The 144,179-nt window shown below is 36.9% G+C and overlaps 4 protein-coding genes across 10 annotated transcripts in view; 1 reads left to right on the forward strand and 3 right to left on the reverse strand.

Annotated features, from left to right (window-relative positions):
* Nucleotides 1-11,253: 11,253 nt before the first annotated feature.
* On the reverse strand, nt 11,254-60,615 carry LOC119790830 (amyloid-beta A4 precursor protein-binding family B member 2). 4 transcript variants are annotated; one of them, XM_038296542.1, is made up of 14 exons: nt 59,326-60,615; nt 58,500-58,705; nt 56,233-56,361; nt 55,940-56,025; nt 55,329-55,389; nt 52,918-53,064; nt 51,259-51,386; nt 24,939-24,944; nt 21,646-21,760; nt 17,067-17,142; nt 15,155-15,235; nt 14,963-15,078; nt 14,665-14,847; nt 11,254-13,297 (listed from the first exon to the last, which is right to left on the reverse strand). In XM_038296542.1, the coding sequence occupies exons 1-14, from the start codon at nt 60,587-60,589 to the stop codon at nt 13,124-13,126; spliced, it is 2,772 nt and encodes a 923-aa protein (XP_038152470.1). In that variant the 5' UTR covers nt 60,590-60,615; the 3' UTR covers nt 11,254-13,123. The 4 variants fall into 4 exon arrangements, with proteins under 4 accessions (XP_038152470.1, XP_038152469.1, XP_038152468.1 ...); XM_038296541.1 differs by having other exon boundaries at nt 58,500-58,708; XM_038296540.1 differs by lacking the exons at nt 51,259-51,386; nt 52,918-53,064; nt 55,329-55,389; ... (2 more) ...; nt 58,500-58,705; nt 59,326-60,615 and adding an exon at nt 44,256-44,742.
* A 3,771-nt stretch (nt 60,616-64,386) lies between these two features.
* dele1 (DAP3 binding cell death enhancer 1) lies at nt 64,387-72,574 on the reverse strand. The gene is made up of 12 exons (XM_038296552.1): nt 72,350-72,574; nt 68,733-68,850; nt 68,322-68,421; nt 67,938-68,082; nt 67,584-67,754; nt 67,430-67,488; nt 67,238-67,328; nt 66,965-67,107; nt 66,317-66,475; nt 65,604-65,696; nt 65,187-65,343; nt 64,387-65,089 (listed from the first exon to the last, which is right to left on the reverse strand). Exons 1-12 carry the CDS (start codon nt 72,378-72,380, stop codon nt 64,854-64,856), a joined length of 1,503 nt encoding a protein of 500 aa, XP_038152480.1. The 5' UTR covers nt 72,381-72,574; the 3' UTR covers nt 64,387-64,853.
* Nucleotides 72,575-79,929: 7,355 nt separating this feature from the next.
* bicc2 (bicaudal C homolog 2) lies at nt 79,930-99,377 on the forward strand. The gene is made up of 19 exons (XM_038296553.1): nt 79,930-80,231; nt 81,788-81,831; nt 82,111-82,180; nt 82,305-82,384; nt 83,910-84,071; nt 84,388-84,441; nt 84,603-84,818; nt 84,918-85,169; nt 85,298-85,429; nt 85,738-85,927; nt 86,725-86,858; nt 86,936-87,141; nt 88,940-89,039; nt 89,502-89,541; nt 93,418-93,581; nt 97,316-97,505; nt 97,602-97,750; nt 97,923-98,022; nt 98,102-99,377. Exons 1-19 carry the CDS (start codon nt 79,994-79,996, stop codon nt 98,230-98,232), a joined length of 2,652 nt encoding a protein of 883 aa, XP_038152481.1. The 5' UTR covers nt 79,930-79,993; the 3' UTR covers nt 98,233-99,377.
* Nucleotides 99,378-103,138: 3,761 nt separating this feature from the next.
* spock1 (SPARC (osteonectin), cwcv and kazal like domains proteoglycan 1) overlaps nt 103,139-144,179 on the reverse strand; it is a 197,459-nt gene continuing 156,418 nt past the window's right edge. For all 4 annotated transcript variants that reach the window (XM_038296537.1, XM_038296535.1, XM_038296536.1 and 1 more), the window contains 7 exons: nt 140,185-140,317; nt 133,369-133,489; nt 110,817-110,936; nt 110,373-110,594; nt 109,225-109,287; nt 108,510-108,647; nt 103,139-104,558 (listed from right to left, as the gene is read on the reverse strand). In XM_038296537.1, the coding sequence (XP_038152465.1) occupies nt 104,362-104,558; nt 108,510-108,647; nt 109,225-109,287; nt 110,373-110,594; nt 110,817-110,936; nt 133,369-133,489; nt 140,185-140,317 (994 nt within the window). In that variant the 3' untranslated portion in view covers nt 103,139-104,361. The remainder of the gene's footprint in view (nt 104,559-108,509; nt 108,648-109,224; nt 109,288-110,372; nt 110,595-110,816; nt 110,937-133,368; nt 133,490-140,184; nt 140,318-144,179) is intronic.

Raw genomic sequence — 144,179 nt, forward strand, 5'->3', positions numbered from 1 at the left:
AGATGGAGTCTCTCAGTTGGTGAAAATGTAAACCAACTCCTCTAATTACACAGCTATTGATTAGCCCTTGTCTATCTGTGTGCCAGCACAGATCATTTGTAAATAATGAAAAGTCCATATTGAGTGCCATGCCTCAGTGAAGTCATGCGTCTCATTTCAGTGTCTTTATGTAGGGACAAGCATTGACAAATGTTTAAATGGGACACATTGCCACTTACAGAGCTTTAATTGTCTGTTCTAGAGTAATGCACCCATCTCAGGGTATCCGAGTGTGGGCCTCATGCTGAAGACATTTACATTGTTTTTTCTGTCCAGCCAAATACTCTACTACTACTACTACAACTATTATCAGTTGAATTATGATTTTTTTTTTTTTTTTTGTCAGGACAACATTAATTAAAAATGGAAAAATCCACCTCCAAATGATGGAGGTCTAACTGCCAATGAAATGAGGAAATCATTAAACAACTGGTCTGTTTCAGTTCATGGGGAGAGCAACTTGTCGCAGTTATAAATGAAGGTGAGGAAAACATTTTTCACTTAAATGTTTTGATCGTTCCAATGGTGTAGTCCACTTGCTTGTCGTACACAGTGGAGAATGGAGATGAGGAACAAAGCCAAGCAGAATGCCAAAGCCTATTTGAACCAGGAGGATGGATCAATTCCAGCTGACTTTAGGTAAGCCTCATTGTCCTGGGCTTTCTGCTTCCTACTCAGCCTTTTTGTTTGCCAGGTTTTCTGTGTGTAGGCTTTTCAAGTTGTGCTTCGGTTGTACAGTGAAAGTTACCTGAGACCTAAGCTGTGGAAGATTCATAAAAACTTTCAACCAGAAGGTAAAACAAGAAAGAGAAATGATTTCTATGAATTTCTAATTTCCTATATTTTTATTTTTGTGCATTTTCGACATAATGTCCTGAGGTATCAGTTTGCTTTTACAATTTCTGTGGACTGAGCAGCTATATGGCATCCTCTCTGCAGCAAGCCTACCTGATCTGCTGGCAACGCTGCAGGCTAGTATAAATAAAATAAGAGTGGTATTATTGATATTGATCAAACTGTCTTCACATAGAAAGCTGATGCCTGACTGTACTTTAGAGCTAAAATGATGGATTGCTTAAAAAAAAGAAAATATTATAAGTAGACAACTTTGTGTTGTATTTGACTTTTTTCTGTAAGATGTTTATTTGGTATTAAGATGAATCCCAAGGGGCATTTCATAAAACTGTCCTAGTTTGTAAGTCAGGCTCAGTCGGCCAAGTCTGGCTTATTTTGTTTTTATTTGAGTTTCTTAAAGCTGCCTCACTCTGAGTCTAACTCGGTTACCATGGCAATCGACCGCAATGGCGTAAAGACACAATAGGCCTGTAAGCCCCAGTATCTGGGTGGACCCATATGAAGAACAACAAGAGGAATTTTTCACACCATTACATCTGCAAAGAGACCTCCTAGACCACAATTGTGTAGGGGGCCTACCAGGTGTCAGTGACAGGACCCCTAAGAGGTCGGGGGAAATCTGAGCAACTGCAGTCTCTGCTTACCAATAGTTACGCCATTGATCGACCCAATAAACTTAACCTGGGGTCTGTTACATGAAGCAGGTGTGACAAATTCAGATTCAAATCCGCAACTCTAAATTGATCTAGCCAAAAGTCGCGAACACTGAGTGTTTGATTTCACAACGGCTGCTATCAATTAATTCAATCAATTTCAACTAGGTCCACTCAAGTTAAGCGCGTGTGTGACAAGTATGAAAAGCCTTTATCAGTGGAGCAATGATTGATTTTAATGCAGAAATGAAAAAAAAAGGAGAATGTGTATTAAAAGACAGAAACAGCTCTACAGCTACAAAGGAGAGGAAGGTCGAGAAGGAGAAAATTGTTGCTTTAGTTAATGCGTAAGTTTATATGCAGTGGTCTATGGCTACCGTTTTTACATTTATTATTAGCACTTGTCTCTGTTGTTCCACTCTTCTCTGTTGATTCTTTCCTAATCAAAATCACACTCCTAGACCTAACTGTAATAATATATTTTCTAAATTATATTTTTGTAGCAGAAACTGAATTTTACAAAGAAAAAAAACATTAATATTAGGAACATATAGATCTGAAATTAATTTATAGAGATCCAAAATGTTAATTCTAGATGTGGAGAATTTCATTTTGTTTAAGATGGTCATTTAGCCAAAGAAAAAAAATGTTTTTTTCAGATGTCAGGAATAAATATTCAGTAAAACTAGTACATATCAAAAAGGCTTGCCATAACTGTTGTTACCGTGAAATTATTATGGGATTATTTCTTGAATGATAATAGATCACTATTTATTTGAAATAATCTGGCAGCAGGTGAAGATGAAGAATAAAAACATTCTATTATATAGAACCTGTGGTTGATCCCATGTGTCCCTCCTTATGTTGATTCAGTCTTCTTTTACACAATGTAGTGGATGTTTGCAGACAAAATCACTGACAGCTTGCACTGACATTGTATGTGAGTTTTCGCATTAAAAAAATCAAACACTGAAAAACTAAACACTGGAAATTCAATTATTAGGAAATTGAAAATTCAAAACGTCCTCAATAGAGTTCAATTATTATTATTATTATTATTATATAAAAGAATAAAAGTGAAAAGTTAATGATTTTTAGCTGCAGTATTTTCTTTTTTAATGAGACATGATTCCCTTCAGCTATGATGTCACTACAAGCTGGAGCTGTTTTTGCGTCGGGGGCGGAGCTAAGCTAAAGACTTCTGGGGTGTTCCTTTCTTGATCCATTCAGGAAAGATTATTATAGATTTTTTTTTATGATATCATGGTTGGTATAGATGGCCGTGCAGTTACATAGGATCCTGTCATTGTAATTAGTTTCAAAAAGAATATATTTATAAATAAACAATATTTAAAATAAAGAATGTGTTTTGAAACAAAACAACATCATAAAAATATATATTAAAATTATAACTACAACAAAACAATTAAAAACATCCATCCTTATTCCTGCTCATTCCTTCAGCAGTGGGGCTGGTGCCTATATCAATAGATGAAAGTGGGAGTACGCCCTGGAAAGGTCACCAGTCCATCACAGTCCAACAGAGACACACAAAAACGTACAACGATGCACACACACACCTCACACCTAAGGACATTTAGAAGAAGCCAATTAACCTAACAGTCATGTTTTCAGACTGTGGGTGGAAGCAGGAGTACCTCAAGAAAACCCACGCATGCATGGGGAGAACATGCAGACTCCATGCAGAAGGCCCCGGGCTTTCACCCCAAGAATACTTTTCTTCTGAAGAAGTTTTGTGAATCTTTTATACAGGATCAGGTCCATGCATCTATACCACAGGAGTTTGGTGCCAGGTGTTCACGGATACAAACTAAAACTAAATAATAAGCTGCACCTGTGGATATATACCACCCTGCATAATATTGTGTAATCAACATAAGCTTTGACTCCGACACACATGGATATCTAAAGGATACCTGCTGCTCTTGAAGCTTTAATGTTTACTTTGGTTGTCTGTTTTCTTCTTTTTGTTGTTATGCTCTCTGTATTGCGTTTCTCTCATCTCATATGGCACACTTCTAGGAGTTACTGTATATATTCTATGTTGTCTATTTTTGCATGTTTTGTTTTATTTTCTCACATTTCATGTGCTCTTTCCTGTCTCTCTCACTCTTTCTCTCTCATTAATTTTTATCCTCTCTTTCTCACCTTCCTTGCCATCTCCGTTGAATACAATTCACAAAAAGAGCTAAAACAATATATTTTGTGTGTGCTATTCATGGATACATTTGATTTATTTGATAGAATAAATAGTTAATATTTTTCTTAGGGTAATAATTGATCTTAAAGTATCTATTTATTTATTTAATTTGAATGAAATTGCTCTCCATACAAAGCAGCTCATACTTTATACAGAGTTTCACCAGCTTAGTTGATGGGTTTTACGTGCTGAATTATTTTGCTTATAAATTCTTATATTTTGAATAGATGTGAGTTTATTTCACATGGGTGCAGAGTTTGCTGTTTGACAGTAATCAAGCTGAATGAACTGTCATTGTTTTGTCCTAAACACAGAGCTATATTTAGGCATCTGTTCACAGGGGAAAATGTAACAGATTGCAGTTTTTTCTTCTTCAAATATTAAATAACATAAATACAATGAAATGCAAAGTAGTGAACTTTATTATTTGGAGACATAAGAGGATTTTATAAAATTTATTCTCAAGTGTTTTTAGTCTTAGTAACTATCATCAAAGCTGGGGCATTAAAAAGGACATCTTGAAGTATATAGATAAATAGCATTCTAACTTTGAAGCAAAGAGGGGGAAACATCAAGAAGTAGATATTTTTGCTGTAGAAGGAACTGTTGCACATCACAATATAAATCACATCATACCAAAAGAACATTATGGAGAAATATTGAAGCTCAAGTTATTCATTAATGCTCTGGCACAAATGGACAATACAGCGTTGCTTATGGATAATAAAGTCAAAGCTTTGAAAAGGCTCTTTAAATAAAAATCAATAGCTGCAATTTCTTTTTTCTTTACATGCCCTTACATTTGCCTGATGTTTAAAACTTGTTTCCTGCAGTTGCCTCTGCATTTCATAAGAAAGTGATTCGTATCAGATTCTCTGGGCGTGTGTTTGGGTGTGACACGGTGCATGATCCCTTTCTCCTTGAATTTACACATGTAGGAAGAGAACATGGATACATTTTTTGAAGATGGATCACCAAACCCCTATCAAACACTCCACACAATTATAAGATCATAAAACCTTTGTATAGTTTGAGGAATATGGACAAATTGGAGCCTGATCAACAAGGAATAAGACGAGAGCTCACATCTATCCTGGCAATGAAAATGGACCCAAAGTTTGCCCTCCATTTCTTAAAAAGGTAAGGTGCTTTATGTAAAATAACTTCAATATGTATAGCCTTCTTACCTCAGATGACATCACATCTCAGACCAAAAACCTGTGCAGCCTGCCGCTGTGACTGTACAGGTCTTGTTTGGTCTCCAACACTGATATACTAGCTAGCTTCCTTCTTTGTGTTACTTTTTCACAAATTAATCTTCAGAATACGATATTGTATAAATGTCTTTGAAGTGATAATAATTTATAGTGTTAATTTCCAGTTTTTTATGATAATGGGAAGATTGGATTTATTCTAGATTTGCTGCATTTTTTTATTCATAAGGTTTCATCTTTTATGAAGTCTCCTTTGTTTTTCTCACACAAACAGATCTTTATCAAATCCTCTTTCATTCTATTGTCTTTGCCTTCTATGTTTATGTCCTCAACCTGAGAGATTCAGTTAGGCTACCCATAACTTGCTAAAGGCAACATGGGCTTTCAGCAGATCTGCAAAGCTGGTTAAAGTGTAAAAATGTCAAATTATTCTCATTAAGTCTTTGTGACTGATTTTTCTTCATAAGTTATGATGTTACTGTCTCACATTATGAAGTCTGCACTTATGCCTTTGCTGCGAGATATTAGGCCATCTTACACCCAGAGGAGGTGGCAAAGCTCACTCTAACTGTTGTGTCTGGTTCTCTTTATCCATCCATCATGTTTTTATACCTCCACAGATAGGAATGAAAAGATAATCAGTCTGCTGTGTATCTCAAACTGGGTTTCTTTTACCCTACCCTCTCCCCCAATAAACTCAGCTTAACAGAAGTTATTATGGTACTCTGAAAAGCACAATAAAAATAGTAATTAGGGAAGTGTTTGAATCCTGTGTTGCTTATATCAGCTGCCATAGCTGTGAACAGTAAAGATCCCTATTAGCCTTCACTATAGTAACAGCTGGAGGCAATGAAGGCTTTTGAAATTATTCATCTCTGACACCATTTTCAAGAAAGCCATGGAGCCACAGTAGGATTCACTTGCAGAAATATTTAAGTATTTTCTGCTTCTTCTGTCACTTATTCTGTCACTTACAAAACCCCAAACTTAAGTGTATTTAGGTAATATTTGTTGCTTTTAACCAACACAAAGTGTAACAGTTTTGAGTCAGGAAGTGGAAGCAAACTGCTACACTTGTTTCAAAATGTGTTAGACATAAAAATCTGAAAAGTATGACATTTATTTAGTTTAAACCTTCTTTACTGTGATGCTGCTACACCGACTCTATCCATGTATTATCTATGCCCTCCTCACAGGCAAGGTTACACACAGCACAGGTCGGCAGTCAATCACAGGGTAAAATAGAGACCAGAGGGTAGTAACTAGTTACAGGTAATCAGTTACATTTACTTGACTAACTTAAAAACAAAAAAAACCTTTAGGAGTAGTTTTACAAAATATTAAATTAGTAGTTATGGTCATGGGTAGTAAGTACATCACTTACTAAATGCTTCAGTAGCCTTTTAATTAAATACTTTTTCACTCTTACTTGAGTCATTTCTTTAAAGGCAACTTTTCTACTCTTACTTGAGTCATTTCTTTAAAGGCTACTTTTTTTTACTTTTACTAGAGTAAAAATATGATGAAGCAATGCTACTCTTAGTTACGTACAATTTTAGGGTACTCTACCCACCTCGGCCCTGACAGAGAAACACAATCCACAACCACTCACAAACACAAAATAAGGGAGCATGAACTCCACAGACTAGGATCTCCTTGTTGTGAAACACTGTAGCTCTAAAAATTCTGTAGCTAATTCCTTTATGAAGTCAGCTCATAGGGTAATAATGTGAACTGAAAATAAACAGTTTAAAAATCATGATTAAACAGCATCACAAATATCAGAATCTGGCCAGACAGGACAAAGGTTGGGTTCTGCAGGAGTTAACAGCAGTAGCCTATGTAGCTATAAAACCAAATTCCAACTTCTTCTCAACATTTAATAAAGCATTGTTTAATCCAGTGTCTGAAAAGGAAAAGGCAACTTGACAGAGCAGAAGCAGCCATGGTAACTCTGAATGAGCTGCAGAGATCCATGGTTCATGTGGGAGAATCTGTTGGCTGTTTAACTATTTGTATTGCTTCAGAAAAACTGGAAGAGTGGCAAGAACAAAGCCATTGATTGAATTGATCAATACAATCTTCTATTTGCATCTTGCATGTAATTGTGTAGAGGGGTGCAGCAAACACATCGAATGTTTACTGTAAAAAATTAAAACCAAAGTAAAATTTTTTTTTAGATAAGTGCATTTTTTGATTGAGCAGATAATTGAGACAATTTGCCAATAGAATAAGACAATTTACACTTTGAATAATAATAAAAACAACAACTGCTTTCTCACATCAAGTGCATAATATCTAATAATTTTATTTTAAGGGCGAAAATATTTTTTCCATTGCCAGATAATTTTATTTACCTACTCAAATTAAGGATAATTATTTTAAAAACATTTCCACGATGTTTAGATCAGTTTCGCATTTTTCTGATCAGCTGGTACAAAAATTAAACTTTTCGCTAAAGTGTTAGTGGAAATTTAACATGTTGTAAAATGAGCCTTTAACAATGACTATATCGGGTTTAAAGCACTACAATATAAAAATTCTGTAATTTTCCTTTTATTTATGGAAATTTTGATCAATTTAAATGTTCTTTCCAAAATTTCTTGAACTTAACAATCGTTGACATAGAGTGTAGGCTTTAGCAGGAGAAAATAGCGTAGAAGCCAAGTTTAGCGGACTTTGGACATAAATAGGAAATTTGAGTGGAATGGTGCAATTAGTTTGTGGAGATGGAGTGGAAGTGAGATCTACTGGGGCAATGGGGATGGACGAGAGGCAAAGCTGAGTGAGTGTTGAATAATTCAGCGCCCCCTGTCTGTACAAGTTAGCATCAACAAAGCTCAGGTCCTCTCTACTGATGACTGCATAAAAGAGGTTCCTCTAAAAACGTCTAACTCTATAAACAGCATCATATCTGTGAGAACATGTACATGGATGTACCTCATGCAGTTAACCACATACCTGTGTAAATGACCACCTATATATAGAAAAACTTTAGCCGTCGGAAGTTCAAACCAGAATGCAAAATGCATAGAAAACTCACGCAGGCTTCATGTCCCCAAAGTGTTCACTGCGCTCCTGAATAATTCAGGCAATAAAGAGAGCAGTGGCTTGCAGTGTAAGCTGCTGCTGCTGAGACAGCAGGTGACCCTGCATCCAACAACAAGGACATAGTGGCCGTCTCCTCTATAAACAGTCAATGCCTTAGCATAACCAATGATTATATAATGTCTAATGCAATATTATTTAAGCTGAGTTACATCCCTTTCTGCCCCATGTCCAACAGGTCTGAAGGGAAAGATCTCATTTTCTTTACCTTAAATGATTAGTTACACTTCCTCTGGGCATCCTTTGGTTCACAAGGAAGTTATGACATCTTTGTTTTAGACACATACTGGAATTGCTCACAAATAAGGCTGTTATTGTATAGTATGTATGTATGTATGGTCTGTTATTCATAGATGTATACATACATATATATGGTATGTTAGTTAAGACTCTAGGCTCTGCTGCCCAGTTTTTAATGTCTGTTTTACATTTTTAAATTTATGGAAAGTGGAAAGAAATTTAATTTCCTTTTTCTTTGTCAATGAGAGAATCATTCTATCTCTATTATCCCACTCTGCGGAATCTGTTAGTTCAATCTCTAACGTTATGCTCTCTCTGCTTTTTGTCATAGTAGCTTGGCCTCGTCTGTTCCTGTTTGGCCTGTGACTCCATCCTGGAGAGAAATATCAGCTGTGCTGCTACCATCAACACCTTCGTTTATAGATGTTGGAAATCGGTCTGTTTTTTAGTGTAGTCCTGTTTCTCTGACTGTGACTGGCTGGATGTGCTCTCTTCATCCTCTGACATGGGAGCTGGCTCTGAGTTCGTCTGTGTGTTTGCTGGACGGGGTCATCTTTTACAGTTGCCTTTTGTTTCTCTGCCTCCTTGAGCCCCATTTGGCCTGGGCAGATGGCTGCTCAAACTGAGCCTGGTTCTGCTGGAGGTTTCTTCCTGTTAAAAGGGAGTTTTTCCCTCTCTACTGTCACTACAATCATTGTTATTGTGAGGGATTGTTTTCGAGTCAATAAGTCGATGCAACTGGTTTTCCTTATTTAGAAAAGTTTGAATCAATTTGGTTGTATGATCTGGTGAACTGTAAAGTGACTTGAGATTACATGTGTTGTGAATTGGCGCAATATAAATAAAGTGAATTGAATTTTCAATTCCAGGCTCTCATAAGCTGTACCCTGATTTAAAATAGGACATCAACACAGATTTTATATTTGGTTTGGGTTAAATGTATAATCGGGAACTGAATTTGATACTACTGAATACCTGTTCACAGCAAAGCACTGAACAGAAAAGAATGTGATGATTTTAAAAGCCGCCGGTGCAGTGAACAAAGCATGCATGGCTAAAAGTAAGCAGTCCAGAGTATAGGTCCACGAAATTTGATGCTTATTAAGCTCACTGCAATATTTGTGACCTGGGGTGCGAAGCCAGTTGCAGGAAACACTTCTTATCTCAGGAAGTATTTTCTGTTAAGTGCAAGATTTTTCACAAAGCAGAAAAGTGCACAAAATGATTGCATTCAATTTAAGCAGCATTAGCAAACCTTATTCTGTTAGCAACTCATAGCCTGCAGCTAACAACATGGGTGAGGCAGCTGCATTTTCTTCTTTGTCTGTTCCAGGTAAAAATAAGCATACTCTTTAAAATGTAGTAAAGGTTCTGACATGATTCCCGTACTGTATCAGTTTAAAAGTAAAAGGTACCCATCCCTTGTTAAATAGTAAACCATCTCTCTGGAACCTCTTGCATCCATAGGCTGATAAAAACTGTAAAAATGTACTGCCACAATTCAGACCAGAATGTCTCAATTCAGACCAGAATGTTTTCACAACATTTTTCAATATTTAAATTCAAGATAACATCTGCTGTATCAGCACTTCTAATATCAACTAATCCCTTTTAATTTTATTTTTGTCTTTTGGGATTTTCTTTTAAATCCTTGTTTTATCGTTTACTGATCCATTTTCTCTTTTTTTCTCCTAACCTCATACCCATCTGATTTATTCTCAATCGTTTTAACAGTGCTAAAATTGCTTTTGCTGTATATATTATTTTCCCAACTTTCGTTCTTCTGTCTTAGTTGATTTTAGTTATGTTTGTGCAGCAATAGATAACACCTACCAATGGTCATGACTGCTTTGGCAGCCCTCTAACTACTCTGTATGTCTAGTCTTCTTTTGTGCAGTAATGTTTGTAAAAGTAAGAAATGCAATAATAAATAAACATACTTACATGACCCAAAGCTCATGACCATAGATGAGGGTAGGAACGTAGATCGATCGGTAAATCGAGTTTTTAAACAGGGCGTTCAGAGCTGGTAAATGTATGAAATTAATAACTGGGGATGTCTAATTCTGAAATCCTGTGTGTTTGGGTTGTTATAGATACTGCAACATCCATCTATCCATATTTTTCCCTTTCTCCATATAGGCTAACATTTGATCGTTCATAATCTCCATAGTTCCCCTGTGGCGCAAGCACTGGGTGGCTGTTTTGCGCCTTTAGCGAGCATGCGCGTTTCCTGTCACGTGCGCTGTGAATTGTGCCGCCTGCGCTGTCTTAAGTCTTAATCTTTTTTTAATCTTTCTTCTTTTGCGATGCCTTTTTGATCTTATAAGCGCATTTTACTTTTCCTTCCCCAGCTAACCTTTTCTACCGAAAATCTACTGTACTGTAGGGGGTGGAGTCGGTGACTGGGAGTACAGTTAGTTTCTTTTTTTTTTGCTGGGATTTTAATTTCTACTCACATTTACTATAAAAACAAAATCTTTTTACATATATTCTATGTGATGTATTTCCAGCTCATGAAAAACTAATAACCTTTAGAAAAGAAAGGCTTGTGTAGTTATACTCTCACCGAGGGATTTTGTTCCTGGATGTGACAGCTGCACAGACCAGGTTACAATCTAGTCTCTCTCCTCAATAAAGCAACACATTTTATGGTACAATTTTATTCTGTCTACCATCATGTATTGAAGTAATTAGCTGTTGTGTGTCTTAAATCTTATCTTTGAATAATTCAGTAGGAGACTCTAAACAGTTCTTAGAAATCTCAACTCTTCTGTTCAAATGTTGATCTTACTGTGAAGCACTTTGGCCAACTTGCTCTTTCTGAATGTGCAACTTAAATAACTTTAGCTTTGAAATAATATGCATATTAATAGTTACTATATGTATTGAATGAATGGATATAAACAAATGCACATGCAGGTTAGTTAATATTATGGGTGATATTTGTTTATAGCAACTTTTACAAGAAGAGGACCAAATTTTGCAGCAAATGTTACAATGAAATGATCCTTTTTGAAGATATTTAAAACAATGACATTGCAATCATTTCCACCATCATAATATCTACCATGATCACAATGCATTTGTTTTACAGTTAGAATATGGTCTTACTGCATACAGCAATTTAATATAGCGGGCTTCACTGGATCACAATGAAGAGCAACTAGGGACTCCACCAGCCAGTCAAGAGGCTGCTTACTTTTTTCATTTTGTTAATGCATTTATTGTCACAACAGATTACATTTACACTGTGTAGAGGTGGCTGACAAACAGAAATGAAATGGGTCACATCTCTATTGTTTGTTTTGTGAGGTTTTTACTTAAAATAGACTCCATTCACAGAGCTCACACTGAGTGCAGGTGATGGTCCCAAGCTAAAGTAGCTTTGTAAAAATATTTTTTTTTCTTTACTGTTTATATTTTGTGAGTTTGTGGATTTGCTTGTGTATCGTCATGTGAATATGCACTGGCTATAATTTTTCATTTTAAAATAAAAATACAGGTAATTTCTCCGATAGTTATGCTGCTTGTGCATATTTCTTTTTTTCTGGGCCATAGGAAGAATGAGAAACACTTTTGGCCACAGAATCTTCACATTTACCAAAAAAAAAAAAAAAAAAGCCTGGATCTGGAATTTCTGGCCTCTGTTGCAATCCTCATACAATTTCCTGAGCATTTTGTCAAGTTTAAACAGAATCAATTCAACATTCTTGAGATATTAAAATCATTTATCTATAATATAACAAAAATTACAATCTTAAGCCTCTAAATGCACTAAAAACTACTTTGTTTTCTTAAGCTATTCGTTCAAGTAGCTAAAGAAAAGAAATACAATCCTTAGCATTTATTTTTTACACACGGGGCAGTAGGCTCTTCAGTTAGGGGTGGGATGCTCTTGTGCCAGTGTTAATCTATGGACAAGTGAAGATAAATTATGCAGAAAGCATTTCTATTTTCTCTTTTTTTCTGTTTATGTGTTCACAAGTATTCTCATCAATATGCATATCTTTCCAAAACTCATTTTTATAATTCCCCTTTAACAAAACATGCAAAATCAAACTAATCCTCCCATCTATCCTTACCATTCTCTCAGCTTTACCGTTAATATTTATCTACAAATTTTTGTGCTCGATTTCCTTTCTTTCTAAATAAAGTCATTTACGTACACAGCATTAATACAATCACTTCATTCTACATGAAATGGTCCTATTATTCTCTCTGCTGGACAAGTTTTATAACATTTGTTGGGCATGTGAGCTGATGAGGTTTTTTGTCTGTTCGATCTTGGATGATTTTGTCATCCATATTTAAATCTTTTTGCAGCAACAGCAAGTCAACGTCTGTTTATTTATTTATTTTTTTCTTGAAGGCTACTGCTGCTCATCCAAGTCCACAAGCTCAGAACTGGAGGGGGGAAAAAAGAATAATACCAATGAGTTGCTTCATAAGCAGTCTGAGAATAAAAATTAGATTTTTTTTCTGCCTGGGTTGACCTCTCTGTCCAGCGAAAGTTCAAGTAATCCATCAAGTGAAGATATCCACAAAATTGAGATGTTTTCTCCTGGGCAAAGATCGAAGCTCTTAGATTAATGTGAGCTTCCATTCATTCACACATCGACAGGGTTAGTTTTCTTTTCAAAGGTGGTCAGGCTGTTTCCTTCATCCGCTGTTATAGTTGGTATAATGTCTGTACATCATTTAATACAATGTCTGGCACGGATTAAGTGTTTTGGTGGTGACTGTGAGAGTGGTATCCAGGCTGGGGTGGGGTGCAATACACTTGGCGATGGTCATTGGGGAAGCTCCGACGGCTGTTTCTTGGGTTTCAGAGTGTCTATGAGCGACTGGACACTGCGTTTAACACTGGTGGTCACTCGGCGTGTTACTGAGTCTGAGGAGGGAGATGAGGAAGAGCCAGCTCGCTGAGAAGGCGGCCTTGCCACCAGACACTTCTGGTACCGAAGCTGAGGAAGAAGAGAAGAGAGGGTGTGTATGTATTTGAGCTTTTAAATTAGAATTCAACCAAGGATCTTGTGTATTTTCTCCTCTGTTTCTCATAATTACACGTGATCAGTCAAGGGAAAAGAAAAACCTACTCCATCCAAAAAAATCCAATTTGTTTAGGGAAATGGCTCAGCATGACTTTACAGACTAAACTGTCTATAAATAAGCTTGAAAAATTTGAGTTGTTTCTAAACTGAGGAAACATAGCTCAGTCTTTTAGTAAATCAAACCTGTTCTTTTAAAAGATGGATCATTTTTAAGAATCTGTTCTGGCTTATTAAAAAAAGAAAATGTTTCCCACCAGTTTGGGCACAAATAAAATGAGCTTAAGCCTTTCTTATAATCAGATAATTGGATAATGAAGCTGCTGTCAGCAGGGAAACTGTTATCACAAAAAACAAGCGTAGTATGTGATCTCAGTACTTTGAAATAATTAAAAGCAAACATGACAAATTTAGGTCAAGGCTCAATATAGTAAAACTGTGACCATGAGAAAAACGACCTGAAGTCTTATCATCTTAATTTAAGTAGGTAGAAATCCCCTTTAATAATATGAAAGCAAAGTCATTTTTTTTTCTCTTTTTCTGATGTATAAAGATAGAGGTTTAGTCTGCATCATGTAAATAATAATTGAACTTTACTGATCTCACATTGGAAAAATGTACCTCTGCGTTTAACCCATCCCCTTGCGGAGCAGTGGGCTGCTATTGTGCAGCACCCAGGAAGCAGTGTGGGTTTAAGGGTCTTGCTCTATAACCTTCTCAGAGCACAAGTGCACTGCACTAACTACTAGGCCAACACTTCCCTTGAATACATGCTGGATTTATTATATCAATATGACATCAAATTTTTATCATTACAGGAAGACAGGAAAGGCACTGATATCTAAATATAATTAAACAAAAACATGAAAATATCTTGATTTTAACTATTTCTGTTAATCTTAATAAAGGGAGAAAACAAAACTGTAATCAAGATAAAAGAAGCTTGATGTCTCATACATAGAACAAAACTTAAACTGTTTTCAAGATGAAATGAGCTCAAAATCCTATTGCAAAAAATTTTGCATTAGATTTAGCTTTAGTATAATTGACTCCTCGGGCTTTGACATTGACTATGCATGCTCATGCCATTATGTTTCTACTGTGGTTTTTGCCACAACATGCATGCATGTTGTGGCAAACAATTGGATACTAAACCCAAACATTGAGAAAATGCATTAAAGAATTCACACTAAAACCTGTATTTTTTACACAATAAAAAAAAGGTATTGTATGCTCTGGGTCTGAAAAGTTCAGGTATTTGGAGTTTTATTTTCAGTACTTACTACACAAGCTGCCTGCACTGCCTCAGAGACGCTGCCTGCATTTGGGTCACACCAGAAGACATGACATTGGAAGTGCTGATTCCCAGTGTCCATGATGAAGGCAAACGTGTGCACATCCCGTCCCACGCCCATGAAGGACAAAAAACGCACGCGGCACTCCACCAGCACCTCCTCTTCTTCTTCCTATGCAGCCACCAAAGAGAAAAGTCAAAGCCCCAATCTGCCTCTCTTTTCAACTGATAAGCATATTCTCATCTCTTATTTATTTCAAATCCCTGGGAAGTCATAAATCCCCTGCCTTCTCTTTAATGACAGCGACCGTGGTGTCAGCGATACTCAGTATAACAGGGGTCCATTCTTCTTTTCCTGTGGATGACAGGAGGTTTTCTATGGCCCCGTTTATAATGTCCATACCTGAGGAAAAATAAATAGGGATTATTAAAATTAAGAAATTAATAGGGAAGGGATTTGGGCATGATTTAAGGTTTACCTATTGGGCGAGAGACGTATGTCACACCCAGATAGAACACATGGAACTTCTGCACCAGTTCAGTCTTTGGCATGGGGAACTCTACAGAGAGAAAATACACACTCAGAATATTTTATCCAGAGGATAGGATCAGATTTTTTTTTTAAATATAAGCAAAATGTAAGCATTCAAATATTCTGTGGAATATTTGAATGCTTATACTTTAAGCACTATTTTGTTCTGCTGTTAACATGATTAGAGCATGAACAACAGAGAGAAGCATGCTGTATTTTGAAGGGCTGAATGTGGGGAAACCCTGCTGGTAGCTGTCTATACATTTGGCCTGTGGTGCAGAGATGACTGCATAACAAAATAAGTGATGAAAGCAACCATTTACAGTTCAATCAGCACAGATGGCAAAATGTTGGGCCCTCAGAAAGCACCTGTATTAACCAGAAAGTATTTCTGACATTACAAAATAAAACATTATATAGTGAAACACTATATATTCCATTTAATCAAAAGGATACAAATAAAAACATTTAGAAAAAGAGCAGTTGTTCTTAGAACAGAGTTGATTGAAATTGTTAGATCTGAGAATTATATGAAAATAAACAAGAAGGAATTTTGCTTGGGTCATAAATGGCATAACTTATTGCCGTCATTGTAGCACCAGCATAGGCCAACATCTAGAACCATTGTTTTTAAACTCTGGCAGAAATTTTCAAAGCAACTGTGTTGTGATGCTAAAAGCTTCAAGTTGAAAAAGTTCAATAACTGGGTACAGCATTTAATTCTGACTTTAAAACTTGGGTTTGGGAAGGACACTAGAGACCAGTGGGATTTGCTTACTGATACATAGACTTAGGACTGGCCAGAACACACTGCTTCCATCTGATTCTACAAGCTGTGATGTGGTTTTCTTTTCTTTAACATACTGGCTGTGTACAAACTCTCTCTACAGACCAACGGCCACACAAGACCGGAGGTTCAACGGAGAATTTGTGACATTCAACCCCCCAGAATAAGCAAGTGTGGTAGTGAACGTTAAACGGTTGTTGCTGCTCTAGCAAACTCAAAAACATGGCTGTTTCATTCTCTCTGGTTTCTGTACTCCTGTCCATGCTTGCTATAGCCACTGTGTGCTTCCAAAGGAGCCTGTGTGGGAATTAATCTGGCTAGCCTGGCCAGTCAGACTGATTTAAATGGCCGTAAGTCAGTCTGGTAATGTTCAGACACTCCAGTGTAAAACGTACCAGACTAATCACAGTGCAGAAGGTTGTGACTCATCTGAATGCAATCCTGACCATTTAACAGCCGCAACAGAGCCTGTTTTCATTGTTTTCAGATATCTTTTGATTTTGTTAAATGTATTGGGTATCATTCATTATACAAGGGTATCTCAACCTTTTGCTGAATTTTCTTTCAGTTGTGATTAACATTTTTAATGATTACTTAAAGCATTGAATCTATTATCATTCTGAGAATCTGTAACCACATTAAAGGTAAACTAACAGCTCTAGTCTATTTTGAAGACTCCTTTGTGATGCTGAGGACGGGTTCTACTGGACTTTTATTAGGGCTAAGACATATAAGCAGTCAAAATAAGGGAAAAATTGTTTACAGTGCATCTTAATTTCCCTTTTGGATCAATAAAGTATCTTTTAATTTGAATTGAATTTAAAGAACTCACCCTCTAGAATACTGTATTTTCTTTTTTTTTTTACTGGAATTATCTTTTTATAAAGGAAACCGAACCCAATATTATTGTTCTTTCTGTACATAGGGGTTCTTGGCAGCATATTTTTTTTATTTAAAAAGCATAAAGGCTTGACATGAAGGGAACTTTGAATGCTAAATATTCTATGGCTGCTAATTTTTCCCCCCCAAAATTCATTGTAGTATCATCTGATATGATGAAAATGTGTTTTACCCTGTAAGGGCACATCAGAGCCATTCTGGGAGGAGCTGCAGGCTGCAGCCTTTGCATTTTTTCTTTCAGCCATTATCTGAAAAGAAAAAAAGATATATAAAAAAGATATGAAGTGAACAACTAAGTGTAATATGTATTGACAAAAAAATCAGATGAAGATAATGACCAGAATTAAAGTTCAGAATAACAATAACAGGAAGCAACCTTCAGAAAATATGACTGCAACACAGTGAGCAAGAGCAACACTTTCAGTAGATAACATGAAGACATAATGGGAGCAAATCTGCTTTGCTTTAGTCAACAAAAAAAATTGAAAATGACGAGCGCCAAAAAATGAAATCTCCTTTATCACACCATGTAGATGCAGGAAAAACAGCAGAAAAGAACAAAGCAGAACTTTCCTACAAAGATCAAAGGTGTTGCTTAAAGTGTGCTTACAAGGCTTCACCTCATTCACATCCCTCTTCACGCCCACATTCAACCAAAAATAGTTCATGCAGCGCACAGCAGGAACGTCATTGTTTATTCAAATGAGCCAGTTGATCAATGTTATTTATTGGTTACCAGTGGCAACAGCAGGGAAGAGAGCAAAAATATGCAGTTTAACCAGGGCAGAAAAGTTGGTGAGCGAAGAGTCTGATAAATATGTTTGATTGCAGATGATTAAACAAAGTATTATGAATAGCAACACTTTTAAAATATGATATATGGACAGATTATATCAATATAGTCCCCCAAGCCCGGGGCAGTATTGTGCTAGCTGTGTTATCTCAGCTTAATTATTAAATTAATTTAATAATGTTTCACACCTTTAGGGGGAAATGTGCTTATAGGAGTGAAGAACTCAAGAGCGTTTGCACTAATAATGAATTAATACATTAAAAAATACACCCATATAATATTCAATGTCCTTGCATACTACAGATCATTACACACAGGTGGATGTCTCACACCTTTCTACATTTACCTGTTGCTCTGTAACAGGCATCCCCAACCTCTGACCTCAAGGCCCTCTGAGATTTGAATGCAGGGATGTCAACAACCTAAGAGACCAAGCTTATTTACAACTTTAAGATGTTGAGGATACGTTCAAATCCTCTCGATTGGTAGAGCAGGACACATTGCAATCCATTATATTGCATTTCAACTGGGATAGATTATATTTGTTGGTTCACCTCAATGGCATTTCAAAGTCCTCTGTTTTCAGGATCATGCACAAACTTTGCAGGGCCTTTATAAAGGTCTTCCAATCTCGATGTCTAACATTTCACTGTAGCTCCAGGGAGCAGTGCTGACAGAGCAGCTGTCCATCCTGCTAACTGCCACCACTTTAGCAACTGTTGCCGCAAACTTGTGACAAATGTCTTTGGAAAGTGATGACAAAGTTATTAAATCTGCTCTGGTTGTTCCTAGTGTAGGCACATTCAAAAATGGTAGATACGACTCAGATTCAAGGGCACATACGTGAAAAGGCCTGATTTGATTTATACACTTTCAAGGGTTTTAAAACTGTTTTGTTGATTTTGGTGTGACCAGTTAACAAAACAAAAGTCTTTTTTTGGGTCATAAGTACCTGCAGTGGGCCTTAGATGCCTGGAAATGTGGGTGTGTGCATGCATGGTTGCCCTGTGATGGACAGGGCATTTTACAAAAGACTGCTGGAGAAAGGCAGCAGTATAGAAGATGGATGGATGGATGGATGGATGGATGGATGGATGGATGGATGGATGGATGGATGGATGGATGGATGGATGGTTTAGAATCTTCACCAAATGGGATTCACAAAAAAAAAAAGAAAAGGAATTTAGATGATGGAGGTATAAAATGCCACAAAATCTCTTCATTCAGAATTTTGTTCTTTAAGCTTTTTTTTTTTAGTTTTATATATCATGACTGGTTAATAACAAAGAAAAAGGTTTGTTAAAAGTGTGACTACAGTACTTTGGAGCTTGATAGGAACACATGGTTTGGGGAAATGTAATATATTCTACTTGATAAAAAAATAAATATCAACATATTCCTGAGTTTGTTTGTTTTAAAAAAAAAATAGTTCATGGCCTTTTCTGATTTTGAGGCCACAGCTTTCATTTTTGGAGATGTGCACTATTTAAAGAGAGATGAATATTCTGCATGGCCTCTGCACTGAGCCAATGCGCTCTCTACAGACATTTGATAAACTGCAGGCGTCGTTAATCAAAGTCGCTGGTCTGTCAACTCTGCTAACAGCCAAGCAAAAAAGAAACTCATGGGCTCAAACACACACACTCTAGGGCACAAAACAGAGCTCAATTCAAAGTGCTGCTCAGCTGTGAGACTCGGGTCACCAAGTTTGTCCCCTGCAGTGATGAAAAAAACTGTAGTGTGTTTAAAATAAGCAGTTTGAGGGTGTTAATTATACTGTGTAACATACGGTGATACAGATTCTCTCTTTAGTTTGGGGTGACAAATTTAAAACCATGTTAAAAAAAACACCTTTTTTTTCTCTAAATGGGTCATTATTTCTCGTTCCAATAATTTGTCATTTACAAGGGCACTGTTGGCCAAAGGATGGGCTACTTTTTACAAGTTTTCACATGAGGTCGCACACTTACCCATATGAGCAACAAAGGAAGATAGGACCAATTATAGACCTTGAACAGGCTGTTTTCACACAGAATATTTGCATGTAAGTCTTAAAAAATCTCATTTAGGAGTTCGCTCATGTAAAAAGGATCATCATTGCTTCATAGACTGAAGCATTGACTCGTCAATGATTTTAATAAGAGTTATTTGGATTAAGGAAGGAGAAAGTGGCCTCCCTTCATTCGGCATATTCCATCCTAACAGATAGTTTTCAAATGGTTGCACATACATGTAGATATCATATAGCAGCTTTGATTTGATTGCATATTTCAAAGGTTTTTATTTATTTTATAATATTGTCTTATTCTTCTATGCAGTCCTACTTATTAACATGCACATCATTCACAAAGTTTTAGGTAAATAAACTAAGCTGCACAGGGTTATTACAAAGTATAGAAGCCCTCCGAATTAGATACAAACCTTGACCACCAAATGAATATTTAGAGTAAATAAACAAAGGAAGTAAATAGACAAGAGTCATTTTCATGACCTAGAGAATTATGAATAGGATGGAAAAATTTACAGAACTCAATCCATTCAATTTCTCCAAAAAATATCGATATTTGTTTTTCTTTTTAAGTTGACAGAGAAAAGCTAAGTACCCCTATATTGACTTAATATAACCTTAAGATGGAAATGAGTGGCCACATGCTGTTAATCACATTTATTTTATTAACTGATCATAAACAACTCTGACCTCTAAAAGGGTTTAAGCAGTTTGCTGGTCTACAGTAGACAGGTCTATGTTAGACAAATTATCAGTGAAAAGACTTTGGGAATTATATTAGTTAAGCATTTTGGAAGGGTTACTGGGCCTTATAAAGCAATCTTAAGTCTGTAATTTATTGTAATAAAAGGATTAATAAATTGTATAACACTAAAGACAGTTGCAAGTGATTTAATACAAGGACATCTGAGCAAATAAGACCTCTAAAGTTCTCAGAGAATTTGCATAATTCCCAGAAGGCCTCAGAAAGCAAATGAGAAAAGTTTGTGGCTGAACAACTGGAAAAAAGAGTGACAAGTATGGCTTTATTTTGGCTTGGCTTTGCTTTGGAGCAGCTGAGCACAAAGAGATGTTTAAGCATATCACCACAAATATCACAACATTTTTAACGCATGGTAATGGTTGATAGATGATTTGGGCTTGTTTTGTACCCACAGAAGCTAAGCACATTCCATTTATAGACCATTACGTACTTTTTAGGACGTCAAATTGAACGCCATCAGTCCAAGAGCTAAGGTTCACAAATAAGTATTTTTTATGTAACAGGAAAAAGATGAATTAATTCATTAATTAATAAATGAACGAATGAATAAATTAATGACTTTATTTCAGACAATCTTGTAAAATTCTAAATCTTACACATGCAAATATAATGTTTGATAATGATATATATATATATATATATATATATATATATATATATATATATATATATATATATATATATATATATATATATATATATATATATATATATATATATATATATTTTAGGTAATAATTAGTTTCAAAAGGGATAAAGGGATGTGGGATTTCAAGCACAAGCTCACATTCATGACAGACTACTTAATAAAATTTCAGTGTTCAGTTTGGTGTTCATGGGGTAGATCTAATTTAAGAACGCTGTGTAGAAACTAATCTGCAAACCTCAATCAAGTGAAACGGGGTCTTAAAGCATAAAACAAATTTCCTCCATGATGTGAAAGACTCAATGATTAAAAGGCTGCAAAGTGGCTTAATCTTCTACAGTAAAAATACCTATAGTTTCACAATTGGTGAGTTCAGATTACAGCCCTACTAGTATGTAAATATCTATGGTACGCTATTTATTAAAGCAGCCAGAACAAGTAATTTCCTCTGTCAATTAAAGCTGCACAGATTTAGAACTGCTCTCTCTCTTCATTTTATAAGGCAGACTTATGCGAAGGTGGAAACAAAAATGATCCTCACCTTGGAGCAGATTTCGTGGAGACTTGTGGCGATGGCGGCTGCAGGAGTATCACATCGAAACACGTGGCACTTCAGCACCCGTGTGTTTTTGTCTCTGGCCACATAGGCGAAATCCCTAAAGCATGATTTGAAGATAGAAGAAAGATCACAGGTGAATTTTTAATGCAGACATGACACAAAATCAATAGCGAAATCAATGTTCCCCATGCACCTCCACAGTGGGTCGACGAAACACATTTCTTCAATAAAAGGCCAAGAAGAAAAATCTGTGTTCAATAAGAGCTGTTTACTGATCAATATCAATAAGCTGGTTGTTTTGCACATTTTGCTTTCAATTTAATCAAACATCTACACAATATTTTTTTTCTTTACATTTTCTAACCCTCAATTACCTTTTTATGTTATGGTTTAGCACAATAACTATGTGAAACTTATCTTGTAATAGCATTAATAAAAAAAAAAAAATGGCTGATTTCACCAAACCATATGAGTTTCCAAAATTCAAATAAAATGCAACATTAATTTTTGTAAATAAATACAGGAAATATTGTTGCCTTTTTTTTAAAAAAAAAAAAAGGGGAGAGTTTTATGAAAATATCTCACAAACTACGTTTTAATCAAAACAACAGTCTTTTTTTTCTTGTTAAACATACTCAGAGAAAAGAAAATCAAGACAAATTGTGTTTCATTAACTATTTCTTTGTTTCAAGGCTGCTTCCTGACAATAAATATTTTTATTTACCGTTGAATTGTGAAATTTTTGATGAAAATGCACTGGAGCAGCGGAGCAGCAGGACGACAAGCAGCCCATTTCATTTTCCACTACCAAATTCTGGAGTATATCTCTGATAAATGCTGTTCTATAGGGACAAGCATTGACAACATGGAGGACAGAGATCGGTCCCTATGAGTAGAGATATCCAATTGCCGCTTCCTATCTCATTTCAGTATCTTTCTGACTCAGATTGCCTCCGGTGATGGTAAGCTTTTCTTTGCCAGGGAATGAGTGCATCACATCTTCACACTGCTCACACTAATTTCTTTCTTTCTTTTTGGATTTGGTTGCTTTTTAAGAGCACAAACAACTATGTAACTTAACCAACAAACATTTATCAGCATTTAAGACACAACCTTTTCAACATTATCAGACTTATTGCCAGGAAGGACAGTTCAAACAACAAAAACAGTTTGACACTAACATCGTTATTTTTTCTGCTATGTTAATTTACTGTTTATAAGTGCAAAATACTAGCCTGACGTAGTCCGACTCAAACCTTGTGGGAGGAACTAAGTTCGGACTGGCACCCAGGCTAGCAAAATACAGCCTAGCAAAGTGCTTTTAGTCAGTGTTATGCTGGAGTCCAAATAGACAGTGGAGAATATTGGCATCTAAAAATCAGAAACTGGAAGGCTATCACCTAAGAGATTATGCCACTGAAAATAAACGCAGCATAATTTTGCTCTTTTGCTCACATCTCTATGAGGGGCGAAAAAACTTTGGAGTGGCATTAAATATTTTTCTCCATGTACCGTTTGAGGAAATACATATTTTTTGTAACTTTAAAAAATAAACTAAAACCTAGTTCCAACTCAGAAAAATATATTCTTTTATTTAAAGGTATAGTGGAGGATTTTCGCGGATTTTGGAAAAGACTTTCATTCCCACTTTGCAAAAGAAAAAATTTACATGCACAACCCTGTACCGGCTCCTGAGAGGAAAAACGCCTATTAAAGGCGTGCAAGAGCATGCACAAGCCCAATTCTCCTCGTGCACTCTCTGTTTAAAAGTTGCTGTTTGCATCGTTCATACAAGCTTATTTTCCAAAAGAAGATTTGTATTTCAAAACCTGTTTGGATTACAGACCTGTTTGCTCTAATTATTCTTACATAGATGTTTCTGTAAACTCATACACCCAATTACATGTGTATTGTTTACATATAAAGCTTCCATAACATTTCCTTTTGCTCATCTCGCTATGCCATCACCTTCAGTTTGGCATTCAAAGTAGGTGCCTTATTTGCAGTCATCAAGAGTTTATCCTTGGATCTGTCTTGTGTTTAAATAAACAGAGTTTTCCAATTATTCTTCTTGCTCTTGTTTGATTTGTGAAGTCTTTAACAATTGTCTCGCCCACAGCCCCAAAAAATAAATAAATAACACAACAAAGAGCAAAAATGCTGCTGCATTTTGCATCATGGTGAGTTTACATCTCTTCCAGATATTTCTTGGTTTAGGCGTCTTTGTTTAGGGAAATTATTATTTTTTACGTTTCATTAAGGTTTTTGAAGAATTCAAGCCGGTTTGATGTAAGAGACAGATGCTTTTTTTTAAATCAGCTTTTTGTATGTATGTTCATGCTAAATATCACCTTTTCCTCCTTTACTGACAATACAAGCAGAAGTGAACAAAGGCAGCAGTGTATGCATGAGCCAAAGGAGACTGCATGCCAGCAGCATCACAGCAGTGACACATGGCTTTAAAAAAAAAGGTGATGAGACTTAAGGGAAGAAACTCCGGTGACAAAGAAAGTTTTTGCACAGAGTGGGTGGCAGATGAAACACAGAAAGAAGATGAAAGATGCAGACATATCTCTCTCATTAACAGGTGAGACAAGCCGAACATCCACCCATAAAAAAAACACAAGTAGGTGGATGAGCTCACAGCTGTGGACGGAGATGACAATGGGTAATCAGGCAGGAGGGTGTGGTAACATGATAGGAAGCCAACTGGATGGCAGAGTCTCCGGATGCACACAAACATCCCCTCATACATGCCAAAGAAGCTATGGACACAAACAGAATTATGGCAACTACAGCTGGCATTTATCACAGCGGGCTCTTTGTGTTTATGAGTCCATTATCGGGCCTTTCTCCGCTGCTTAATTGTGTGCTCACACAATTTGGATCGATAATGTTCTCCGCCTGTGGCCTGGGAAGGAAAATGATAGGATGTGTCCCTCCTTCAGGGACATTTCAGGGGTGCGTTGTCGAAAGCAGCATGAGTGGCCTTGCCTCTCTTGCCACAAATGATTATTTTATGACTCCAGTACCCTCTCTAAGGAATCACAAAGCAACAGAACAGCATGCAGCTCCCTTTGGGAAACAGCCAGTGTGACTTGGTTGGTGATTTACCACCTACAGTAGCTGCTGTACTTTCAATAACTTGGGGCAAAAGTAAAGGCCCCGATTTAACTCCTAAAGTGAGAAACGTGATTCCACAGAATAGGTTGAAGTCCTTATATAATGAGTAATGATGCAGATTACACTTAGAGCAAATGAAATAAGGCAGTTACCTTTCTCTGTGTCCCAGAAGGCAGGTGGGGCAAAAGCAGAAGGTAAAGGGTTAGAGGGAAACAGAATCCAGAATCCTGAGTCAGAGCAGATCATCCTATGACATTTGCAAAAAAGCTGTATCCACTTTTTATTTCAGCAGATTAACATTCAAGTGAGATTATTGAACACCTTTCCTGTTTAATCTGCCTCCATGTAGCCACCTACATGCAGACGGACGGCTTGCTTCAGCAGATGCTTTCAACTCAGCTTCATCTCTTTTATCCAACCCTCTGCTTTCTCTTTCTAATCCTCACTTTGCTTTCATCAGCCCTCTCCATAACCATCTTTTATTTCTTTTCAGAGCAGAAGAACCCTGAGACAGAAAGATGATTCATATCGGTGTTATAACACACCACCATGGGGCATGCCTTCCAGTCTATTGTATAGGACTATTACACAAAACGTGTATTTCCGTGGCATGAACCTTTTGCAGGATTTACAGTAGTTTTCTGGGGCTTTATTTTTTCACGAAACAGCACAGTGTAGGAAGAAGCCTGATATAGGCCTACCACTGGAGTTTTGAGGTTGAGATGTTCCTAACATCTTGAATTATTAGAGTTTTCCCTGGCATCAAAATCATTCCCTTCACCGTCCAAATTTTCTGTAAATCCCAAATAATAAAACGCATTTTATTATTTTATTTTCTTTGCATCCGTAGCATGTTAAGCAGATTTGTGTTTATTAAAAACATTTCAAAGTGTTAACACTTAAATAATTGATGTCATCTAAGGTAAAATAACCTTTCTGGAAAAAAATCTAAGCTGTTTTTAGGGAATTTAATTGTGAAATTGAATAACAGAATATTCCAGTATTATCACAATGTTCTATTGCCTTTAGGATTAGGGAAACAAATAAAACGAGCAGAAAAAAAAAGTCTGTAGATTCTTTTAAACCTGAGAGATAAAATGGAATTTCATTCAGTATCAGATTATTACTGCTGCTCGTTTATTAAATAATTGTGGCTGTTGAACAGCAGACTGTAGTCCTGATTGGAGCTTTTTCTACATCTGTAAACACAGATGTTTGTGTGGGTAAGTATCAGTTATGGTTACAGTGTTTCATATGCGTTTTTTAGCTAATTGATATATTATAAAGTGTAACTAATGTTACATTAAGGCTTATACTTTGTGCTGAAAATCATTGAATTCATTTTGTGACTAGAATTAATATTCTTCTCACTCGTAGAAATTTTGTCAGCATTTGAACAATAGGTAGAAATACTGTTATAATCTGATTTCCATTGTTTCGTTGACATTTGTTACTTTATTCACATATAGAAATATTCATTACAGGATAAGTGAAACTACAGCAGCAACTTACCTGCAGGAGGAGTATTAACCTACCATCAGCAGATACTAGTTAAAAAAACAGCATAGTGGAAACTGGCTTTGGTAAAATCAAATTTTCTAACAATCTTTGAGAGTCAGTTGTCAAAAAAAGGGAAGCAAAAGTCAATGTGGTATAGAGAAAGCAGGGGTAGCTCAGATGCATTCCTGCCTTTGATGGTCCACTTAATAGAGCTAATCTCTGGGTGTATTAACAGCCATGTTCTTTCAAAAAAGAAAACATCCTTTTGGTTTTAAATGCATGTACACACAACAACATGCACACACAGCTAGAAGAATATGGGCACTATATCAACATTTATAGCTCATAAAAGTCCATATAGGCTTCTCTCTGTGATTTAACTTCAAATCAAGAATATGCCACGTTGTTTAGTTTTGAATGTCAACTCCATGTTTCATTCAGTGGCGGGATTTTGGTTAAGCTGAATAAAACTCATCATTCCTTAAATCTTACTTTGCATTTTCTTTGCTAGATCAACATTTCTTCCTCTCCGATATATTTGAATGAGGGAAATTGTTTGAAATTCCTTGTTGCTTAAATTGAAGCACATCAAAACCAGAGCAGCTCAAATAACCTGCAGCGTAACCTTATTTGACTTTGGCAGCGAGGCTGAGGCAACCGTTAAACACATCTCAACATAAATCTTTTTGTGCCCGATTTTGCCAACACTCAGCAATTCACTTAAGTCCTGGTCAGGCTTATTTTTTCGTCCAAGCTACTAAGCCATCATCTTGTGTCCTCAGGCCTGTGATCACTCATTGAAAATGGCACTACAGCCAACCATAAGTAATCCAACACAGGGAGGAGATGATGAAAAGCAGCAGCGGGGAACAGCACTGACATTTAGGGGGTTACTGGGTGGAAATTCAAGGCAAGAAAGTTAAAATTTAATACAATGTCAAGAGTAACTGTAAAAGGTGCCTATGTTTGGGGTAAAAAAAGGATTATGATATTTTCTTTATTTAACTCATGTTAGAGTTTTCTTTTTGACATGTCTCTCACTGGATAAGAGTATTACATCATATCTCTTACCCGCTCTCTGCAGAGCTTCGCTTAAAGTTTTATAATAGTTCAACTATTTTAACAATATGATGAAAATGTTACTGGTTTTTTTAAGCATAACATTCTAATATCATGCAATAGCTGAAGTCTGTGACAGAGCAATGCCTCCTGCATGTCAAAAAGTTTTTTTTTTGCACAGATTCATTAGGAACTCTGTCGTAAGATAGAAACAGTAAAGTAGAGAAAGAAAATAGGACATATAATGTAAAACTAATTGTTTAGAGACTTGTGATTTGTTACTTTAAAGGGGGGGTTGGCATTAGGAAGGCTGGTTGCCCCCTGACATTGTGGAGGATGTGAATTATATGGAAAAAAATTCTTCTAATGCTTTTATTATATATATATATATATATATATATATTTTTTTTTTTTTTTTATTGTTTGATTGACCTTGCCCCCTCCATAAATTTGAGCTCCAGGTCTGCTGAACAGCAGCTCCTGCAGGTACCGAGATCTGGATGGATGCTCAGAGGGGCCAGGGCTGCCTCTATTTTTGGCTCCCAGTGATGAAATAAACATTTGAAAAATGGGTAAAGTACCTCACTGCCTAATTTAAAAGCTAAGAAAAAAAACCTGTTTCATTTCTGGCTTTTAACACTATTTGGTATTAACTGGTGTAACTATTCTTTTTAATTGTTCCTTTGCTGTATCCATACATTATTTCCCCTAATGTATGTTTTATAGTTTTCCGTTTAGGTTTAGCATTAGTTTTAGCCATTTTAAAGCACTTTATAAATAAAATATTTATTGTACAACACAATGTAAAATTAGCAATACTCTTGAAGACTTAAAGGTATAGTGGAGGATTTTTGTGAATTTTTGAAAAGACACGCCCTCTCCACTTTTAAGAAACATGCACATACACAACCCTGTACATGCTCCCGAGAGAAAACGCCTATTAAACGTGTGTGAGAGCATGCACAAAAACATTTATCCTTCACACTCTGTTTAAAAGTTGTTGTTTGCATCGCTCAAACAACCTTACGTTCCAAAAGAAGATTTGCAATTGTTTGATGACCCACCTGGAAAAAGAACATCCTCCACTATACATTTATTTAATCACAATTTGCTAATCACAATTTACTTTTTTTGCCAGAATAAAGGGTATTGTTCAGCTTCTTTTAAAGAAATTAACATTAATGTATCTACAAGCGATCCATATGCTGTAGCTATATCCAAAAATAGGAGAACATTCATTGGTTTACTTTGATATTGTGTGGGTTTTAGAAATGCGGTTCAACCACACTTCAGACTGTGAATGAATGACACAAAACATCAGAGATGTCAAAGGAGATTAAGTGTAGTGATGTTAGGGGAGATGATACATCCAATCTAGAGACAGGAAAGCGATAGAGGCAGGAAGCCAGAAAACTAAAATGATAAGAAGTGGAGGAGAGAGAAATGGGAAGGAGATGGGAGACCCTCTGAGGCCTGGATGGTGTAGAGGAAGGTGGAGGGAGAAAAACACGAGGCAGGAGATGAAAGCTATGAAGGCAGCATAGCAGAGGGATGAGTTAAAGCAAAACTCTCTGCACTCATGTGTCTTTTTCTCTCTCTCTCTCTCTCTCTCTCTCTCTCTCTCTCTCTCTCTCTCTCTCTCTCTCTCTCTCTCTGTGCTCCACATATTTTCAGAACTCAATAAAGGTTGACTTGACTCACTACTACCAATCTCTCTTTGATCCTGACGGCTGTGGGGCAGGCTCGCCCAGAGAGGTTGTGCACAACTCGATGATTAAATGAGGTCACGGCTGCAGAAACGTGGGTTGAACTGGGTTCGTGAAAGTCGCACAGGGCTGTCAGCGTTTGCAGCTCTGACATCAGTCACCCACCACCAAAGCACTGACAGCACCATGTGTAGTAAAACTGTACAACTAAAGGAGAAGCTCACCACTGCAGACTGAGACATTGTTCACCTATTGCTCCAGTTATTTCATGTGCTTTAGTTTCAATAATCAAAAATTACACTTGGGTTGGTAGGAAGATGGTACAAAAAATAATAATACAGCTTTAAAATTGAACAGTATTTGTAGAAAAAAATCTCAGATTAAAAATGTACTACAACAAAAAGGTATATCTGTCCTCTATCTTGTAGAAAGGCAAAAAAACTCAGAAAATTTGTAATTTTCTCTGACATCTCATCTAAATGACTTTTAAATCGTAGCAATGGAAGGAAAACTTAAATATTTGTTTAAGATGCACTGAAGTTTAAAAAATAAATAAATTTAGACAAGACTTAGGCTAGCTTTATACTAAAAACTCAAGAAGGCTTTAATTCTGTTAATGAACGATATTTAATTTTATACACTCAGGGGTTTAAACTAAACTGGTAAGTGGGAAAAAAATTATTTAAATGATAAGTATGATCATTTCTAATTGACTGTATTATAGCACAGGTTCAGGCTGTCAAGGTATTGGTACACTCAGCATGTAGTGCTATGTTATGATTGTTGACAGTGTGTAAAAGGAGTTAGGATAAGCTTCTGTGAGTGGCTACACAGACAACATCTCTAACAGAAAGATAAATAACATCAGTTCAATCTATATTTAAATTATTATGTGGGACATTTTATATTATGGGCTATAAATGGTTCATAAAAACTTGTTAATGTTTGTTGCAGCTTCATAAAAAAGATCACGCTTCTCAAACTGAACGTTTTGCTAACTTTTCTCTGAAAAAAATACATTTTTTTTAAATAAGTTATAGTACCTATAAGTTCCTAAACTAAGAACACTTTCTTTGTGATTATGTTTCACTTATTCTAATTTTGCTTAATTGTCCCCAAGTGTTTGTTCTCTGTATGCAACACATCCCCTTAGGGAGCATTTGGCTGCATACACTGAGTGGCACCTGGGGAGCAATCTGTGGTTTAGACTTGCTCAGGGACCCAAAGCGATGGACTGATGTTGAACCAGCAGACTGTTGTCTAAGTATATTCACACCTCCTCATAATACAGACAATTGATTGGAGCTAACCAACTACTAACTATTTTTCTTGAACATAGATTAATTTCCATAGTAGGTAGATTTATATTTTTTCTTATTAGCATTCAGTATACTTTACTGCAATTACTAACAGTTTTCCTGTTTGACCTTTTAAATGTAGTGTTATTAAAAATAAGATATTAGGCATGCTTATATTAAAATAGGTTTAATGATATGATTTGTAATCATAATCTGCTCTGGTTTACCTAGGAAAGGGGGGGTCATACACCAAAGCATCAAGTGAGAATGTTTATTTCAGTCAATACAGATTTGACTTTGGAAAATAAACAACTTGTAAACACCTCTGCTTCATAGAACTTGTCTGAACCAGCTTATTAATTATATACATTGTTGGCTCCTTTATACTAATGAAAAAAATTGCTATATAATATTGATAAACTACTTTTACATGCAAAATAAAATAATATAACAATTTGTAAAATAGTTTGAAAAGGTGTAGTTTCAAATATCTGGTGCTGAATAAGTGTTGTAAAAACCAAAGCATCCCAGCGCTGCTTCACTGACAACAACAAATGTAACTATTCCCCACCTGCTCACACATCTTCCGTCTGCTCTGCAACTTCCAGAATCACTCAGAAGAGACTGATGTCTCCTCCGAACCATCTGTCACTCCCCCCCCCACACACATCTACACATACAGAGGGATGTGGTATCACACAGACTTCAATTATCAAGCTGCTTATCAGATTGTCTGGGTGGCTTTGGTTACCATGCTAATGCATGTACATATGCTAACTGTGTCTGCAAATGCTGACGTGAGACGTCTGAGAGGAAGCTCTGTGGTTCTGCAGTCAGCAAAAAGTAGACATAAAAACAAAAATGGCCAGGCTGACTGCACTGTGTGTCCAGGTGTATGATGTTGATAGGAAAATAGCTGGTTTTATGAGGAGTTTTGATACTTTTTGGGGCTCAGCGTGATTTACACTGGACATGGATCTGATCCAGATCCAGTACTGACAAGTGAAGGACTTGCTTTCTGGGAAAAAAAATGGTGATTTCCTTATAGTAAAGATAGTTCCTCTCATTAAACGATTCATTCATGATTCTATACTGTTTTAACCAATATTTCCAGGTTGCCAAGCAGTTTTAATCACATTCTAGGTAAAATATTTACAAAAATGTGGTTCAAATGTCTCCATATGCAACAAATGATGAAATAATTGATGATCCTGAGACTGGAGAATCAAGTCTGGCAATGCAAATATTGTATAATATTTGATCTACTTTATCTTAAAGTTAAGCCGATTTGGATAGAAATGTGTGTATATATATATATATATACACATTATATATATATATATAAAACCACAATTCATATTTTAAAGACTGCATAAAGCCCTCACTTTTATTACAATAAAATAAATCATTGACATAATTTTTTTTTGTATTAAGCCACACTGACAGTCATGAATAAATTCTTGCCATTTTGGTGCTGTATTCTGGTACTGCATTGTGTATTTGGTGGAGGTCCAAATATTGCAACTTAAAAATAAACAAGCCTGAAAAAGCAGATAAAAATGAATTCCCTTGAGTGCACTCACTTGTTTGTGCAGAAAAAAGCAAGCTCTACATAGTGAAGTTAAGTGCATTTTATTGTAAAGAAATGCAGAATATGGTGATAAAACGGGTCTAAAAGTCAATTACAAAACAGACTCAATCACTTATCAGATCCATTACCATCCATTTAGGTCACTGCAGTTTTTAAAATAGTGAACCTCCTGGTATCTTTAACATAAAGTTCACATATAGTTCATGAGTTTCTCACTGCTGGGCTTCTGGGAAAAAGATTGAAACAAACATATTGTGGCTAAACAAATGAAACAAGAAAACACACTTAAGAAATCAAGGTGAGGAATGTCTTAAATCTTTTATCTATACTCTGGTCTGTGTGTTCAGTATTTGTTGGACAGTAAAGCCAAAGCTCATTGCAATGTTTGGTTAAAATAATTTTATTTTGGGGTTTCCACAAGTAAGTGCAATAAAACACTTTATTTAAAAGTATGAATATGTTGATCTGTTCAGTTAGCGCCCCTTCCTTCTGAAGTTAAGAACTCTTTTTCCAAATGGTCCAATTGTTTACTTTTTTAATGATAATTATAAAAATCTAAATGCCATACATGGCTTTGTAATTCGTGGTTTAAAGCTGAAATGATGACTTGGCATCCAAATATCGTCATTACTTTGAATCTACAAAGACAAGTAAAGGAAGTAGACCAATTTTTATAGCATAAACAAATACATCCATTGAGTTACTTTTTTGTTTTTGTTCTGTAACACAGATATCTGCTGCTTTTAGGAATTGCTCAATATAAGCTAACAGGGATTTAAATGTATAATGAAGATTTATTAACACATGGCAGCTTTTTGCTGATACGTATTCTGAAAAACTGGTTTTTGTTTTGCTTAATCAAAGCTAGAGATCAGACCACAGCAATAGGCAGATGTAAAGCAAATGTGAAATCAACTTTTAGTTTGGCTACATTATAATTATAAATACCTGACTTGATTTTGGTTTAACTAAAGAGTATATGTCTTTGGAAGTCCTGCTTGATTTGAACTGAAGAGTACATTTTAAATATAGTATTATCAGCCCTTTTCACTCTCTATTCAATCCTAATTGCCCTCAGGAAACACCTAACTGGAGAACAACATAGCCATGTGTAATTTAATCTCAAAATATAGTTGTTCTGCTCGAACACCAGTATACACCCATTATAAATATCAATAGCAACTGAATATTGACTAAAACATGGCCATCCACCCAAACTTAACCCTTTCCCTTAATGCAAGAGGCAAAGAACAGCAGAGAACTAAGACTTTACATCACCCTAAAAAAACAAAACATTCACACAGTGAAACAAGGTTTTCTCTACAATGAAAGCTTGAAAGGGCAATCATATGAAAAAACATTTAAGGCTTAGAAAGAAAAAATCTGAAATTTTAGATCAGCCACCTCAAATCCCAGCCTTTTTGGGTTGGTGCCCTGAAACCTTCAGATGTTTATCTGCTTAAGCAAACCTTAAACAAACAAACATGTCATTAGCTAGAGTGTGTAGCTTGATGTTTTGCTGATAAGGTAATTGAGCTATTTAATTTAGGTGCAAAGAGCCAGGGATGCATGTAAAAGTTCCAGGACAATCCTCCTTGATGGATGTAGCGTTAAACCCTTGACTTAGTTCCAAGGCTCTGTACCAAAATGAAATTGAGAAATTCTGCCTTTACTTAGAAATGTGACTGAATTTGAGGGACTTCTCTAAAAAAATTATTAAAGTCTTAAGTAACAAACCTGTTAACAAACCCAAAACACTTAAAACTGCAATTGCAGCGCTAAAGTATTTTAAATTGTTTTAAAATCCCAATAAATTACAATGGAAGTAACATAAACAAATGCAAACAAGTTGAGATACTTGTGCTTTTACAAACTAAGCAAAATTAAATAAAGTCATATCTATTTTCATGTCTACAAAACCGTACTGCTGATCTAACGTCATATGTCATAGAGAAAGTGGTTAAAGCTCAATTTTAGTGCTGATTAGGAGCTAAACAAAAGCTGCACCAGTCAAATGTCTATAATGTGTCTGCTGAGATAGGGAAACCCTCTGTGACCTGCTGAATTAGTCACAGCCCACAACCATTAGCTCTAATGTATATTGTCTGTGCGTAATTACCTCTCAACATTGTAAACAAGTTTACAGCAGTAAGATGAGCAGCAAATTGAGCATCTGGGGGCCAGAGGAGACCCTCGCTGGCATCCTGTGACACACATTCCCTTTCTCTCTGTTCTCACTTGGAGGCGGAGGGACAGATACAACAACACAATATCGGATATCGCCAGGAGCGGAGAAGAAAGAGGATAAAAATGGAGTGGAGTTTTAAGTAAAATGGCTGTTTACGGCATATTAAATGGCACACTGCTCTGGCTGTCTGATCAGAGCAAATAGCTGATGCTGTTTACAACAGCAGCTGGTGTGACTCTGATAGATCTTCTGTAACTCGGGGTCGTTTGATTTACAAAGCAGATGGTTAAAAAAAAAAACAGCAGTCAAAAGTGGGAAAAAAAACACACACAGTTCGTATTGATGCAGCTTTGTGACCCAATTCCAGGGATTCGATGTGGCAGCGAGGCAACCACGACAAGGAGGGGCAGCATGCAGAAGAAGCAGCCGTGTGTCAACAATCCTCGCGTTTTATTACATATTTAATAGCAGAAATGGTCGGCGAGAAAGCTGAAATGACAGAAGAGTTTTAAAGTGAGAGATATCGGTGTGGGGGGTGGGGTAGAATGGTAGGTGGCGGGGGAGAGAGAGATGATGTCCTGCAGTTCTCCTTGTTTTTGATCATTTATACATCACGCCACTCTGGAATATTCGATTTATCTCGTTCAGAAGCTCAAATATTCTCTACTCACACAAAAGCTTCAGTGACATGTCATTTCAGATTGACGCGCCGTTCATCCTTCTTACTGATGTGTGTGAGAGAGGGAGAGAGAAGTGTGGAAGAATGCAAAATCCTCAAGTCAAGAGTTTTCAAGTTAAGCTCACAAAGATTGGCTCATATGTTATCTAATTGGCTGCATATGCCCTAAATCATGTTCCTTGCATATGTCATTTGCAGAAATGTTCTATCCCCTATGGTCCCCAGGTATGCTGCATCCCCTCTGGTTTTTTTGTTCACACACAGAAAACCTAGAAAACATCAGCATGCTATCTTATAGAGGTATAAAGAAAGATAGCAGCTTCATGAGTAGGCATGCAGTGACCTTATAGCAGACTTTGGAGAGCGATTTAGGATATAATTCTAAATGTAAATCTAAGAATCAAAGCTGAATTAATTCCACTTGGCTACCTTCTCCATGGGTAGAAATCTCTCTGAATGTACTAAGCTAAGTACTCATATTACACATACGTAGCCGGTGACAAGGTGGGCAAAATGACCAGATTTTTTTTAGATAAAATTCATAACATAACTATTATTTTCTAGTTGATATGTGCTGAACATCTAAAAAATGTTTTATATCAAATACAAATGTCTGAGCATTCAGAGCATTCTGGGATTTTATGTAAAAGACCAGCACAGAGAAGAGTACAATCGTAAAGCAGGAGGAAATATAACAAATTTTTCTTGGTTTTCTACAAAAATACAACTACAGTACAACATAATTAATATTCACTCCCTTTACTCTGATAGTACTAAAAGCATTATGCCTTATGGAATCACCTAATCTCTCAGCAAATCACAGAAGAAGGAGCCTAAAAAGGTTCATCCTTACACTGATGGTGGTGAAATCATGCTACACTGATTTTTTTTTTTTCACAGGTACAGGAGCAGAGAAGATAAAGAGATTGGCAAGACTAAATAAGGGCAATTCTGGAACAAATTCTTTTGGCAAGATCTAAACTGAAAGCACCAGATGACTTACTGAATGTAAATAGCGAGAAACATAGTTAAACAAAAATATTACTAAGGCCCTGTGCACAACAATAATCCATTGTGAATGTTTTTTTTTCCTTGACATATTTTAATTACAATCTTTGTAGATTGTATAGCCAAAGCATGAAAATCAATGGAGGTTTTTCGTGCATTAGTTTGTGATATGTTAACTTCCTGCTTAGAAAATAAGGCAGAAAATTAGGACTTTATTGGAAAACCACAATTTTTTCAATAGTCAGCAGCATAACAAAATAGCCAACTCAGCATTCCGCCATTGTTATTATTAATATCATGGTCTTTAGTGGGTTTTTTAAACTAGTCGACATCCATTATGATTTGGATGTGCCCTTTCATTTCTATTGATTTTTTTTTCTATTGACTGAACACAAATGTACAAAACACATTTCAGAAATTTGCATTTGAAAAAAAAAAGCACAATGTGTGTCAATTTTCCTTCAGTTCAAATCAGTGACTTTAAATAAGATTTTTAATATGGAACTCCAGGTGTATAGAGAGGTTTTGCTTGGTAAATTATCAATTAAAAAATACAGGGGTTATCCTTATTTGGGCAAAGTAAAAAGGCTGTAAAATTATATTTTCTTAACAGTTGTTTAAGATTGATCTAAAGGATTGCACCAAAAATGTAAATAATTCCTCAAGTTCAATATCATTAAAATAGTGTATCATAGAAGAACTTCAAATTCCCCTTTAATATTAATCAAAAGTAGTTTCAGAAAAAGTTTGCTGGTTTAATTTGAGTAATTAAAAAGCCTACTGAATTCCGGTGGAGCTCCATTTAAAAATAAATCAGAAGCCTGAATGGATGCAAACGCATACATACAGCAGATGCTAAATTTGACAGCACGAACTAGGTCAAGTTGTTTGAATTCAGTATTGCTACTTAAGAGGGAAAAACAAGGAAACACTAGTGTGAACCACCACCCTCCATTCTCCTACAGAAATCACCATGTGCATCAACATATTAGAAACATGTCTAGAAGCGTAACACTACTTTTCCACTGTCAAGGCAGTGAAGTATTTTGTATGTTCGGGGCAGATCCGGTTAACAGCAGTCAGAAATCAGGGCAGTTTCTCGGACAAGGTTAATTGATCCTCAGGGTGACGTTCAGCTGTGCAATAGAAGAACCGACTTTACATGCTTTTGTGTTTGAGATGCATGTGGGCTAAAACTCAAAAGATGCCACCGTGAGCAGCTGCCCAGGTCACAGACCGATTAAACGCAAAAAGAAAAGCTTTCAAGACTTAAGTTATTCAGGTGATAAAATATTCATTGACAGAGAGTTCTGCATAATCTTAATTTTAAACAGAAGTTATAAAAAAAAGCAGCATTTTTTTCATTGATGGTGATATATTTTCTGTTTTATGTTGATGGAAAGCAAACTTTTACATAATGTGTTAAAATCAAATTTATTAAAGAAAGATATTAGATCCACATAAATATACTGACATTTGGGTAAATGTTTAGAATTACATCAGAAAATCCTCCTTTGACCTGAATAAATCATTTTGCTATTGAAATATACAGTTTAACCTTTAACCTTATCAGTGAATGCACCTAAATATTAAGAGGTTTTATTAACATCAAGTCTTTCCATAGGTCGTATGGAGCAATAAGGAAGCTTGAACAATGTTTATATCAGAAATCTGTTAAATCAAAACCAACTTTAAAACAGGGAATAAAATCTTAGAATATATAGAAAATCTATTTTTTGGAAAAACTTTGTGTTACAACAATTCAATTCAGTTCAGTTCAGTTTATTTATATAGTGCCAATTCATAGCATGTGTCATCTCAAGGCACTTTACAGAGAAAATTCAACCAGATCATTGAGTGAGATTTATCTCAAATTGATTCAAAGTTTTCTATCTAAGCAAAACCAGTTTATTGCATCGACTCGTTGACTCAAAATCAATTCCTCATGCCAACGATGCTTGTTGCGACAGTGGAGAGGAAAAACTCCCTTTTAACAGGAAGAAACCTACAGCAAAAGTGGCCACACAAATGTGGACCTTAAAAGTGTATAAAAGTAACAGAATAAGTGGCACAGATAAAAATAAAAAAATAAATAAAACACTGTACTGTACAATGTTTTTACAAATATAAAAACTGTACAGTCACCTGAAGAATAAATAATCAATATACAGTTGCAGACATTTTTACAGTAGGGGATATGAGAAAATAGCAGCAAAACCAGAGATGACAGCAGCATGTTATTTACATGACTAAGACAGAAACTGTGCAAAAATCAGCATAAATGTAACAACCTATTGAGGTTGTTGGGAACAGTGGTACTTATATAGTCTAACAGCTGCTGGGGGGGATCTGTGATAACGCTCCCTGGTGCATTTAGGGTGCAGCAGTCTGCCACTGAAAGAAATCTCCAGTTCAGCAACAGCTTCATGCATGGGGTGTGAGACATTGTCTAACAGGCAGTGTTGGGAAAGTTCTCTTTCTACGTGAACTAGTTCAAAGTTCAGTTCACACATTTTAAAATGAACTAGTTCAGTTCATAGTTCATAATTCCAAAAAACGAACTAGTTCATAGTTCTTTTTTTTTTTTTTTCATATATTGCTCAATTACACCATAGCCTACTGTAGAACCACAGACAGCAATTATTTTATCAGTTGTAACTCTGAAACTGTGCGTCAGATTTCATCTTCATATCCAGTTTTGAATCCTTATCCAACCAGGGTTTACATTAGCATTGAGGGGACAGCATTTCCCCATTGTTGCTTTAACGCTTTGTTGCTGTCCATTCACTTCACACTAGTAGCAGCTGCAGCTTTCACCCCTACAGTATATTCTCAAAAACATCAGGAAAAATGTGCTGCTTGAATGGTCTTTTTTATGAGTAATTATTAAAAGAAAAATAGGAAAGTAGTCTTTAAGGTGCAAATGTTTTTTTTTTATTTTAATAATTTTTCCCATTTGAAATTCCATTTCAATACATACTAAAAAGGAATACTGGAATCCTGGAAAATTATACCAGGCAGGTTTAACAAACAAGTTACATGGATAGTAAAACCCTCAAGACCAGGGGTCTTCTATGTTTTCCAGACCAAGGACCCCCAAACTGATGGCGAGATGGAGCGGGGACCCCCTATTTATATATATTGTATGAAATTGTGTCCTATAGTCACTCTATTACAGATGGAGTAATGTAAAGAAATAAATTTCTCCCTGGGATTATTAAAGTTTTTCTGATTCTGATTCCTGGTTGTTGTGAAGGAAACGGTGCCCAGCTTGAAAGAGCTCCTGTGTGTCGCTGAATGTGAGCATTGATGACTGAAAGACATCTTCTGCCTCCATTTATCTGTTTACTACAGTGTGTTGATTTCATGTTAATGAGTATTTAAAGACATTTCAATTAGTGGGGGAAAAAATTGCAGGGGGGGGATATAAAAATATCAACTAACCATGCAGACCCTCATGCAGTACCTCCGTAGACCCCCTAGGGGTCGCGGATCCCCTGTTGAAGACCTCCGCTCAAGAAGATTTTACTAACACAAACTGAGGGACCAGGCTGAGGTAGGAATTTAAGGTTACTGAAGTGCGGATTTTTTTTACTGAAAGCCGGCGGGCAAACTTGTTGCCATCATCCTCACCGACCACCTGGTCATAAAACTGTTTTAAGTGATCATACTGCTGCTTTGTCGCCTCCACGGTAGCCTACATGCTGCTGTAGCTTCCACGCTGCATTTGTTTTGATGACGCACGCGGCTGTAGGCTACGACGCTGGTAGCTGGTGTTGCCAGATTGGGTGTTTTTCCCGCTACATATTAAGGCCTGTTTACGGTGTGATTAAGCCGGGGTTTCTCCTGGAGGGCTTTATAGAAATCTAGCAACCTATTGAATGGAGCTGAACTGAGAGAGCGTGCCGTTCACAGACACCAGAATGAACGAGTTCACAAAAACGTTCATCAGGCAATAATGCAGTACGTTCAGTTCACGTTCGCCCAAAATATGAACGAGTTCATGAACTTTCTTTCAATGAACGCGTTCAGGCACAACACTGCTAACAGGGTGTTATTTTAGTTAGGGTCCTCTTGTTTCCCACCTCCTGCACTGAGTCCAGGTGGAATCTTAGTAACAAACTGAAAGATGAACATATGGTGGTAAGGTTTCTGTTTCTTCATGTTGAAGAATTGGATCAAGGCTCATAACAGAAGACTATAATTAAAAGTCCAAAAGGTAAGCCACACTGTCAAAGACCAGCTTGCTACTGTGGAGCTACAGGTGGCAAACTGTGATCTCAATTTAGCTAAAGCTCAGCCGTAACTTTAGAATCATTATTAAAGTAAAATCCAACAGAGACCAATGCTGTGTGGTTTCCATGCCATGGCAAATCATGATGAATTACTGTATTGTTATGTCGTCACTACAGGGGCCAGTTCTACATGGGCACTGGCCTCTGTTGGCCCCTGTCTAGAACCGCCCATGCACAGTGCTAATCACGTATACTGCTAAATGCTAATGTAGGACGCTAAAGGCTGTTAATTTAGGGTCTCTTTTGACATCAGTAATATAACAGCAGAGATATTTAGTGCTTACCGCAGAGAAAAAGTCTTTTTAGAGCCTATCCATCGTCACAAAAAAAAAATAGAATTATAGATTATTTTTCCCCCTTTTGAATTAAGTTGGTTATTTTAAACAGACTGTGATACATCCGAATAATGCAAATCCAATTTTTCCTGCATGTTTTAAGATGCGTCTCTGCTCCAGCACACCTGCATTAAATGATTTCCTCCTTCCTCAGCAGCCACCATGGGCTGCAGGGGCCTGCTAATCACCCGTTTATTTAAATCAGGTGTGTGGAGGCAGGGAAACATGCAGGGCAGTGGGTCCTGAGGAATGAGTTAAAAGAAAAAAACACTGATCCAGATAAATGAGCGAAGAAGATAAGCTGTAATTCTTTTAGATGGATTTTTGTTCAGATGATTCTCTTTAATAACGCAGAGAATTTGACTATTTTAGAGGATTTCCCCTGATACAAAGAGAAATGATGTAATCTTGTAACGCTTTTGAGAAAGTTTTTATATTATTCCACTGTATAAATATGTTGTTTAAGAATGTCTGCAATCATTTCATCTCTCATTTTATTTAATTCATAGAAGGGATTCAATCATTTTGGCTGCAGAATCACACTGTTTTTCTATTACTACAAAAAAGGGGATCATGATGCATCTTAAATACAAACTGTTAGGTAAATCACAGAGACAAAGAAGTTGAGATATGTAACATAACATAAGATTGAAATTACCATCTAATAAAGATTATTTCTACACATAAGTCAGTAGCTGTGATTAGAAATAGTCCTGCGCCTTTCAGTTGCAAAATAGAAATTCATTCATCTTAAATAGTGATTATCAGGGATGCTAAAGGGACACAGTGATGGCTGCCTTGTCCAGCTGCATTCAGACCCTAATGATCAACAAACATCATTGTCACTTTAAATTTCTCTCTGCCACAACCTGGGCCAGAGAGGATTTTATCGGGAAGAGATTTATTGGCGGGCGGGACTAGGAATAGAATCTATAGGGAGAAAAGGAGGGAGTAATCTTTCAGGAAGACAACTATTACAGCAGGTGTGCCCCTAACAATGCTAATGTAAACCAGACAGAAAAAAAGGCTGCAGAAAAAGCTATGGGAAGATGACTGTTTGAAATATGTTAAACTGACAACAGAGGTGGTGACATCTGCCACTAAATGAGGAAGAAGGGGGGGTTCAGGGACAGAACCTCTACCATCATGGTGACCATCGACAAACATTTTAGACCTCAGTAAGAGAAACTAAGAAGATGGACTGATGGGTCATGGGTAAAGGAAAGAACTGAAGAGAAGGAGCAGCTCAGATCGAAGCAGAAGCAGGGAGCAATGGCCATCAATCACTCTGACATCTATCAAATAGGTCTAGGTGTTGAGGCTCTGTCCCAGGGGACAATCAGGGGAGCATGTTGCATGTTAATTAGGGTGAAAAGGGCCTTGATATCAGCACATAAAAGCTCAAAAAGCTCACCAGAAGCCAACCCCCTTTGCAAAAACTCACTTCATCGACATAAATGTGAGGAGATCGGGAGAATGTGTTGAGCTCTTAAAAATTTATAATACTGGAGGCGAGCTCCTCCTCTCCTCTCTTCTTTTCTCCTCTATATGCCACAGCTGTCCATGGAAGGTCAGCAGCTGGGGGGAATAGGGGAGAGCTGAAGGGAATAGCCCAGAGTCCCACTGCTTCCCAGTAATGAATATGAATGAAACGTACAAACAATGTGTATTTGTAGAAGTGTGGTAGTGTGTTTGCTCACATGATGCATCAGAGGGCAACAGAGGTGCTTCAGAAGCAAGAAAGAAAAACATCTAGTCAATGCTAACAAGGAATAAATAGATTTTTAACATCGTTATAAGTTTAAAATGCCAAGGATACAAAGGAAGGCAGGTTCTGGGTTTAAAAATTAAGTTTAGTAAGCTTTTAGTTTTTGTCAGCATTTTTTTGTCTCCATAAAAGGAGGTTCTCTTAAGTAGTTAATTTATTAGATGTATTACATACTGTAAGTCTCCCAGCAAGGTATTTGCTGAGCGGTCATTATACTGGTATGATAACCTTGATTGAAAATTCTATTTTTTTCCTATATAGACACATTTATGATTTAATTAGGCAAGGCTCCTTTAGTTACCACACCATCTTACTCCTTTCTTTAAATATTTCACAACAAAAACAATTGTAAAAGTTTTCTTGTATCTCGCTGGTCAGTGGAGGAGGGGTGTGTTGTGTTCTCCCAGCCTAGTTATTAAACAGCCAAATAAATCTCTGCTACCTCAGATACTCCCTATAGCATCTCAGTTAAAGCCCTTTGAACAACAATAACACTAATATAATATATTATTATAATGCATTGGTATTTATTTTAACAAAGGCAAATTATTTTTTTAATTGATAATATTTCTCTTCACTTCTAATCACTTGATTGGAAGTAAGAGGTGTTGCACCACCAATAATCTTCCTGACTGAAACACCTGCCCAACCAAAAATGGGACGTGTAAAGTGTTTAAAGTGATAGTACAGGTGGCAAAAGTAAAGCAGTATTAAAGCAAAAACATGATCGTTCAAGTGACTATTGTTTAAGTTATTTTTTACTGCCTTACAGTTGCTTCATTAGATAAATGGAACTGTCATTCAGCATAAATCCATATTAGTTTGTGTTAGGGCTTTGTGAACAACTCCAATCTAAAAGATAGCATGCATATTTCATGAATTTTAGTGATGTTTGCATTACGGCAGTGACTGCAAAGAAATTGTGCAGGAAAAGTCAAATCTAAAGCATCCATTGTTTGAGTCACTGTCTGATATAAAAGCATAGCAGTGCTGCTGGTAAAGATTCTCAGTCATCTAAATCATAGTCATTCCAAAAATAGTAAAAAAACAACAACAACCCACTTGACCTTGTTTTCCAAGTTTGAAGACGTTTCTCTTCCCATTAAGAAAGCTTTCTCAATTCAAAATGTCTTGAGTAGAGTTTGACTTCCAAGTTTATAGGGCGGCCCAAACAAAAGCCTTGTTTTCTAAGCAGTGGATAAGCAAATAAATACATCTTATGAAGGTTTATGCGGTTTTCTATCTATTTCTACACTTTATTTTTCTGTTAGGTAGATGATTTCAGTAGAAATGCTACACATGTGCACCTCATCCTACATCAATTTCCTGTGTCAGTAACCATTAGCCTTTTTGCAAATAAACATAGAAATGTAATGACAAACAACTGTTCATTAAAAGGCATTCCAATTACCTCCCATTATCTCCCATTTTTAAGGTAGGTGTTGATTAAAACACATTTTTTCTTACAAAAATACACCTATAAAAGTGCTTTAGATTTTAAAAAAGGAGAAAAGGGGAACGCCACACATGCAGGAGGATGCATAATTTCACACCAATCTTCACATATCCTCACTAAAACTCAGGCGGCAAAATGAGATGCAAATGCCAAAAATAGTAGCACTCTCCAACACCCTAAAAAATAAGCCAAGTCTAATATCAAACAGCTCCAAAGAGCCATGACAAACACTTTGAAAAGCCCCCGCAGCACATCCAGCCTATTTAATCTTGTCTTTCTCAATCCTACCCCTGCTTACTTGGTCTCTTTCCATATATCTGACTCCCTTAGAATCTTGGTTTTGCCTGAACAGCTGTAAACCTGCAGCTGAGAGCCAGCATCACTGTACAAGGTGGCTAAACAGAGTAAGAGAAATAGTGGGAGAGGGCAGACAAAGCAGGAACATCAACAGAGTAAATGAGTAAAAGAAACATAAAACACCTCTTAAAATCAGCACATTTACAAGAAAGAACAGTTCAAAAGAGAGAAAAGAGAGATGGATAAGGAGACTAAAAGGGTGAATGAACTACAAAACTACAGTACTCACATAGGCGGACATCCTCGCCCAGATAGTGACAACTACTTCCCTGTCCTCCTCGGCTCCACCAGCATTCAGCCCCTTTGCCGTAGATCCCCGTGGGTAAATCTCTTCCTTATGCTTCTTCCTTTTTTCTTTCCCCTTTTCCCTCCCTCTTTTGGTCCTCTGGGGATCCTCTCCTCCGCTCTCTTCCCCTCCCCCTGCAACTTCTCCTCCTCTTCCCTCAGATACACCTTTCCTCCCACTATTCCTAAACCTCAGCGGAAGGAGTCGCACCTAAAGTCCTGATGTGTCCAGGTCAGTGTAAGCAGGGAAAAAAATCGCTCTCTCTTTCTCTCTCTCTCTGCAATGCACACTTTCTGTTCTGTTTGTCTTGAGTATCTGTTCTTCTTCTGTCCTCCCTCTCCTGCCTTACTGAAACTGAGAGAAAAAAAAAACTGAGAATGCGGCTCCCTTACCAAAGTGCAACAGCGGGAGAAACAAAGAGAGGCAGATAGAAGAAGAGGCAGTGCTTTACAGCCAATGGCAAAAGAGGGGAGGCTGACAAGAGCTGGAGACAAAGAGTGGAAATAGCACAGGAGCATTACAGACAGAATGATGGGATTGTGGAGTGGGGTAAAACACACACATCCAAAACACACACATACACTGAGTGCTCCAGTTATAGACCCCATAGTGACTTCATCAATTCAAACTCATATGCAGATACACACACACATACATGTTTATGTGCAGCCATGTTCCAAATGAAACCAGGCGTGCACCAGTGAGACTTGCTGAGTGCTACAGATATAGCTTCATGACTTCATCGAGGTGCAAACCCATCCCTCCACCCCCCAGCGTCGCCCCGCCCTGCTCTAGAGGCAGGGGGACTCATTCATATTGAATTGAGCTGCAAGGGAGAATGAGGGAGCCCACTCTGGACCAGACTGGGACTATTCCTCAGCTGGATGCTTACAGGAGGTGACAGAAGAGGACAAGAAGAGGAGAGCAAAAAGTGGAGGATGTCCTTAATTTTTTTCCACATAAAGCACTTCTTGAATTCTATCATCTCTGTTATTCATTATGTAAAATGTTTGTCCCCGTCTTTTTGGATTTCTGTTGACTTTTATGTATTTTCTACAGATTGAAACAGAAAGTTGGTTCCAGTCCATCAGCAGCCCAGGTTTGGTTTGCCACATATCATTAAATCAGTCTTGTGCTTTTCAAACATGTACATGATAAAATATTATGAAGGAGAAAATCCACAGTTTATCAATCATCACCATGTCTCTCGCTTTAAATTTTTAGACTGTTTCTAAAAAGCCAACAAAGATGAGTTTGGAATTAGGGTCAGACCCTACAGAGAGTCAGGAGAATGACTCCAAAAATGATTTTAGAAACTATATTGCCTTAGATTCACACAAAATCTGTGTAACCCAGCAGTAAATAGAGCAGAAAAAAGTGACATCTACATTATCTTTTCAATAAATCTAAATTCAAAAATAAAAATCATAAGCAATCACTTTACTGAGAAGCACAAAAGTATTGACACACAATAGAAGATTCTCCATTGCACTTCAGTTGTGGATGCCCACTCACTTTACAGCCAGGTATACATCTGATCATCTGCACTCAGGTGAAATGAGTTATTTTTAAAAATCAAATATATATTCCTACAATATTTATTTTTGCATTAATGATTTTTTCTAACTGAGCTTCATAAAAATCGTCCTGATAGATATTCTATAAAACACATTGACAGAAAAATTATTATTCAATACAAAGCAAGATAAAATCTAATTTATTACAAACCAGAAGATTGTTGTATGTAACAATTTTGAATCATATGCAAAACCTGTCCATGGCTTAAAAATAACACTGCACATGACCTTGAACACACCTTGAGATATTTTGCAGTTAATTAGCGAACTGCTTCAACTTAGAAGGTTTTTCTAGTCCTACCTACCAATTCACGCTATAGGTCTTATTCACACAGTTTCATTCACACATTCATGCAATAATATACACATCAGTAAGCAGTTCACAGTCTAGTGCCTTTCCATAAGTCTTTTTTTAACATGTGGCAATAGAAAAGCTAGAAGGAAACCAAAAGTTTTTTTTTTTCCCAAGACAACTTTTTTTTTTCATTGATCTGAAACATCTGTTTAAGTCTTTTAATGTGGAAAGCTGTCAGAGACATGACTTGTATCTGGTTCCAAAGGTGGTTCTACAAGGTATTGACTAAGGAGTCTGGAAACAGACTTTTAGATTTTTTTGTAAAATCTGTAAAAAAAAAAATAAAAAAAAATCCTGTATGATTTTCTTTCCAGATCACACAATCGTCTGTTGGTATATCTCACAAAAAATCCATTAAGGTTCAAGGTTTATGAAGTGATAAAATGAGACAAACTTTTAGAAGTATGAAACTTTGGTTTCATTGTTTCTCGGGGCAAAACTTGATGACAATGCCCTCTAGTGGCAGATCTAAGGAATATAAATTTGTAGTAAAATTTGCAAAACACATGGTATTATTTTGTCTAATCTAAGTTATTACAAAATACACAATAACACTTTTCTATGGCATTTTTAAACAAGGAAACCAAGCTTTGTTTGATGATTGAATGAGGTAATGATTTCTGTAGATGGAAAGCAATGCCTTAAAGATTTACTACCTTGCCATTCAGCTCTAAAAACCACCAATGCAACACAATATCTTCATCCATATATAAGCGCAAACTGAATTCAAACAAACTATCTTTCAAAAGATTTTTTAGTTAAATTATTAAACCACAGGAAGTGCCACTGTCTACAAATGGGTGAATAACCAGAATAAATCAAACAGAACCTCAGCAACTCATCCAGGAGGGCAGAAAAGAAAGCATATAAAGCACTTCTCCTTTGCCTCCCGTAAGGTCAGTATTCATGATTCAAGAATAAGAAAAAGAAAAAATTCTCTTTGTCTCATTGGGAGAGTTGACAAGCCAAAAACAACAGCGGTTGCTAACAAACACTGCTGAACAAATTTACAAAGAAAAAACTTAAGTAAGACCACATGTAACTTATTAGAAACTGTTTATTTTGCAAGATCTGAGATAAAAGTACCAGAATTTCAGCAAAACATACTAAACGTCATTGCCTTGCGGTGGTACTATGATGGTCAGGGTGTGTGTTTTTGCTTTGCTGCTTTGAAAGAGCCTGGACCATTACTTTGTGATGTTAAGCTTCAGTTAATGTGAAGCACAACAATGATTCAAAGCCCAAAATCAAGTCAAACAACTTGTTTTTTTTTTAGCTACTTTACTTTATAACATAAGCCCAGGTTGACTTGGGTAGCATTTCACTCTTTAATACATGAAATATTACCTCAAAACACATTCAAATTACTCTAGCAAATTTGCCTTTTAAATGAAACTTTAATTGGTGATTTAAGGTTAAGGTTTAAATGTGATAAGAAATTTGTGGAGAATCGTTTTTCACAGCTCTGAATGTTCTTCTTATTAATGGAGATGTAATCCTCCCTTGTGTCAGTAAAATAATCCAAAACAAAGGCTTTAAGGTAAATGTAAAGAAACCTTAAAGCCACTTCAAAGAATCATCAGTCAAAGATAGAGAAGTTTCCAATGTTTTGTCTCCTTCATCTTTCATTAATCCTTTACCTTCTCTCTATCTTTTTATCCTCCTTTTAGGACTCTGCCGCATGATGTGTGAGAGGGAGATAAAGAGGGAAGAAGAAAGACAGAAAAGTCCCTCCATCATCTAACATCTCAGAGGACTGAAAAACTTTCAGCAACTGTCTCTCAGCGGTAATGGATAAAACGTGTAGCTTTAGAAGGAGGAGGCTGAGGAGGAGGAAAGGGTCAACCTAGGACATCTCTCACTGATGCTTTATTTCCTCTATGCAATTTGTTCCTCCTATAACAATATTACAACAGCATCGCCCCCCCAACAGGAATTTTACCTTACCCTTCAACCTGCAGCATTTTCCTCTTCATACATTTTGTGTATTTGGCACCATGTATTTGTCACCTTGTAAGGACAGAAATATGTCCAGGAATATGCTCCTTTGTGGGGACTTGCTGGTACTTTTTCTTTTGCTCATGGGGACCAATCAACTAGTCTTCAGAAGTTATCTTCTTGGTTTATGGTGAGGTTTAGGACTAAGCTATAAATTGAGTTTTAAGACTGCTTACCACAGCAACCATAGCCTCACAATCACAAGTAATACTGTAGATCAACCCGCGGCTCTCTAATGTCCCCCTCGCAGCTCCCTGGAGCTTTTTCAAAAATGTATGAAAATGGAAAAATGCTTATAATACGGTGTGTAGGTGGTCAAATAAACATTTATTATATTTTCCAATGCTATTCAAAGTTGTATAATAAGTAAATTTAAACAATAAATGTAAACGTTTCTGTCAATGAAGTTTTGCGTCATAGCCTGAAACACACGGTTTAGCGTGGCATGGTGCCAGGCAGGGGGCTGTTGAAAAGAAAATGACAGGTGTGTCTCAGGCCACGGATCACCAGGGGGAAAAAGGAAAATAGCTGATGAAAACAGAGGATTCAAAGAAGAAATGACTGAATCCTTTGCTTTCATTACCAATGCAGAAGGCTTGCCTGCATGTTTGCTTTGAATTGAGAAGTTGTCAAATAATAAAAACAGTAATTCGGAAAGGCATTTCCAGGGAAGGCATGCAAAATTTGCAGCAAATCACAAACTTGGGAGAGAGGGAAAATTGCGATTGCAGTACTTCTGTATAAATTAGAGGAGAGCAAAGATAGATTTAAGAAGTGGATTGCTTCTTCAAACTCCACTACTACTGCCAGTTTTGCTGCAAGCATGGAAAACCATCTACAGATTGAGCAGGTATGTAAACAACAAAACCTAATACATTCATAATGCGATAGAATTTAAACGTAGAGCACCGAATGCCATACAGTTGATAAGTCATATGATGTGACATTTGCTCCAGGAAAAACATTTAATCATGAATGCTTATTATATATTCAAGTGCACATAGTCCTTTTTTATAGTGGGCTAATACACTTAGAGCCAGTGTTGCCATACAAGACTTATATATGACATTTTTGCTGCTTAAAATCAGCTTCCTCGGGACATTAGTTATATAAATAAGTAGGATATATAGCACTAAAAATCTCACAAACATCTCACAACTGCATTGAATCATATTTGAGCCTTGGTGAATCAAAAGGATCCAGTTGTAAATTAATTGACAATATTATATTATATCCCTTCAATATTGGACAATAAAGGGATTTTCTATTCTATTCTTTTCTTTTTCTTTTGTGCTATAGGGACTAGGCCATACAAATGAATGGAGGTCAGATCAAAGTCTCCATAAGGACGTGAAACATTACACGTATCTGTGTGTTCCTGTTCAGCCATCTGAATGTCATCCGTCTTATTTTACCAGCAAAGTGAGGTCCAGTTGTTTTAAAATGAGGAAATTTCCTGGTCCTCACAAGCTATTTTGGCAGAAATTAGATTGAGAGCTAAGGTGTGAATTGTGTTTTGTTTAGGGTAAGGATATTGGTGCGTATTTATAATGGTTAGGTTTAGGGAAGGGGTCAGGATCTGACCATAGAAAGTATAAAAAAGACTTACCGGTAACATCTGTCTGTCTGTCTGTCTTTGACGTTTTCTTTTTGAGATTTTTTTTAATTTTGCCTGCTTGATGATTTCAGACAAGTTTTGTTCATCTGATTTCCTAATAGCCATTAGATCTACATGTGCCACCGATGTGGAATATAAAAAATGGTTAATTACAGTCGATCTATGAATCAACAAGCAAAGCGATTATGTTTTTGTACAGGGCCAAAAACCTACATTTTATTTTTATTCAGTATATGATCCAAAAAAATTCTTTTAGGATTTGAAGCATGCAAATGTGATAAAAAGGACAAACCATAAAAAGTTCTCAAGGGAGCCAATGTTTTTTTCATTTTCTTTCATGGCACTGTATGTAGAAATCCTGTATTGGAAGCTTTGAATTGAAACCTAGACCCCTCCTCCCCCATTTGCAGGTGTGCAAGCATCAGCACATTGTTAACTCAACACTAAAAAGTTAAAACCATGGGACATTTGTAAATCACTAAGGTCCCATGGGGTCATTACTGGAAAGCAGAAGGATTGGAAAATAAAAATAATTACAGGGTTGCAGTTTTTGCAAATACAGATGGAATAACAATGAGAGGAACTCTGTTCTCCTGTGATTTGATAAAACTCCTGATTCAGCTTCCAGAAAAATTACACACATGCACAATCTAATGGATGCACGTTCAGTTTCTGTCACTGTCATACTAATGTTTTATATGTTTCAGTTTACATCTCCTTTATATTCAAAAGCATAATAGACAATTGGGAATTGATCAAATAAGCGGGAATGTAAAGGCATAATAACACAGTAGCAATGGGTTACCAACAGAAGCTTCCTAGTGTAGAGTCTGAGCAATGAGAATGTACAGTATATTAATGTATTTAGGGTTGTGTGAACATCTATTTCCCTGTGGAGTTGATTTTTAATCTATAAAGTCAAATCTTGCCAACATCAAAAGATATAATTTTTTTAAGGTTGCGAAAAAAAATAGGTTTATAAAAGAAATAAAAATATCAGAGGATTTCAAATTAAATCCAATTCTCTGTTATGTTTATTACCTTAATTAATTAAAAGAAAAATAGACATTTTAATGTAAAATCCTATATTTTATGTGCAAAAACTACATCTGTATACAATAGCTACTAGAGCAGGCAGTTTATTTACGTCATAAAGACTTGATTGAACTGCTGCTTTTCAAGCTGCAATCTAACAAAAAGCAGAAAATATTGCATTTCAGAAACTGACTATGGCACAATATATTATCTAACAAATCAAGACTTCTAATTTCAATGACTTACAATAGATAATGACTTAAATTACAAAAAAATCAAGCCTTTTACAGTAGTAGATAATTTCTTGCACTACATTCTGAAAATGATTCCAGTTATATAAAGAGGACTTTTATATCATCCTACCTGTCGTGATCCCGTCCGACCCCCCAGACACGGATACTGCTGATTGGCTGGGAGTGGAGCAAGCTGCGATCATCTGGGTCAACCAAAGTTAACATGCGATCTTGAAGCACAAGCAGCATGCCCTTACCCTGGAATAATGCACACAGAAAGACTCTTAACCTGCAGCTCAAAACTGATTAGAGTTTCTAAATTATATATATAAAAAGAAACAGCAATATTTACTTTCTGCTTAGAACCAGAAGTGTTCAATGGCATGGTATGGCAGTAGTTAACCCTCAGTTGTCTGCAACAATGTGATATTCCCTACTGCAGTCTTATAGATTATCTAGGTTACATTAGATGCAGTTTTTCCACACTTCAATGAGGTTTTTACCAGTGATCATGAGGGAGACTTTTGTTGTTTAGAATGGATACTTTCATGTGATGCATATTTCTGGGAGTAATTATACCTTTTAATATACAAACATTTAAACCTGATTTATGTAAGTCATATTGACATCCTATCTTCCTCTGAGGAGAATTTACCAGCAGATCACAACCCAAACCATCACTTACTGTGGAAACATCAGACTGGACTTCAAGCAATGTAAAGTAAATGCTTCTAACTTTTCCTTCAGACTGGGAGCTTGATTTCTAATTAAAACAATCTACTTTCACCTTAAGGACTTTGAACCACTGAGCAATAGTCCAGCTGATTTCCTCCTTAGCTCAGGTAGGATATTTCCGGTCCATGTGTAGGATTTGTCTTTGCTCAGAGGCTGTTGGTGCAGCAAACCCAGCCTTTGTCTCCTCCTTGTTAAACTACCCAAAATACTGAATAGATTTTGCTTCAGAATCGTCTTAAATTTCCAGGTATTCCTGTTGCTGCTGCACCTTTATTAATGCACTCTTTCTTTCCACTCAACTTTCTATTACTATCTTTGCATGCAACACTCAGACACTTTAGCAACCACCTTTTATGGCTAAACCTTGTGAAAGACTGCCTTCTGGACATCTGTATAGTCACTGTCCTTCACCATCACTGTGTTATCTACTGACCAAAGCTGAAGGATAATTTGGAGACTCATGAAAGCGTCTATTCTATTTCTTATGGGAGCCTGAATTTGGGGTGTCTAAAAAAAATACTTCTCCTCTCTTCATTGTTTGTATATCTATATCTACCTCTCAGCCTTTATAAGTTTACCTTTCTAAAAAAAGGCTTAAAAAATACAGTTTTTGTTCAAGAATGTTTGGGGTTTTTTTATTTTTATTTTACATTAAACTGTATTTGAGGACAACACCTCTGTATGTCTTCACCAAAATATGCAACAGATCATACAGTAAGACTTTGGTTCATCATAAAAGTTAAGGAAAATGATAAATATCAATAATAAGTAGTGGAGAAGGAGTGAGAAAACAAAGGCTCAGTTTCTTCTTACCTTTTTTAAATGATAACAATCATTGATATATTACCATTTATTGTCTTTGTTGTTTTAATTTTTGTAATGTTTTCTTTTTTTTAGAGTCTGTTTTACTCATAACATGTTCAAATTAAGCCATCTTGATCATCTTCCTTATTATGAACATTAGAGTGACAGACAGGATGTATCTAACGTTCATTAGCATTTTATAGAACTCTATAGACGATTACTTGGCAGAGATATTGGCTGACACACTGACCTCTCCCCAGACTCCGACCGAGTCTCTTATATCCCTCCTGCAGTAGGACAGCTGTCTGATGCAGTGGTGGACGGCAACACTGCTCCTACCCTCACACAGGTCCTGCTCTGCCATCTCCACCCAGCCCAGAGACCGAACTGGAAAAGACTAGAAACACAAAAAGGTTTTTTTTTTTTTTTTTAGCTAATCTGTCCTTTTTAAGTATGATACAGCTGTGATATTTTAATATGAATTTCAGATGCTGTCAGATGAATTACAATTTTATGATTGGGTAAACTGCATGTACATCTATAGCAGGACATCACAAAAAAACTAACCAAAACACATGTAATTTGAGCAACACTGCTCAGGAGCAGGGATTATTTCAGTCCAAATACACAATCTGATGTAAACAAAACATTTTATCTTGCAGACGATGAAGATGCTTGAACATGAAATATAAAACCCTGCATGAACTTGGCATATTGCATCCTCTCTCTTTTAGTGTTTTTCTTCATCAATCTTTTCAAGGAGGATTCCTTTGCATAAAATATTGTCAAAGCCTTTAAAAAAAAAATGTAATCTGCAAAGCACAAATTAAACAAATAAAGGATATTCACCATCTTCCACTGATCAAATAATTGTCCATTTTATTCTTTTTTCCTCCTAATAAACATACCAGTTTTCTTTCTTTTCCATCACAAATCATCTGCTAAAATTTTTTTATTATTCTTAATTGTAGTTAAGCTTGAATTTACCAAATGAATTTACATGTGTCAATGTGAATGTTGAATATTAAGTTTAAATGTGAGGCTTTATTTTCATTTCCTTATTATAGGAATAGAAGATTGTTTTTGTTGACGATTTAATCCAATAAGGCATTCCTTTATCATAATCTGGTTAAACCCTCTATATGTGATCATTCATCTGTTCTCTGAGTCATAGAAATTATATATACCCTATTTTTGGTTTACTCTTCTAGAAAAAAGCTGCTAAAAAGTGTGGGCTGTGAAACAACTGACTTCACAAAACTGACCACTAAGTGGCGCTGCAACAAAAAGAGAGATGTGAGCTCAATAAGAACAGCTCTAAGGAGAGAGCCTGGTGATGCCTTTTTATCAACTAGTAAAAAATTTAAATATTTTGTTTGTCACAGTAATACATCACAGTCAATTGGATCTGATACTCTGTGTTGTTTAGTACTAATAGTGTCTTTATGGTTTCCCTTTTTTGCTTTCATTCATACAGTACAGAAATCTAAGAAATCAGAGAAGCTTTTAACTTTTATGATTGTAACATGTATTGTGGGTTGAATATGAAACTAAATACCTATGAAAAAACAGCTAATAAATAAAAGGGATGATGTCAGTTGCTTCTGTCATTATAGACATCCAACCTTAAAAAATATTTTAGGGCAAAATATTGCTCTGACTGCGGAGCGACTTTTCAGAAAAAGCTGGTGCCTTGCTCATCATCGGATGTGTGTTTGCTGATATGTAAGCTATTTAGGTTGTGTGGGTCGTTTTCTTCTTTAATCAATATTCAAGGTTTACAAAAAACAATTGTTGTTATCATGACCCACAGGGTGAGTTTAAATTTCAGGCAACATTTTATTCAAATCAGTCAGATCACAAGCATGTTAGGAAACTTACTGGGTTTTGCATATTAGCCTGTTTCTGTACATATTATGCTTGTCTTTGTGGATCATTATGACCTTTCCTGTTTTATTTTTCCTCATAATGACCTATGTACGCGTAATTTCAAAGTATAGGCAACAAGAATGCAATGTTATTTAAAGTCCTCCCAAAATTTCATTTTAAAGTTCTGACTCCCACCACATATTTGCACAGAAAGGTTTTTGAGAATGCCTTTTCAAATTTTAACTTATTAATAATGTTTTACCAGATTCCTATATTAGGTATAAAGCATGTTTCTTTTTGTTAACAGTAAACAAGTTTCCCCATTTGGTTTGAGGTCATTAAAACATATTCCTGGCATAAATCGTCTCCTCAATGGAGGAGTTCAAATATCTTGGGGTCCTGTTCATGAGTGAGGGGAGAATGGAGCGGGAGATCGAAGGACGGAACGGTGAAGCTGCTGTAACGCAGATGCCGCACCATTCTGTCATGGTGAAGAGAGCTGAGCAAAAAGGCAAAGCTATCCATTTACTTGATGGTCTATGTTCCTACCCTCAACAATGATCATTAGGTCATGGCTCAAAAGGAGCTCAATCATTTAGGAGGGGCTCGGAGTAGAGCCGCTTCTCCTCCACATCGAGAGGAGTCAGCTGAGGAGCTTAGGACACCATTTTCTGAAGGAGGAGGTGTCTGGGGAGAGAGAAGTCTCTCGTACGGGTTCCTTCCTAAGTTCCTTAATAAGCCTTTACAACAAAATCCACATTTTGGGTCATTTCTGATGTATTGTATCCTTACCAATGCATCTGGGTCAGAGAAAGTACTGTTGAGGTCCACTGTCTCAAGCTGAGCTGGAGGGCTGCAGAGAATAATCAGGCATAAGTCACAGAATAAAATTAAGCGAACAAACAGATATTCTTAAAATAGTTTTCCTTGACATATGAGGCTCTCTGATTAAAATCAAAACATAAAATCAGCAAGTTGCTCATTCTTATTTTAAAGTGAGCACAGTGAAATGTATTATCTACTGTGCATGGATAGAACATTACAACACATTAAAATTCTGTTAAAGAGCATGTTTTCTTTCGTAATTTTTAATTTACAGCTCTATTTGTAGAAATGGGAATCCTTTTTTGAAGTGCAGAATCTCCTTTTAGCCGTTAGGTAAAGACTTTTTATTTAGATAAATGATGTGCTGGTTTTTTTTTATGTTCTGAGGAGTGTAGAGAAACTTTGTGACACTGACACCAGCTTCACTGCATTAATAGTAAATCAAGAATATTTTATTTTAAACAAAGTAATTTTTGCCTGATTAGAAAACTGCTCTGATTAAAGAGCTCAACTTTTTACAACAAGATTTATTTATTTTTTTACACATGTTTTCCAGTACTGTTTATCTTATGACTCACTTCAGCTTAAGAGAGGCATAACGAAGGGTAGCTCCTTCAAAGGCTTTTAGACTGGGATCTGGATAGACTGGATAGTCCTTCAGCTCCTGAAAAAGATTTGTTGGAAAAGATAGATTTTTGTGACAGATTAAAAAAATACTTTTGGTTTTCTTTACTGTGTAAAAACTAATAATTATCAGTCAATTTAAATCAGTTTGGAACACGTTTCTTTCTTAATGGGACTTCTAAAAATGTATGCCCATACATCCAGAAAAAAAATCCCCCCAAAATCATAAATTTAAAGTCAGACATACTTTCGTGGTGGATGAGGTGGAGCTGACAACCGGATCTGGAGAGAAGATAACTTTGGAGGGAGTGGATGGTGAAGAGGACGGGGAGGGGACCGGCTCCACCGAGCTGTCGGATATCAAACTGCTGGGACGCTGTTAGTAAAAAGCAATGGATGAGATGCAACACAAAACACTTTATACTGTAGATACATTCTCTCAGTAAGCACTGAGTTAAAGCAATATTCTACACAAGAAAACATATCAAGATACATGTCTGTACTGTTTTGTGCATTTTGCCATCCAAGGAAGTTATTACATAGTCCATGTGCATCTGAACAAAGTAGAATTTCTTTAAAAAGTGAATTTATCTAAATAAATCAAGCAAAAAAGAAGAATTTGTTAGAAATACATCAGCTGGTTGATATTTTTATATTTGATAGTTTTTTTTCTTGCATCTGTATTAGCCAATGTATACATGACTTGGCCAAATTATTAGTCTCTATATTAATCAATATTTAATGTAGGCTATGAAGCCAAGATAATAAGGCGTTGTTTTTTTTACTTTTATTTTTTTACTCTTCCTAGTTTTTAAAAGTGTTTTTAGCATTTTTTTTGTGCATTTCATTTTTTTTAAAAAGGACTCAGTTTGCAGAGTTCAAAGAATAGGGTGCATTAAGTCTGATGTCATAGAGAATGCAGACGAGTTTGTTGCTGTTTTTTAGCTCACATTATAAATTTTTATGAGCATTGCAAATAATATTTAATGGACTTCCTGAATTAAGTGCATGCGACACTTCATTATATTGTTTTCTATATGTGCAGGGGGACTCTGGACATAGGTGTCCCTTATTTTTATATATGAAATGTGGCAACCCTAACAGGACATTTCGAGTGGTTCAAATGGTTAAATTCATGCAAAAACAACCGGTACCACTCTTAAAAAACCTTTATCGATAAATGTCTGCCATTCATTTCAAATAGATTCACTACACAAACACTGTTATATATTTCAAACATTAATTTCTGTTTATAATTGTGATCAATATAGTTTAGAACTAATAAAAACACCAAAATGTGTTCTGAGAAAATGTTTACATCATGTATTATTAATACAGATTTTATTTGTATCCCAATGTTGCTGTACAAAGAATGACATAATGTACTGTATATTAAATATAAGACCTGGTTGGGCTTTCTTTTGCATGCATTTCTACATCACTGTAGCTCAATCTGGAGGTAATCAGACTGTGACTCAGCTGAAGTGTTAGGAAGCCCAGGTTGCCTTGGAAGAGGCCTTCAGCTCTTCTGCATAGTTGGCTCTGGTTTCTCCTGAAAATGTTCAATAGTTGCTACTTTGATTTGAGGACAGTCCAATTTACTCAGCATCAAACTGCATCATATAACCAGGTATTAGTACTTTAGACAGAACTAGCAAGAAAACTACAATGAGCTCTAAAATGTTATCAAGCTGGAAAATACATGCATAACAAACTCCTCTGTTCTTCATTATATTCCCTATTGTTTCCAACCTTTCCTGTACAGCTTGCAGCCCTGTTACGTATCATACCTTATAGTCTGAATAACAAATAAGAGTATCATCTCAAACTGAATCAGTATCGTTTATAAATTAGCCGATGATGATTCCAGTTAAAAAAAGAGAACATCGTTAAGTTCTAAGGTATTATAAGAACTCTGACATCAAACGTGTTTTTATTTTATTTTAATGTTTTTTTCATTGAAAGCAACAACATATTTCTGTTTTAAATATTAAGTTGCTTTTAATTGTGGAGGTTCCCCCAGCCATTCCTTAGTGTTACTATTTACTTTAGTATATTCTTTTATGGTGCGGCACCAGGAAGTATCTATTTTGTGCAGTGTTGTTGATATTTGTTTTTTCCTGGTAGATTGCTTCACTAACTTTGAATTTTTAAACCCTTTCAAAATTGATAATTGTTATTTTTTCATTATCTCTGGGTATGATTTCTTTAAATTTTTCAGTTATTTTATCCTACTTCATGCAGTTAAACAGGTTCTGTCTAATGGATGTTTTTGTATACAGGTCTTGTTAAAATTAACTCAATAACAAAAACACTTTTTCCACATGGCTTCTCTCTCACAATATTGAAATCCTCACTAATCTTAGTCTAATGTTGATATTTTTTATGATATTATTTTAAGCATTTAGGTTGTATAGAAAAGCAAAAGAAATCCACGGAAGAGCAAATATTTTTCCACAACCCTGCGAATAAAACAATATAAAAATCAACCTTTGATATCCTCGGTCCTCTCACCTCATTCGGTAGCTTGAGGGAATCCTGTGTTTCTCTTTGTGGGTCATGCTCAGAGTCTGGCTCATTGTTTGTAGCGAGTTCTTGGTTTGCAGAAGCGATGGGTCGGTCATACTGTGTCGTGCCAGTTGGGACATGCCAGAAATAGACTTCGGATGTGTCTGAGATCTCCCGCCAGCCTGGGGGCAGATCCCCCTCAGCCCATACATCTGCTGATAGATGGTAGAGAATATGAGCAAATCATAGAGAAACAAACAGAAATGAATGAGGCCCATAGGTAGGCTTTACAAACCCACATAAGGCTGGTGTATACTAGACACCAAAAAGGACACACACAAATAAGGATGCATAGAATAATTTCATTTATAGTCGACATGTTCCTGCTCCGTCTCTGTTGTCATGGCAAAACCAGGCTAATACCCTGTGGCAAGGTCTAACAGTCAACAATCTGTTTTGCTTTCTTTTTCTAACCCTTTGTTTCTCTGTACACCCTAAAATTATCTCTCTCATGTTTGGACATGCTTGTCTGAAAACCCCCTCCTACCCAACCTTTCGCTGCTTTTTAATGCCCTTCCACTGCAGCATCTGATCCTCTCTGCACCATAAGGTCGCTCAAGGGAGCCTTAAAGGCTTCACCAGAGCTTCTAGAGTGCCTTTCATGGTTAAAGGGTGTTTTTGTAAAATTACAGATCAAAGAATTGGTTAGAGGTAGAAACACAGGCAGCCAGTGTGAAAGATGATGTAACTGAGAGATGACTAACCCTAATGGATGACATGAATATTAAACATTTTCAAACAAAAATTAGACGAAAGGATAAACTTATCAAACCTGTCTCTTTTGGACTCTGTGGAGACGGAGACTCTTGGGACAGGGTGGTCCAGCTAGAGTCTTCATCCTCCGATGGTGTGTCAGGAGTCATATCCATTTTGAGGCCGACTCTAGGGAGGCCTGTCTCTGACTTAGGTTCCTGCAGAGAGGGAGATGCCCAGGTCTTCGTAGGGTTGTGTCTTTCAGCAGCTCTGGCCTGTTTTGGGGAACTTGTAGGGTACTGTTGCAAAAACTGGTTCTCGTTGTTGGGGTGCAGCTCCACTTTGATCACCCGAGGCTGGGAGCTTCGAGGTGGCTTTGCGGGACTACGTGGACTAGCCTGGATTTGGGGACATAGTTCCTCTCGGATTGGTGCCTTGGTTTTATTCTGAAGGGGAATCAGGTTGTCTGGCACCCACTCAGGGCTGTTTGCTGAAGAGGAGGAGGTGGAGGAAAGGGGTGCTTCAACCACCACTGGCAGCAGGGGCTGTCTTGGCGTTGGGGTGGGCTCATCTTCCTCCTCATCTTCCTCCATCACACGTTCCACATTATCCTTTTCCTCTTGGCAGTTTTGTTTGCTAGTGGACTTTTCCTCCTTCTGACTTTCTCTCTCTTTGGCCGGACTATCCTGTTCCTTCTCTGATGAAGGTGGCTGCTTCTCTTCCTCCTTGAGCTCTTTGTTTTCCCAACTTGGGTCCAAATCCCAACACTTGCCATGATATTCCAAAAAGCTTTTGGTTCTTCTACGAAATGGAGGAAGTTGGGAGTTGTCTTTCCCAAACTCTAGCCAATCCGAAGAAGGATTATTGAATAGGTCATTGTGGATTTTGTCCACAGTATTGGCCCTGCTCAGCTGTAGCTGCTGGCTCTCCGCTCGCCTCTGCATGTTTGCTCCATTCTTCGCCAATTTGGGGTTAGTTGTATTAAAGAATGATGAGGATGAAGAAGAGGAGGAGTAAAGGGCAGAACTGGATGAGGACTTGGTGGGAAGTCCTCTTCCTTTGGTAAGAGGTTGGTACTTGGACGACAAAGCCAGATTGTCACTTATCCCCATGGCACTCCGCACACTTGTCATTGCGTGCCTCTGACGGCTCTTAGGCAAGGTGGCCGAGCTCCCGGTTTCCATCGATTCCTTGATGACGTCACGGCCAAGCAGCTGGTTGTAGGATGAGCGCAGACTAAGAGAGGTGGGAGGAGTAGCCGAAGGTGTAGTGCGATTTGCCAGACCCCCGGTGGAGGGGGAGGAGCCAGAACGTGAAAGGGGAGGGGTTTGGATTGACGTCATGTCTGAATAGAAATATACAGTTGGTAAGGAGCTGTTGGGAGAAAAAACACAACAAAAATGTAATTTTATATATATATATATATATATATATATATATATATATATACATATATATATTTTTTTAGAGAGAGAGATAGCTCTGTAACTTTGCTTTGTTTACTACAAACATTTATTGTTTTGACAGTTATTCTATTATTATGCACAGCTTTGAAATAAATATACAAAATGGCAAAAATTATACTGTCAGGTCAAAATACTCCTGAATTGGATTGTCCACAATAACCTCTTTTATGTGGCTTAAATATATGCACCATAAGAGTTTAACCAGACATTGTGGCTCAGATTTTGTATTGAAAAAGAAACAGCAGTAGAATCATGAGGCTGAAATAGACATGCGTGATATATAAAATGATTCAGACCCTCGATCCATTCAGTCAGGACTCACATTCAAAGTGGGAGCTGAGGACTAAAGCTGTTCTGTGGGGAGAAGAGCTGCAAGCCAGCTCCTGCTAACAAGCTGTCTCTTTCATCTCTGGCTGGATCAACTCTACAAAGCTGACCACAGATGGATTGATAGGAGCAAAAAGAGTGACAGAAAATCATTGCAATCAATTTCATGACACATGCAAAAAAGTGGGTTGCATCACTAACTAACCCTCTTGTAACCCCTTTCGAGAAGCAGGCAGGTAAACATTTCCCAACAGGCAAGCCAAAAGGATAAACATCCTGCCACCTAATCACAAACTAACCTGCCTTGTACATTACTGCAGTCATCAGGGCCCTTTTATCTTAGAGTTATGGAAAACTCAAACACAGCAGATCTTAAACTGTGATACAATCATGGAAAAAGGGAGGGGGGAACATTTTAAACAAGAGGCGAATATCTAGACGGTGCATTATGCTGCTGCGGGGCCTCTATCTGCTCCCCTCCACCTGGGTGGCGGCTGTGTTGTGTTGTCCCCTCGAGCTACACAACAACCTGTTAGTGCTGAATCTGTGTTCATCTGCAGTTCTGTGTCAACAGGTTTAAACTACCTTCACCGAGGTCTCCAATGTCACAACAAAACCATTATTCTAATGCAAGACTGGACAACAATTAAGTCAGAAGACCCCTGACAAAAATATTGTTTGTCCACAAAGAAAAAAAAAAGTTTAACACATCTTTTTACTAATTGCAAACATCAAAAAGCCATAGAAATATTACTATCACCTAGACTTTTTTCCCATTGTTAAGACTTTGTCTTTGTTCATCACAACTACAAAGACTTTGTGATAAACAAAGACAAAGTAGCATTTAATTTAAAACATATTTTAAATAGTCATAACAAATACCTCCAGAGGTCAACTTATAAGTGTGCAAAGTCAATCTGTGTGTAAGCTTAGTATTTATTTACAATTTCCCAAGCTTACAATGTTCTACGGAGAATTGTGAAACCGTTACCTATTGAGCTTTCCAGGAATCCGACCTTGATTTAATCGCGGCAAAACGAAGGCTACTACAGAGGAGTCATTCCTCTTTGGGTGTTGACAAAAAACTGACAGTGCAGAACAGGTTGTCTCATCAGTAAAACACGGTGGTGGGAATATCATGCTGTGGTTAACAAAGAAAGGTAAACTGATCAGATGTTTAGGCCTAAAAACAGCTTGAACGGAAAGGAACCCTGCTAGATACCACTTATGATTTGAGAATGGGGAGCAGGTTCATCTTCTACTAGAAAACCAACCCTAAACATACAGCCAGAGCTACACTAGAATGTTTTTGAAGCATATAAACATCCTATGATGGCCTAATCAAAGAATCTGAGTCAGGTTAAAAACTCAATTTCAGACCCCTTGCATGTTAATCTGTAAAGCGAATCAAATCCTGAAAAAGAAAATAACACATTGAAGTTTCGTTTGCAGCTTAAGTGATTTTAAACTTAAATTGTATAGGCCTATAGTAAACGACACATATCCATACATTTAAAAAAAAAAGGATTGATCGAAACGAATTCAGCTTCACATTGTAATCGATCACAAAGTTCATCATTGACACACAAACAGCAGCCTTTCCCTCCCTGAAAAGCCTTCCTTTGATGATTCAGCCAGGTCTCCAGTAGTTATTGGCAAAGTGGGGCAGAGACAGGATGCAGTGGAGGGGGGGTGTATGAGGAGAAAGGATGGTTATTAGAGAGAGAAAGAGAGCAGAATGACACAGCAGTTTGTAGGCTAGTGGGACACAGTCAACACAAAGAGATTGTTATGCTTCCTGCAAAGTGGTCCTAAATAAATCTGCTGTGCATCGTGACAGGGGCTGTTATTCAGGAGTGGGGGAAGATGCTACCAGCAGACACAGTGGACATCATCTCTCTGTCTGAGTTTTCCATACTGCATCTTATGTTAGAGTTAAAATGTTTGCTGACTTTCCTTTTGGACGTGGCATTTCTCATAGATCTGCTTGAATAAGCTTTATCATATAAAAAAAAAGAAAACCTCCTGTTGCTGCCTGTGACGTCTGATCAGTCTGTTTTCACCTGAATATTTGATGAACTCAATTAAAATTTTTTACATGAAGCCAATTAGTAATGTGTCTCCTCCCTCCCTCCTCAACTCCCGAGTTGTTCTGCTTCTGGTAAAAAAAAAAAAAAAGAAGAAGAAAAAGAAATGCAACAGATGAAAGCTCAGGATGGGAAGAAATTGAACTTGCAAAACTCGATGATGTCATGGGTGGAGTATTCCTGCGTCTGCTTTTCTTGCAGCCTCCATAAACTCCCTCCTTGATAACAGAAATACTAATCCTATCTAATCTACCTTAAAACGCTAATGGAGAATTGGAGATTGTATATAATATAATCTAATCGGTATATTAGGAAGAGCAGATATTTAATGTCTGTCTCTCCTCAGCCCCATCACCGCCGCACTGGGAGGGGAGCGCATCCCAGTTAGAGCATCTATTTACATCCACTCACCGCTTCGCTCAGCTGTCCGCGCCTCCCGTCCTTTCTCACAATGACGAGGCACAAAGTAGCGAGAAGCACAGGAGTCAAGCGCTGCTTTTAAGTGACAGTCTCGCCCGTAGCTCTGAGCCGGGCCGCCCGCATCAGATCATCCCTCCGCCCTGTCCAGCCCCGCGGCTCGATGCGCTGCTGGCGGCCGAGCTGTGCGCTCCCTCTCTGCGCCAGTTGATCCCCGGAGCGGCGCGGCGTGGCGCTGTGGAGCTCCTTCTATCCCACTTTCTTTCTCAGCTCATCCGGTCAATGGCAGACGTCATAATACATCTACAGGAGTTAAGTTTCAACTCGGCTAATTGAGTCACGCATCATCAGGATGTTACATCACGCACACTTGGAACGCAGGGCGTGTTTTAAAGAGCCAGGCTTTAAAAATAAAAGTGTTGCTTCAAATCAGAAGAGGATTTTATTTTTACATGTTAACCCCATTTATTTATTTATTTTTTTTTTAGATACAAATGTCTTTAATTGACTTGGAGTTAATTGAATATTTGATTAATGGAAGCACACCTGATGGAAGAGTATTGTTGATCATTATCATTTCCATAAAGGTTAGACCAGAGGTCTATATTTTCATCTATACCTGCTTGTTCTTGCAGAGTCAGTTGATGGAAAAAAAACAACACATATAAACCTAAAGGTCAATTTCAAATGACCAAATAACCAAAAAGTCCCATTACTTGACAGAAAGAAGTAACAAGAGTCAAGCATAAACAAGCATACAGGGTACAGCCTTGTTTGGCTTATGTTAAATAAAATTACACACCCTAGAACTTGCACAGAAAGGACAATTCAGAAACGTATTAGTTTTTTTCAAAATAAGCGCTTCACATAATAACATCCTCTTAGAAAATTAACACTGGCATAAATGTTAACAGGTTGGCTTTGAGAACAGTTATCTTTAAAGTAAGAGACATCACATTTCCCAAACACATATTTTAAATGACAGTGCTTCAAAAAAGATGAGAAACCTCCCAGCATTATTTGGCAAGAGTACTTCTTTCTATGAGATTAACTCTCTGTAATTGTGCGGAAACAGAGAAGCTTGACATAATAAGGCAACGCTGAATGAGAAAACCATAAGACATTACTAGCCTTTTGGAAGAGTAAAAGCTTTTTCATTGTCAGACTTTATTTTAAACCATCTTCCAGATGTGAGCTATAAAACACTTATCCAGACCTCACAGTATTTGCAGACCCAACGCAAATGACCATTGTTACACTCAGTCTCTGAAATACATTCCTCGTACTTATTTAGCTTTGGTTCCTGCCACCTATCCTATCCCAACTGTCCACTGACAGGCTCTCCGCTCCGTGCCTGGGGGGTGGAAGTGAAAAGGTGCAGAAGACAGGGATGGAGGGGCAAACAGGCAGCTGGTGCTCCGGGAGTGAGGGAGGAGAGGAAGAGCGGAGGAGGACAAGACACGACTGGCAAGAGGAGAATGCGACTGGAGGCGAATGTCGGCTGAGGAGAAGCACGGAGCTGAGCGGATGGAGCGAATCGATGTATCTAGTTTATCATATGTGAGAAAAGAGAAATAAAATGTTATCAAATACACCGAAATGAGGACTAATGCAAACGTTTCCCACAGAGCAGCTGTACTCACCCTTACTGTTTGAATGATAAGGTGCAAGTAAGCGCTGTGCTTGCTTGTTTCCTGCTTGTGCAGCTCGTGTGTAGAACTCAACTGCAGTCTTTACATTCTGCGGCACACCGATGCCGTTTTCATAACACTGACCCAACAGGAACAGGGCAGAGTTATCCTGAGCAAAAAAACAAAAAATGAATCTATTATAAGTCCATATCCACATCAACTATTTGAACCGACACAGTGTGCAGGAACAGTAGTAGCAGACAGTAACAGAAGCAGTACAGGAAATGGCCACAAACTGGTGTCTGTAGTAAAATTTTCTAATGCAGATTGATTCAGATAATAGGGTTGGGAGGGGGTGGGGTCTGAGAGACAAAAAAGAAAAAAAAAAACAGCTGATCAACATCTAGAAGTATCTAGAAGGAGACTTACTCCGCTCTCTGCTGCCATCTTCAGATACTGAACAGACTTGCACCCATTTTTGACAGGATCTTGAGAGTAGAAGGAGGCCAGACAGATCTGAGCCTGAAAAAAGATTTAATAATTTATTTGGACCATAATAAAATTCAGCTTTTAACTACAGCATTTATCCTAGCTTGGCGCAATAACATCTGCTTGACAGTAATGGAAGATGTTAAAGAATAAAACAGTTCAGGTGTAATAATAATATTTATAAGCCTATTAAGGGTAACTGCTGACTTTTAAATTTCTTTTAGTACAGTTTGACACAATTTTTTGGCATTTGAAATGAGAAATTTAACCAAATAATTTTGAACAAAGTTTCTTGAAATTTGGGCTTTTATGAGCACTTAGAAGTTCAAAAGGACCAAATTTTCACAGAAGAAAAACAACAGTATCTAACCTTCCATAACAGATTAACAAAGCCAGCATTTTCTCACTTAAATTAGTTAAATTGATAAGTTCATTTATCTAAAGCTATGCTAATATAAATGAAACCTACTGTGAATGAAAAAGATAGATGTTTACATAACATAAAGTTCAGTAAATCCAAAAGACCATGAGGGTATAAAGCAGGTTATTTATTATGTAATAACATTATATTAACACTGTACTGTATGCTGTCACTCCAAAGGTTACAATAGAAAGGCTCAGAGCATTTAAAGAAACAGCATCAGTATTTGTACCTTGGTGAGCCCAGTTTTAGCTGCTTCTTCCAGTAACCTAATGGCTGTGTCCAACTCCTCCAGATTCTGATGCCCCCTGCTGGTCAGCAACAGTTTTGCATAGCGGTACTGAGCTTCTTTGTGACCACTGATGGCTGCAAGCTTGTAGTAATGCAGAGCCTTAAAGAAAAAATACACATTTAAATAATTAATGTAAAGAGAAATATAAAGCCTACAAAAATAGGATCAGATAAAATGTTATCAAAAAAAAAAAAAAAAGTAAATGACCTTTGAGTTAGATTAGGAACCATCAGCTTTGAAACGAGAAACTAAAACAATAAAATGGACTCAACAGCATCCTAGATTCAAGAAATATTATTTAAAAGATCTTTTTTAAATAAAAGCACAAAGCATTTTAATTTTTCACCTATTTTCAGAAAATATAAGAATGACAGGCTGGATAGAGTGTATAAAACTTTGGCGAAGCAATATGTAAATATAATGTTCATGCACAGGACAACTGGTTTTCTTACTCTAACAGCTGCATTACTTGTATTTCTTGTGGTTACCTCTCTAAAAAGGCACAAGTTAAACTTGATATTTACATATTTTCCCTCAGGATACTACAGACTTAATAAGTAAAAATAATGAAAATCAACTTGGTCCCACCTTCTTCTCGTCCTTGCCTACTCCTCTTCCTTTCTCGTAACACACCCCCGTGTTAAACTGCGCCTTGTTGTAGCCGTGCTGAGCTGAAGCTAGAAAGCAGCAGAAAGCCTCCTCATAGTTTCCGCTCTTGGCACTTTCTAGACCTGTTTGATACACAGAGACAAAGATTTTCACCTTAAACAGAGAACTAAAAAAAACACAGAAATGGACAAATGCGTCTAAATATGAAGGTTGGGTGATAATCTAACGATAAACTTATGAGCAGATTTTTACCAATGATGTTAAGGATTATGGGAACACTGGTTTCTCCAACACTTCTGAGGTTGTGGGCTGCTTCTGTAAGCCGCTCTTTATCTGACACTTCCTAGAAAAACAGAGGCAGATAAAAACAGGACAATTAAAATAGACGTCAACGCTACTGGGTCCGATTATAGGTGCTTAAGACGAAAATCTTTGCAGTTTCACCTTCTCTGTGTGTTTTTGGTTAGATTCAGTTTGCAGTCGAGAGCTAAAAACAGGGTTCTCTGTTTGTCAGAGACAAAAAGTGTGTTAAACCTTAGTCTAAACAACAAATTGTGGCATAGTTTCATAGAATATGACAAAAAAGTACAGAACAAACCAGGAGTCTGCAAATTGTTGCTCAGGTGCTCCTCCTGGTGGTCAGAGAGGGAACTGTCAGTAGTTTCGCTGCTGCAGCTTTGAGATGGGGATTGATCCTGATTCTGTCTCTCTGGCACAGCCTGCAGGCATAAGACATTTGTTGCTCTGGGCAGGACATCACGTCTTGATACTGTTGACAAAAAACAACAGCACTGTGTTGGAATGCTGATCACACAAGGGCATAGGAAAAAAAAAAGAGCTGTGGGGTGAAGATTGTTTAACGGCTTATAAATCTGGCAGATATTTGAATGTGGTAATATCAAGGGTTAAGTTGTTGTGGGTGTACTACTGCAATTGTGCCAGAAAGACTAACAAATTTCCAGCAGGATGCGGTATCCACATTTCTGCAGAGATGATGGGGCTGTCACGGTTCCAGGACTGGGACTGGGCTCGGTGCCTGAAGAAAACTTGGAGTGGATCCTTCTGCAGATCTGCATGAACAGCACCACCGCTGCTCCCTGTGGAGAAACCCCATCGTCACAAGAACATCTAGACTGTATCACTGCCAATTATTCCTAAACTACCACCAGGAGTAGTCACGTTTTTGCTCTGGATACTGATTTCTATCCAATAGTAGGCTAGACTTTTAATGTATTTAGCTTTGAGTTCTAATAAATCATGGTAAGCCAACTTTTGACAAATTGGCTCCAAATATTGGAAAATGTATTTTGATCACACAAAGCAGCTGCAGACCTACCCATCCCACAGCATCCAGAGCGGTGTAACCTGGAAGCTCGGCGTGCCCAAACTGAAACCTCTTTTCTTTCTTCCTTCTCTCCCCATCATCCTCATGAGATCTGCAAATTAGCAGCACAACAAAAAAAGATTAGGTATTTGTCTTTACTACAGTTTACCAGCATTTAACTTGACTTTCGTTTTGTGCTAAATTTGTTTCCCTGTCAAACACAGCTTTTACAGAGACACATAGGCAGATGCTGCTGGATGATGCAAGCAGCTGGAAATGAAGCAGCATCTATGCAGCAGGTTCAAATGGAGGGTAATAGGGCTGATGATAGCAGAACGAGAGATAAAAGCAGAAGTTTTAAAACCAATGATATGGACTGGAAAAGGGGAAATCTGAGAAAATGAAGCATTGAGGGAAAGCCACCTGTTGTCGAAGGAGTTTCTAGAAGTGGAAAGAGCAGCTGAGCCACTGATGACCTCATCCTCCACCTGGTGGGACTGGGGGAGCCGTAAAGTACTGCTGCCATGGTACCGATGCAGAACTGAGCGGCGGAGTCAGCGGGGGGAAAACAGCAGGAATCAGTTTGACTCAAATATCAAGCTTTTTATATTACAAAGAGCAAAGTTACAGATTATAAGGCTATAAAAAGATTAATATGGCTCTGAAAAACATTAAGGGCCAAGGGAGGTTTTTCTTAATTAACGAGCTTCTTCGCCTGTGCGACAGCCAATCTATTTCAGTGTCGGTTCACCTCCAACGCATGCATACATCACTGTTTAATGAGGCACTGATGAGGCAATCACCTGAACCCAACAGCCACGTAAAACACTGCTGGAGAATATTTTTCAAGATGAATCAAAACCGCCTCTTAATAACAGCTTTTTCCACCAAATACTGTTCTCTGAAGTCAAAATGTTAGCGCTCTGAGCTAAAAATAAACATGACATGTTGTACTTATTTATTTTTAGGCACATCCTTTTAGGAATTTTGTAGAAACGCTTGGTGTTTACAGAATGAATCAAACTAGTTTCTTCCAAACATAAGGGACATCAGGAAATTGTACCATTTATTATTAGTTTCCATAGCTGCAATTGGTTACCTTATTAATTAAATGATTTATTAGGACTCCAGATGTATTTTAGATAAAAATGCCAACTACTCAGACTGAGAAAGTTAATTTATCTAACCAATAATGTGATTAGATCATTCAACCAAGAAGTACGGTTTTGGTATGAATTAAGACAGGCATCTCTTAACAGATAATGAAAAAATACTACAGGAGTACCATTAAACAGAAAAACATAATTAATATACCGGTACTTATATTTACATTGTACTTGATTAACCTAATTAGGGTTGCAACTAACGATTATTTGCAAATTGATTAATCTTTCGATTAATTGATTATTAATCAGATAGCCAAAGGTTCCTTAAAGAAGAACTAAACCAGGTAAAACTCAAACTTTTCTACTTGAGGGGTTCTGGATAGAGTATTTTGACAGAACATTTGTTTTTTATCATAAATGCAGAATTTTTAGATATTTATTTTGATATAATTACTACTCTAAGCCAGTTTCTCTATCAGCTAAAGGCATGTTTTACAGTCTATATACTCAAGGTAACGAATAATCAATTACTAAATTAGTTGACGATTATTTCAATAATCTATTAATCGCAACTGATCTGATTTACTGTTTCAGCCCTAAACCTGATAGATATTATGTTTCCTGTTCTTTATTAGAAGTGAAATCTCAGACTTTCAGCAAATGAATCCTCCTTATTAGCAGATTGACATTTTATATTTATTGGCTTTTAATTCTGAGCCCTTTATGACTGGAAGGTCTATTTGCAATCACATATGACATTGATCAAATTAATATATCTTAAAACGCATCTTAATTTTAATTCATTTGAAGCTGGTGCCTTAAGTTCTTAGTCTATCAAAGTTTAATATTCTATATGCAATGTCTCTAATTAAAACTAATGTTTTAAATCAGAGACAGTTTCAATCATAGGGGTATTAAAAGCTTTGGGCTTAATTTTACAGATTTTCAGTGTTTTTAAGTTCTAAATAAGATGAACTCTGACTGGATGCAATATTTGTTAAAATTTTACATAACTTTGGATGTGGCTGTGTTGTCTTAATTTGTATTCATGTATTTGTTTACATTGTAGTATAATATGAATCCCTGTTTGTGACTTCCTTTTAAAATGTTAACTGTACATGTAGAGACACCAACGAGTTAAGAAATATCACTATGAAACCCAAGTCATGTTAAAATTGTAAGGACTTAGGGTTGTCAAAAGTATCGAGACTCAAAAAAGTATCGATACCAAAATGTTGTATCCGGATACAATACTCGTTTTTAAAAGTATCGATACAGTGCTACAGTGCTTTGTTTCTTAACCAGTTTGGCTAGTGTCATTGTTATGTGTGCAAAGCATAGCCAAGGAAGGAACACTTAATTTTAATTTTATAAGTTTTTTATCAAGCTTACTTAATATTGTGCACAGCAAACAACCTCAAAATATTGTTCTTATTGTTTATTGTATTTATTTATTGTATTTTATTTATTAATGAAAATATTTCTGTAGAATTTTGGAGTCTTTGTCTTTATCCTTGTGGTATCGAAAATGGTATCGAGTATTTTCCTTAGTATCGGTATCGAGTTGAAAAGTTTAGTATCGTGACAACCCTATAAGGACTATTTTACTGGTTTAAAAGACACTGAACTTTAAACAGCTTAACTAAAAATCTATTATAGGTTAACAGATTCAAATCTAAACTGGATTTGTCTGCACTTTGTTAAAACAGAAAAGTGTTAATTAGCTATACATCGTGTTGTATTTATTATTTATTAAGTATTATTTTATCATCATTTATCATTTATTTAGTAGTTTAGAATAGAAAATCCCTTTATTGTCCCAAAATGGGGAAATTGTGGTGTTTACAGCAGCAGAAGATTATAGTAGAAGTGGTTATACATATGTGCACCTTAGAGAATTGTATAAAAATAACAGATAGGAAAAGAAAACAAATAGAGTATTGTACTGAACGGTATTTTTAAAATATGAATACTTTGTAAATATTATAAAAGAAATCATTATAATATAAAAGAAATCATTAACAACTGTAGACATTTTACATTAATGGGTATGTGAAAAATAGCAGCAACTGGATTATCAGATGCTGGGCAAAGGTTATTTATATATGAAAACAAAATAATAATAATACTTTTTTTTTAATAACCAAAAATGTTTCTAAAAGTGAAAAAGACTTTGAATGTTTTTAAAAAATCTCCTAACCTCTTTGGTTTTGCACTTTGTTCACTGCTTGGTTCATTAGATTATGTTTAATTAAATGCATATCACTGTTTGCATCATTTAAATAATTTATTTTCACAAACAGATTAGTATATTTAATAAACAAATATAAAAATATATTAAATTTAATTGTAAGCTTAATTTTAACAATTAACTTTTCTCTTTAAGCTTGACTCTGTGGTGGATTCAGTTCCGCTTCATATTTTCTTTAAATGTATAATTTCAGATCAGTTTATTTACAATAATTCCTTATCTAGTTTTATTTCAGAGATATTTAAACTATAATATCCCTGGAATAAACCAGATTAAGATAAAATTTAAATATAAAACTAAAATATATCTCAAACATATTGAAAGAGATAAAAAGAACAATGCTCACCCCTGGGTGTTCAGCTTTGATAGGCTTTTTGTTTAGTCCAGGTTTAAGCTGTTCTTATGAAAAGTTCAGAGCAATTAAGTTAAACACTCTGCCTCCTAAACTGGATGAAATCAGGCAGATAAAGAGGAACAGATTCACTAAACCAAAACAAACCTGCAGATGAGGTTTGATGAAAAGTTACAACATGCCTAAATGATTAATGCAAAGCGGTTAATGTTAAAACTAAATCAGAAGAACCGTAATTATAGCTAACAATAATTCTAGCAAACAATAGAAACATTGCGATATTAAACAATATAGACTGTCATTTGTCTGGTGCCAATGACATTTCTCTCACCTCTTGCGACTAGACCTTGAACTCTCCACATACCGGTTCGTCCTCTGGTGTAGCTTTAACTACTGATTTATTACAAAAATTACATGTTTAACAATAAAGAGGAGGCTGTCCGGTCGCGTAACCAGACAGCGGACGATGGTTATGCATCTGAGTTTGTCCAGTGGTAAAGAAAAACCAAAACAGGTCACGAGCTCTGTCGGAAGACCGGAGGCGGAAGTAGGGCGAATGACGCAAATGGGAAAATAGAAAGTGGTGCAACGCTGCGTCGTTGCCCCATCTATCGGTAGATTAGGGTATTTCAGAAGGTTTATTTTTATTTTTTTTGATGAGGTTTGAAACTCCAGCGATTGCTAAAAACAAAACAAATCACCATATCTTATCAATCCGTGTATCATTCGTTCTTTCTATTTTCAATTGTCAATCAAAAAACAAAAAATAAAAAATTGACTGGTTATTTTGTTTTTTGTTTTTTATGGTTAAACCAAAAACGAAAAAAGGATTTGTTTTTCATATATCAATTCTAAGCTCAGATCAAGAATACGAAATGGAAAAACGGACAGCAACGCAGAATTTGTTTTTAATATTTAATCGGTACAGTTTACGTGACCCGGAAATAGCTCTTTGCGCAGCAGTTGGGGTAATGAAGTGGCTACCATGGCGACGCTAGAACCACACACTATGTTGATCGAGAAGCTGTTTGTTGTTGCTAGTTAAAAGTACAGTGCACAGAAAAGTTTCAAGAAAAAAGTTATACCTGGAAAATCCTGCAAATTTTCTCCGTTGTCATGTCCTCCTCAAGAGTCACACGCTTGGATCCTCGAAATAAAACGTAACTGTCCATGGCTGATAGGTCCGACTGCCTTATCTGGTGCAGTTTGATCGAACGTGGTGGGAGTAAGCCAATTGTTTTTTTTAGCTAACGCTCCACCAAACTTCCGGGTCATGTAAACTGTACCGATTAAATATTAAAATCAAATTCTGCGTTGCTGTCCGTTTTTCCATTTCGTATTCTTGATCTGAGCTTAGAATTGAAATATGAAAAACCAATCCTTTTTTCGTTTTTGGTTTAACGATAAAAAACAAAATAACCAGTCAATTTTTTATTTTTTGTTTTTTGATTGGCAATTGAAAATAGAAAGAACGAATGATACACGGATTCTGTCCAGTCCGTTTTTCCATTTCGTATTCTTGATCTGAGCTTAGAATTGAAATATGAAAAACCAATCCTTTTTTCGTTTTTGGTTTAACGATAAAAAACAAAAAACAAAATAACCAGTCAATTTTTGATTTTTTGTTTTTTGATTGGCAATTGAAAATAGAAAGAACGAATGATACACGGATTATACACGGATTCTTATTTAAACCCGCTGCAATTTTACGGAAGAGGATTAGAGCCACTGAAAAAAAAAGTTAAGATTTTTAAATTTTATTGCAGTATAATATGAGAAAAAAGTCAGATTTCTGACTTTAATCTCAGAATTCTGACAGCTACCAAGCATGTTAGCATCAAGCCTGTCATGTCTGTTTTAAAGACTAAACTAGCTCTGTTGTTTTAATCCCCTTCTGCTTTCCACTAATGAAATATCATCATAGGCGACCCCTCGAGCACATAAAAAGTCACCTAATTCCGTCATTTTCCACCAATGTGTTACTGGCCCTCCAAACCAACTCACATATTTGTCAGTGAAGCTGAGTGCTCCAACATCTCTTTCTTCATGGTGCCCATCTACATTAAGATCCGAAATTCTTTCTGAGAAAAAAGTCAGAATTCTGAGAAAAAAAGTCAGAATTCTAAGATTAAAGTCAGAATTCTGAGAAAAAAAAGTCAGAATCCATTTTTTTTCCCTCATATACTGAAATAAAATTTAAAGATTAGCAAACCTTTTTTTATTTTTTCAGTGGCCCTAATCCTCTTCCGTACGAATTACTGGAAAAACAATCTAGTAATAAGTAAAAATTTCTTAAATTAAGTGTAATTACCCTTAATTTGAGTAGATAAAAGAGATGATTTGCCAATTGAATGAGTATTTTTACTCCTAAAACAAGATATTTAGATAAAATGCACTTGAAATAAGACAATGCAATTGTGTTTTCTTATTTTAAATGCAAATTGTCTTGTTCCATTGGCAAAGTGTCTCTTTTATCTCCTCAATCCAAGAACAAATGCATTTATTTTAAGAAAAAATGACTTATCTAGATTTTTCTTTTTTCCTGTGTAGTCAGGAAATCGGTTTACTAGAGCACAATAACACTTTGCAGAGTTTCTTCCTTTAATTCTCTGAAGCTGCATGAAGATCTTTAAATTCTTTTTCTACTTTGTATGCTTAAAAGTGCATGACAAAAGAAGTTGTAAGGATTTTTTAAAATAATTTTCTCCCTTATATTTCCTCTTTCTTTCATCTTTTCTCGTTTTTCCTGTCTTTCCTTTCCTGTTCTACTTACATGCAGTGTCCATATAATCTGTAATACTCCCTCCATGAATTATAACCAAATTATAACAGGAAGAAAAAAAAGTTTAAATCAAGCTAGCTGTAAGTAATTAGAATAGAATAGAAAATCCCTTTATTTCTCCAAAATGGGGAAATTTAGTTATAACATCAGCAAAGCGACAGACAAAATAAGACTCTCAGATGGTATAGACATTAAAAAGTGTATTCATAAAAAAATAAATAACAAAATAAAGTGAAAAAAGGTGAAATATAAAAGTACAAATACCGTACAGTAATGTTTCGAATATAAATAAATCAGTAGTCAGTAAAAGAAGGATAAATAGCCAATAAACTTAGTAATTAAGGTTAGAAATAGCAGCAACAATAAAGATGTGCAAGATGTCAGCAGCATGGTATTTAAAATGACTGAGGAAGGAAATAATCTTGAATTGAACACATTTTAAGTTTGTTGGGTGCAGTGATGGTTATAGATGCAAGCACATCCCTTTTACTTATTCTTAAGATGCTCATTCAATTAAGGATGGAGCCTTTTTTTAACCTTCTAAAAATATCAGATGGACTGGAATGAAAATATATAGAATATATTTAAATAACTTATATATAAATCTATATATATACTTGTAAGACTGAAAAAAAGCATTGAATGTTTTCTTGTTTTTATTTCTTACTTTTAATGATCAGAGAGTACATAGAAATGAACCGTTAAGCAAATGTAATGTTTGCTCTCTTTGGCATGTATTCAGATTGGAGTCAAAGCAAACAGTTATAAAAAAAAATACAAAAGACATAGATAAATAATAAATTCTTTACTTATAGCTTTTCCAAGAACTGTTAAATATTAAAAAGAAAACAAAGACAATTAGGCAAGTGAAAAATTATATAACTGTACATTTAAAAACATAAAAAAAAAACTATAGAATAGTAGGCTAATAACTAGTGCTATAGGACGAACATCAGTCCGTTATGCATCTAATGTGTTCATTTAATGAATTTCCTGTAATATTTTCAACAAATAATGAAAATAAAAATTCAATTCAGTTTATTTATATAGCGCCAAATTCACAACACATGTTATCTCAAGGCACTTTACAGTTCAACCACCAAAATATTGATGTCTTAATCTGAAAAGATCTTTTTATGATCATTAGAAGTCCTTGTGTGATATAACCACAAGACTGAGGGTCAAGCATTTAGAGTTCAGTAAAAATATGGCTAAAACACTTGAAACCGATCCATCCTCTTCTACTTACTCAGGGTCGGGTCACGGAGGTAGCAGCTTCAGTTTTTTGGCCCAGATGTCTCACTCCCCAGTCACCTGGGCCAGCTCCTCTGGGGGAATCCCATGGCGTTCCCAGGCCACCGGAGAAACATAGCCCCTCCAGCGTCTCCTGGGTCTCCCTCTGGGCCTCCTCCCGGTGGGACGTGCTGGGAACACCTCACCAGGGAGGCGTCCAGAAGGTATCCTAAACAGATGCCCCAGCCACCTCAACTGGCTCCTCTCAACATGGAGGAGCACAGCCTCTACTCTGAGTCCTCCCTGGATGACTGAGCTCCTCACCCTATCTCTAAGGGAGAGCCCAGACACACTACGGAGAAAACTTATTTTGGTCACTTGTATCTGGGATACGTTTGATACCCTTCCAATATTATAGCATTCTAGTCAATAATTACAAAATTACAAGAAAATAAATGCCTCAACATGCTGGCTGATGGCTAAATGTAGCCTTAACCTTCACTTCCAAACTGACACATAAAAAGGTATAATACGTATTTCAATTCCATTTCTTTATAACATCCCAACCTTTTCAGCATTTGAAAGATGTATAATCTATTAAACAGTGAAAGAACCTATCATCTATTTGTAGCATTGTCTGTAAAGAAAGTCATGGAACTCATTTTGGGTTTGAGGGTCTTCATGCTTCCTAATCTGCAGACTTACTGATCCTCATGATGCACTGATTTCCAAAGATTATCCTGACAGCTAAAAAGAGCATTGAGCTGTAAGTGTAAGTAAAAGCTGTCTGATTAATTCTGCAGTAACCCTAAACTTTAACAGTTGTTGTTTTGTTTTTTTTCTTTTTAATCATTTGACGCAGTCTTCATGCCTTACTGGAACCAGTCAGATGGGTCTGAACAAAACAAGGGGCCACAAAGGGGCAACAAAGGAGGACATATGCACCCGTGATGTCAGATCCAACTGATTCACTCTTTGCCCTGTTGTCATGGTGACACAATCATCGGGTCTTTCACTTCCTCCTCGGGCGAATTGCCTGCAGTAGAATGTAATGTTAGCAGGGTCTTTGCTCTGCCAGAAGCTGTTTACTCGTCTGCCAGAGGCTTTATTTGTCAAAGCGTTATGGAAAACATCAGGCAGAGCTGAAAAATGACTCCCTCCAGAGACTAGCTTATTTAGCCATTTGTTTTTGCTCTCACTTTAGCTTGTGTCTGAGTCAGAACATTTTTACAGTTATACAGCAGCAGGGATACTCAAGGGTACTAGCTGTTTTTAAAGTATTGTTTTGATGTTTTTCATACCCTGTTCTCCAGCAGACTCATGACTGATTTTCATTTCCAACTACAAAGTAACTTGACAAACAGCATGGCTTGAAAACCATGACTTTTTCCCAGACACATTTGCAGTATGAAAACTGTTAACCTCAGTATTTATTTTATTTTTTTTATCTTGCAGGATAAAGTGGGTAGATTCAGTAGGATCAAAATATCTTTCAAAAGTGAATATTATAAATTTAGGGGTATAAAAGTATTTTTGTTTTTATTTTTTATTTTTTACGCCATACACTTTCCCTCCATCAGACTTAACCACAGCATCCATTTGTACATCTGTGAGTCCCTTTGACTGCTTCCTCCAGGGGGAGCTGCAGCAAGACATAACAACTTAGAACAGATTTTTTTTCCCCACAGGATGCCCTAGTTTATTGCAGCAGGTTCATTACTCTGATTTTTACTGTGCAACATCAGAGCAAATGAAATAATAAAAAATGCTGAACATACCTTCAAGATCTTTGTGTAAACTGTTAATATATATATATATATATATATATATATATATATATATATATATATATATATATATATATATATATATATATATATATATATATATATATATATATATATATATATATAAAAATCTATCCCTATTATTTACTTAATGTTGATGTGTAACATAACATTTGAGCAAATCATAATAAAAAGCTTGTGCTTTAAATTTAAAATGTATAACATGTATATTGTATAATATGCTGGGGTCCATATGGCCGATGGAAAAGTTAAATTTAGGACTCAACAGAAAAACAGCAGTTTTTGAGCAGTGCTATTTTGCGTCATTTACCTGCCTGGTAAGATCAGTCTGACCCTTTAAGCAAGAGGAGCTCAGCAAGCAGGAAGCTAAATAGGGCAATTTCAACAAAGTGGCTAAACTGCAGGTCTCCAACACCTTCTGTCATTCACTGCCTGTACTAACTGCCTTTCAACTGATTGATTTTGGTTGTGGGAGTAAATGTAAAAACACACATCATACACCTTTCTCTCTAATAAAATCATCTTGAGAATTGATTATTTTTGTTCCCGACCCAACTTAAGAAAGTAAGAGATTGACATTTAAAATCACTGTTATTAGAGTGCAGTGGTGGAAAGTAGCAAAGAACATTTACTTGATTATTGTATTTAGGTACTTTTTCTAAGTATCTTTACTTGAGTATCTTTTTTAGGGGTTGCACTTAAGACTCTCACTTCACTACATTTCAAAGTCAAATATTGTACTTTCTACTCCATTACATTTTTGGAAGCTGCTAGTTGCTTGTTACTTTTGGCTCTGCTTAGCTTTTTAATCTGCTGTTGCTGTTTTTCTTTTTTAAAATACATTTTCAACATCTAAGATAGCAGCCCTAAGGACTGAATCTGGACACTACTGTTTTACAGATTTGCAAGACGTTCCACAAATGTGAGAAACTCAGGGCAGATATTATTTGTAGTTTATACATTTTAAGGCGTGAATTGTTGCTATGTGGCTGAGTTACTCAGTAGGATGAGTTGTAGTTTCTTTTTGAAAAAGAGTACTTCAATACTTTAACTTGATTAGATGTTTGACCGAGTTACTTATAGCAGTTGAATATAATTTGACTATGAGTATCAATACTTTCATTCAAGTACTACTGTTGAGTACTTCATCCACCACTGTTAGAGTGTCCTGACAAAGTATGTGTAAATATCTTTTCATTGGAAATATAATTTACATTGGCTTTAATATTTATACTACTTAACTTTTTACATTTTCTTATATTTTTCATCTCTTCCAAATAATGACTCTGAAAACTTTTGTTTTGTGTTTTTAGTACTTTGTAAAGCTGTTTGCAGGAATAAATACCACAAAAATGTTGTGGAGTGTCTCCACCAGCACATTTTAAACCTTTTACTGATCTCTGCACAATTGTTCCAACTGAGTCAGATTAGGCCCTCAAACCTCTCCAAATATAACTTCTATTTTTTTTTTTTTTAAATCAGAGTAAAGTGGGCTGTGCACCAATACATGACACGCTTTCCAGATTTTTCACTGCAACACATTTGGAAATGATTGCATTCCTGTTTAAGTTTATATTCTAACTTGAAAAACCAATAATTAAACTTCAGGGTATTACTCTTTTTTTTACTTTTTCATTCAGACCTCTAAGATTTGAAGCTCTCTGTTTTGAAGCGGTTCATGCAGACAACAGCAGTGGGGCAGTGATTTGCTGGGTGACCTGTTTGTTTTGTTAGCTGTGTGTGCTGCTGTGAAGATGGGACTTCAGAATACATACAATCCTTTGTGGGACTGAACTTTGGGTTACTTTAGATCCATAGAGAACTGAATGATTATATAGCTGTCTATTTTAAAGGAGAGTTATCAAGTAGTTAAAGGAAGTTATTTTTATTTTTTAAGCACCCTTGCAATTAAAGGTATGGCAAGTTCCCAAATGCCTTCTACGGCTTGAAAGGCTTGAGAAAGACTGAGATTTGTCTACTAAATTAAGATAAAGGAGGCGGCTGGCTAAAGAAAAGGCAAGGGGTGGGGTGGGGGGGTTGCTTAATTCAGACCCCTTTCCCCCCTTTTTCTCTCACCCTAGCTGTCTCCTTGGTCACACACATGCACAAACACTGACAAGGGCTAAGTCCTGCTACAGCTACCACCAACATCATGGAGAAGAGTGGCTCAGTTTCTTTGGCCATTGCACAGCCCCAGCAGCCTGAACTGGATAGTAGCTTAGAACTAGACACAGCGAAGACTGATCGCAGAGAGGAAAAGGAGGATGAGGAAGATGAAAAGGAAGGAGGAAGATGTGCTGGGGAGGATGCCAGAGGGCAAAGATTGGATCCAGAGTGGGTGGAGGAGAGATTCCGGATTGACAGAAAGAAGCTAGAAAACATGCTGTATGGTGAGTGAGATGGCAAGCTCGGTTCTGTTATAGTTTTTAAATCTTCTCATGAGACACAGGTTTCCCCCTATGATGCCTATCCCTGTCCTCCTGTGGGTTGGCCTCTGTTATCTACCTGAACCAGTGTCTGTCACTGCCTTCGGCTGCTTCTTGTTGCCATCACTAACGTCAATGTATTAAACTCCTGTTGCTGTAGCTTTGTGATTTATGACCTGTGTTGACGTACGCATTCAGAAGCCCCTTTTCGCCTTTTATCCTCTCTGACTGGGAAGTAGAGGTAACTGCCGCTGTTAGTTATTGCCTCTGGGCAGCTTTATGACAAATGCCTCCCTCACGTCACTGGGGAAACTCTATGACTTGTGTACAGCTGCTGGAGATTATGTTTGCTCATGATGGTGCAGCTCTTAAACCAATTCAGCTCAAATAACTGTCGCTTGTTTTTAATGCGTTTGCAGCTTGGATTGTTTGTGACTGTTTTTGTAGCTCTGGCTCGGCTGTGAATGATGTCTTTTCCTCCATTTCTGTCACATTGCAGTTCCCTCTGAATTAATTAGTGTTTTTGTTTCACAATATATATATTTTTATTATTATTGGTAGATCTTTATATCAACGCATTAGTGTGATCATCTGTCTTCAAGTTGATGTGTGGTTGTCTTTCTGATGTGCCTCTTTCTTGCTCTGTTCTCTTGCCATTCCTCCATTCCTGCCTGTGTTACCCATAGCGATGGCAAGGGGAGGGAAGGAGGCTGTTTCTGAGGCTCCACTTGAATCCTGTAAATGTCACCATGGAATGATTCCCTTTTAAATTTGGATATGTTTCCAGCCACCTCTTGTTCCCCTTACTTGGCAAAGTTTCAACACTTTATGTTATACTGAAAAGTTGCCTTGTGAACAGGACAACAAAAGATGCCAGCTATTTCACCATAGTTTTTCAGTGCTATAAAACCTCAACCCATCTGATTTCAAGATGTTCAAAATCTATATTATGATTGCCAATTTCATTAACTCTGCTTTTTAAAAAGTGTAAAACATAAAATGTAACTTGATTGCAAAGAATGATTTGTTTTTAAATGTCCATTCAGATAATTCAGTTTTGTGGGTTTTGTAGCCAAAGAAAAGTGAAAATGTAATTTACTCTAAACAATTTCATATAATCCCAATAAAAATTATATATATCTATCTATCTACTTATCTATCTATCTATCTATCTATCTATCTATCTATCTATCTATCTATCTATCTATCTATCTATCTATCTATCTATCTATCTATCTATCTATCTATCTATCTATCTATCTATCTATATATATATATATATATATATATATATATATATATATATATATATATGTATATATATATATATATATATATATATACATATATATATATATAAATACTGAAATAAGCTGTCTGTGTAAACAGAGTTTTGTCTAAACTGATTGAATTAAGTGGAAGGAAAAGGCTAAATATCTTGTTTCATAAACAAGTACATTTTTTTTTAGGTGATTGTTAAATAAATCCTAAATCTAATTTGAATGTCTTGGTTTTTTCAGCTCCAGAACAAGGAGGGGAGACAGGAGAAAAGTTTTTCGAACGAGTGAGTCATCCTTCCTCGCAAAGCTTTTATTATCTTAACCATAAAATGCTCCAGTTCACAGATTGCTGAAAATATCGAGTCTCAATATTTGCTTTAAACTCGGCATTCAGTCTTTACCTGTTTTATGGAGCTGATAATTGCAGCCTTTGAAATGCAAATGCCCCTTTGTATCGTCGGAACATAGCGGTCTTCTGTGTGTCTGTGTGACGGAGTGTAGGCGGGCTTCCTAATTGTGCATACAATGAGTGTCTGCTATGCTTCTTGTGTAATCTCTCACAGGTAATGAGAGAAACTAGCACTCAGGTGAAATGGCCATCCAAGCTCAAGATTGGTGCCAAGTCAAAAAAAGGTGCGAAAGTCTTTATATTCTATTCAAACCAGCAATTTAGCGTTTCCTCTTTGTTTTCCATTGTAATCATTTATAAGGTTACAAGAAAATGTTTCAGACATTTATTTATTTTTTTTTCAACTAGACCCCCATGTGAAGGTGGAAGGGAAGAGAGCTAATGTGATGGAAGCTAAAAAGAAGATTCTAGAAGTGCTGGAACCCAAGGTAAGACCTGGTGACAGTGTGCAAATGAGATAAACCCAGATGAGACATAACAGTATGTCCACCTGCTGTGATTTTGCAGCTAAAAGAAAGACTCACCATTGAATAGACTTACCTGGACCCCTGTAGGCCTGTTGTTGTACTTTAAGACAAAGTGTATGAGCCTCAATCACTGTAATTATATGGTAGTACTATCTGAAAAAGCACTAATACAGGCCTCACTAAGGTAAGTAATACTGTCATGGAAGGATCTAAGCTTTCCCAGGAGAGCATTACCCAAAGCATCCTATTGCCTATATCAGCTTGAATTCTTCCCATTGTTCCTTCTGGGGCCACATATTCCCCAGGTAAGAAAGGCACATCCACCAAGCCATCCATGCAAAGCAAGACAAATGTTATATATCAGACTTGACTGTCTTCCTTATTGTTCCTTTCTGTTCTATTCCATTACATTGCATATGCATTTTTTTTTTCAGCAGTTGTAAAAGAGAACAGAGGTCAGAATAGCCACCTTGGATGCTGTCTAGCTACACAGCTTCAAATGCAGTGATTAGTGATATGCTGAGTGTTTTGGCACTTTTATATGAGAAGTTTCATTCATTTCCTCAGCATTGTAAGGTAGCAGTAGCTGTATGTTTGACCAAGTGACAAAAGATTAAGAAAAGATACAGCTGAACACCTTAAACCTCATAATATCTGCATACTTGCCCTCATTTGGTTGTGAATTTGGTTATAATTATATGTAGGTTATATTTCTTTCCTTGTATTTTAAACCTGACGAAGGAACCTTATTGAGAAATTTTTTTTTCTTTGACATTCATTTCATGATTTTTGGTATAAAAATGAATTAGAAAATCTACTTTAATCATTAAAATGAGAACCAGCAGAATAGAAATGAATACATTTAATTTGCAGTCTTGCGCATCAAAATAAAAAGTGTGAACCACTGACTATCCTAATCTATAGGATTAATTGCCGTTTGCCATGAAGAAAAGTGGCCAAAGCCACTGAACTTTAAATTCCTGCAATTAAAAAAAGGAAACCTTTTCAAAAATTGTGACAAATTATTTAATTTGGTAACAGCAGAGACCCATCTATGAGTATACAGAAAATATCTCTGTACAGAAAAGTACTTCTGGGTGGTATATATTACAATATCTGTCACAGTATTCTGCAACCTGGCTGCTAGATACTGTGACATTTACACTTCCCACAAGCTTACCCTGTCATTACAGTTTGACCCTTATTAAACTTTCTCAAAGCATTTCTGATGACTCATTAGTCCTTCTGACACACTTAATCTAAGGAAAACATGTTCACTTAATACCTGCGTGTCCCACTCACTATAAGGTGCCAAAGGGATACGCAGTGTTATTCACTTTGCTTGTTAGTGATTGTAATGTTTTTGATGCAAATGCAGCTGTCCTCAATCTAAAACATTGTTTAATTTGTAGCCAAAACAAAATTCCCATACTGTCTCCCCCAAATGTGAGTACAGTATGCAGACCTTGGTTTTTGTGAACAACAGGTAAACAAGGTGACTCTGAAGATGGACGTAGCCTTTACGGAGCATTCCCACGTCATTGGAAAAGGTGGTGGAAACATAAAGAAGGTGATGGAGGCCACGTCCTGTCACATCCACTTCCCTGACTCCAATCGTCACAACGCGGCAGGAGAAAAGAGCAACCAGGTTAAAATCCTGTAGAGTTATTCAACAAATTAGAATATAATTGAAAAGTGCATTTATTTCAGTAACTCTGCAGGAAATTAAACATAATAATTGTTTTTTTTACATTATGGATAATGAAAACACAGACCAGAGAAAAACATTTTTTTTAACATAAAAGTGAGTTTTCTAAAAATAATGTCTCATACAATCTGACAAAATAGCCTCATAAAAGCATATTCCATTTTATAAAACATGACTGTAAATGAGGAACCAAACGCTGGTAAACAGGATAAAGATAACTACAGCATAAAAATATTTTCTGTTTTGTCTTTATTAGGTCTCTATAGCTGGACCTATAGAAGGGGTGGAAGAAGCCAGAAGGAGGATAAGAGTAAGTTGTTAATCTGAGTGGGGACTTCGTTTATTTCCACAATTAGTTCTTCGCAAGATATAAAGATCAATACAGCCATCAATAAAACAGCAGGAGCAAATAATACTGCAGTGTGTCTTTCTTGGATTGAAGCCTTTTTGTTTCTCCTTATTACACTATAGGACCTCCAGCCGCTGTCACTAACCTTTGACCTACCAACCAGCTTGGTACCCCAGGCTCTCCCAGATGCAGGCTCTCCCCTTATCCAGCAGGTGGCGCAAACCTTGGGAGTCAGTGTGAGCTTCAGGGCTGTGCCACCAATACCTCAAACCCAGACACAATTTTATGGAAACTCCTGCACCGTTTGGGGACTGCAGGGAAACTCAGCTGCCGTCAAGGTTACTTTCACCGAGAACACAGTTCAAACATTTTATTAATGCTTAAATGCCCATATTAAGTAACTTTTGTGCATATATATATAAAACTCCCTATGACAGAAGGCGACGTTCATCCTGATGGAGCTCCTGCTTGGTTCAGAGGCCCAAAGTGGGATAGTGAGCAGCCAGCTGGATGTCACTGCTCAGCAGCATCTCTTCCTACTGGGACAGAGTGGTGCAAACTTTCTGAGCCTTATGCACAAAACCCAGACTCAGATCATCCTGCCAGACCTTAATGCTCCTCAAAGTCCCCCTTCACTCCTCATTCAGGGCAGCACTGACGGAGTGTTTCTAGCTCGGCAGCAGCTCATGGTACACATGCGCACCTGTCTTTTGTAGATTCTGTCATCTTTCTTCTGCAACAGTCCCCAGATAATCACTATTCTTTCTGTTTTTTCTCTTTATTTACTACAATATACTGTACATGCGTGTACACATAGGATTGCCTGCCAGTTTGTTTGATGTTTGACATGCGTGAAGATGGGGAGGAAAATCCTTGCAAGCTGACTCAGATGATGCAAAACCTTGGAGTCTTCATTAGTGTCAAGCCCAAAGTGAAACAGACCAGCAAGGTGAGATTCATCCAAGTGAATATGCTCTATTTTGCATGAGACACGATTAAAAATAATGGAACAAATTAATTCAGTGGGTTTGTTGGCTCTCAGCTCCACCTCTTCAAACCTACATTCAGACAAGAATTTGGGTCTTGTGTCTCTTTATTCTGCAAGGATTTTTTTTAAATTCAAAATAACTTTTATGAATTCCCTACACTTTAAAATTTATAAACTGATGTTGATTCATGCACTGTATTAGATCCATCTCCTGCTGTGGATCCAATACTGATGGTTAAACAAAACCTGTGTTGATGTATATTTATCAGTCGGCGGTGGTGAAGGGTCTGGAAAGGGACATCACCTGCATTTATGAAGCCCGTCGTCTGCTCCTAGGACTCGATTCCTGCGACACTGCAAACATAAACACAGCAAACCCTGATCTCATCTCCCCTGGTGGTGGGCTGGCAAACTATTGGCTCGACCTTTTACTACAGCAGCTACATCTCTCTGAACAGGGTGAGTTTACATACATATGTCAAGTTGTCCAGCCATAATTTTAAGAAACTTTGAGAAATTACTGTGCTTAATGGCTCATGGGAGTTTGCCCAGTGGATCAACATTTGATTATGTGGTTCTGCAGGCTCAGTCCTGCCAAGACTATGCTGGGGGCGGTACAAAGCCGGGTACAAAGCGGCTGGGGTGAAGATTAGCTCCCCCAAGTCTAAGTCCATGTTTCTCAACCAGAAAAAGGTAGCTTACCCTTTTCAGGTTGGAGGGGAGTCCCTGCCTTAGGTGAAGGAGTTCAAGTATCTTGCGATCCTGTCCATGTGTGAGGACAGAATGGAGTAGGAGATAGACAGAGAGATTGATGTGACGCTGCAGTCATGCACAGACGATGCCATGGTGGGACCACTGGAAGAGATAACCAAGCCACCTCAGCTGACTCCTCTCGATGTGAAGAAGTGGCTCTAAGGCAATCTCTGATGTCCAAGCTAAAAGAATATGTCTCTCGGGTCGCCCTGGAGCATCTCTATGCAAGGACACCTCCTCCAGCTCTTCTGGGTGAGGTATCTGTTAAGAGGGTCATCCAAAAATCTCTGCAGAGACTTCTGCCCCAGCAACTTGGTCCTAGATAAGTAAAAGATGCAGAGTCAAAGATGAATTATTTCCTTTAAAAATACAATATTTTTTCTTAGGAGATGGGATAATAACTCAATAGTTATTATAATACACACACACAGAATTTTTTGCATCGCCATAGCCTAGCCACACTGAAATAATGCACTATCCATGCATCTTACCTTCATTATTAGGCTCAGCACCTACTCAAACTACAGAGGCCCTGACTGGTATTAAGCCCCACCCTTCACCTCCACCAGGCCTCACTTCTCCAAACGATGAGGGCAGAACAGGCTCTAAGGGAACAGACAGTCGCCAGCTGGAAAAGGTGTGTTTTTAATACAAACAAAACACATGCAGCAATCTCCAAAGAACTTCAAATGTGTTTCTACCTTTTTGCCATAGATCCTTGAGAATGAATATCATTCAGATCAATCAGAGGAAGAGAGCATCAAGGTAGTGAGGATGTCCTCATCCGAGGTGTGTGAGGGAGTAAACAACATTAGTAGGGTGGGTCTAAATGGTAGGAGGGGGAGTCTCCAAGGTCCAGAAATCAGCAAAACCCACAGCCAGGGAAGACGCCATTCCACAGGACAGGCACTGACATACAGGTGAGAACTAATCTGTATTCTTCCAGAATCTGTTTTATATAATCCTCAGTATTGCTTTGAGATTAGATGACAGAATAAGGATTAAAGGGTCAACCTTCTGCAAACAAAGATGTTGCATGTAGACGGACTTTGAATCATCAATGAAAGGAGTTATTTGACCCACTGTGGCATTAATATAATATAACCACACAGTCTCAGATAAAAACACCTGAGAAAGGTAAGTTCAGAGACTGAGAGTCCTACTAATCAGTGAGTAAAATTCTATTTTTGCTAAATCTTCAGACACATATTATGTTTTTTATTTGGATATGCCTCCTCTTACTCTGATACCCACAAAGAAAGTCTAGTATTCCCACAGTAACTGCTTTCAGAAGTCAACTAACAAGTAAAGCTGTGGGTCATTTACTCTACAGCTATCCTGTAAGGCCTATAAGAATTAGAGAATATAAACATCAGTGATAAAGTTGCTGGGAAGTTGAGAGCAGAAATCAGATTTTATACATTATCCCAAGCTTTTGAGATCTACCAGATCAATATTCAACCTAGAGATACTCCCATACTCGTCCCCTGAGAAGGGGACGAGTATGGGACAACTGTAAATGCACCAGGACATGGTCACTTACCTAAACTGACACACCATGACAGGGGGGAAATATTCAGAAATCAGTGAAAAGGCTGATATTAACTTTGGAAAAACTGTAGAGATCAACAGCTCAGGTAGGAGAATCTGTCAAAAGGGCAGCTATTATTTGGGCTCGCTGCAACTCTGTCCACCATAAAGACGAAAGCCATCAACTAAAATAAGCTTAAAGAATCACCAGTTGCAGTTTGCTACAAGCAATGATATAACAAATATGACAAGGGACTTTTTTTTAGTTAAGCTGAAGTTTTTGAAATACCTGGAAACATAAATCATCCAGGCAGCATCGTACTGTGGGTCTGCTTTTCTTCAGTGTAAACAGTAGTATTGAATCTTTTAAAATGTAGATGGTGGTTCTTATACATACATACATACATACATACATACATACATACATACATACATACATACATACATACATACATACATACATACATACATACATACATACATACATACATACATACATACATACATACATACATACATACATACATACATACATACATACATACATACATACATACATACATACATACATACATACATACATACATACATACATACATACATACATACATACATACATACATACAATTACACGCCTACATACATACATACATACATACATACACACACACACAAACAATTACACGCCTACATACATACATACATACATACATACATACATACATACATACATACATACATACATACATACATACATACATACATACATACATACATACATACATACATACATACATACATACATACATACATACATACATACATACATACATACATACAGGGCAAAACAACTGTGAGAGTTTTGCTTTCCAGCTGAATGTTAATCCTAGGCATTCACTTAAATATTTCTGTGTTTTTACCTTTAAAGGAAAGTTGTACTTGACTTCTTTCTTTGCCTTTCAGAGTAAAAGCCTGAAAAAAATGAATGAATTTCTAAAAAAATATATCTAAAGAATTTTGAAACCCAGCAATGTGTCATTTCCCTTTTGCTTCACAATTGTCTAATTTTATTTTGGTTTATCAAATGGCAGGAAAACTTGGGCAATACATTGTGTAAGAAAAGCAAGCCTTTAGATGTTGCATATGTTTCCCCCATCTCACCAAGTGTGTGTGTCCTGAATGTGACAGGTTGTTGGGCCCAGAGGGAGGGCTGAGTGAACGGAGGAACAGCCTGAGGAGAGATGCTCCTCAGGCTCAAAATGTTCACGCTGACTCATCAAAGGCTGAGGTGAGGAAAAACAGAAACTGAACCCTATTTTCCACAGCAACTTGGTTATGAGTGGCCTAATTCTCTGTGGACCAGCAATCAATTTCTTTCAGCCCTGTGGTACCAAGGATGAAAGAGATTAGGCCTTTTTATGCCAACAGATGTTGACGAAATAAACAGAAAATGGCAGAAACATTTCATCCAGGCTGTTAAGACATGTATTGGCTTTTCCATCCTTGATCAGCCTGGAATTTGATTTGAGGATTGATTTTTGTGTTTGCTTCCTTCCACTCTTGTTTGTCATCTCTCCTCTAAATGTTACATTGTGGAGGATTAACAAGTTTACTGTCACAACAGCAGGAAGCAACACAGTGCTCATTTCTCCAGTAAATTAGGTTCCTGCTGTCTATCCCAGAGAAGCCAAGGGGGAAAAAATCAATTTCACGCATTTTTTATCTTATTTATTTGCTGTTTTCTTTGTAGAATTTTGACTATGAAAAGAAGAAACTGCTGGCAACAAGAGGTTAGTGCTTTTCAAGGTTTAATTATTTTGTTTATATTTCTCTAAAACATTTTTTAGCTCTTCCGTATAGAATTAAAACATTGTTTACAGATCTGCCCAAACAAATCAGGCAATACTCCATGTGTGAGAGAAGAACCTCTGTAAAAAATGGATTTTACTCATTTTAAACATTTGGGAATGTATTATCATTTTATATTATCAATACTTATGGTTAGCTAAGCTAGCATTAGTTATTGCAAAAAATCTTCCCGCTAAATCCTCAAAAACATGCAAACCCTAACCTCAGCTGACATTTCCCTAATCTACCAAACTTTATGACATCAGAGAGCTAAAAAGGCAAAAACAGTCCTTAACTGTGGCAGTCAGCAACATTTCACATTTTCAACAGTGTTGCATAACACTTGCTTAATATAACAAAAAATAAAAACTCAAAATACAACTCAATAATACTGAAAATACCCAACTTTAAATCCTTTGTCCCACCGTTACAACTTCCACACCGAAGACAGTTTTTGTCAGCGTAAGCTGGTAAAACTTTAGTTAGGTGCATTTACCAGTTAAAGAGATTTTTGGGTATCCAACGGGATAGTTAATGATCAGTACAGTAATGCTGAACATTAAAGGAATAGTACACCCAAAACATGATAAGCCTTCATTTTCTACTCACCCCCATGCTGAACAACACTCTGGAGTACTTTTTTGATATCTCAAATGCATCTGGAGATCTGGGAGGCTTCTTGCTGTCTGCTAACATTCAAATAATGGAGGTCTATTGCGCCCGAGGCAGAAAGGTCCATAAAAGTCTACAAAAAACGTGTCAATATTCCTCCATACTGCTCGTCCAATGTATGCGTTCACGAGTCTACGGAAACCGCGGCAGACCAAACCAGATGAAAGTGCGCATTCAGCGTCTGCTCTGCCGATAATGCAAGCATAGAAGAAGAAATGTGCTGTTTACCTGTGCAAAGAAAGAAACAACGAAAGAAAAATGTCTGAGGACTTCAGTGTTGAGGAAGAGCATGAGTTCTTTGCCGAGCTGAATGCGCACTTTCATCTGGTTTGGTCTGCCGCGGTTTCCGTAGACTCGTGAACGCGCTTTTAGGAAATCCTATACACTACTGTTTATGCTCTAAAAACATTCTAAATTACTTTGTTTCGAGTAAATTATGGACGCTACCCACTCAGGACACTTGGAATACATTGGACGAGCAGTATGGAGGAATATTGACACGTTTTTTGTGGACTTTTATGGACCTTTCTGCCTCGGGTGCCATAGACCTCCATTATTTGAATGTCAGCAGACAGCAAGAAGCCTCCCAGATCTCCAGATGCATTTGAGATATCAAAAAAGTATTTCAGGGTGTTGTTCAGCATGGGGGTGAGTAGAAAATGAAGGCTAATCATGTTTTGGGTGTACTATTCCTTTAATCCATGAAGTTGTGCTACTCTTACTTAATCAACATTTTTGGCTGCTTTACTCACTGGACGTACTGTAATTTCATCAAAATGAAGAACGTTAAAATTTTAATCAAACATTGAATCAATCATACTTTATCTCACGAGCTTTAGAGAATAAGTAAGTACAGTAAAAATATTGACAAAGCAGATACAGTACTTTATATCTTTTTTTAAATATCACACAGCTAGGACATAGTGTCTTGCAATGAATCATCAAAAAACATTGTGACACTGCAGTAATCAGACATAAGGCATTTTTCGTAGTTTTTTTTTTTTTTTGGTTCAATATGGCTCTTTGAACAGTTTGGGTGGCTGACCCCTACTTTAGGTGGATATAAATATATATAAATTATATACAACTTGTATATATATATATATATATATATATATATATATATATATATATATATATATATATATATATATATATATATATATATATATATATATATATATATATATACTATATTGCCAAAAGTATTTGCTCACCTGCCTTGACTCACATATGAGCTTAAGTGACATCCCGTTCCTAATCCATAGGGTTCAATATGACGTCGGTCCACCCTTTGCAGCTAGAACAGCTTCAACTCTTCTGGGAAGGCTGTCCACAAGGTTTAGGAGTGTGTTTATGGGAATTTTTGACCATTCTTCCAGAAGCGCATTTGTGAGGTCGCACACTGATGTTGGACGAGAAGGCCTGGCTCTCAGTCTCCGCTCTAATTCATCCCAAAGGTGTTCTATCGGGTTGAGGTCAGGACTCTGTGCAGGCCAGTCAAGTTCATCCACACCAGACTCTGTCATCCATGTCTTTATGGACCTTGCTTTGTGCACTGGTGCACAGTCATGTTGGAAGAGGAAGGGGCCAGCTCCAAACTGTTCCCACAAAGTTGGGAGCATGGAATTGTCCAAAATGTCTTGGTATGCTGAAGCATTCAGAGTTCCTTTCACTGGAACTAAGGGGCCAAGCCCAGCTCCTGAAAAACAACCTCACACCATAATCCCCCCTCCACCAAACTTTACACTTGGCACAATGCAGTCAGACAAGTACCGTTCTCCTGGCAACCGCCAAACCCAGACCCGTCCATCAGATTGCCAGATGGAGAAGCGCGATTCGTCACTCCAGAGAACGCGTCTCCACTGCTCTAGAGTCCAGTGGCGGCGTGCTTTACACCACCGCATCCGACGCTTTGCATTGCACTTGGTGATGTATGGCTTGGATGCAGCTGCTCGACCATGGAAACCCATTCCATGAAGCTCTCTGCGCACTGTTCTTGAGCTAATCTGAAGGCCACATGAAGTTTGGAGGTCTGTAGTGATTGACTCTGCAGAAAGTTGGCGACCTCTTCGCACTATGCGCGTCAGCATCCGCTGACCCCGCTCCGTCAGTTTACGTGGCCTACCTCTTCGTGGCTGAGTTGCTGTCGTTCCCAAACACTTCCATTTTCTTATAATACAGCTGACAGTTGACTGTGGAATATTTAGGAGCGAGGAAATTTCACGACTGGATTTGTTGCACAGGTGGCATCCTATCACAGTTCCACGCTGGAATTCACTGAGCTCCTGAGAGCGACCCATTCTTTCACAAATGTTTGTAAAAACAGTCTGCATGCCTAGGTGCTTGAATTTATACACCTGTGGCCATGGAAGTGATTGGAACACCTGATTCCAATAATTTGGATGGGTGAGCAAATACTTTTGGCAATATAGTGTATATGCTTAAGCTGAAAAAATTACCTTTAGCATTTTATGAAGACAACACTCCAATCAAAACAGAGGCAGTTATTTCATAGGGAAAGCTAATTTCAGAGTTGCTTACTGCCAGCATGGCTGATAAAGTGGACCTGTTTATAGGCTGCACTGTGCCAAAGTTATAATGGAGAGGAATTGGCACTCCCACTTAATTCACAAAAGCAAGATACACGACGCAGACACCACACACATGGATCCAGTCACCCCTGACTATGCACACACACCTGCACACATCAGTTAAGAAATGCAATGCTTCATTCTTCATGCCGAATGAGAGATCCCGAGATCTGCTGCCAAATGGTACCAAATTCCCTCTGCGTTATTTTATGGGAATATGAATTAGCAGGTTGAATGGGCCATCTGCCTCATAGTTATTAGGAGCATCCATATGTTTGGGTATGAATGGGGCCTTTACTCACACAGATACACATACAAATAATGTTCCAACCATTATAATTATGTTGATATTTTCCTTTGTGTGAAGAGCTGTTGTGGTTTATGACACCCACTGATAGGAAAATCATTCATCGTTTTTGTGTTTCATTATTTAACAGCAAAAAAAATTTTTAGGTGATAGATTTAAATATTCATGGTCTTCTGTGTTTTACCTTTGGCTCAGTGTTCTTCATTTTTTTCTTACTTGACTTTTACGTTATACTGGGTGAACAGCCATGCAGAAGAAGCCTGTGGTCACAGAAGTTCGGACACCGACAGATACTTGGAGTGGCCTCGGATTTTCCAAGTCTATGCCAGCAGAGGCTATCAAGGAGCTCCGCTGCATCAGCAGGCGATGCTACAAACCTTACCTGAGTGCCAACATCAATCCACAGCAGGTGCAAACAGAGATATAAGATAACTTTATTAAATTAAGGCGTAATAAAACTCTGTGCCTTTATTTTAGTGCAACGTTAATTTAAAGAGAGTCAAATCCAAACCTACGGTTGGACGAACTTTAGTTTTGATTATATCAAAATGCAACTCCTAGTTCCATTATTTTGTCTTGGAAAGAGACTCAATCTTAAACATATAACATTATTGAAATACCTTTAGTGTTGTCAGGCTGTGTGGAGGTTTCTAGAGGACCCAAATGCAGAAACAAAAGCTGAGATCGTTTTTTGTAGATTTAATAAGCAAAAGGTGGCAACTGATGCAAAGGTCCACAAACAGAAAACCAAAATCCAGAAGACATCAGGGAAAACACACATTAGGACAAAGAAATGATAAAGAACCAGCTAACAGTAAATAAAGAGGAGGAGTATAAATGGGAGACCTAACAAAGACTAGGCTAATTAGCAGATTGGGAGCAGGTGTGTAAAGAAGATTCTAGAAGGGAGCTAGGAGAAGGAGACTGACAAAAGAGGGCAATGGAGGGTAAAAAATAAATATATAAGAACTCAAATGCAACCGAAAACAACTAGAATAACACAAAATGGAAAACAAAACCAATGAAAACTTAAAAGGAAAACTTAAACAAAACCAAATCCATGACACATGGTGTAGAGATTAACTCTATAGAGATACATTCAATTTACTGTGCTGTTAAAGCATTGTTTCACAATTTGAACTTCACAGTCTTAACCTGTTATTTAACATATACAATCCCTCTGAAATAGTTTTCAGATTAGTGTTAAATTATTTTTCATAGATAAGAGGACTTTTTTCCATATCCCATTTTTTCTTGTGAGGGTATACTAGAGAATTTGAAGTGTCTATGTATAATCAAATGGCTTTAGCCTTAGCAACATTAGCAGTTTGCAATAGTCTCTTACATAATAGAATAAAAGTTACACATGCAGCAACATTTACACACTGCCTGCAGGTGAATTCATGATGAAATTGCCATGACTCTGTTGCATGTAGAGTGCACTTTCTGGACTTTTCTGGTTAGAACAAGAAGCCCACAAGAAAAGCCAAGTCACTTCCCCAATGGATTTTTTGGCAGGTTTTAACTGAAAGCCCAGCACCTGCACCAACATTAGTTTTACCGTACCATGAAAAGTCGGATATCCCTGGTGATAAAACTCTTAAAGATACCTACCAAAGAAGACTATACAATGATGATACGTTCTTGTATTTCAGATTGTCCTGATAGTGAGTTATATACACTCACCGGCCACTTTATTAGGTACCCCATGCTGGACCCCCTTTTGCCCTCAGAACTGCCTCAATTCTTCGTGGCATAGATTCAACAAGGTGCTGGAAGCATTCCTCAGGGAGTTTGGTCCATATTGACATGATGGCATCACACAGTTGCCGCAGATTTGTCAGCTGCACATCCATGATGCGAATCTCCCGTTCCACCACATCCCAAAGATGCTCTATTGGATTGAGATCTGGTGACTGTGGAGGCCATTTGAGTACAGTGAACTCATTGTCATGTTCAAGAAACCAGTCTGAGATGATTCCAGCTTTATGACATGGCGCATTATCCTGCTGAAAGTAGCCATCAGAAGTTGGGTACATTGTGGTCATAAAGGGATGGACATGGTCAGCAACAATACTCAGGTAGGCTGTGGCATTGCAACGATACTCAATTGGTACCAAGGGGCCCAAAGAGTGCCAAGAAAATATTCCCCACACCATGACACCACCACCACCAACCTGAACCGTTGATACAAGGCAGGATGGATCCTTGCTTTCATGTTGTAGATGCCAAATTCTGACCCTACCATCCGAATGTCGCAGCAGAAATCGAGACTCATCAGACCAGGCAACATTTTTCCAATCTTCTATTGTCCAATTTCGATGAGCTTGTGCAAATGGTAGCCTCAGTTTCCTGGTCTTAGCTGAAAGGAGTGGCACCCGGTGTGGTCTTCTGCTGCTGTAGCCCATCTGCCTCAAAGTTTGACGTACTGTGCGTTCAGAGATGCTCTTCTGCCCACCTTGGTTGTAACTGGTGGTTATTTGAGTCACTGTTGCCCTTCTATCAGCTCGAACCAGTCTGGCCATTCTCCTCTGACCTCTGGCATCAACAAGGCATTTCCGCCCACAGAACTGCCGCTCACTGGATGTTTTTTCTTTTTCGGACCATTCTCTGTAAACCCTAGAGATGGTTGTGCGTGAAAATCCCAGTAGATCAGCAGTTTCTGAAATATTCAGACCAGCTCTTCTGGCACCAACAATCATGCCACGTTCAAAGTCACTCAAATCACCTTTCTTCCCCATACTGATGCTCGGTTTCAACTGCAGGAGATTGTCTTGACCATGTCTACATGCCTAAATGCACTGAGTTGCCGCCATGTGATTGGCTGCTTAGAAATTAAGCGTTAACGAGCAGTTGGACAGTGAGTGTATATCTATATATATATATATATATATATATATATATATATATATATATATATATATATATATATATATATATATATATATATATATATATATATATATATATTAGAGACAATCCAGTTGTTTATTTTAGTAGAGGACATGCTGATTTTATGTTTTTATTGCATACGCTTTAGATAGATTTTTGTACTTTCAGTCTCATTTGCTCCCCTCACCTTGTATCAGTGTGAAGCATTTATCTCTCTGTGTGAGGAAGTGCTGCCAACTTGGACGCTCCATTACATCGAATCCGATTTCACAAGGCCGCAGGTCCAACCTGCTTTATTGGCAGGTATTTATAGTAAAAATATACATGCTACCTACAATACAAACCGTAAGTTTACATAGACTTATCATGGGGATGAGAGACTTATATCATGCGTGGCTTAGTTGACACATTCAGTTCTTTGGGAAGAGGATCAGGACCATAAAAACAAACAAAAAAACAAACAGCCACTCTAAAATTCAAGGCTATTGAATTGTAAATTTATCCTTAGAATTCTGACTTAAATCTCATAATAACATGTTTAATTATTTAGGACTCTATTGCCAAAGCCCATGAATATTACTTCAGTCAAAATGAATATTACTTATAATTTTATGAGAATAATTCCAAGAATAAAGTCAGAAATCAATAGCCATTTTGTATTATTGAGTGGTAATTTATTATTGGCCTTACTCCTCTTCCATACATCCTGTATACGTTGCAGCAAATATTTATATAGTTGTAGTTTTCTTTTCCAAATTGTAACTTAATCATGTGCTTTTTGTAACCTTCAATGATATTGTGGTTGCAAATGTTAGCTCGCTTTCTGATAGACAGTGGAGCTCATTTAAAAAACTTTCATTCCCTTGCACCATTCTGTAAGTCAATAAAGGCATTACAGAATTATGTCGGAAATTATGTGGGAAGGCAAAAAGCCATGTTGATTTTGTGCAAAATTTCTTAGAAAACCTTAATCTACATATTATGGCGTGTGTATTTATGTATTTAGAACTGGGTGAGAAATCAAACCTATGCAACTAATAGATTACAAAAAAGAAATTATTGAAAAGTTTTTTTTTTAAATTACCACTGAAGCCAAAAACGAAAGGTCAAAAGAATTAAAATATTCCTAAAGAAACACAGTTACTGTTTGTCTTGTTTGTAAGAATTCACACCCATTGCATTGTAACTTGAAGACACAAAGGCAGAAGTAACACAAATGAGTCATTAATGCAGATATTTTTGTACATGTAGTGTTGGGCTGCTCAGACAGGGAAGGTTTGCATTGGCAGCGACTCTGAGAACTGGAGGGACAGATGTGGATCCACATCTCAGCTCATTTCTTCCTCCTCCTCCTCATCTCCACCCTTCTCCTCCACACCCCCTCCTGCTTCTTTCTCTGCATTTTCATCCTCGCTGAACAGAGGCAGAAACGACAAGTCATGTAAGTGACACCTCCTTTCAAAGTTTGTTCAGTTTTTCTAGATCTTTAATCTGCTCAATGATTTATGATTACTTAAAGTCTCCCTTTGATGTCTAGTGGAAAACTCTGTCAGTTGCTGCTTCTCCACTAAGGGGGAGTCTTCCTGCAGTCAGCGGAGCTCATCACCCCTCATGACAGAAGACCTGCCTGAGCTCCTCAGCCAACTCGGGCTAATCAAATACATTGATCTGTTTGAACAACAGGAGGTAAGGCACATGCAGAGTTATGAGAATTACATTTCATAATCAGCTCATCAGCCTGAACACATGCAGCACTGCAGATTCAAACATGAATGTTCACATTCATATCTGACCTCCTGCCAAAACCTTTATTAAACTCCAACGATCATCATGATCTAACTTTCTGTTACTCCCACAGATTGACTACCAAACATTTCTCACTCTGTCTGATGAGGACCTGAAAGAAGTCGGGGTATCTACTTTCGGAGCCAGACGCAAGATGTTAATAGCCATCTCAGGTGAGGAACTACTACATCTGTCAGCTAAAAACAGGTTATGTTTGTCTAATTTCTGGGAAATGATTGCTCCCTAATCCAGATCTTAACAAGAGCAGAGGGAGATTGCTGGAAGCACAAACGGTTAGGACTGGGTACCTGGAGGGGGGAGCAAGTGGCAGACTTCCACGCATCTTGGATGCAGATGATGCAGCTCAGAGTAACCGTTGGTGAGAGCAGCCCCTGAAAGGATCTGAGCTTTTATGAACACTGCAATGCTGCCTGAGAAAATAAGTTCTCACCATTGTTTTTTAACTAGTAACCAATAGACAACAAAAATGTACACACAATGTACTCTTTTCCAGTGCCTTATATCAATAGCTATACTCCAAAGCTTTATGTTCTTTATTTCACTCAAATGATTCCCTTCCCAAACTAGGAATTCACAAGAACCCTTTAAGCATTTGGTGTGTTATTCTTACCCACTTTTTTTCATAGTTGTAAATTAATATTTGACAAAGAAAATCCTTTATAGTTTATGAATCAATGCAGAGCATTTATGATTCTATAGGAGTGTAGATACCTCAAAGATATTGTAAATAAGCTGAGCTTAGCTTCATTTATTTCTTTAGCATGGTGAAATGATTAATGCTGTATGGGTGCTCAGAAATGAAAACAACCCACTAGAGGGCAGTGGTGTCCCACTGTCCCAAAACATGTCTGTTTTGTATGAAAAAGTGTGGATTTGTTCCCCATTGACAGGAGTAGTAGGCTACAGTCCCTGGTGGATAAGGTTCATCGTCATTTTGAAACATACATTAGAAATAATGAGGCAAAGCAGAAACTAATCTGAAACCTTAATTATACTGAGCTCAGTTTATCCTATTGTGCACTAATCTGATTTCATTTTAACATTAGGTGTTTATCTGTATACTATTACATCCATCAAAATAGAGTTGCTTAATTAAAGTAATGTGATTTGTAATTTGTAAATTGAAAAAAAAACAACAAAACAATTACTGGATTAATAGGGTTTGCTTGCAGTCACCACGAGGTCTTGATCTGCTCAGAGGCTCCACAGGCTGGCTGGTTCATTGGCAGCCGAGCATGAAACACAGCAAGTGACAGGAAGTGTTGGGCTGTGACAGATTAGGTACAGATGATCCCTACTTATTACAATGTCTTTGCCAATTATGTAGGCATGCTTTAAAGTGTTGATCCTCAAATCTGGTCCTTAAGCTCTGGAAAATGCAGATTATTTTTTTCTCCTGCTGGGTAGTTAATTGTGCTCCCCTGAGGTCACAGGTCTAAATTGGTCTGCGATCGCACTGCTAGAATGAAAACTACCAAGAAAAAAAAAAAGAACAGTGCTTTGAACCTCAACAAGTGAGCCACTTGGACATTTCCCTTGTGAAGTGGCAATCTGGGAACGTGACAAGGTTGCATGGTGGAAATGCAAAACATCGCCTTGAGCTGAAAAATTGCAGCTTCTCCTGGATTTCACTCAGGTCTAGTTTGTAACTCCAATAAAAACATTTTTTTCTTGCTATGTGATGTTTCCAACCACTTTTTTGCTGGAGACAGGTTATTACTGAAACATCATAATACAGTCTTAGTCAAACATACAGGTAATTATATTTCATTATCTGAATTTAAAATAACCACCGCAGATTGTTATGGACAATATTCATTCATACCAATGATTTTTTTTCTTTATGGGGTGAGATTGTTTTACATTTTAGATTTAACCCACTGATCAGTTGCGTTAATTGAATTTATGTCCCTCTTGTAAAACTAAAATATTTGCTTTAAAGTGAAAAATCTGAACTTATTGAAAAGGGTTGATTTGTCTCACTAACTCTGCATGCACCAAAAGCTATTATTTCAAACGTTATAAGACTTTTTATAACATTAAAAGCTTTAGAATGTCAATACACTATTGACTAATATCGTATTTACAGTACTATGTTCTTACAAACATAACTATTCCAAACTTTCAAAGACAAAAGGGAGAACATATTAAAAACAACTCCTTTCACAAGACCATATGTCACATGTAATGCATGGTTATTTAGAAAGTAAATTCTTTATCACACAATGAGACCACCACTCATCAGAGGCGAGGGATTGTAAAGTTTCTAAGCGTCTCATGTGGTTTCTATTAGCATAAACAGCTCAATCATTGATAAGCAGCTGCAAAATTAATTCTTTATGCTAAAGGGTTTTGTTGTAAATGCATTTGCTGTATTCTAAATTTTAATTAACTTTGTGAGAACCATCCATCCATCCATTTTCTCCCGCTTAGTCCTTGTCAGGGTTTTGGTGGGGCCTGTGCCGATCTCCAGCAGTCTGTGGGTGAGAGGCGGGGTAAAACGTAGACAGGTCGCCAGTCTGTCGCAGGACAACACAGAGACACATAAAGACACACACTCACACCTAAGGACAATGTAGAGAAGCCAATTAACTGTACAGTCATGTTTTTGGACTGTGGGAGGAAGCTGGAGTACCCGGAGAGAACCCACGCATGTACAAGGAGAAAAATTCCAACTCCATGCAGAAAGACCCCAGGCAGGGAATTGAACCCAGAACCTTCTTGCTGCAAGGCAACTATGCTACCCACTGTTCAACCATGCAGCTCTTGTGAGAACTAATCAAGGCTTTACTCCTATTATTACTTTAAAATCTGTTAGGTGAGCATTAAAACTGAAGGCCAGTAGATTAACCTCTTAACATCACAAACACTATGCAAATATCAGCAAGAAGTGCCACTTGAGATAGAAAGTGAGTTTCAGGATGCTGTGAACAATACAAAAGGAAAAAGAACATTCTGAAGATAAACTTTGTAGTATTTATAACCAGCCTCTGACATGTGAGTCCCATTAAATGTTAATCATTAAAAGCCCACACAACCACCTTCCAGAAACATAATGTCCTGACTTTTTTTCCTCTTTACAGGATAAATAGCCAACAGAGTCATTGAATATGAGCTCAGCAAAGCATGAGCTCATATATGATGACTCATTTTTAAGCCAATGGCTTCACCATCATTGGCTTTCTGTTGTGGTCATAGAAAACATATTAGAGATCTAGTTGTAGCTTTTGGTTGCTTGGCAGGCAACTTTTCAGTGCATTTTTTTTTTTTGCGCATTTCCAAATTATAGGACAGAAAAAAGATTGTAGGCTACAAACAATACAACAAAAAATATAATTTTCTAAAAAAGGACTGTATTGGTCGTGTAAAGTGTATATCTGCTAAAATAAGAAGGAAAAATATAATAACCAAAAAATAAAATTACAAAAGAAGACCAACTCCCATTAAAACTAATATTGCTTTGCTGAGGCATCAACTGTCTCCATGGGTTTTTGGATTGTTTGAAGGAGCCAACCAGCATGTAGGCCGTCTGTGGACAATAACGAAGGAACTAATAGAGAAATGAAACAGAGCAATGGAGCGCCCCGAGGATAAAGCATAACCACACATTCCCCTCCTGTGATGAAGATGGAACTCACTCCAGGAATGTGAGAAAGAGAGCAGAGAGAGAAAATAGAAACAGTAATAAGAGCGTGAGAAAACAAAAAGTGTGTTGAAGCATTAGTGAGAACAACAGGAAGAATTTGAACACCCTGGAACTGATGATCACCATTTGATCCAAAAAAAGTGGATAATAGTATTTGAAAATATCTTAATGTCATATTATACTTTTAAAACCTATATTCAAACGGTCAATATGACTTCAGGTTTCTAACAAGCAGCTATCAGACTAATTATATGCTATACACGGCTGATAACTATAAAAGCAGTAAAATGCTTTTTCTGAAGAATTACAGCAAATTATAATCCAGCAAAAGCATAGATCAGGTTGACAAAATAAATAAACAATAAAACATAAAGGCTTCTATTAGCAGTGCAGCACAGATAATTACTTTAGAAAGTTGGAAAATTAAGAGTTTTGGCATCCTGAGTTATAGATTAGTTTTCTATCTGTTGATTCATTTTTAAAATGGCTTAAAACGTCAAACCCAGTTTCCTCCTGACAAAGAGAATTGAAATTAGAGCACTACTGATACATAAATACAATTTTTTAAAGGAAACAACTAAAGAAAGCAGTCTTTGTAATGTTAGTCACAAGAGCAAAGAACACCAGCTCAGAATTTTCCTACAGCTTCTGCTTTGAAAGCTGCCTTCTTTTGTATTTCCTCAGGAGGAAGAAGCTGGACTTTAAATCTGAGCCTATGTCTGAAGTCTGTATAATGCAACCGCTTTTGGCATTTATCTAATCACATATAGTTAGTTTCACACAATTGTATATGTCTTACCCTGCTAACATGAAACAATTGTGTTAAAGTAACTAAACATGATTAAGTAAATGCAAAAAACGAGTGCATTATTTTTTTCAGCGTGCAGCAACTCAAAATCTGTGAAAAATGATCATTTTTGTTTAAATTAACTTTATCAACATACAGTGTGGAGAGTTGGAAGTTTTCTTAAAAGAATACAAATAGATCCCACCAATCCAAAAATAAAAATTAGTAAATTGAAAATCATTAAATTTTTTTCATCAAGTCCGGAGAGAAACAGAGTTGATATACCCTTAACATCTCCATATAAGGCAAATTGCTTATTTACTTCAACAATGTTTGTAAAGGACTGCTGACTAAGGCTTTTCATCCCAAAAGGTTCAGTTGTCCTTTTAGCCTCTTAGTGTATGTATGATGTGTGTGTTTTTTTCCCCCTAAAGTGCTGAGCACGGCTGTTTCATCGCAGGGAGGTCAGCTGTCCCATTAGCCAACAACACTCATTAAGCCTTCGTGTTTTCTTTTGGTCGCTGCCAATTTTGTCATTCTCCTCTCTAAAAGAGGCACGTGATATGAGTATTTCATTCCTCCACCATTTATCTTTGTCTCTAAAAGAGGATGCTGCTTTCTCAAGGCTAGAAAAGGTCAGAGCTGATAGAAGGCTTTGATTGTTAGACTGCACAGAAATTCAGGCATTAGAAAAAAAAGGAAAAAAAGAAGAACGGCTTTGTGGTTTCAAAGTAAGCTAAGGGATATGTTTTTTTTTTTATTCCCCACCTTCTGATGACTTGGGATGTAACATATGAGGCAACATGTGGAAAGAAGAGACAAGTGGACATCAGCACAAGGTTCAAAAGACACCCAAGGTGCCATTTTACTGAAATTTGAAAATAAATAAAAGTTCACGCATTTGATTTAAATTCACTGAACATATCCAATGTTTGGAGGCAGAGCAGACTCTCATCTCCACTGGATTTCATATGTCCTCCCAGCTCAGGAGCAGCTACCTCATCCAATGTCCATGCAGTGTCAAAAGGCCTAAGTAGCCCTACAGACCACTTTGCAGAATACCAGTAGACCAAGGCATACAGATTTGAACTCCAGGCCTGCGATGTCTACAAAACAAATTACTACCTCCTGAGATTGGGAGAAGAACCGAAAGGACACTAGACAGCATCAACATAGCAACAACGAAGTATTGTAGCAGCCAAAATAGGTATCACTTTCAGTTTGAGATGCATAGAGCTGGACCCGGCCAGGTAAATCTCTCTTTTACAGGTACAAGATGAGGAACATGCAACGACAACAACAATACATCATTAATCTCAGTGTTTCTTGGGCTTTCTGGAGACATTCAAATACCAAAAGAAAAGAAAAAACAAACCAACAAAAAAAAATAATAATTTACAATCCTCCAGTAATTAACAGAGAGAGAGAGAGGTGGAGATTGGCGTAATTGGTGGTGGGGGATCTCAGAGCTTTAATCTGTGGCAGCAATTTGCAGAAAACACTGGAGGGAGGCCAGTGGTGGAACACAGAACAGAAAAAAGCTGCAAACAAACAACAGGGAAAATAATCCACAATCAAGCCGTCCTGGAGGAAACATATTTACATCCAATATATCAGCTAATGTATCTGGGCTTACAGACTGACCAGAGACACTGATACTCACAACGATAAGAGAGAGAAAGAGGGTGAGTACAGGAAAAATAAAACCACAAAAAAAAAAAAACTATCCATATTTTAAGGGTGTAGGAATTGGAAAGGTTATTTTTTTTGGTGGGGGATTGGAATAGTTCTTACAATGTCATGAGAGTTTTGTTTTGTTTCTATGAGTTCTCTTTTATTTATCTGACAAAATAGTGAACTTGAAGAGAAAACTTTGCATGAGGTTCACTGAAGAAAAGGGTTGGATAAGTTGCAGGAATTACAAGAGCAGGTTTAGAGTCAATAGATGGACCACTGCCAAGGTAACTGAAGGAAGAGGAGTTGGAATGGCTTCAGATCTGTGCCGAGTTGACAGAGTTTTCTGGTCAGCTGATGGTAAAGTAAAAGGACGTAGTGGAGCTACCAGGTATAGCCAGTTTCATCATCCTTGTCCTCATCCTCGTCTTCGTCGTCCTCAATAGTTCCGCGGGGTTGGATCCTGCCCCGCCTTTTCTTCTGCCTGCTGCGTTCACTGTGTAATGGCTCCTCCTCCTGATCATCGAGGAGAATGACAGCACCACCACTACCAAAATCCCCTGATGTCTCAGGGTCCTCATCTGTGAACAGATTAACAATAAACAAGGACAAGTTTAGAGCTAATCCATTAAAGATTCAAAAAGCCACAGATGACAAACTTTCTCGTAACCTTCAAAAATGACCTGGGCTTACTTAAATGTATATTAGAGGATTTTCACGAATTTGTGAAAAGACCTATCCCCTCCACTTAAACAAAAAAAAAAATAAAAAAATGCATATGCACAACTCTGTACTCGCTTGCAGAAGTCCATTTCTCCTCGTGCATGCTCTGTTTAAGAGTTCCTGTTTGCATCACTTATACAAGCTTACTTTCCAAAAGGAGATTTGCATTTTTTCCACTATGAAAGACTCACCACAGGTAAGTAAAAATGGGAACTAGCACGTAGGACGGGACAGCCTTACGTAAAAATATCACCAGGATGATTGACAATTAGGAGGACCACTTATTTTGATGATCCACTGGAAAAAGAACATCCTCCACTACATCTTTGCTCACTATCTGTCAACTAAAAGTACAAAATCATAACAGCATATCTTGATATGTCAAAAACTTTCAGCAAATACATTTAGTTTGTATCTGAAATGACAATAATCTGTATCAAAATAAAAAATAAGACCCAAGAGATGCATCAAGGCTCTATCTGGGGAGTGTTGGCCTAGTGGTTAGAGCAATGCCATTGTGCTCTGAGAAGGTTTCAGGTACCTGGTTCAATCCCCACAGCCTGCACTCTGGGTAACTGATCAAAACCCTTAACCCTTACATTGCTCCCCAGGTGCCACACAATAACAGCCCATTGCTACCCAACGAGATGGGTTAAATGCAGAGGTAAATTTCTCCAATGTGAGATCAATAAAGTACAATTATTATTATTATTCATGCTCAACAATGTTCCAGGTTTACTTCTCATAAAAATGATAATATTTTTAATAGTAAGCTTTTTAATTCTTGTACTGTACAGTATAAAAAAATCCACTGGATACAGGAGAATTGCACTATTTGTTTTCCCACTGATGTTCCCGAAATAGGTACCTCACAGGTTGGCATGTTCAGAAACACACACACCCTCCCATTGTTTCCACCCCATAATTTCTTGCATTTAAGCCAAATGAGTTGTGAGCTGTGAGGTTTAGTGGATGCATATGGGAATGGGAGAATTCCAAGCTACAGCAGCCCGAGGCCATTCAGGCTGAGTCTGATGAGCTTGTTACAACCCAGACAAAAAGAGTGTTGTTCTCTGTGTTTGTCCATGTGTGCATCTGTGTGTGTTTGATGACTGGATAAACACCTTATCAATATTGGAAGCAACAATTACTGGCCCATTTAGACTGGGCTGGCATTCGACTGAGCAGTGATGTGTCCTTCTGAGTCGGACGCTTGATTGGTTATCACTGTGTCTGCCTGGATTTTTTTTTAGCTAATTATTGTTGTGTTTTTGCAACTTTGAAATCTCTATGCAATTGATTTACAGCAAAGTGCATGTTCTGAACAAAATCTTTGAATATAAGCTGCTGGCATGCCAACTAGGGTTTTACAAGCACTTTCCTTTTATATTTTTGTCTGATCGCTCTCCTTCACAAAGCGTGACTCAGTTTCTGTTCCAAAACCACATTTCTAGGACTTCCTTTTTAAAAATCCTGTGAGTGACAGAAATTTCTATTTGACTTGGTAGATGAAAGAAGACACAATTTAAAAAGTATATAAAATGGAACATAGAAGAAACTGTCAGAGAGGCTCTAGAGAGCCCAGGTTTCTTACATGATAACCAACAGCTAGATATAGATAAAAACTAAACCCAGACTGAAAGACTAACTGAACAAAGAAGCAAACAAATAAACGTATAAATTGATCTCTTTGTTTCTATATATTTTTGTTTTGACTTTATTATAAAAATGTACTGTCTAATGTCTACAATATAATAGGTAAAGATTAATGTGAATTTCTTTTTTTAAACTATAAACCTATTTAAAGGCTTTTCCAAGATGGCATACAATGGGTCACATGCAAGGGGTGTTTGCTTGAACCAATTTGTTCCTAAATCAGTCATTTAGGAGAAAATGATGCATTCACAATTTTTCTCCTATTTCTAATGACTGCTTCAGACTTAACATAAGAGTCTTACACAATCAGTCAGCTGTTGTCCAAACACAGTTTTTCACTAAATGACTGCATATGTTGTCACTAAGAAGCAATTATATATTATGCAACTCTGTGAATACAAAGTATATTTTCTATTTGCTAAAGACAGAAATATTTGTCACTACACCTGTAGCTGGCATGTCTATTTAATTTGCTGTAATTCATTAAAAGAAAGAACAGCCAGTGAGCTCTATGTGGGATCAAGCTACTATTGAAATATCATTAATAGAAGCTAGATAGAAAGTTCAGAAAAAGGTTTTAGCAACATGTTGCTGCTTGAAACTGTTTTAACGGCGTTCTTTCCACTCCATGGCAGCTCCTTGGCTTTGTTATTACATAAAATGGGGAATATTTGGGTTTGGATCTGTCTGCATTCGTCAAATTAGAGTTTCACTGTTAATAATTTTATGTTTATGTATGACAGGCATGGAGAGTGCTATGGATATTGAGGGATGGTAGACATGGTCTGGAGATGTACAGTGCCGATGTGTGTGTGTATTAAAAGGAGATTTAGCAGAATGACGTGTTGGTTGATGGACTCATAATATGCATTTACATCATATGTTGCACCTAACGACGCCCTCAGTAGATTAAAATTAACTAGCTTTTGCTAGACATGTTTTTTTGGCACCATTTTCAGATCAAATGATTTTTCTTTTTATTATTATTTTTATCTTCATTTGACCTCTTTAACAGTTTACCCACGGCATACACAGCTCCAGTGATTTTTTTCACTGCTTGGCTTTTGCTGGTCCTTTAATTCTGCCGCTCAGCTTTCAGTTAGCGGAGCCTCGTTCTCCAAACTTATAAAGTCTTTCTTCTTTGTCTTTAAAGCCATTTATGAGAATGAGTACCATCTGGTGGGAAGTCGTACCCTTATATAGTATTATTTGGGTGGTAACTATGCAGATTTACATTTCTCGGGAAGATCTCTCATTTAATGTTTATCATTATGATCCAAAATGTTCTCAGATTTCACATTTACTAAAGCTAAGAATGTTTTTGAATCTGATGTGGTGCATTCATAACAGCCCACGGTAGGAGGAAAAATTAGGAGAAATATATGAAGAGAAAATGGAAATGTTGTTGCATGAGATCCATTGTTCCAACAGAGCTAATGATCTAATAAGTTCTTAATCTGAATTACTGTCTGCCTTGGTTCAGGTCCTATAAATATTTAGGTCTCATAAATATGACAAGAAAAAAAACGTATTGAGGTAATTTACAAATTAACTAATGATGGTGTCAATTGAAGAAGGTAAACCCATCTTTGTTAAAAAAAAAAAAAAAAAAAATCTACAGGTTCTGTGGGTTCAACCCTTAAGTCGTAACTGGGTTTATTTCCCTCTAATAATAGCAACCTGATTTCACCATGAGCTCATCCCTAGGCCATTAGCAGAAGACAGCAGTACCACCTGCCAGCCTCAGAGCGACATTCCTGATCGAACAGCTGCTTGTGCCTAAATTTCCACTTTAGTCAAGCTGAGGAACAGAAAGTCTTAACTGACACTTTCAGAGATCCAGATGGTTTAGTAAGATGTGCAACAGCCCAGTAGCAAATAAAGTAAAGACCTTCACTTCCTCTTATCTTGGTGCTAAATGCTAACAGGACAAAACTAATACTTAGATACATAGATCAACTATTACTTTTATGTAGTCAAGTTGTCTCCACTGAAAGGCAGCATTAGGTCTGTTTGATAACTGATAGGCTATTTGGTAAAGTTTAAAGTAGCAAAATATTATAGATAAAAGAGCAAGAGGCAAGTTGTTCAGTGTCCACCAAAATCTGAGACCCAACACAAAGGCAATGCTTATAAAGTTTTTAGAACTTTACCACAGTTGGGGTTGCCTTGTTTTCTGGATCCGGCGATCTCGTTACCATATTTGTCCACGCACCAACACTGGCCGGTGCTGCCGTGACACTGAGTAGGTTTGTAGTAGCCCTCCTCGGTGCAACGAGGAATATAGGAGCCTAACAACATTTGAGAAGGAAAATAGAGGGAGGGGAAAAATATCAAATAAAGCAAAGTTAAGGCAAGGAAGAAAGAAAAGCTTTAGAACATTAAGTTTGTAAGAGTGGAGGACATAATCCGATTGCTGCTCAAGAGAGGCTATGTGTTTGCATCCGGAAGTAGGAACTAAAGTTCTTGTGTATTCACAAGGGGAGCTTAACAATCAATTACTCCTGTGAAGGTTGCAGGACAACAACCATACATCCTGCTTAAGTGGAGGCAGTCACCCTGAATAACACAGACTCAAACAAGCATCTCCACTCACTCACACACACACATCTTCTGTCACCTTCATTTGACCCAGTCGCGTCTTATTTTTTAAGTCGCTTTGCAGTGAGCAGAAACAATACACAATCTGCCAAATGGTAATGGAGGCATTTATACTAAATGTTTGCTGATGTGCCATAAGTTTGCTTTTACAATCCATCCCTGACTTTACCCATTTAGAAATTTAAAAGCAACATGTCGGGACTTCTGGTGTATTTTAATGAAGGACATAAAAAGGTGAAAGACAGCCATCGTTCTCTTTAGACTGACCTATGAGGCTCTTTCTCCGACTCTGATTCTGGATCCTGCTTTTTTCAGTTTGACAAGGAAGTCCTGCAATGAAAGTTGATACAATGATTACTTTAATACATCAGTTCTGACAAAACTGAAACAAAATCAGCAGATTTAAAATGCTTTCCTTGTCACTGCTTGTCTTTTAAATTTAGTTTTATCTCTTTGACTCACCTGCTCAAAAAAAACTCCTCTTTCTGGTGTCACCCTCAAAGCTGCTGTCTGGCATTTTAAGTGTTTGCTTTAATTTACTAAATCCACTCCAATCATATATACTTGCTTAACACACTTAATACATTAAGCTTTTGTTGATTTTGCCTTATAATTGGGTCTAATTTGTGATAATTGGGATTGGTCTCAGTCAGAATGGTAAACTTAATATAACACTTTGAGTAACTCTCTTAAAATGCTGATTGCGATGTTACACTGGACTTTGCTTTATGTTACACATGAAAAAGTAGTTTATTGACCGTTTTAAGCATGAACATACATCGTAGTGGTTCAATATTGATTACCTCCTGTATAAAAAAGCTCCACAATGATCAAAACTGTACACTGCAAAAAATGGAAATCTAAGTATTTTTTTCTTAAAATAAGTGAATTTTTTTTTCTCCAATTGAGGGCGAAAGTGAGACACTTTGCCAATGGAACAAGACAAATTACATTTAAAATAAGAAAAAACTATTGCCTTGTCTTATTTCAAGTTCATGTTATCTAATTATCTTATTTTAAGTGTAAAGATACTAATTTCATTGGCAAAACATCGTATTTACCTACTCAAATTAAGGGTAAGTACTTAATTTAAGAAATGTTGACTTATTCCTAGATCGTTTTTGCAGTGTATATAGGAAGTTCAAGAACACCAAAAATGTTCTTATCATTTGCACCTGTGTACAACAATAGGCATTTAAAGAGCAAAAAACATAAATTACAGAGTTAAGCAATTGATCAAGATTCAAATCTTCTGGTATTAATTTAGTTTGACTTTATTTTTTAAACATAAATATTAGAGAAAGACCAACAAACTCAAATATAAGTCTCAATTTCTCCCTTGATTTCAGTCTTTTAGCGTTTACTTTTAGCAGTCTCAGTGTTAACCCCCCCCATCCATTCGTCCCCATCTTTACCTTCAGGCTTCTGGAAACAGTAGCACCACTCATTGTTGGATAGCTTCCCATCCTTAAAGGAGTCACAGGAGTTGAAGAGAGGCTTCATACACAGCTCATACTTGTCTAAATAAATGGCATTTAGCTCTGATTGGTCCAGCAGCAGGTCGAAGTTCATATCAAGCTTATTGAACATCCAGCCCAGTGAGTCCTTACAAATAGGCAGGATGCTGGTGTCAAAATCTAAATGAGGGGGAAAAAAAGAGCTATAAATAGAACTTTCTGGGTCATTTCTAATCACTTTACAGCAGCATAGTGAGATCAGAGTGTTTACAAGTGTTGACATAACAGGGGACACAGCAGGGTCAGCGTCGACATCAGCATCATCTCTTGCATGCTGAAGAAGCCTGACAGAGATGCAGAAAGTGAGAAAAAAACATGACAAAGGAGATGTAAAGCACTCACGTCCGGCGGTGGAGTCAAAACTGTCAGGAGATTTGAGGTCTCTGTTGGCATCGAGGTGGAGAACTCCAAACCAGTCCTTCAGTTTGGCAGCCAGACTGTGGAGCTCTGCATCCGAGCAGCCTGCACACAAAACGACACCAAAATACCAAATAATGAGGTGTGCAATCACTCCTGTTGTTATCACTGCAGAAAAAAAAACATATCTTTTCTTGCTTCTTATCAGTTTCTCTTTATGAATGTTTTCTTTCCTTTGTTCTTCCTCCCTTTGCAAACACAGAGGGCTGATAACACATACTAAGCTGCTGTTATCTCTTGACTGTAACACACAAATACTGTGTTACATTTTTGCCTGCTTTCATTGCTACCCATTCAGAGTTGAAGGTCTGATTAAATAAAAGAGGTTATGAGAAACCCATTTGAGCACAATCATATAACAAAGATGTATTCAACATATGTGTTCACTTGGCTAAAAATAAATGAATAAAAAGGCAGACTTTTAGTGGCTATTGTAGATTTTTTTATTATAAATACGTGTCTGTACATCTATTCTCCCTCCCCCTTGCAAACTTAAAGAAAGCTATAGCACCGGGGCCATGCATGTTTATGCTTCTGTTCATCATTCTACCCACACGCAGCACCAGCCCAACCATATTTAATGACACCTCTGTTAACAAAATATAAAGGAGAGAACAGAAAAAAAAATCCCTGGTTGTTTCAGGGAGGCTAACAAAGTCTGCCTACAAATCAAGCAGAAATCTGCCTTGTTTTTTTAGTCGGTCTGCTTTTCTTCGAACCCTGTGTGTGATTGACAGAATTTTTCCCTTGTTCCTTTTCTTTTTTGAGTTTGACAGGTGAGTCCAAAGGGCAGACTCACTCCCCCGCTTGCACCGAGGATACCAGTCTAACCTCTGCAAATTTGCCATGCAGGACAGCGAAAAGGGGAACAAGGGTCGGATATGAGTTTTTTTTGAAAAACAGTGTTAAATAATTACATCTCAATGCATACTGAAGTGATATTTTCTTAAGGATAGGCTTTGTCAGTTGTTTTACAATTCAGACCACCCAGGTCGATACTTTTGTCGAACTGTCAAGACCCTTTTTAAAAGGAATAGTTGTTCGGGGCTATGTGGAGTGTTTCTTTTAGCCATTTTTTCCAGAGCTGAGAAGTGGATGACTGGTAGCTTTTCTGCTGGCAAATTCTCTTGGCTGAGCTGTTGATTTCTGCTGCTCTTACAGAATTACCAGATGATGCCTAAATAATTCTCTTATAGGTTTCCAGCTGTGACAATGTTTCCTGGTGTCACAAAATCCATCCTGATCAGTGTTTTGTTTGACAGGCATCTTAGATTTAGTCTTAGTCTTCAGGAAGAAAACTATTACCGGTAATAGTCTTAGTTACATTTTAGTCATTGCGACATGTGATAGTTGTAGTCGGTTTTAGTCGACTAACTTACTATGAAAAAGCAAATAACAAAAACATTCTTTCTACTTTGGCTATTTTGGCTTTATTTAAACTAATTTACCCCCGTTGTTTCCGCTGCTTAGGTCAAAGAAGTTTTAAATTCACAGGGTTTTGATATAAAAAAATACATAGAGAACCTACATAATTGCCTCGTAATACCATGACAATCCAGACCTAAATTGAATGAATATGCTAACTAAAATGTTGAAATATTAAAAGAAAACATAGAAAATGTTTAAATGACAATACAAGGAAACATTTACATCATATTTAAATAGATAGAAACAAGAACAATGAGAGAGAAATATTTAAAGATCTAAGTACCTTTTCACCTGGATCTTTATCCAAAAATAAACAGTATGCAATTTAATATTTTCTTTGGATATAATTTAGGAATTCCTTTTGGTGGAATTTAAAGAAGGTTTATCACCTCTTTTGGTTTATCACCTGTCAATTGGCAGAGGATGATCCGCCACATAGTTTATTAAGTAGCCAGAGCAGGAAGAGCCATATTGCTGAGAGCGAACATCAGTGTGGAGCATAGAGTGCAGACTCGCACAAAGACGTATCTCTGCACAAGCAAAGATGGAAGAAAAGAGTTTTTCCAGAGTTGAGCGTGCAGTACCGGACCATTCTGGGTTATTTTCATCCCTGCCGCAACTGCAATGCTCTATCTTTGCATGCAGAATGCATGCTAGGCAGGTGGGCTGTGTGACCAAACAATACGCAGCAGCAGGGCTGATACAGCTTAACTTGTCCTAATAGATTACAGCACAATGATACATTTAAAATGTCTGACCGACCACCAGCAAATTTTTATTTAGTCTTGTCTTGTTGATGAAAACACAAAACCTATGACCAGTCATGTTTCAGTCATCAAAGATCCATGTTTAGCTCGTCAATTTTTGTTATTGTCATGGAAAAAAGGAGCGTCAACAAAATAATTTCGTCATCGTCATAATTGACAAACACAACACTGGTCCAAATAGGAGAATGATTAAGTGCAGTTTATAAGTCGATGAGAGGTGATGTCAAATTTACAATAATTTGCATCCATTTCAAAAACTCAAGCATTTGAATAAAAAGGATTAACATTAATACAAAATAAATTACAATAGATCCTCTGTTCAAATTCTGACACCGTACCACAGAGCTGGTGTGTCCTAAATGATTCTGTGGATCGATGTGTCATGATCTTGGCACTGATGACTGGATGATTGGTTATTTCATCCACCTGCCTAGCGCCGCGAAATTTTAATTATTATTCATCAGATCAACCTGTTCCAGTTCCTGTTAAAACTGTTTAGTCGCAGCCATCAGTGCCAGATTATTCAAGCCATTGGTGAGAGTTCTCTAGTGTACCCAGTCTGTTTTATATTTTATATTGTGACACTCCTACAATATAGAGATCTGAAACATTTTGCCAGAAAAAAAATTATGATCATTTTCCACCAATATTGAAAATGTGATTCAATTTTGATTTTAAACACTAACTGCAAGCACGTAGATTTTTTGTTTCAGGGTTTCACTGTTTTCATGACCTTGACAGCTTGCTTGTCCAGAGACAATTGTTGCAGGACTTTACTATAACATGGCTGAATTTTCCTATTACGGTAGCTTCTACTCTGTGTGGTGTCAAACCCACTTCAAGCAAACAACCACCTGCTAAAGGGTGATAGTTACTCTAGTTGATTATAGTATGACAAAAATTGAGTGCCTTTGCAATTTGAAAATTGTGTTTTGTTAAACTGAGCTTATACTGCAAATGCAACTAATTGCCCAGTATCATCTTGAAAGTTGCATGCAAAATCCCAATAAACCTATCCCTGAAAATGCCTTTCATTTCGTTTTTTTTTTTTTTGCAGTTTGTCTGCAATTTTTTATTGTCTTTATAGTTTCAACAGATTCTATATAGTGTGTCACATTAAAAGTTGCTTGATTCAGATGCATTTCTGTATTGTTTTAAAATTCTATTAGTAAAAATAAAAGTTGAAAAACAACAACAATTATTCTGTCTTCTTTTATTTCCCAATCACACAGATCTTTGTATTAATCTATCAAATACATTCCAGTAAAATGCACCATTTGTGGTTAGAATGTGACATATCATTATAGGGTTAAGCTGTATGAAGACTTCTGGAAGACACTATACTGTACATAAAAGATTGATATATACTCTTTGCACGTGCACCCAGACCAGCTCATACCAAAGGTATAATTAGATAAGAACAGAGCAGTAATTATCTACAAAAAGAACTGGATAACAGCTTTCTTATGGGGGATCAAGCATCTACTGTATGACATCAAAGATAACTTTATTATTTCACACAGACATACCAAAGGGATATAAAATTGCTTTGTTCTTTATGTATTTTTTTGTAAAATACTTTCTCAGACTGCTTTCAAATCCTAACCTGCATACAGACATAGGAACGCACGTGGTATTTCCTCAGTAATAGTTTGAGCCTCTGCATGACTGCTTCTATAAACCAGCGAATGCCTGAGGTAACAGACAGGACCTGCATCAGAGGACAGATAACATTTATCCTGCATGCGCTCCAGGTGACATTACCTCTGGAATTACAAGATGGGCTCTCTCTGAATGTGTTTATCTATGTTTGAGTGTAAGATAATCTTTTAAGAACGTTGAGATAAAATTTAAAATTTCACTGCTTATGCCTTTATACATTATATTCATGGTTATGTTAAAACGTCAGAGCAGAGAACACATAGCAGAAAGAAATTATACAAAAAAATCTTAAACTAAACCCATTAAAAGCTATTTATTTCAGTTTTTAATTCCACGTCAAAATGGTAATCCACTACATAGTTTTACTTCTTATAATTTTAAGTACAAATAAATACAACTCACCTCAAAATAAACTTTTTGTAGCTAATAAACTTAAAATATGGAGGTCCAGTAGTGCTGTCTACATGCACCAAGCATTACAATGTGTTCATATCTGTTGAAATCCTACCTTTGGCGCCCTCCTTGGGTTTAAACAGGGTTACTGCATCTTATATTTCTTTTGTGTTGATTTCCAATATTGTAATGTAACCGAAAAGAAATTGACATCTGTAGCTCTGAACAGGGGTATAAAAGTCTATAAGTACCTCAGTCTCTACATGGCTCTGTAGGGAGTTCGAGCAAGTTTAGCAAGAGACCGTAGTTTTAACAGTTTACTCTGATCTACATGTAACTCATCATGGCTAACACCAAATAACCACTATCAGGGACCACATCCGTACTGTAAGGTCAATTTTCTAATGTTAAATATGGGCTGAAGTACAGCTGTGAAATGATGTTGAGTTGTTCTTTAAGGGCTGCTGCTGATTGTTTCCGCTTTCTTTCCTTCTTCTTACCCCTTCAATATAGGTTCTAAAACTCATCACTTATCACATCGGGCTGTTCATAACCTAGTTTCTTTCCTGGGCTTATAGAAAAATACTTTGATAATTCCCATTCTATTTCTTTTTCCTTCAGTGGTTTGTGTGGTTCATTTCCCCTTTCTCTTTGGATGTTACAGATCGATGGGAACTGAAAGAGTTTCTACTTTTTTTCAACCTTTTATTCTTTTGAGTGAATTCTCCTGGACTTTAGACTTTGTTCCATGTGTCTGAGGTTATTCCAGGAAGGTTTGACTCTGCAGCTTGTGTTGGAAACCTGCTTTAGAACAAGAGGTGAATCTTTTAATGTTCCCTTTAATCAGACACTGTTTAAATGTTTTTGTGTTCAATCAAATAAAATGTAACACTGTGTTAACAGAGGTTACTGCATTTAGCACTTGGACCCACAGCTTATTTTTTTGCTTTGATTGGCTAAAATCAGGCTGTTGGGTGTTAGCCAATATGCTGTACGTATGCTTGGTGTAAGCACATGGCTACTTATGCATATATATATATATATAGGCTACGTCAATGTCTTCCAAAAAATGATGATGAGATCCTTTCTGGTCTAATTACCTCCAGATAATCAGTCTCACTGAAAAATAATCAGCTGTTGTATCTGGATTTAGTCAGTGCTGTTTTCTTTATTTGTTTGTTTTTATATGTGGAGTGCCCAAATTACCAAGCTTTTTGTTAGGAAAAAAGAAAGCATGAACGAAGAGGTTTATGTTAATAAAAATAGCAGTGAAAGCCTGCCTGCAGAGGGGATGAAACAGTTTGGAGATCATCGGTTGGATGTCGTGGTGCAGATCTGAAAAAGAAGCTATTTTCAGAAAAGAAGCTTCTTAGTTTTAGCTGAACGTAGCTTTAAGGCCGTCAGGCTGTAAAACTTATGCTGTAACTAGTGGTGGGATTTAATACAATTTTGAATTAGGTTCATTACAGGGTCTGTAATTAACCATTCACAATTAGTAGTATAATAAAAAAAGTCATATAATAACAAAGTAAAAACCAGTCAAAAGAAAATATGCTCTCCTAAATTATAGAAAAATAAACATCTGAAGAAAAATATTTACTGTTTTAAATCCCTTATTGAGGTAATTAAAACATCTGACTGGTTGAAAGTTATGATCATTTTGTTTTTTGTTTTAGAAACATTTAAAGTTTTGCAACTTTGAAAAAATACTTCTTTAGAAGCTTGAACATCACATGAAAATCAATAATAGCATAATTATTCAACTGAATACGGTAAAAAACTACTAAAGCAATAAGGCATACGATGATGCCTTTGAAGGTGTAATATTTGGCATAAACTGAAGATAATGGTTTATTTTTTATACTGACAAGAGAAGATGGATGGATAGAAGGATGGACAAAAGAACTATGTCAATAAAGCAAGCATTGCCTTAAAGAGTTTAGCATTTTGAGGTCAGCATGCAACATTTAGTCGAATTAAAGCATAGATGCCACTAAGTCTACAATTTGTTTTCCTTAAGCCAGCCACTAAGCCAAACAATTTGTGCTAAAACCCATTTTACAAGGGAGTGCATGCATTTTTTCAGCTATAGACTTAATATGGTAAAGCTCGTTATCTGGTTCGATGTGGGATGGCTGGAGAATTTGTACCACAGCTGTGGATGCTGATGTAAGCTTTAACTGCTTACATGAGTTCTTTTTCATTCCCTCTTGACTGCAAGTGGCAGTAAATAAATGGGATATATTTCCCTGCACTCTGCAAAAGTCTAGATTCTAATGTAAACAATGTTACATAGGTGAAGTAGCCCACTTGAATGTTACATCTATAAATAATATCTGGGAAGCTACGTTTGATCTCTAGTTAAAAAGCTCTGGGTTACCGATGTGACTTGCAGTCATCCAGGAATTTACAGAACCACAGTATCACTTCTGTTGCACTGAGATGTTTACCGCAGAGGACCAACGCTTGTGATGCTACCCGTTTGTCTTATATGCATATGCAAGAAATGACAAATGAAAACCATTCTGCTTAGGCTTTTAGTATGTATAAAAAATGAAATCAATTTTGTTAAAATCTATACAAATAAATAATTAAAATCTACAGGTTAAAGTACTGTGATCTTAGCTTTGTAGTCTGGTCACCCTACTTAGTGCTCCACGTGCACTACGTGATACTCTACATGATGCACCTGTGTGGTGTGCTGGCTCTGATTGAGCTGATGTAAATAACATCAGATTTCTTGAGTAAAGATTAAGTAACCGTGGCTCCAGTTCTAACTGCGGTTGATCGGACACACATTAATCACCAATTCCCAACCTGTTGAATTGATGTTCCACCTATTAGGAGATTGATTACTGCAACCAGGAAGACTGGTTGGATTTCTTTGTATTTTAAAATGGTTCATAAAACCACTTTTTCTGAAACATTCCTTACATTCAAATGGTCATATCTTCTTCAATTCGTTTCCTTAATTTCCACAGTTTTAACATCATTGGAAAGCTTGAAGTCTACTCTTTTAGGATCCGTAAAAAAAAAACTCAAAATGACCACAGGTAGACAACCTACCTTGTATTTAAGTTCAACCTTAATAATTTTTTTTCTTGCGAAAGTAGGCATGAGAATCTCTTTATTTATCTATGTGGATGTGGCATAAGCAACATAAGTAGTTTGCGTGGTTCATTTACCTTAGTTTCCTAGTCTCTTACAGTATAGGTTAAAAGTTTAATAAGCAGTAACACTTACACTTTACCTGCAGCTGAGTCCCTGATTGTTGTATCCGCTCATTTTGGTGAAATAGAGATAGGAGTGATGATAGCAAGTAAGGCAAATGCTAGCACGTTTCCTTGATGATGTGAATACAGTAGGAGGACCAAAACCACAGAGTGTGCACTCTTCTTCGTGTTAGTAATAATCTTTATCATCATAAAATTGACTTGTTAAACCAGGAAATACCTAGGTTGTTAAGTATAATAGACATTTATACTTATCCATTAATATTAGTTCTTTATTTGTAAGATTATTTCCCATCTCCTCCTATCTTGTATTTTTTCTATAGCTACTTATCCATTCTGTCATTCAGCTTTATCAAAAATCAAATTGATAAATGTGCATGTATGTATTTGTTTTAACCATTGCTGTACTGTAGGTAAATATCAAAAAGATACTTTTGAAAACATCAATGATGAACACAAAATTAAAGGAAACCGCCACAATCTTATACAGTGCTGAAATGCTAGAAAGAAGTGATCAGCGACTTTAAAAAATATCAGGCTCAACTGGAGTGTGAATTTCTGACCAGTTCACCATGGCAACAACCAGCAGCAACAGCATGACTGTGTGGTGGTTGATATCCAAAGGTGATGAAACACAGTGTTAAGAAGTTTACTACCTGCTGTGGGAAAATATAGGATATTGTTGTTGACCTTTACATTTTCAGCAAATTTCTCATATTTTCTTCCTTTCAAATCTGCAATAAACCGAAAACAAGGAATGAAGAAGAAACTAAAGGCAACCAAGAACCCTTGCTTAGGAAGTGATCTGGCCAATTAAATAATACTGATTCTAGTACAAAAACATTGATTGTTTTAGTAATGAGGATATTAGATATGTAATTTCACCTAATATCTTAATGAAACCCATAAGAGTTGGTCCTTTATTGTACTTTTATATAGTTAAAGCATCAATCGAGCTAAACTATGAGGTTTTTTTTCTAGATGCAACACAGCTTTGAGGTTTTTAAAAGGTCCTTTGCTGCATTAATCTTTCCTTTCTTATTTGTTAAACACTAGAGCCTAGAACCTTTTGTGGCACATAAAGACAGTAAAAATGTGACATTTTATCACCAGAAGAACATCTCCAGGAGGAAAGGACTAATGTTTCAGCAGGTTCTTGTAAAGCTAATTGATTTATGTATTTTAGTAGAACTGATTACTGCAACAGTGTTTTCACCATTCTGTCCAAGACATCGGTCAGACAACTATAGTTGGTTAAGAATGTTGCTGCCCACATCCTTACCAAAACTAATAAAGTGGAGAACATCTCCCCAGTCCTAATATTTGTCAGTAAAATTTAAAATTTATCTCTAAAATGTATCTTGGCTCCCCACATCTGGAAAAATAGATTTTAAGATACTTTTATTTATCTTGAAGTCAATGAATGATTTAGCACCAAAATATATTACAGACTTGTTGTTAGTATATCAATCTAGCAACCCAAGGTCTTCTGGCTCAAGTCTACTCTGCATACCCAGAACCAGAGCCACACATACTGTTAAGAAGTAGCTTTTAGTTATTAGCCTCCACTAAAGTGCTGAGAGCCTTACTTTATTTAAATCCAGATTAAAACAGTCTGTCTGAGCTATCTAAACATTGTAAGTTTCAGTTTGTGGTTGAACTTTCTTAGATTTTATCATCTATCATTCTATTATTTTTGTAAAATATATTGCACTTTACTTTTATCCTGTGTGTTTTCCAATTATGTGCACTACTTTGAAATGTCCATGAAACTCTGGACTATTTTGAGAAGCTGAAATGTGCATCACCCCATGTCACATCAATCATTTATACATTCAGCTTCTCTAGTTCAGTGATCCAGACTTGTTAACCTCCAAAGACAAACCTGTCCCTCTAACATTACACATCAGGAGACAGGCCTTGAATTTGTCTGTGGTATTTTTGTCAAGTACAAGTAATCAACAAAGTTTGCAATAGAAAAGAGCCCCCCCCGCCCCAAAAAAGTGGGTGGTAATCACCTTGAGACTTCAGTAGTCTGATAAGATCAAAATGAAAGGTAGGAAGAGAGATCGGATGATAGGACACAGAGATACATGATGACACTTCTTAACAAGGTAACAGAGGGAAAAAGAAAAACGAACTGCAAAAGTCAGGTAGGAGATATGAAAAGGATGGAAGGTCAGATTCATTAAAAAGATACAAGGGTATGTCTGATTTTTTTTTCTGTGCCCGAAGCTATCAACCTCACACAGCAATCCCACTGGCAGGGAGTTAAGGTTAGTCAAGATAATGATCAGTAATAGACTCAGTGCTCGGTCTCAGAGACAGGTAGAGATAAATATGACAGGGACAGAGGAAAGCCAGTTGAAGTTTCAACCTTTAAAGTGATGCTCTAAGGGGATACTGTTTCCGCACCTTCTTCCCATTAGAACACATTGGTAAGGGAATCTTGTCACAGCATTTAAATTGTTACTATAGTCTAAGGGAATTACTTAGCTGATGTCAGGAGATGCTAAGATAGATAGAAAGGAAGGAAACGGTGTGTAAAATAGTTGTGTTTCAGCTCTCTGTGGCTAAAGCTTAAACAATACCCCATAAAAAGAATTTATAAGAGAAAAAAAACCCAGAAGCAACAGTATTATTTGAAGTAATCATTTTAGGAAAAGTTTGGGAATTTTCCACACATATAATATTGTTCTAAAAAAACAAAAAACATGAGTTTTGCAAGTCATGTAAGGTCGAACAATTGAACACATATTTGCATTTTCAAGAAAGGTGATCAGTTTCCTTCATTTTTTTTCTGGACTAATTTAAAAGTTTACTTCACGAGTTGAACTCCTCCTGGCTATAAAGTTGTACAATCGACTGCTATAGTTCACTGCAAAAAACGATCCAGAAATAAGTAAATATCTCTTAAATTAAGTGTATTTACCCTTAATTTGAGTAGGTAAAAAAGATAATTTGCCAATGTAATGAGTATTTTTACTCTTATAATTAGATAATATGCACTTGAAATAAGACAAAGCAATTGTTTTTTTCTTATTTTAAATGTAAATTGTCTTGTTCCATTGGCAAAGTGTCAATTGTTTGCAGTGTTCTGTAGTGTTTACCAGGCGGTTGCCAGGTCCCCTAATACAAACCTCCGCTGTGGCAATGAATAAGCTCTGTCTCCTCTGATTATTCCTATTTGTAAAGAATTCTTTTGTGCCAAGAGTATCAATAGAGTATCAATCACCCACCATTTTTTGAACCTTGGAATCTTCAGAACAAAAACACAGCTAGATAAAATAGGAGCATTAGTTTTTCCATGTTTGTTTATACAGGAGGTTGTGAGATTCCTAAAGAATTATTTATTTGCATTACCATATATCATCAATGTTTGACATGATTGACATGGCTTGCCCCCTAGGATGGCAGAGCATAGAAGACAGCAAAAGCCTCAGGCAACCACCCTTAGTGAAGTGTATGGTATCTAAGGAAATATTGGCACTTCTACATCATAAAGAGCAGCTATTGGTGCAAATATGATTTTTCAAACCCAGGTCAACCTGCTAGCAATTGGCTCCCTTCCCATTGGCAAAAAAGGTTGGGTCTGACCCCCCCTGCTGGCAAGCTGCGTGGCATCTATCCCCCCACCACTGTGTGTCTGTTGATGCCATTATGCTGTCACCAATGTGAAATAAATTAACAATAGAGAGCAACATGGAAGAGGGCCAGGCTGTAGTAAGTGTGCTTTATTGTTTTGTTCTTCTGTCTCTCAGAATCTGTCTAACCATTGCTGCAGAAAATTTATCGCATGTAAGCAGAATGTGTTTTGGCTTGTTAGATCAGATGCAACTGGTGCGGTGTGTTGACATCTGTACAGTACCTTGCTCTAAATGGTATAACATACATTAGCAGATTGACCTGGTTCTGATGTTCCCAGTGATGCCAATGGCAGACAAGCTCCAAACTTCTCAAAACCTCTCCAAACCCACCAGGTTTAATGAGGTTAAGGCAGTTTTAACCCGAGTCACTTGACCCGTGTTATTTGACCCGTGTCAGCACGGGCCAATGAGCTGTTCCCACTTCCACTAAAACGATCCTTCTCGGGTTTACACTGGTTTTTCAGCCAGTGGGAAAGCAGCATAAATGTTTGAGGTTGGCTAGATTACATTTGATACTCTGTTCATAAATCACAGACTATGAAAAATGTAACTGCCATACTCTATTTCAACAAACATATTTAAGATCTGTCAATCCTTTAAAATAAAAACTAATAGTTTAACCACACTTCAAAAATGATAACTAGTATCGTTGATTTTATTTAAGAAATCAATACAAAAATAAACCATTCAATTTACAATAAACAAAAACTTGTCTGGCTAGCGAATTTCTCTCATTGTTGTTCTAACTAAGATTTTCTAAACAGCACAACAAAGAATATCGACTCTCCATTAGATTTCAGTGAAGTTGGGCAAACCAAAGGTACACCACATCTGAACAAGTATATAGCTATACAGCAAGTAAAATAAGAATTAAACATGCCATCATTTTTCTCAGTATATACATTTCTAATCAATTCATACAAAGATATCAAACCACAGATGTCAAGAAATTAAGTTATATGTAACAAAAGGCAAAAGTTGAGAAAACTCAATAGTCTCTTGCATCATGCTGCTTTGCATGTTGTTTTTTTTTTTTTTTTTTACAACTCTTCCTTTTCTACAGTGATATGATGCGCACTAATGTAATACATTTTTGGCTTCATTTAAGGAGTGAGCATGTTGTTCAGTTTGGTGAAAGGGTGTAAAGGAAAGGCTCATCCAGGGCACTAAAAAGCTCTGCTTTGAGTGTGGGATTTAAGCTTAAAATATTATATTGTGTAATAATTAGAACATAAATGATCCTTTAAGCAAATCTAACCCAGGGAGTTTCTATCAAATGTTGACTCATGCTTTAAACTGCACATTATGAATATTATCAGAGGGCTGCAGTAATATGGAATATTGGCATCTCTGTATTGATTTGGTTAGTAATTTTATCTTAAGAAAATGATCCCCATTGTGATTCAGACTTTGTAAAGTGGAGCTTACCTTTTATTGCCATTTTTGCAAGGAGAGTCAAGTTATTTTATGGAGCACAGTCATGGGGAGCAGGGGGAAAGAATTTAACTACACAAAGAGTACAAATGAGACTGGGAGACTCTGAATCACAAAAAAAATACACAGCATCACCCAGTTTTACTATTCCAGGGAAGAGGAGCTCCAAATACGGCCCCCTGTAATGACATAGAGCTACAGCACTATGTGCATAACAGAGTTTCTTCTCTTTTGCTTACAGCTCTCCGCAGGCTGTGTTGGAGAGGACATGTGCATTTATCTTGCATGCAAAATCAGATGTTGTATGTTTCATTTCATTTCCCTTTATTATATTTTATTTCCCTTTTGGATAAATAAATTATTTTTGAAATGAATTGGAATTTATTTGAATTTTAAAAAATATCCAATTTGGATCCAAAATAAGTACTGTCTGCTTTTTGTGTTTCTGGAATTTGTGCCCCTGCTGATACTAGCTGCTAAAGTCTAATCTTAAGATAAAAAATCCAAAGACATTTTTTCAAGTGCCAGGTTGGCTCCAATGATGAGGCAGTTTGCCTTACCCCTCTAGGAAAACGATGACATTTGAAACTAACTCGACCACGCATGTAACAGTCAGAGAAGAAGCTAAGCCAAGCCCCACTACTGAAAGTGGCCACCACTTCAAACCTGCTTATCTCAACCTGCTGCTAACCAGAAGGTTCACATTAAGAGTTTGTTTCAGGGCAAAGATAAATGATCTAGGCTAACATAATTTCAATATTTTTCATTTAATTGTTTTCCAGTACTTGTGAGGCTTAACTGTTTGAGTAACTTCAAAAGCTTGCTAAAAGTATTTTTTTACACTTAACAGTTGTAAAAAAATTTGATTTAAAATAAAAAACAAGCAAACTAGAGAATCTCAATACTTCGTATTGTAGTATCTCATCTACTACATAACTTTCTCAGTGACAGACGTCAGGCTGCTAGCTTCAAGTTTACAACTTTTTTTCATTATCGTCAATATATCGGTGCACCACAAGGCTGTACTCTTGAGTCTTTTTTCCTTTCACATTAAATATATATATATATATATATATATATATATATATATATATATATATATATAGATATATATATTAGTGCTGTCAAAATTATCGTGTTATTATCGCGTTAACGCAAGGCCGTTTTAGCGGCGATAATTTTTTTAACGTGAGATTAACGCTATGTGGTTTTATGGTACAATTTTCCAAGTACATCCCGCTGCAGCCTGCGGAAAGGCGGGGCTATTTTCCCCCAGTCTATGCATTTTCCATAGGCTTCGAGAGCGGAGCTCCTCAAGGAAAAAAGACGCTCATACACTGGGTAGCGCTAGTGTCTTTTCTTTAAGCCCCACCACCAACAAACAAGTTGAGTGTCTGGTAACTAGTAGCAACCTGAAATACGCTGAGAAAACAGATTACTGAGGTGAAATGGAATCTGCTGCGGCACTCTTGCTGTCTGTGTACGCCACAGGTCGGTATCGTGTGTGTGTGTGTGTGGGTGGGTGTGTCTGTGTGTGGGTGGGTGGGTGTGTGTGTGTTCTCATTTTTGTTAAGAGGCTGAAAAGTAACTTTCTAGAGCATAGACTACCTCCATCTAGTGATGTTGGTCTATTGATTTTGATGTATTGATTGAAAATTGTTCATTATTATCTTGGTTAATTGACATCTAATGTTAACTGTACTACATTTTATAGAAGTAGGGTAAAATGCTTGTCTTTGTTCAAAAGACTGTATTAACTGTAAAGACTGTCTTTTACATCAGCCTGTTTTCAGGGCCTTTTTTTTGGCTACATATTTGTTATTTTTTGCTACATGCCTCCCCATCTTCTTGCCATATGTTTCTATGGCATAAATCAGTGTCTGTGACCTGTTCTCATTTAAAAAAAAGAACATTGGCACAAACCTAGCCTGTATGTATTTTTTGTATGTCATCGAGAGTATTTAAATGATTTTCAATCATAAACAAAATTGCGATTAAAATGCGATTAATCGCGAGTTAACTCAGGCATTGATGCGATTAATCGCGATTAAAAAAATTTAATCGATTGACAGCACTAATATATATATATATATATATATATATATATATATATTTTTTTTTTTTTTATTGATCATTTATTTCGAACACTTAATAAAAAGCAAATATAAGTAAATTAATAAAGTCATACAAAACAAAACAAAAAAAAGAAGAAAAAGAAAAAAAAAACATGTACATCCCATCATGTTCGAAAAGGAGTAGGAAGAAGTAATAAAACTTATTGAATCCTACCCCTGTTCTATATTAACATCTACCAATGTTTAAGCATACATACATATCTATATATACAGACACACACACACATACATATATACATATACACTATATTGCCAAAAGTATTTGCTCACCCATCCAAATTATTGGAATCAGGTGTTCCAATCACTTCCATGGCCACAGGTGTATAAATTCAAGCACCTAGGCATGCAGACTGTTTTTACAAACATTTGTGAAAGAATGGGTCGCTCTCAGGAGCTCAGTGAATTCCAGCGTGGAACTGTGATAGGATGCCACCTGTGCAACAAATCCAGTCGTGAAATTTCCTCGCTCCTAAATATTCCACAGTCAACTGTCAGCTGTATTATAAGAAAATGGAAGTGTTTGGGAACGACAGCAAATCAGCCACGAAGTGGTAGGCCACGTAAACTGACGGAGCGGGGTCAGCGGATGTTGACGCGCATAGTGCGAAGAGGTCGCCAACTTTCTGCAGAGTCAATCACTACAGACCTCCAAACTTCATGTGGCCTTCAGATTAGCTCAAGAACAGTGCGCAGAGAGCTTCATGGAATGGGTTTCCATGGTCGAGCAGCTGCATCCAAGCCGTACATCACCAAGTGCAATGCAAAGCGTCGGATGCGGTGGTGTAAAGCACGCCGCCACTGGACTCTAGAGCAGTGGAGACGCGTTCTCTGGAGTGACGAATCGCGCTTCTCCATCTGGCAATCTGATGGACGGGTCTGGGTTTGGCGGTTGCCAGGAGAACGGTACTTGTCTGACTGCATTGTGCCAAGTGTAAAGTTTGGTGGAGGGGGGATTATGGTGTGGGGTTGTTTTTCAGGAGCTGGGCTTGGCCCCTTAGTTCCAGTGAAAGGAACTCTGAATGCTTCAGCATACCAAGACATTTTGGACAATTCCATGCTCCCAACTTTGTGGGAACAGTTTGGAGCTGGCCCCTTCCTCTTCCAACATGACTGTGCACCAGTGCACAAAGCAAGGTCCATAAAGACATGGATGACAGAGTCTGGTGTGGATGAACTTGACTGGCCTGCACAGAGTCCTGACCTCAACCCGATAGAACACCTTTGGGATGAATTAGAGCGGAGACTGAGAGCCAGGCCTTCTCGTCCAACATCAGTGTGCAACCTCACAAATGCGCTTCTGGAAGAATGGTCAAAAATTCCCATAAACACACTCCTAAACCTTGTGGACAGCCTTCCCAGAAGAGTTGAAGCTGTTCTAGCTGCAAAGGGTGGACCGACGTCATATTGAACCCTATGGATTAGGAACGGGATGTCACTTAAGCTCATATGTGAGTCAAGGCAGGTGAGCAAATACTTTTGGCAATATAGTGTATATATATATATATACATACACATACTCATAGATACCTATACATATATATACACACATGCATACTTACACATACACCCGTATCTCAAACACATACATGCATATACATACACACCCCAATTACTATAGACAGTATACACATATCTCTATCTACGTACACGTATATCCATACATATCCATAAACCAAAAACCCTTTTCTCTCACACTTTTTTTTTTTTATTATTATTTCATCTCTCTTGACTTCTTATCGATTTTAATTCATAGTGGCAGAGCAAGTTCTATTCCCCCTCAAGCCCCCTCCTCCCTGTATCTTGTAAAAATCATTTGTTTATATTTGTTTTTAAACTGGTTGATGTTTGGACATTGCTTCAAATCCATGCTCAGTCTGTTCCATAGCCTCACTCCACTATTTGTTATACAAAATCTTTTCCTTGCAGTTCTGTATCTTTGAATCTTAAAATTAGTTATCTCCCTTAAATCATACCCCCCCTCTCTCTCATAAAACAAATTTGTCAAGTGACTTGGTAACAGCTTATTTCTAGCTTTAAATAGAAATTGTGCTGTTTGGAATTCTATCATATCATAAAGCTTCATGATTTTAGATATTATAAATAGTGTGTTGGTGTGTTCTCGATATCCAACTTTATGAATTATTCTCATGGCTCTTTTTTGCAATATGAACAGTGGCTCTAGTGAACTTTTATATGTGCTTCCCCATACCTCTATACAGTAAATTAAATGAGGTAAGACCAAAGAACAGAACAGAGCATGGAGTGATTTGTAATCTAAAAAATATCTTACTTTGGCTATTACAGAGATGCTTTTAGATATTTTAGTGCTGATGTATTTAATATGAGACTTCCAGCAAATCTTGTCATTTATTATCACCCCGAGAAATTTAGTTTCATATACTTTCTCTATATCAACCCCTCCTATATATATATATATATATATATATATATATATATATTCGCATGAATATTGTCTGACATCTTACTAGATAATGTATGCCAACCTGCAAAGATATTTTTCTTCCCACTAATAATATTATGTTACTGTTACGGTATTCATTATTGATATTTCTATTATGTTCAAATGCACCCAGTCTTTCTCTCAACTATTAGTCATTGCACCAATGTCTTCTTTAAGGACAACAATGGCTGTAGAATTTTTTTAATACCTTAAAAGTTTTACGGGTAATACCTTAAAAGTATCCATTGTCAATAAACTCTACATTAATCATCACATCATGGACATCAATAAATGCCGTCAGCAGAGAACTTAAGCCATCCACAGCCTCAGATCCCTCTGCTTCAATCCACCCCTCTTGTTTCTGCTACATTGTGACATCATAGAGTGCAGCTTGCTCTATTATTATGGTTTCTATTTTTACAAAACATTATTTGAATGTTCTAAAATACATAATTTTCCTTCTCCCAGTTGGCCTTTCCTCATTAACACTGCTATCACCTGCAATGCTATGTTGCGTCGTGACTAAGATCATCTTTCACATTTAGATCACACACTCCTCCCCTTCAGTCATAGATTCAGGCAGATATATTTAAACTTTACGCCTTGGAGAAAGCTTGTCCACTTTGCCATCAAAGCACTTAATTCCCCAACAGACATTAATGGCATCTGGCAATTTATCATAACAAAATAATAGCAAGTTGTCCTTACATTTTTTCTTTCTATTTATTAGCCTAGGTAAATTTTACTAGTCTAGATTTTTTACTTAAGCTGTTTTTTTTTTTGTTATTATAAAGAACTTGCTTGTTTATTCTGTAAGTGTGAGCTCTGTTTAATATTTAAAAACACCAGTTCACTAATTCACTCATTTATATACACCTTTAATAATACATCTTATTAGGCATGTATTTATAAAACAATAACTGTTTTACAGAAAACAAAAACTGTTAAATTAGTATTTCCTGATAATCAGGTAGTGCCAAAACACAGTGATTTTGAAAAAAAACATTTATTAATTTATTATTCCGTAGATTCTCCTCTACAGTATAACCTGCTATGTATGTGCAGAGCTACCAATAATGATGGATTAATAACCATGGAACAGACTCATAGGGAACAAACATCAATAATATTCATTAAACTGACTGAATGACTATATGTACTAATGATAAAATGTATTTTATTTATAGAACTTTCATATTTATATCAGTCGTCATATATTTACTTAGCAAGAATAAAGCTTAGTGGTGGAAATTCAGTTTGTGTTTGTTTGTGTTTTAACTTTGTAAGCACCAAACCAAACTGTTGCAAAATAAGGAAGAGGGACCAGAGCTTTAAACTATAAATGGATTGGCTAAAGAGTAATCTTGCGTTGTTGTCTATTTCTCAAATATGTGTTTTAAGAGTAGAAAACAAGTACAGAAGTTTCATTAAGATGTAAAAAAAACTGATATACCAGCTCTCTAAGAAAGTCTCGACATCATTGGCAAGTTTTAGTATGGGATAGAACATGAACAGGCTGAAAACGGAGAGCACAGACTGTACTTGTGTGTGCTGCCAGGAAAAATGTAATTTAGTTGGTGGATTCTTTTTTCTTTTCAAGCTTTAACAGCTGCTTTTGTTTTTTTTCCCTTTTGATATCTTTTCCTCAGAGAGGCTGGCACAAGTTTAAGCAGCTGCACTTTAAAAATCCAAATGCCTATAAACGTTACAGATGCATGACTACGCACATTTTCACACTGCTGAATCTCTGTGTGGCAACTCGAGTCAGTGTTATACATGTGAAGGTGTTGATGTTGGCTGTGATGGCAGGGTTGCAGCAGGGGAGATGACAGATCAAATTACATCTCAGTGCCACACTGACAACACACTAACATTTGTTGACAACTATTGGAGAAAAGAGAAAAAACAGCTGCAGAAGATTTCAAAGAAAAATGATTCATACATTATTTAACTTACAAATATGTTGTTTTAATTGACATTAATCACATTTCTTGGGTTAAGAGACTACTCATATGTGTCCATTGCAAAGAGGAAATAGTTGAACTGTTTATGCTGAGAATGATTTGTTTGTGCAGTAAACTGCATAATGAGTAAACGGTTGACTGAGAAGAAAAATACAAAGTAGACTCTTCCAAAAGCACAGCAAAGCTTGAGCTAAAACAGATGAACAACAAAAAAGCTGAAATTTGTTGATGGATAGTTTTCCATTGCAGTTTTATAAAACGTTACATAAAAATACAATATGTTCTTGGGCATATTGTATTTTTTTATGGGTGTTATTCAGCCATCGAAATAAATTGAAATTTATTTATAACAATGCATATACACACACACACATATATATATATATATATATATATATATATATATATATATATATATATATATATATATATATACATATATATATATATATATATATATATATATATATATATATATATATATATATATATATATTTATATACACACACACATACATATATATATACTTTATGAGCACCCAACTACAAAATAAAACATGTTTTTTTAAAACCAAAAAGTAAGTTATTCTTATATGTTTGAGTTCACTTTCAGCTTTGACACACATCCTGTTATCAGCTTTTTCTCACACTGAGCTCATCAAAGCAAGATCAGGTGTCATGAATGTTGAAAGTAAAATAAATGGAGTCAGTCTGACTATAACTTTTGTTCTGCATCTTGTTCCAAATTCATCAAGTTTTTATGTGATTATATGGGAGATACTCAGAGAAGCACCAGTTATATAAAGGAATATTTAGAGTATAATTTGTATTTATTTTAATTCCTTACTAGCTTTCGGGCAACATATATTTTTTTTTGAGATGGAAATAACAAAATGCATAAGAATTAAATGCTAATTTTATAATTAGTTACTGTACATTCCACTTTTGGAGCTGAGTGCAATTTATGGCATTGCAAGTTTTCTTAAAATGTTGTCACGTCTATCAAACACAATTCAAGAGCAAAGTGACCTTACCACATAAAAAAAGGAATGAGAAATCTTGATGTAAACATTGAAGTAAGATTTAGAAGCATAATAACTCTTAAAGTGCTTTGGGCAGGTCTGAGGAGGGGTCAGAGCAAGTTTGAAACTTTCTAGCAAAGATACTTTACAAATATGCTGCGGAAAAATAGGAAATTTACTGCCATATTATTTAAAAGGGCTGATTCAAATAATCTCAATAGTATCAGGTTTGTTTTTATGATTGTCTGCTTTGCTTTAGCTTTTTTTCTGCCTTGTTTAAGATAATGCATTATTCTTTGTATTTTTTTATGTATTTAATTCAATGTAGGTTCCCTTCGATATCTTTTCCTCCCTTTTATTTTGAAGTTTTTTCCTTCTTTTTTAACATTTATTTATCATTTTGGGGTAAAAGCTCAAAAAAACCCTATTTATTATAGACTATAGGCATATGTAATTAGCACATCTTATTTCAACAGGGACACTTAAAAGTGTTGACTAATCAAAAATAAAATAACTTAATACTGAAGTTTGCTGCATATATAGGCAAATATAGCAAATAAGGGATACTGTAATCATGGAAGACCTCTCTGTTTATACTGAAGTAACTTGCATTGATGTGAAAATGAGGTTGCTTTATATCACAGCAACCGTTGTAGAAAACAGATTAGGAAAGAAGCACCCTCTTCACAAAGGAAACAAACACATCTTAACACATTTTTCCAGCAGCCACTTTAAATTTGCAGCAGTTTTCAGAGCTATTATTTAAAGTAATTCAGCTGATCACTGTGTACACCCTACAGTGACCTTTCAGTTGTTCTAAAACACTTAACTTTAGGAGCTTAACTTTAATATATTCCTGTATCATGCTGTTATTTCTGTAGGGCGTTAATATTTGGAGGTAAAACAACGCTGAACTGAAAGCTGAAAGACATTTGGTTTTTAAAGCATGGTTTATGAACCTAAAAGTGCAGGTAGGTTATTTGCAGCTTTGCTGTAAATGTTCAAATCCAGCTTGAACCTGTGACTATCAGTAAGCCCAGAGGGTTGATTTCGCATATCACACTGCAACAATCGTTTAACTGTTTCCATGGGAATGTAATATCACAGGCATTTTTTTTCTTCACTTACTGCTATTCCCATCTGTTTACCATCTTGCCTTGTTGATCTAAAGTGAAACTGAAAAATCTCTGCCACCCCCAAATGTAGAAACCTTCTAACCTGCTGACTGTTGGACACTTTAAGGACGAGTTGTTCTGAGAAGTGCAGAAAGAGCTAGTAAAAAATGGAAAAATGATGGAAAAAATCGGGAATAATAAAAGACTACAGCAATACGAAAGAGGTCTAATCACTGGTTAAGATTTATAGACTTTCTGACTCCTGATAAAAGCCTTAGAACACTGTTTATTCCCAGAGCCATGCGCTCAGCAAACTAAAGAGTTAATTATAGTTTAATCTGAGCAAAGACAGGAAGGTATTAATGTGACAGAAGTCAAGTAGGGAAAACGCTTTTCTGTAACTGCATCAATCTCAGTTCTCCATCATTTAGGCTTAAACTGTTATGTGAGCAAGAGAGACAAAATCAACACTGCCATTAATTGCAGGGCAGTTTTAGTTTGCATTAAAATGTGCCTAATGAACCTTGGCACCCTTATAAATACCCCATAATCTGGGGCTGATTGGAATAGATCTGTGAGGGAAGACTAGGAAAGACTGACAGATAAAGGGACAAACGGATGTTCACAACAAATTCACTAACACCACCTCCCCACCTCTGCTTGAGATAAAGGAAGCCTGTAAAAATAACAATCCATCCTTTTCCGTGCTACTTTCTTTTAGATTGTATTTCTCCACCACAATCCCTCCATCCATCTGCCGAAATCCCATTTTCATGACAAACAATAAGACACACACACTCACTCCATCACCAATTCCTGCAGCTGTCATATAATGGGGGTGGGGGTCGTGGAGGAGATGGGAGTGGAGGAAAATAACACAAGTAGGGGGGAAAGATGACAGAGGAGGAAAAATTGAAAACACAGAGAATTACCAATGAGTCTGAAAAGGAACCAGTAAAAGGACTTCAGTGGGTGTGGAGAGAGTCACTGTTGAGGGTTCTGGGTCTTTAAAGTGACTTAAAAAAATATATACATCTTCTTCAGTCATCCCTTTGTTTTTTTACCCCAATTTACCACAACATCCTGAATCCTCTACATGTTCAAAGCACCCATTAAATCACATGCAGCCACAAAGGAAGACAGATATGAAACAGCTTAATTGACCTACTTATGTTTCTAGCTAGAAGAAAGTATGATGCTAATGCTGTGGACTTACCAGCCTTCTCTGAATGATGTGGTGCTTTGCTGAACTCCTGACCAGGCATGCAGGGACACTGTCCATCACATCTAACCGAGATCGTCTTTCCAGACATGCAGCTCTGAAATTCCAACTTACACTGGAACGACAACACAACAAAATACATGTTAAAGTAAATGTTGATGTCAAGGCATCAGTTAATCATCAGCTGTTATAAACATCTGACCTCATCTGGGGAAGTAAATTAAAAATAATCAAAATAGTGAGACAATGTAAGTGCAGAAGGCTTAATATCATACCTGTTTTTACTTGCCGGGGACTTTCAGTGATTATCGCAGATTTTAAAAAGTCTACACAGATTAAGAAACATTTTAATCACATGAATTTACATTTTTCACCTTCACAGGTCCTCAATGAAAAGGTCCCGGTCTATGGTTAGGACTTTCAGTTTACCCTGTGTTGTTTTCACATGAGAGAAGACTCACCCTTACTCCCTGCTGCACTTACAGTCAGCAGGCCTCACCAGATGTCAGCTAACCAGATGGTCTAGGCTTTTTATATGCAGAGAAAAAGCCTGAATACCAGGAAATTATTTTCCTCACCATAAACCCAAGTTAAACAAAGATATAATTAATTGAGATAATACCTAAGGGCTATTAGTGTGTGTATTGTTTGTTTAAAAGGAAAATAAGTGTTTTTTTGTTGTTTTTTTATTTTCAAAACCCCCCCAAATTGTAATATTGAACTAGTTAAATATTGATCTTTCTTCTTTTGCTTGTTCACCAGAGTCACAGATTGCCGTGCCTATCTCCAGCAGTCTATAGGGGAAAGTTGGAGTGCACATTGGACAGGTGGCCAGTATGTGAATGGGTCATTAGAATATATTCTGCATATCAATGAAGATACACAAGCAAATCACTTTGCACTTTGTATAAAGAACAGCTTTGCATGGTTGTAATAAACGCAAACCAATTAAAGATCAGGCCCTGTGTGTTGTAATTTTCTTTAACCATTCTATCATGGAAAAGAAAATCCAAGAACCAGTAAGAAGAATCATTCACAGAAGATGAATATGCTATTTGTACCCATGACACAATTGTAAACGTCTTCTGCAACGCTAATGAAAACCTGGTTGAAATTCTCCTAGTTTTATTTGCTTATATTAATCTCTCAATAAATTGAAAAAAAAATCTCTATATACAGCTAGCCAGTGAAATTAAATAAACAATTTGAAAGAAATTTTAGTATTCTAGAACATAGATTTAATCATCCACTAGTGTTCCTCCCCATCACTCTGTGAAGAGAACATTTAAATTTTAAGAAAATTGTGGAAAGAAAAAAATCTTTAAAATATTCCAAATAGAATCAAATTCTGCTAGAAACAAATCCAATGAATTCTAGAGAGCTCATTTGCAGGGCAGAAATGTTCATAGCTACTCAATATATTTGACAACAAGACAGGGAAAACTTAAATATTGAAGTTTTTGATTTGCACCGATTAACAAGAATATTTGCTAAATCAGGAAAAGCAATTTATCTTGGACGAACAGATGTGTCCATTTGTCAGCCATGTAGAAGCAGACGCCGAGATGCCAAGTGACATTTTATAATTTATTGCAGTACAACCCAAATGCAAAGAAAGAAGGGAAAAGATTGAGCACTTCTGAATGTAATTTAGCAGTACAAATCTTATTTCAGGTAAGTGAAGGGATAGCAATTGTTTGGACTTGTTGGAGGAAAAAAAATCCAATTACAAGAACCTTCCGAAAGGAATAATGAAAAATGAAATGAGTTATGTAAATTCTGTTTGCATGATGATGACGAGGAGATTTGTAAGTGTGAAACCATGACTGTGCATGAGGCTCATGTATGAGCGTTATCCAGCAAGGGCTCTCATTTCTAACGATCTCATTTTTAAATCCATCATTTCCTCCCTGCCACCTCTTTGATATCCCCGCTAATGTTGCTTAATGAAATTTGTTGACAAAGGAGCTGTGCTTTACTCAAACAAATTGGATTAGCTGATCGGTTGGGGGGAGGGGAAACCGAGAAACAGTGAGAAAGTCCCGGAAATGGACGACCTCCCCAAATCACTGTCAGCACACAGACATGCCCCATGAATCTTTATGTTTGTCTTTCTCCACAGGTTAATGTGGGTTTGATGAAAAAGTATTTTAACACCTAATGTGCTTGAAAAGAAAAAGAAGATAGAAGGAAAAATGAAGGGGAGAGAAGAAAAGATGATTTAGGAGGAGGGAAGTAATGGATTTAGCTGAAGTCTCTCAGGAGATAAGAGCAGCGTCCTCCTAATAGGATATTGAGTGTGCATGAGAGTGTGAGGTTGTGACAAAGGATGCATGTAATGTAATAATAAAACACGAATAAGCTTCAGACCGGCAGCCCAATGGTGAACAGACTTTAAGTTGGACCACAGGGACTCATCACTCCAACCAGGCAGCTGAACCCCTCCACCTAAATTGCCAGAGAGAGCATAGGGAGTTCCCAACCCTCCTGCCTTTGTTTCTTTTCTTGTTTCTCCTTTAACACTTCTGCTCCTTTAACCGAGCACATTCTTAGCTCTCAGACAGACAGGTCATTAAGGAGGTCTACATCCTCACTATCCTCAAACACAAGGGCTGAGTCAGTCTCTGGTGTTTTTTATTTCTAGGAGGAAAATGTGAAAAGGATGTCAGCTGACATGAAAACAGAAAAGTCCATGTGAAGAAGAGACATGAAAAGGTCATCCAACCTCTGAGATGCTGCATCATTTTTATTTTTCCTCGAGGCAGCAGCATCAGTAGCTTTCTAAAGTACACCTTAAGGGCAGCTAAGATCATGTTTGTTGCAGTTTAAATACTGTTTTCTGATAGTACAATTCACTATGTATCGCAGTTGCAAGTCGTAGTAGCAGTGAGGACCAATTCAAAAGAATAAAGAAGCTGCGAATGTGTAGGTTGAGATGAGACTAACTGGCTGCAAAGTCTTTTTAAACCTGCTCAGAAGCTGAGAGAACCAGACACAGTGGTGAACACTTAGAGCAAAACCTTTACCGATCAGAGGGAGCCACAAAACACAAACTAAATCCCAGACCTGGTAAAGGATATTCAAAAGCCAAAGCCTCTTATGTGGGGGAGGGAATGTACTGCATATTGTATGTTTAATAAATAATAAACTAGATCAACTGCGAGGGAATGGCAGAAACAAGACAAAAGAAGAGATTTTGCATCAGCATAAATAACAAAGCTATTAAGGACAGTCATATGCAACTTGATATGCAAAGCTGAGCAAAAATCATCTGTGTGGGTGTTACTTTGTACAAATTTAACTGAGGTACAATATGGAGAAAGTTGCCTCTCTCTATGCTTATTCATAGACCAGTAGTTTTTGTGAAAGAGTTTTTGTTATAAATGAAGCGTCTCATAAAAGCTGGAAAAAGTACATTATGTGAAAATAGGTAAACTGCTCCTATCTAAGCTTTAAAAAAGAGGAGAGACATGCCTAAAAAAAAATCTATTACATCACCTCTTCTTATGAGGGGTTCTTATACTGCCGGAAGTAACATTTAAAATCTTTAAATCTAACTTCAAACCAGTGCATGAAATTAAGTTTGATGTTTTATATTGAGGTTATAAATATACCCGTGATGTTGCAACATTCCAAAACCTTTAAATTCAGATGTCCTGAAACATTGCTCAAACAATTTAGATCTATAAATAAATCCTCGGCTCCATGAACAACAGAAATTGCACACATTCCAGGACAGAGAACATACATTGAATGGCTTGACGTCTGCTTGTCCTTTCACCAATGCCTACCCCTATGTTGTACTTATACCTTGTTTTTTTGTTCCTTCATGCTTCAATTTCGTACCCATGTTATACAAAGTCCCCGCTCTGTATAAGGAAGAGAACAGAAGGTGTACCGCAAGACTTTATGCAGGCGGAACGAGTATTTAACATGTGAAGGTTTAGCATAGCCTAGCAGAAGTTACCTGAGCAAAGATGTAATAAATCATGAGCTGAGTACTTCTGGAACACAAACAGTGAAAAACTGACAGCCTTTGTCTTTGGTATAATACAACTCTTCTAGCTGAACTGTGACTATCATGGTTGCAGGGTGTGGCTGCATGGCCTTCAGGAGGGCAGGGGCGTGGAAAGTAAAGACAGCTGGTTCATAAGTTAAATGAGGAGGATATTGGTACATGCTGTCGGACTAATCGGAGAGGAGTCCTGCTCAAATAGTAAAAACGTCCTCTGGAGAGCTCATTGATATATTTTTCAATTTAAATGTAGTATAATATGAGACCTTTAACCATGTATAAATAATAGAACTGTTTCACATCTGACAGGTTAGCGTCCCAACTGCTGTTTGATTTATTAAAGATTAAAGATGCTGATATTAAAAAAATGTTAAAAGAAAAGATATACAGACATGAAGCTAAATTAGACAAGGCCCTCAGATTCTGAAATTCTTTTTTCAATAAAAAAACTAAAATTTTGTTTTCAACTCAAGTTTTGAAGCACTGTTAAGTACGGGTTGTCCTTGAATATAATTACATTTACCTAGTTAAATTAATAACTGAGAAAAAGTGAGATGGGGTCAGCTGCTTGCATTTATCAGACCCTTTCAAAGTTCCAATAATAGTTTGATTAGGATGTGTGAAGCACTTCTATGAAGTTTAACATTGTATACAAGAACAATATGAAAATGTAAAAGCTGATGTCAATAATAATTCCCAGGGTGTTGCATTAAGGACAAAGTCTGTCTTCTATGTGTACCCTTTTCATTCACTATTGACTATTGGTCTACACTAACTGTGATGTTCCTCTGGTTTCTGACTTCTTATTGCGAAGGTTTAACTTCAACTCTTCTCTTGTATCATGAAATGTTGAGTGTGTTTCATTGTGCAAGGTCCTTATGAGTGGTGTCAGAGCTGAGCAACATGACAATCAGATAAGAAGAGAGTGGATTTCAGAGTTTTTCCACACTATCTAAGTATGACTTCTATCAGATGGAAGGACTGTCATTTCCCTGACTACAAGAGTTGTTCTGGTAAAGTCACTAAGTATGGAGTAAAGCCCGACAAATTAATGGGCGGGCCGATTTATCTGGCTGATTCTAGCATGTCTTTAATCAACATTGGCCAAAATGTGGCTGCAGGCACTGATTATGCTCCTCTGCCCCTCCCTTCCTGAGCGCTGAGCTGCACGCCACCCTACCCCTCAGTGAGCTTTCTCTGCACCGCCACTTCCTGCAAACACACATACTCACAGCTGCTGCTAAGCATAAAGGTGGATGAAGGGGCAGAATGTATGCAGATTACTCCATGGTAAGCTGTGATTTTGTAAAACTATACTTTAGTGCCCCAAGACAACAAACGTCCTGATGGAAACATGCTGTAAGGGAGCTTTAAGGGGACCAGAAGAATTTTTTTATGCTCTAGTTTTGGCAAACTTATTAGCATTTAGCTCTGTGTAAGTTTTAGCTCTTTGTGAACTAAAAATAATTGTAGAGGGTAAATAAGATTATTATATTGTGTCCCACCACACTTCATACTGACATGCAGGCTCTACTGGGGCTCATAAATTCAGAAGCTCATGTTTTCATTAAACTCATTATTAAAAGGCTTGCTTTGCTACTTATATCTAGTTTTTTTTCCCTGTGTTCAGTGGAGAAGGGAACCTTTCAGTTACTTGTAAACATGAAAAATCTATATTTGTGAGGTGTTTTTGTGACTGAGTCAGATAAAAATTAATCAGATACAAAACACCTCCCATTAGTCTGTACATTATCATTTGAAACTGTATGCAGTCACCTTTTATTTTATTTTAAGTGCTAATATATATATATATATATATATATATATATATATATATATATATATATATATATATATATATATATATATATATATATATATATATATATATATATATATGTATTCATTTCACAGGAAGAGGGGGGCAGTGAGGTGTGTAGCCACTTCATGAAGGGTGTAAAATGTAAAGCATGTAAACAACAAAATAAAAACGAAACTGTATCTGTATACACTTTATATATCCCCATTCACCTTTTCTTCCTTTGGCACCTATTTCTTCTTTTTGACTATTCGAGCTGATATAATGAGTAAATTTCTCCACTGTGAGATCAATCAATCAATCAATCAATCAATCAATCAATCAATCAATCAATCAATCAATCAATCAATCAATCAATCAATCAATCAATAACAGTTGCTGGATGGCGGATCTGCAGTGTTAAAGATAGTAAGGGCTCCAGCACCAGTAAGCGCAATATATAAATGAGAACCACCAAAATTGGCTGTATTTATACTCTTGTGCCAATCCTGCACATATTAAAGTTGCTTATTTTAATACTATAGTTCTATTTTCTGTTTCTTTGTCTTCAATCATAATTTTTGGTTATTATCGGAATTTAAGCTGGAGTATAGTTGGACAGTGCAATCCCGTGTATGTCCATGTTCAGTTTTTTTTAATACACTGGCTGATATGTATCAGCCAGTGTATTAATCAGACAATATATCAGCTACTTTTTTTTAAGCCCCCAATATTGATATGGCACAATCTAGTATAGAAAGATCATAAACAAATAGCATAATTAAAATAGAAATTATATCTTAAAGGATAGACATCATTAGCAGCAAAAAGAAAACAGAAATAGGATGTGATCACAGCTGAAAAAAAGATTTCATGTTCAAATTTCTGAAAACTCTCATACCCATCAGTAGATCAAAGATTTTCTGTATTTGATTTGTGATGAAACAGAACGATATCAAATTTAGAGGGGAAGTAAAAAAAAAACAAAAAAACTCACTTTTGATGAGTAGGTGTGTCCATCAGAGCCACAAACAGGGGATGAATGGAATGCTGAGCAGAGTCTACATTTCCCATGAGGTCCAGGTTCAACCCTGTGCTTGTGGCCTATGCTGCCTTTCCTGGCCTTCACACTGTAGGAGAGAAAGGCAGAAAAAAAAAGTATTTTAGAAGTAACTTAGTTTGATAGTTTCTTTATAAAGGTTACCTGAATGTACCTGGAACTATAGAACAAGTATATTACAGGTTAAGAGGCCAGACACTTCAGAATAAATACATTAAGTATATACGTGTGTGTGTGTGTAAATAATTTTACAGGCATTGAAAGTATTCAAATAGAATCACATCTCTGCTGGGCAGAAAGTGTCTGTGGTTGTCAGGGTCAGAAAAAGCGGATCCTGATTGGTCCGATGAAGCTTCTTCAACAGCCACAATAATTATATGTGATTCAAAACTGTCGCAATTTTCTATCTAAGTGTTCCAGTTTATACCCTGGTTTCTGATTAATCAACCAGAGATGAAATTAGAGCCAAACATACTCTTACAGACAAATAAATGTGATAACAAAAAAATGTTGGATAGTGAACATTAAAAACTGCAGTTGGTGTTGATAGCTTAGTAAGAGTGCTAATGTTTTAAATTTGCTGCAAGCTGATAGAAAAAAAATCTCTGACAAGATCATGTTATGCAAATCTGAGAGGATATGTTAAAAAAGTGTCTGAGAGATGAATAATATACAGCGCCTTGCATAAGTATTTATAATCCTTAAACTTATTTGTATATTTTAGTCAAGAAACAATTTAAAACCATATTGGCTTTTATTGGGATTAAATGTGTACGATATACCAAAACAAAGTGGAATATAAATTTGAAGTGGAAGGAAGATAATGGATAGTTTAAATTTTTCCTTCATAGTACCATTTTTCCTATCAATTCTGACCATTTTCTCTCTCCTTTCTGAAAAAAAATCATTCCCACAGCTCAAGGTTTGTTGCATCGTCTTTTATACGGTGTGTGTAGCCAAGTATTTATTAACTTGTGAGGACAGTGTAAGGCCAATTTTAAAGGAATATGCTTCACTGTGGGGACTTACAGATACTTATGGGGGCAAGTCTGGTGGTTGGGGGTAAGTTTATGACTAACGTTTGAATTAAGAGTAGGTAATATTTAAGTTTAAGCATGTGTCAGTAATGGTCAGGGTCAATGGAAGAGTCTGGGTTAGGCCATAGAAATGAACGTGAAACGAGCAGGTCCTATGACTTCCATTCCATTGACTTCAATTAATTGGGAATTTTCATGTTGTCCCAATGTAGAGGGTGATGTTACTCCGCCTTCCACTATGGTGCAAGGTTGTGATTCTAGGTAGGCCAATAAGATTTTGGCGAATTTAGTGGAGCAAAAGTGCCACCATCTCAACAAAATAGGCAAAGCAAAATGTGCAAGATTTTCAAAATCAGAACTTTTGTTTATATTCCCATCATAAAACACATATGACTGTGACCTACAGTGAAGGAGTGCAGCAGAGACAAGCATTTTTTTCATAAAAATGGAAAATAGACAAAATTATGTTAACAGAGAATAAAGTATAGCAAGTTATTTAGAGGTTTGTAGGTGGCCTTAAAAAAATAGCTGTTTTAATTTAGCTCTTGAAGGACTGCTCATCATCCTCCTTTCCCTCCAGCACAGACACCGGCCAATATCCGCAACCTCTCCCCACTTCATTAAATTCTGCCTGGCTGGCTTCTCCAATCTACTGCTTTCCTCCAATCGAATGCTGTGATTTCATAGCTCATGAGGGTGTAATGTCCAGAAAATGTAAGACCCAGAATTCAACCAGATCAACAAGAGATGATAAAAGGTTTATTAGAATATGAAACTGCTGCAGGTTGGAAAGGATTCGCCACAGTCATCAACTTGAACTACTGGAAAGAGACAGTTGAGTGACCAGACAGAAACGGAGGGCAGAGTTTCCAATGACAAATTCTGGTTCAATTCCTGCATCCATACAGGTATGCTTGGAAGAATCCTTCTTTGACAGTTACAGTACTTGATAGTTCACAGGGATGCACAGGGTCAGATCCGGGAGAGCAGAGACAGGCAGAATGATTAGGGGACAAACCAGGGTACCGAATCTGAGAGCCGATCCAGAGTCAAAGCCAGGTGATCCGAGATCCAGACCCAATCCAGGGGAGAATTCCGAGAGTGAGGTCAGGGCACAGAAAACAGGTCAGAGATCCAAAGAACACACTAAGACAGGTCCGATAAGGTTTAGGCAGGCTCAGAGCTTCAGGAGGCACAACCATTTCAGAGTCAGGCAGGTAGACAGGTAGCAGGAGTCCTGGACTAAACTCACGATGTCTCATAATAATCTGGCATTACTTAACAGTCTGAGAGCTGGTTATATAGTCACGGGAGCAGGTTAATCTAATGGAGGCTGATTGGGAACAGGGTGGAGCTGACAGGTGTGTTTGGCGCTCTCTTGTTCTGATTTCCATGCTGCTCCTGTTTGAGCTCCCTGACCTTAAGCTCCAAAGGAAGAAGCCATGATCCAACCACACCTGGACTCCCTAAACTGAGAGTATCTCCGTAGGATCTGTTGGACTCAGGAAAGCCAGCGGCTTTACTTGGCTGTCCAAAGTAAATACAGTAACATGACATACTCCCTGTCTACTCCCTTTCATGTGCCATACAATCTTTCCTGTAGTGCAAATTACTTTCACTGGACAGAGACATTTCTGGTGAAATGTTGGGGAACAAATGCACATGAAACTGGCAGCTTTTTTGCAAGCTTTGTGTTTGATGTGAAAGTACCATTAGAAGGTTGGTTTAGAAATTAAGTCTGAATTAACTTTAGGTTATAAGGCCTGTACAGAACAACTGTTATAAGGTGACCAAGAAAGACTAGTGTCTTGAACATTTTTTATTAAGGGGTATCCGTTTATCTGGATAAATCATTTTGCAAGTTAATATTTCAGAATATTAAATTACATGAAAACAGGACTTGGTAATTGACAGAAGCACACCATTCTTGCAGTATCAGTTTTGTATTTATACTAAATATTGTAAACCATGCACAATTTGCATTTACTTTAAGTAGTGCACCTGAGAAGTAGTTGTAATGTGTCCCATTAGAGTTCAATCAGATAGGAAGTAGTTTTGATTTGTAACGCAGTAACATATGAAAATGTTGAAGCTATATGAAAATTTTTGCAAGGTCCTGTATATTTTTAAAACAGCAAGGTGTGCACTAATTTGAATCTTTCTTTCTGGTTCTTTAATTACCCCTCGCTACTAATGTAAATTGCCATCACATAAAATGGCATGTTCTACAGCTTTACCTTAGTGTTGATGACACCTCAGAAGAGATTACAATTAATCTGTGTATGGATTTTGGTAGAATAATTAAAGTAGGCAGGGTTTGTATGAATGCCTTCAAGCTGTGAAAAACATCCAAATAAACAGAACGTCAGCCACCAGCTGCAAACCTTCTGCATTCCACATGTTTGCAAACATTTGCAGAGAGACTTAGTTCAGATTTGTCTTCTGGGAAGACAATAAATATGTGTTATGCTAATTTCTACAACTAAATTAGCTCAAAGAAAAATAAATATTTATACATCAAGCTTCAGTGAATGATACTATTGGGAAAACACCAATTCCAAATGAATAATCTAATATATTAACCGTAAAATAGGACTTGTAATGGATGCAACAGAAAGAAAAGGATTAAAACTAAGGATCTTGAAAGCTAATGACTTGAGGAAATCAATTATATTACACACATAGAGAGAGAGGAAAAAGTAAACAAGAAAAATATTTTTGGTTAAAAGGCTTGTTGATCTAAAAAATTGAAAATCCTTTAAAATTAACAATGGTTGAAAAGACAAACAAATTGGGGGGTGATGGAGCAAACAGATAGTGTGATTAAAATTAATTGCCAAGAAGAATATGCATGCGTATATCTGTCAGCAAAATGCATGGGACTCTGATTGGATT

This window comes from Cyprinodon tularosa, unplaced genomic scaffold, assembly GCF_016077235.1.
Source record: "Cyprinodon tularosa strain WSP-4 unplaced genomic scaffold, ASM1607723v1 ctg371, whole genome shotgun sequence".
NCBI lineage: Eukaryota > Metazoa > Chordata > Actinopteri > Cyprinodontiformes > Cyprinodontidae > Cyprinodon > Cyprinodon tularosa.

Excerpts from the sequence above, each read along its gene's own strand:
- LOC119790830 (XM_038296541.1), bottom strand. The coding sequence starts at position 60,589 with ATGACGTCAATCCAAACCCCTCCCCTTTCACGTTCTGGCTCCTCCCCC. Across the intron at positions 51,387-52,917 it reads CGGTCGGAGTCTGGGGAGAG|GGTAAGGGCATGCTGCTTGT; the intron begins GTCAGTGTGTCA and ends GCATTATTCCAG. Across the intron at positions 15,079-15,154 it reads ATACGTCTCTCGCCCAATAG|GTATGGACATTATAAACGGG; the intron begins GTAAACCTTAAA and ends ATTTTTCCTCAG.
- dele1 (XM_038296552.1), bottom strand. The coding sequence starts at position 72,380 with ATGTGGAGAGTTCAAGGTCTAGTCGCAAGAG. Across the intron at positions 68,422-68,732 it reads AGAAACTCCTTCGACAACAG|ATCTCATGAGGATGATGGGG; the intron begins GTGGCTTTCCCT and ends GCTAATTTGCAG. Across the intron at positions 67,755-67,937 it reads CCGCATCCTGCTGGAAATTT|TATCAAGACGTGATGTCCTG; the intron begins GTTAGTCTTTCT and ends TTTTGTCAACAG.
- bicc2 (XM_038296553.1), top strand. The coding sequence starts at position 79,994 with ATGGAGAAGAGTGGCTCAGTTTCTTTGGCCATTGCACAGCCCCAGCAG. Across the intron at positions 80,232-81,787 it reads GCTAGAAAACATGCTGTATG|CTCCAGAACAAGGAGGGGAG; the intron begins GTGAGTGAGATG and ends TGGTTTTTTCAG. Across the intron at positions 85,928-86,724 it reads GCTACATCTCTCTGAACAGG|GCTCAGCACCTACTCAAACT; the intron begins GTGAGTTTACAT and ends CTTCATTATTAG.